The sequence below is a fragment of the Cyclopterus lumpus genome, chromosome 4 (assembly GCF_009769545.1).
Source record: "Cyclopterus lumpus isolate fCycLum1 chromosome 4, fCycLum1.pri, whole genome shotgun sequence".
NCBI classification, from domain to species: domain Eukaryota; kingdom Metazoa; phylum Chordata; class Actinopteri; order Perciformes; family Cyclopteridae; genus Cyclopterus; species Cyclopterus lumpus.
Window position 1 is genome coordinate 12,323,257 of NC_046969.1, and position 144,179 is coordinate 12,467,435.

At 40.4% G+C, this 144,179-nt stretch overlaps 2 protein-coding genes across 4 annotated transcripts in view; both read right to left on the minus strand.

The window, feature by feature from the left end:
• Positions 1–3,921, minus strand: part of sgip1a (SH3GL interacting endocytic adaptor 1a) — a 66,775-nt gene extending 62,854 nt beyond the window's left edge. Inside the window, exons 1-2 of the mRNA XM_034531300.1 lie at positions 3,787–3,921; positions 811–928 (exon numbers count right to left, since the gene is read on the minus strand). The gene's annotated coding sequence lies outside the window, so the exon portion shown is untranslated. The remainder of the gene's footprint in view (positions 1–810; positions 929–3,786) is intronic.
• A 6,445-nt stretch (positions 3,922–10,366) lies between these two features.
• On the minus strand, positions 10,367–112,093 carry pde4ba (phosphodiesterase 4B, cAMP-specific a). Of its 3 annotated transcripts, none has more exons than XM_034531685.1 (14): positions 111,855–112,093; positions 59,612–59,806; positions 58,269–58,305; positions 57,946–58,016; positions 55,883–55,935; positions 28,450–28,562; positions 19,398–19,491; positions 16,026–16,309; positions 15,746–15,910; positions 15,489–15,588; positions 15,219–15,373; positions 14,986–15,108; positions 14,157–14,339; positions 10,367–14,055 (listed from the first exon to the last, which is right to left on the minus strand). In XM_034531685.1, exons 1-14 carry the CDS (start codon positions 112,076–112,078, stop codon positions 13,624–13,626), a joined length of 2,229 nt encoding a protein of 742 aa, XP_034387576.1. In that variant the 5' UTR covers positions 112,079–112,093; the 3' UTR covers positions 10,367–13,623. The 3 variants fall into 3 exon arrangements, with proteins under 3 accessions (XP_034387576.1, XP_034387577.1, XP_034387578.1); XM_034531686.1 differs by lacking the exon at positions 111,855–112,093 and adding an exon at positions 71,504–72,179; XM_034531687.1 differs by lacking the exons at positions 28,450–28,562; positions 55,883–55,935; positions 57,946–58,016; ... (1 more) ...; positions 59,612–59,806; positions 111,855–112,093 and adding an exon at positions 24,866–25,235 and having other exon boundaries at positions 10,376–14,055.
• Positions 112,094–144,179: the final 32,086 nt, after the last annotated feature.

Sequence of the window (144,179 nt, forward strand, 5' to 3'; positions counted from 1 at the left end):
GTCAGGAGGGTAGAGGATCGGAGACGCAACAGGGATCAGGCCACGCAAAAAGATAAAGTGTGTTTTTGCATTTGCATTTGTGAAAATCCGCAGAGCCCAAGTACCCTTTTTAGGCTAAAAAAATCAAAAGAACAAAAAAAATTGTTGCATTGAAAACACATAATTGGAATGCATTACCCCTGGTTATCACATCAAGTGTGTGTGTTATAGTACATGTATCATAGCAATAGCTTTTCCTCTGCCACATTACAATCTATATATGTGTATGTATGCATACAGTATAGACTGCAATGTGGCCTTCTAGTCTGTGCTATGTTGAGGTGTATTAAGAGGACCCACTTGGGAGTGTGCGTATGTAGGGCATGCCCACATATGCACACACATACAATATTGGAGCTGACATATCAAAGGCCTTTCCATCATGCTGGAGCTTAGATAATATACAAATGTTCGTCAAAACACACACTCCAAAATCAATGTGCATGTAAATACACATACAACTAGACGCACGACTACCCATAAGGCACCACACACCTTGCTCTTTGTTACTCATTGCTGACTTGTTTCACGCCATCTCCTCAGTGTCATATAATAAAGCATATGTTCTCCTCTCCTCACAGAAAAGTGCAGCTCACCCACGAACACAGTGCTCACGCAAAGCCCAAACAGACTACTGGTAAACTCTCTGCCTTAAAAATCAGCTACCATCATGATGCTGACAGATGCAAAACTACTACACAACACCTTCATTGTGTAATTATTTTTGTTTTATATTGGCAAATTACATATTTATTTTCTAATCACACCTACCTCAAAGTGAAACATAAAACATTGATATCAGCTGAAGGGAATTGTAGTTCCAAGATGTTATATCTTCTTTCTTTAGGATCTTTAGCCAGATTGTTGCACAGTTATGTCCATTTGTGACCTGCAACACACACACAAAAGTATCATCCAACATATAGGTCCTAGATATAGTTTTAAAAGCACACCTTGACATTGACTGACTAGATACTCAAACAAGGTGACATGTTTAAATTATGAAAGTATTAAAAGAAAAAAACTCCTTATGTCAGAAATGGTTTGGTTGGCCATGTGGTTGGTGTTTTCCTGAGCATGCAGACAGGCCTGTGACTGATGCTGAGGAAATACTTCGCTCCTCCACATTAGCACCTACTAATCTTCGAGGCTTCCTCCATGCACAAACCAAGGGGAAAAAACAGCATGAAGGACTCACAGCGATAACACATTCTTTATTTAGCCATTACTAAAACACTTGCTGAAGGTGTTTCTAATTTTAGAAAGCAGATGGCATTTTGAGCCATTTTACACCCATAAAATGTAGATTTATATAAGTGTTGTTATAAATGTAAATATTAAACTGGTATCGATGTGCTGTATCACTGTATAGTGATATCATTTAGTTTAAAGCTCACAAAAGAAGTTTAAATGTGCAGTACCTCTTTATTAAAACACTAGTTTAAAAGGTTGGGTTGCTGAATATGTTATATACTGTACTGTTCATAGAAGTAAATGTATTGCAAAAAGTTAAATGTGGAATACTTATAACTTATCAAACATGTCCTTGGCCCCTGAGGCTCTGCTACTTTAATTATTTGATACAATTTTTTTTATAATTTGTCCCCAATGTGACCCCTGTGCTGCAGAGTGATATCGGACACAGTACTGTCTTAATGGGGAGAATCCATTGTCTAATAATGCTGCATTTGAGGGTTTTCAAAGCTCAACACAGGAAACGAGGATCGGAAACTTTCCCAGGCTGAATTCCCAGGCAAAGTCCACCTCAAACTGAGACCCCATTCCTCACTCATCACTCTCAGGCTTGGCAATCCTTTCTCTCCCCCACAGCTTTTCCCATATGTTACGAACGTGAACTCCCTCTACTTGACCTCTCACTCATGTAATAGACCTCTGGGATATAATAGTTGTTCCAATACAATACCCCCAAGCCCAGAGCTGCGTCTGATATCTGTACTGAGCTTTTGTAAACTGTAAAGTCTGTCTTAAAAGAATTGTCGGGGGTACATTTGTATTAAAAACACTGCAACTTTGTGAATCATCACATGCGATTTAACTAACACAAATAAGGACTATATTCTGATTCGACACAACATGCTCACATGCTGATATTTTGAATCAACCCTCCCCAGGCAGTTCATAGAAAACATACTCAGTGTAATTAATCAAACCGATTATTAATTTCCCAAACACATGGTAATTATTTTTCCATGGTGCCAAACCTCATGATGCAGTGAGCTTTGCCCATCAACCAAAATGAATAGACTGGAATACACTTGCGTCAAAAACCTAATTACTCTACTGTTTCAGATGACAGAAGCTGATTAGTCTCGTATCCCCGACAACTTTCTCTCCTCCAGCCCTTAGTTGCGTGTGCTAGATTGCGTAATAAACTTAAATTAGCCATTTCATTATCCCTTCATTGTGTTTTCAGTATTGTCACAGGTCACAGGATTTGACATAGACAACAGGGGCGTGTATACCCAAAAGCACTTCCTTAACTTAAAAACCCAAAACCAATAATTACATTTGGAGTCAATGATTGGACATATTTTAAATAATCAACTTGTCTTTTAATCTAATATAAGTCTTTTTAACATGTTAAACGGTGTGAAAGTATGGTCTGTCAAAAACCCAGGGCAATATGTTTCTGTTTTCTAGTCTCGCTGGTTTTACAACAAATGCACACCACCTGGCAAGTACCAATAATAAGTGATAAATGATGCTCCCAGTTACCAAAGACATGACAGCTTCTGTTAATTTCAAGGATGTGAGCTGTTCTGCACAGGGTCTCAAATAACTGCACTAACTTTCAATTTAAATGATCAGATGTGCTCCAATTATGAAAGCTGGCAAATAGTGACAGAGACACAGTAAATTCCCATACAACACAGCTTTGGTTTTAGCTCTACAATTAGCTTGCTAACCCAAGACAAAGTTTCATTCATGCTCCAGTCTTAGTTAGTTAATTCTCACTTCTGACTTTTATGTTGATGTTTAGCTCAATTTTATAACTCTTTAAAACAATGGTTTTGAGACTGGCTCTAGCCTGAAGGGCATGGATCTATCCACAGTTTTTCTTCTTGTAACATAGTTTTCTTTGCCACAGTGGACCACTAAGTTACTGTATTTGTACAGCAAGATTATGCCAGCGGTCTGGGACTGGTCCACTTTCTGTTCCAAGAGTCAGAACTAAACATGGAGAAGCAGCGTTCAGTTCTTCTGCTCCACATATCTGGAACAAAAAGCCCCTGAAAGCTGCAGGTCTGCTGAGAACCTCGGCTCCTTTAAATCCAGATTGAAGACTTTTCTTTATGCTTTTGCCTTTAATTGAACCAGATTCAAGGATATCAATACATTTCTGCATCTCACTACTACATTCTATTTCTTGTTTTTTAACTGTTTTAATTAATGTTCTTAATTGACTTTCGTTTTCTTTTGCATCATGTGTTGATGCTTTTAATGGTTTTATGTGAAGCACTTTGAATTGCCTTGTTGTTGAAATGTACTATACAAATAAACTCGCCTTGCCTTACTTTGAGCAAGGTACCTTTATACACCTGTCCAATATGTGAGCCAGTCCAATTATAACTAACGAGTACTAAACGAAGCCTTGTACAACAGTTGAAAGACAGTAAATGACTCTTGGCACAAGGTCGGTAGCTCACCGTCGTATTTACATTGAAGACGTTAACGTTAACCGTTCGCAGTTAGCTCGGTTTTTCCTCAAAGATAAAACACTCTTACCGAGGTTTGACACCGTTTTGATTCTTCAAATGTCCACCTGTTCAGGTGGTGAAGCCAAATATGTTCCGTCTTCTGCCAAATTAAGATACTTTTGAATAAAACTTGTTCGAAGTGCGCGACCGATTCGCTCCGCCAATGAAGATGGACGCCGGAAGTGACACAACTTATCGGTTACCACACGCTTTGTCCCACAAAGCTAAAGAGAATATTTGAATATTGAACTGAAATACGTGTAAAACATTTGAATGTACACTTAACGTTTCCCTTATACAAAACAAATGTCCAGATTTTCGAAATACTTCTTTTCAACTGGAATGCAGATATTCCACAGTTACAAACTCTATGCAAATATGCATTTGAATCATATAGTGATACACTGACTTGGTAATAAAATGTCCAGTCATCATGAAGCAGAACAGCTGAATTGTAATTTTAAAGCCACATGTAAATATCAATATTGTTATACTGATTGGGCTGATACCTGCCCAGCCCTTCACCCACCCAGCCCCTTGCTTAATAATTCAGCAAAACAGGAAACTAATTTCCTCCAGCACACCACAACATTTTGACATTTTGACATTTTGGGTGTTAACCACCCTGATTTTTTCAAATGTTTTTAATGAGCATGTGAGATCAAACTTGGCCCGAGAGCATGCAAAAATCTTCTTCTGTGATCAACTTATGTGTTAGTAAGTCAGCAAATAGTGAAAAATAGTCCTCATAATTATCCAAATCCCCATTTGAAAATCAACATATTTTAACATAAGGAAGCTTGAACTTTTACATTGTTCTACATTTTTACTTTAAATTAACTTGTCAATTGATATACCACCATTGTTGCAAATTAAAATTCTGTTGATCAAGTTAATTGAGTTATCGTTTCAGTTCTAATAATATATATTTTTGTATTGTGTCGTCAAACACTCACACACAGGCCTGATAACATACCATCTAAGGTACCTTGGGTGCAGTAATAGTAGCCTAAAATTAAGTGAGTAATGTATTTAAGTTATAATGTTTAGCAGCAGGAATGTGTGCGTCTGAGCGTGTATGTTGTACCTGCTGTACAAGACGTTGCCTGCATGTGACTGCGGCGAAGTTATCCCACAGTGAAATGTCTGGAGAGGGTTTCTCAGTATTCATCTCAAGCACAGTTGCCATAGCAACCTGTTCAACGGAGGCAACTTGGTGATCCCTGTGATCGGATGTGAGAGGAGAAACCTTGTCACAATCCCACCTCACTGCATGTCCTGTCTGCTCTCTCTCTCTCTCTCTCTCTTATATTCTCACTCTGCACATGTACATATTCACTTGCACACATGAACTCACCCTAATCGATTTGTTGAGGGATCATCGCCTGTCTACCATCAGGCAGTTTAATTGCAGTAAGATTTGCCCGATATAATAACTAGAAAAACAGGTACAATCTTGAAAGAAAAAGTCAAAGAATAAATCACAATATCCTAATTTGTTTATCTTATTTCTATATATTTTATTATTTAGCTTACCACTTGTCAGTCGAGCAGTGTAGTCCATATTGAGATGTACTTTAACCTACATTTGCTTCTTTAACTCGTTCAGAACAATGATAATGTGCCCCACAGTGAGAATTGCCCCATCATGTCCAAGATCTTATCCAGGTTAGATAGAAACATTTGCTCTTCTTCTCTCATCAGTGAGGCCCGGACAGGCCACTGCACTTGCTCAGTCCTGTCGGAACAAATCAGAGCTGAGTTACATGATTGTGGCAAAGGATGGGTGGCAGAAATAATATATAATGTGAGAAAAGAAGATGTAGCACACTATTGAGTAGGAAAACCCAAAGTGAGGAATCATAGGCAGCCAAACATAGACCTGAATGGAGCCCTGAATGTCAGCACCACAACCAAATAGTGTATTTTACAGTCATAGTGTTATAGCATATATGACAATAACACTGATCTGCAGACACACTATGTGAAAATATTAGCATGGACCACAAAGCCCCAAAATCTACCAGGTACACCTATTGCATGGGTTTCTGTCCTGAAAGGGATCACTCCTCTGTTCCTGATATTTCTCTCATTTATTTTCTCAAGAAAAGTGTTGAAGTCCTTCTGATAGATAGAGTGCAGCCTTCCTTATTGGTTGTAATACATTTAAAAACCATGAACAATATTATTTCTGATGTGTTTTTCAGCAAGATGACCCATGTTCAAGCCCTGTAGCTGATCAGTGAAGTGAGTGTGTGTCATTTACTATAAATGCTCAGAATTACAGGATATTAGGGATGGCATTATAGTACAGGATAACAAGTGAAAGACACACGCACGTGTGTGACATCACACAAACTAGCACGCAAGTCAAAGAATTGTTCCCATGTGCCGCAGACCTCTATGGTTTGGGAAGGGTGCGTGAGAGCAACAAATGATTTATAAAGTTGAGAGTAACTGTGCCAAAAGGGCTTAGTGACACAGCTGTGGAACAAGCAGAGAAAAGGGAAACAGAAACGACTGTTAAATTGATCACGCTATGGAAAAAACCACAATGCCCATTCTAGCTTTCTGTAAAAAAAAAAAAAAAAAAGTTCTACTTGTTTCTACGGAGTGAGCAATTGAGACAATAACTCACTGTTGTTCATGTCTGTTCACGTCACTGATTCAGAGAAAGAGATTTGATCATTCTTTTCAATGGACCTGTCCATGGCAGGCATGTCACACTGCTTTTCACTTCTTCACTTCTTCCACTGGGTTGAAGCTGGTTAAAGTCAGTGCTCTTTATATAGGTCAAGAATCTGTGGAAGCAGAAAGGGCGGTAGATGTCACGTGCGCTGCTAGTAGGTCTCTTACGATACTTAATATTTTATATGTGTTAATTTCCTTGTTGGGCTTGTGGCGTATGTCTATGGTCTGTGTTTCAGCACCTAGCAAATCCTATCATCAATCCTTTCAATAACCCGTCTTTGCTCTGGTTTTTCCAGGAGGTTTATAAACCATTGATTGATGTAAGCTAAACTGGACTTTATAATACTTGCGCTGCAGTAAACTGATAACCCTGTCTTGACCCTATGTTGTTGTGTGCAAACTGTAACGGTTTCCTAGGATCATGGTGACCACGCAAACCTTTTTCAGGAAGGGAGAGCATGTTTCTCTCAAGAACAAGGTGTTGGTTGTCGCTCTCTCAACCCCAACCTCCACCACCCCACTGCTCCTACCAGACGGGGTCCTGTGGTAAACCTAGACCCCTATTTATCCTGTGTAATCTTGTCTGTCTCTGCAGACATTGCCACTGCTCTGGTAACAACATAGAAGTGGTGGCTTATTTCCCTAAAACACTTCCAGTTGTGTCCACCTGTTCGCAGGAAGGATTTGGACTCGCCAAGGTTCTTTAAACAGGCTGTCAGTGGTGTTTCTCTGCACCATCAGCCACTTCATCATCTCTCCCCTAATTAGCTAAGGGGATATAAATAGCCACATGTATCCATCACGAGACTGATTTACTTGCTGCAGCCTCGAGGGACCCAAGAGGGGCATCATGTTGCCTTTTACCTGGAAGCCACTGTAGCAACAGTTATATGCGTTCCTTATTAGGAAAAGTGGTCTCATTATGAAAAATACTAGTAATATTTTTCATCACAAAACGATCTGGCAGTCCCGTAAGACAGCTCGATAACTCTTCATGCAAATTAAAGTAATTCCCGAGCTTGTCATTTTTACCAGTGTATTCCTCTGGGAGCAACAGCAGCAGTATTTGACCCAGCTGGTCCTACACTCGGCTATAAAATCACAATGACGCAAAGGCTGAAGCCACATTATTTACATCAAAAGAGAGGATAATTAACCCTTCGTGGCCATAAGAATTGAAAGATGTTACATTAAGTCTACACGGGAAGAATTGGATACTGAAGATTAAATGTAGGCTGTATGTGTTATCTCTTACGTAGATCAGATTCCTTAATTTAGGCACTCTAGGTCAAGCTATAAAATCAGTGCAAGGTGTGAATTCTGGCACACACAACAGTGGGTCGCCTTATTGTTTATGCAGGTGGATGCAAGACATTTTTAGTTTGCGCTCCTTATGACTTGACGTCAAAGATGTTACTGTATGTAGCCCCATACAAGTGTATATATACTTTAGCTTACATACATGGTGTTTTTACTAGCAGGCTTTTATATCATTGTGACCTGTCATTCTACGGGTAGCTTTAAAATGCTAGTGACATGAAAGCAATTAAACCCAGTTTAATTGATGCACATACCCTTATGTAATGCCATTCATATTGACACCCACATTTTCATCAGATTTTTTTTATTGCAAGCAGCTCACATAGCTGTTGCTGTTTGACGTAGCTCAGTGATCATCCAGTGTGTTTTTGCATTTGGAGTTGGTTTAACGCTGAATATTGTGAGGAGAAATTCAACTTTGTAACATCCCCCAGCTGCGATTAAGTGATTGAAGCTTTTAATATTGCAGAAAACAGTTGACATGCAAAGCATCTTCATGGTCTTGAGATGATAATAGGAAAAAAAGTTTCACTTTTGTTTCAGCAAAGATGTTGAGGCTGAAAATACTAGCACAGTTCTTCGTAGCTTCACAGAATAAAGACTCACAGACAGACAAATCCACATTTGTCACTGCACCATTGTGAAATAACAATGTGTGGGCTCAGAAACCTTACATTTTAATTACCTGACATCTCAACGAGGCTTCGGTCTATTCAGCTTCAAGGAGTTATATCAGCTGCACTCCTCCTCTGCCTCTATGTCCTTTGTGTGTATCTTTCTCCTCTTGTCAAATTATCAAACTTGAAATGTGCCTTAATTGTTACACCAAGTTTAAATCCGACTGCACACAATATTTACCTGGCATTTTAAGACCTGGTTGGTAACATTGAAAACAATCATACTCTTATTTATAAGAGTATAATGTGTAATTAGTGTAAAACTGATTTTCCATCTGAAGAACTTGCTTCTTATGTCAGGAATTTACAAGAAATGAGTGTTTGTACAGCTATGGTTGATCATTACCCTACAAAATATGTGGGAGGGAGTTTGTATTGGAAAGAGGTCAAATACTCTCCACACTGGCATATTTTTTGGCTTGTTTTTTAAAAGAAATTGATTTGTTGAGATTCATGAAGGCTACGCACTCCCACTTTCTCTTTTCTTTCCCACCTCTCATTCATTCACATGAGGATATTTCAACCTAAAGCCCTATTTTCTCACAAGCTAACCATTTCCTTTCCTTGACTGAAAATATCCCTCATCTACTTTGTGCCACACATGGGGAGGAGGTAAGTGGTGTCATTTTCCTTGACTAGTTCCTTGACATTAGATAACTTAGACATCCCCGTGGACCTCCATGCCTCTGTAAAGGAGTGACAGGGGAGGCCATCCGTCCCAAAAGCCAGTCTCTCTTTCTCTCTCTCTTTCTTCCATTTTTCTTCTTTTGTTATATGCACACACGTAGTTTCAAATACAAATCAAATCTTTTGCTTTTACGAAGTTATGTCAGAGGCAAGATGAGTGGGATGTGAGTAGGACATAGAGATGAAGGGAATAAGAGGAGTTTTGAAAATATTTAAAGGAGAGGAGGCACGGAAATAAGGATACGGCCTAAAATATGAGAATATCAAATGAGAGGACCACAAAGAGAGATAATATATCATAGACTCTTCACCCATGAGGCTCTTTTACATCAAGGTGAATACAAGGGCAGACAGTCTCAGAGCTTTTATCGTGTGTCAAAATGAAATTAGATATGAAGGGTCGTGGATTGAAATTACAAAAACCTCTTAACTATGTCGTTAAGAATTTTTTAGATCACATTTGAATGTTTCCTTTCCAGACAGCAGTTTAAAAATAGCCACTAAGAATTTTGGAGAAAGAACCCAACATTAATTATCTTTGGGCTATTCTAGCATACTCATTTTTTATTACCTAAATACTCATACCCAGTTTTTAAACTGCGTCTCTAAACTCTTTTGCTAAAAAGCCACAATACATTTTTATAAGACTGTAACACCTGTGATCACTTTGCAAAACTACCCTCATTATGTTTTTAAAGACGGAAGTTGTTGCGGTAAATACAGTAAAAAGGCAATTACTGTCTTGAGCATGAGCAATAAATGTTGTGTTCCATGGGATTTCCCCCAAAGACTTTTAGAGCCTATAAACCCTCCAGTCAAACCAGTCACTTGTGGAAAATGACGGGCTAACAGAATATTCCTGGAAATATTGCGTCAACCAGCCTTTTTGCCTTCTCACGCTGGCTGTGCGTAAGGTCCCACGTGTTACATAAAAACTTAATGTTGTAGCAATAAAACAACTGAACATATCAGCCTCTGCATCCTACCTGAGGAGTCTCTGCAGGAGGTATGTAAAAGAACGGGAGTCAGGTTGATAGGTGAGGTTGAAACAAAAAATGTTTGCGATGTCATTGTTGTTTGGTCTTTAAAGGAGTTAACAGCTCTTTGGTCTTGATATAGGTATATATAGGTTATACTAGTAATAATAATAATAGGTTATCACTGTGGGAATCCTGCTGTAAATCGAATAATTTGCAGTGGGATATGAGGTAGAAAAATAAAGCAGAAACAATATATTCATGCTTTGCTTTTAATCACTTAATAGAAAAAGAATTTCAGATTTATTTTTGAACACAATATACAATATAATACCATACATTGTGTGAAACATTTAATAACCCACCAACTGGCAGACTTAAACATATTATTGACAATAAAAAAACATCTCTCATGCAGATAGTGCTAAATCTGGCTAACCAATTGGACACAACTAGGACCAAAAGAAGCTTGAACATAGATAAACAATGTTAATACTGACTAATTTGAATTTCAAAACTGCTAACAAGTTTGGTCAGAAAGAGTTCACACATTAGCACAATCAGTTACATACGATCATGTTTTGTTGTTAATTTCAGAACGATTCACGTCAGTGTCGGGCGTATTGTAGCATGCTACCAATACGTCTCTGTGTTATCTACTTTTACATGAAGTAGGTTAAGTGTAAAAGGAGTGCTTTGTGTCTGTCCTTCAAACCTGTATGTATCTGGCCTCATATATCAGCAATCTGCATTCAAATGCTGGATGGAGAAGCTTAGCTTATGACAAGATACCAATCATCGATAAGCTTCTGTGTTACTTAGCTAGCTTGCGTGTATCTTATATCCAAGCCTATGCAGTTTAACATGTCCTCTATGTTGCCTCTTGGTTACCAAATTGCTGCTGTCAGATGCAAATCTTGTAGCTTCAAAAACTCAGTTGGACGAAAATAGTCTTCCATCAGAAAAATTATGAAAGAAACAAAATGAGGACATTCGACGTCCTCTGTACAATTGTGTCTATTATCTACGAAATGTAAGCTGAAATTTAATTGAGAGAAACTTACATTTTCAGAAATGCCAAACAAATAGTGTGATATTAATTAAGATGCCAAAGTGAAAACTTTTTTGGTTTAATATTCATGCATAATAAGCGTAATATAATGTTTTTATTTTTTTTGTGAAAATAGAAAAGGCTATTTTGGAGTTACAAGGTTCTAATGTGACAACAACAATATGTCTCTTTAGCTGCTGCTCTGCTGGGCACTCAAAACATTGTGCAGATTATATACTTAGATATATATATATATATATATATATATAAATGTGTATATATATACTGTATATAAACACATATATAATACATATATAAAAAGACTCTAATCCAGAGCCTTCTACACATTAGACACCACCACTTCCAGGTAATGCAAGTGCATATAAATTAAAATAGATTTTACACTGAACCGGTATTTCTTATTTACAAACTTAAAGTATAGAATAAATACACACTGTTATAAACAGCAAAAAGGACCGACTTGAGCTCCTAGCGACAAACAGTAGAGACAAAGGCGTGGAGTGATGGGGGTAAGGCTTGATGACAAAGTCAACACATCCAAACGCACACACAAATACAAAACCTTCCATACTTACATACTGCACACAAACGATTGCCACTTATGCATGCTGGAGTGAAATTAGATGAAGTACCTTCGAGTATATCAGTAAACCAACATGGAAATGGGAGATGTGATTATAGATGCAACTAAAACATCCATAAAAAATTGTTGTGGAAATGTGAGGTCTGCACACCATTTTCAACCTATTTTCAGAAACAAAACTAGGTGTTTTTTGGTTTGTTTTAAAACTAGAGCACCTAATTATTATTCTATTTTTTATAAAGCGTACAGTCTGCCGTGCTAAATCCAGCAATTCCACCAGATTCTCATGACCTGACTGTCCTCGAAACTAAATACAGTCGTGGGGAGGGGGAACATTGAATTGACGTCAATGAGCCGGGTAGCACTCGAGTGACTTTTTTATGGTGAGGACAAAATAGCCGACCTGATTGTTTTGGGGTGGGTCCATGGAGCCCAGAAGGGTTTGTAAACCATGTGAATAGTGACGCTGATGAGGGTCTGAGAGCGCCTTTCAGAAAGAGGACCTTTAATCATCTGGTCTGGGCCTGATTGCAGAGGGGCAGGGGGGCGTTACACCTGAAGGGCCCGGGGTCAGGACCTGTTCCATAGAACAGGATTATTAAGACTGCAGCATACCTGTGGGCTAAAAATAGATTTACCACTGGTGTGCATTTTGTCCTTGTCAGACTTCATTTCTGACTTTATTATAGATCTACGCAGCAGCTTGGTGTCATGAGCTTTTTCTTTTAGCGCTGCTTATATTTCTGCTGATTTGATCTGGTCTTCGATGGAAGGTTATCGGGTTTTGAACTTGAATAACCTATTGTACAAATTGTACAAATCAAATGTCCCAATGATTTTACACTGACATTCTAGAGGGAGTATCTGACCACACATTTGCAAGTGCAGGATTCCATATCCACGGTGGAATTTAAAGTCAAGTTTTGGTGTGAAAAGGTAGGAAGCCCCAAATGGTCTGCAGACCGTAACAATGAGAAAGAGAAAACAGGATGCAGAAAGAGATGGAGCATGAAAATATATGATGTATTTCAGTGTGACAATCATTGACCGACATCTGAATTATAAAGCAACATGTAACATGAACCATGAGTGAACATAAGCGTTTGAAATCCACAAAACATTGTGCTCGGGTTGTGAAAACCAATGTGACAAAATGTGCGTATAATGTGTGTGTTTATGTTTCTCTATTCAGATGAGTCTGTCTAAGAGTTGTTTGTCGACGTTTGTTTGGATTTCTCTATTGCCCAATACATGGAAGACTGTTCTCTTTTTAACATACAAAAAAGAGTTTGCTCTTTCAGATAAGAAAAAAAAACATTTCACAGACATACTAGAGTGTTCAATAAATAAAAAACTATTATAAAGACAATAGTAAAAAAGGCACACGAAAGTCCTTTGACAAATGGTACAGGAAAAAAGTAAACACTTTCTCTTGCTATACAAATGTGTCCCCATCAGTAGATCGTATTCTATGCTACTTCTAGATCATATCATATTTGTAAAAAAGCTTTAAGGTACAAAACGTCTCTCAGTAGTGTCAATGTCCATTTCATGCCAGTCCAGAAAAGAAAAGTAATCATTTTCCAAACTGGCCAAAATCCTTCAAGTTCCACCCTCAGTCTCGCCTGTCCATCAAGACTAAAATGTTCGCAGTAATTATTTCCTGAGAACTCTGAAGCCGCCTCACCGAAACTGTCCGTCCGTGTCTAGCTTCAAACACCCAAGTGCAAGACGCCCCAGTGCGGGACCTAACTAAGCCCTTGCTTCTGTGGGCTTATTAAAAATCACAGCTGCAAGAGGATTTCCCCTCTTTTGCCAAAAACTTTCAAATCACCATGTGAGCCTGATGATGGAAGCCCTAAGTGTCTGTGGGCGACGCCTCGTGTGTCACGATCTCGATTGCTGGCTCCATCATGTGGCCTTCATCGAGCTCCTGACTGTCCAAATAGTCCAGGGGAGGAGACCGAGAATCTCCGAGACTGTCCTCCTCCTCTTCTAAGTCTTCCTCGTCATCTTCCTCGCCTTCGCAGTCTTTCTCTATTCCATTCAAGTCCTCCTCCTCCAAGGTGAGCTCAAACTGAAACTTTTCCCCGCCTCCCTGCCCTCCAGTCCCTCCGCCGTGTCCGTGCATGCCCTGGTCGTAGAAGGGTGGGGAGGGACTCTGGGGGATCATGCTTTGGTACCAGTTCCGGTTGTCCTCCAGCGTGTCCAGGATGTCCTGGGCGTCAGGGTGAACCAGATCGGCCCAGGTCTCCCACAGAGGGTGCACGATGTAGTCGATGAAACCCACCTGGAAAGGAGTGAGGAGCCAAATTAGAACTGGAGATTATTTTAATTTATCGTTACATATATATAATGCACATATTTATTTAGATGTCCTTTATTGCCTACCTGGCTCTTCTCCACTGATGCTGTGTGTTTATCACACATAGGGCTGATCTCCATTCCCCTCTCCCTCTCTCTATCTCCCTGGTGGAAGAACTCGTCCATTATCCGATCAGTCCACTGACGATACAGCTCCAGGGACTTGGTGGGGTTACTCAGGTCAGCACAGTGCACCATGTTACGCAGCACCTATAAACATAATACAGAATTGTAATTTTTGAAATGCTTTCATCCACTGTGTAGGGGGCATCATTTTCAGTTTATCAAGGAAAATTGGATAATAACTAATAAAGATTAAATTGTACTTTTAGAAACACATTTCTTAATCACTTCATAGTTTACAATTACTTTTTATGTTTTTAGAGGGAGAAAACATATTTATTTTTTTTTAATTAGTAAAACCTGGAAACAACAAGCATCTCCAATGTACAATCAAATATCCTGAACACAATACAGCCAATTGGGGTCGATTACTTAATTAGATTAGGAGAAATTAGATTCTCGTAGAATGTAAGGCTAATTCTATAATGCCCTTTGTTATGAAAGGAGGTCAGTCTACACAACAGTCTAATAAAGGAGAAATCCAAGAAAGACCATTAGAGGGGAAGTGTAAACTAAAAAAGAAGATGGAGTGACAGTAGAGAGCAAAAGTCAGCTATGTAGGAGGCCAGCTGATGGCCATTGGCGGAGTAACCTCGGCCAACAATGGCAGTTGATCAGAGCTAAAAACTCGGGAAAGTATGTCCAATCACAAACTCAGTCTATAAACATGTATTAATTTTAGTTTTTGTTGTTGAGGATGTTAAGAAATTGTTTTGCAAAAACCAACACCAACCTGTATCCTGTCGGTGTAATTGTCCAGCAGCAGCACTCCAGAGCTCGTCACCTTCTTGGTCTCCACCATGGTCTTCAGATCAGCCAGCAGACTCATGTGTTTGGACATGTCCGTGGCCAAAACCTGAATAAAAGGGAGAGGACAACAAAAACGCATCAGCACAATTTGGACAGGTTATGATTAAAATTAAGATAACATTAGAGGAGTAAAGAATATGAATCAGGATATCTTACCATGTCGATGACCATCTTGCGGAGGGACTGCCTCTGCTTCTTAGGGATGTTCTGGAAGATGTCACAGTTGTCTTCCTGTAGTAACTTGAATCCCACAGCTAAGTGATGGTTCTCCAGCACAGACTCATCGTTGTACATCAGCGCCAGCTCAGAGTCTGCAGAGGCATCAAAAAGAGATTTTAATATTTTAGTCTTTGTCATGACTGGTTGTTGAATGCTCCAATTTATATGTTTTTGAAGAAGGCAATACATTAACGCATTTTAACTTACTGGTATTGATTAGGAATTGGTTTGATACTCCAGGATGGTCAACATCATGGATAGCTGCAGCAAAGATGGCTGCTAGGATCTCAAGATCTGTGAAGACCGCCTGTGAAAGAGACATTAAACCAATTAGAAGATAGAAAAAGCATCAGAAAGGAGTTTTCCCTTATTTCTGTTAATACACACTGGTGCCCAAGTCTGGTGCCCAAGTCACCTCTCAGTTACATTACAGCATCAATACATCTCTTTATAAAATAACTTACATCCAGGGCCGGAGTGGAGAGCAGGATGTGTGTGGACTGGGCGACGTCAGCAGCATGCAGGCTGTTATGATAGGCCACATCTGAATGGTAGTGATCTTCCAATGTCATCATGTAGGCCACGAAAGTATCCATGGGGATCTTGAATGTCTTTAACAGGTCTCGCTCCTAGAAAAACAAACAACATTGTGCTATATTTAGGATCAAGTGTGGATCATTTTAGTAGTGATCGAACAACATTTGCGTAAATGAAGAAGAATGAAGAAATCCAGACACTTCATACCTGGAAGATGGCGTACATGATGCAGGTCAGAGGCCGGTTGTGGGAGTACTCCGAAACAGTGAAGATGTTCAGACCCCACTTGTTGAGGTCCTCCAGCTCCTTGGACAGCAGCTCCTCCTTGTCGGTCTTGACACCGAAGCGCGAGATACTGCTGCCGGAGAGCGAGGGCCCATGGGAGACCTTCTTGACTCCACTGATCTGTGTCATCAGCTGCTGCTTCTGCTGCTTCTTCTTCTCTCGCGCCTTGGATGTCGGCGACGGGATCTCCACATCGTTCTGTTTGTCTGAAGGAGGGCAAAAATAAAAAGTGTCAACGTTGGAAGAAGGGGTTAAAATGTCAATTTGCCCTCATAAAGCACAAGTCTAATAATTTAATGTACTTCTCAATAAAAAACAAGTTCAATGCGTCGGCTGCCTGAGGACCCACTATAGAAACATCTGCAGGGACTTATTGATTCAGTCATTCATTCATCATCTGTGCCTCCATTCATTTGTTCATTCATGCTGCCCTGTTCTCCACCTGCAGTCTTTCTTTCTCTCTCTCGAAGCTGCTCCTGTTCATTTGTCTCTGTCCCTCTGCACTCTTTTCCCCTCGTCTCTCAGCAGGTGGCTCACATTTCATCTCTCGCTCTTTTCACTCTCATAGGTCAGTCCATTGACAGATTGAGAGCTGGGCTCCTACACAGTTAAAGCAGTTCCATAAAGGCTGGATTTGTATGTCTGGTTTATTATGTTTACAGATATATTCAAACACAATTGTTCTGGTCACAAATAAAGAGAATAAGAAGTCCAACATTACACAGAAAACCTGCAAGGCCTTCATGTAATATTCCATAAAAAAAAAGTCTAAAAACTGTTTATCTGAAAATAATCACAGGAAACAAGCCATGTTACTTGTAATAAGAACCAGGCCCGAGTGTTTGCTGCAATCACAGAAGAACTGAATGAAATCCTTCAGGGACTGGCTATCATGTGAGCTGCGCACTCATCTATCAAGCCTCGACTCAGCTCATCGTTGGCCTATCAGCCTTCCCCTGTGGAGGTTTATTCAATTACCAGTTGTAATTCAAATAATCACTTTCACTCTCACGCGCTCCCTCTCTCTCTGTGTTTTCTCTTCTTTTTCTGTCTCTGTCTTGCTCTCTCTCCTCAGTCCTCCAGTGGTAATTGTGAATGGGCAACTAAGCGCTCTCAGACATGCGCTGCATGGGAAACAAGGGAAAGAGCAATATATTGCCCTCTAATGTATTTCAATCCATCATTACCACCACTGCTGTGTCGTGTGTGTGTGTGTGTGCGGCCTATAAGAGACCAGATTGGGAGACAGTCAAGTCTACATTTTCATTTTTATCATCAATCGCTATTTAAGTAAGTGCAAATATACTGTAAACGCCATGCACTCTGTTCCACAGTTGATTCGATACAACTGATAGTCTCTCCGTCGCATTTTGGGTTGCAATGTGTCAACTGGTCACATGGACAGTCCTTTTTATATCTGTTTTCTTCCCTGTGTTTACACTTTATCTCCTTAGCATGGAGCTCATCTTATCCTTTATTTCCTTCTCTTTGTCGACACTGATTTACAAAAATACAAAATGAATCAGCTGAAGTACAAAACATGTTGTTTTGTTGCTCTGTTCTTTCTCTCATACTCTGTTCTTTTTCCTGCTACTCTGTCACATCCTACGTTTACTTCTATTTCTTTTTCATCCTCCTCCATATGCTCGTCTGTGAGAAACGCAGGTGCACTAGGGAGAAAAAAGGGGATTTTTGGGACAATTCTTCCCCTCAGGGTATTGCTGCTGGCCGATCAAAGGGAATTATGACATGCTAGGACAGCTGTGCTGGGGGAAAAGCACACGTAGCTAGCATGCTGTCGGCCAACAATACTTCATGGAAAGTCAGAAATCCTGATCTGAAATCCCCCCATGAGGAACTCTGGGAAGTCAAGAAATCTGCCTTTCCATCAGCTTAAAATTAAAAACCCAGTAGTAGATAGTCTGCAAGAATAATCTGATTGTGATTTGCGGCGGCTCTAGGATTGACCTCTGCAGAAACAGGCGTATGGCAGGAAAACTTAGTTTCTCTGAGCCTGAATGGATCCTTTTTTTACTAATCTTAATAGATGGAAGGATTAAACAGTACATGGTCAGTTGAGGCCAACGCAGGCCAGCTGTGCTGTGTACCACCCTCCCACTTTTCATTAATGTCCACTTGTTCCTTCCTTAAACCGCCAGCAGGGTAATCCTGAGTTCTTTATCAAAGCGATATTCATCTCTATCTGGATTCTTGGGGCAGCGAGATGGGGAGAGGGACAACAAGATGTACCTGCTGACAAAGATGCATTAAGCCAAGGGTGAGTCACCAAATCTGCCAAGCTGCCAGCAAAGGGGGTTCCTCAGTCTGTACCTCTATTTTCTCCCTCACTGCAGTCAGCTCCTCCCCGTTTTTTTTTTCTCGGTCTCTCCTCAACCCTCCTCTCACTTTCTATGATCCAGCGGTGAGGGATCCGCCAACAATCCTACACTGGTTCAGGATGCCAATCGATTGGTCTACTGTCTTAACAACCTCTAAGTGCATCCTGTCTGCCTTCTAGTATCCTCTTTGTTTGTCAGTCTATTTCTTTTAACGCACTCCCCTGCCTATAAACTTTGTGCATCTGTCCTCTAGATATCGTCAAGCTTCTATGGAAATATCACATTTATCAAAATCCAACTTTTAACCCATTTGTAGAAATTGGTTGATTGTTGCACTAGGGCTCTTTTACATTATTTCCCCCGACAGTGACTTAAGCATGAGGTTTGGTACCAGAGTCATGAAACATTTTGTGCATGTGGATGACTAAAAATAGAATAAGCAATGTTTTTTAACTCAAATATAATTATTTACTGTATATATTTACCATCTCAGATCTCGAATGTGCAACCCATGCTGACAGCATCCAGTTCCAATCCACCTACTCTGATTCTGGCTAACAAGCTCACATGTCAGTCAAACAGCCCTTTTTACCGTAGCCAGCCACCTTAACACCCCTTTCTCTCTTAATTCTTTAAGAAATGTACATTTCTTACTTCAATTCGTCATTTTAAGCACGATGCCACAGACATCTAAACAAAGCTTTATGGCGCAGTGTTTTATCGTACGCCCCCACAAGCCTGCAAGAGCAACTTGCACATCATGTGCTGAACCTCTATTGCAGTAAAACAGAAAAGTGGGGATCTGTGTGAGCCACTAAATATGTATATTTGTATTTTTGTAATTCATTTTTAGGATTAAATTGTAGCCTTTTGTTATTAAGAGTGAATTAATAAAACCAAATTGGTGGATTTATCAGTGTGATTTTGAGTGCATGTACACACAACTTTTATTTACCTAGGAAGGTGTTGGAGATGAATTCAGAAACCTGATTCCCAGACCGACTCATCTCAGATAGGTGCGTCAACTCCCGATTCAACATTCTCTTGAACTGCAAGAGAGAAAGAGGAAGAGGAGGGGGGAGAGAGAAAAAAATGTCGTCAGTTTCCACTGAGGGAAAACCTGGAAGAAATTATGGCACAAAATTCCATGGAAAATTCAGCAGTATCCAGTTTTGTAACACCAGCTCCAGAATATTATTTAATAACAGCGTGAAATCCAGGGGACATTTTCCTTGAAATCAATTAGGGTGTGGATTATTATTTGTTTTACCAGTGTGGAAGCTATCACCTTTTAATACCCCTCAATTCACTCCCGGCAACCAATTTACAGTTTTATTACACTGAATCACATTTCTTGGGGCCTATTTAGCTGTTTCAAAAGAATTTCTATGATGTCAACAGGAAAATGTGCACACGGCTCCCTAGATTCATCTTTGTAGCAACAAATTACGATTTTCATGAAGTTTCCGATCATTATGAATAGTTTTAAATAGACAAAATAGTTATGTGAGATATGATGCATTTAACAGTACACGGAGACCCAGGCACTGCAGTAGCAGCTGCTTATGACAGACTGATGCATGAGCGTGCACACACATACAGACTAACACACATATACAGACAAACAGAGCTCTGCAGCGGGCTCAAGATGGAGCCTGAGCCACAAAACACCATTCTATCAGACCACCCTCATCACGCTGGTGCAGTTAGGATAGCACGTTAATCTGAAAAGCTCCACAAAATCATTATAAAAATGCTGAATTTGTATGGGACTGGCCCATAATGCAACAGAAACACAGCTCAGAGTGGTAATGAAATGGGTACGTTATCCTGACAAGCTACTTAGACAAGCATCACACACCTTAATGTAACCCCAAGACACCGACAGCAGGTAATTAGCTTCAGGCATTTTGGACCCCGTTTTCTCGTTCCTACACAAAGCCAGAACTGTAATCCAATTGGAAAAAATAGAGGGAGGCGAACAGGATTCTTTCAGCGCCAAAAAGGAGAAAAGATCCCTTCTTCTCTCCTCTTGTGATTCTCTTCTTAGCAGCTAAGAGAGCAGCAGCTTGATGATGGCTCACTCTCCCTCTCAGCAGCAGAAAAGGGCCAGCTCTGAGTCTCCATGCCTGGGGATGGATGCAAGGATAAATGGATAGATAGATGTAGGAAAAGGTAAGCGGTGTAACCAGGCTAGAGGAGCACGCTCGGTGGTTTGGCTAGAGCAGCAGCAGCTGGAGCCGTGAGCTGGGGACTCTCAGTGCACTGGTGAATTATAGAGAATCGAGGAAGGGAGGAGGGGAAAATGACAACGATAGAGACAAGGAGAAGGAGGAGGAGGGAGTGAGGCACCGATGTTCATCTGACTGGAGGGGGGGTTCCTCCACTGGATTTGTCTTGCTTTGCTGCTCTCACTGCTGTAGCGCTCACTGCCCCTCCTACTCTGCTTCTCTCTCTTCGTCTCTCTTTGGTTCCCTCCCTCCTCCATCTCTCTTTCCCCTGCTGTAGTCTGCCGGCCCCAGCAACACGCTCTATTCAGAACACATGATTTGACAGAAAGTGGGGAGAAGGGGGAGCCCTAATCACAGCATGGCATATATACATGAGGTTATGGAGGGGTGTTTGAGGTAATATCCATACTTGGATTCTAGATGTAACATGTCCTTTCTTCTCTTGTTTTCCAGCTCTTCAAACACTTGCATATAAATCCAATCCTCTTCAATTCCCAGCCCCTATAATCCTCTTAAGGGCATTCTGATAAAGTCAGCCATTGTGAAGGAATGTCATGGAGCCATACAGCTATGCCCTCCCTCTACAATAAAACAATGAGGGTGGATAGAGGGGACAGAGCACGTTTTAAGAGTCTAAATGCAATTGTCTCCCAAGCACGGCTCATCAGCCTGTTCATTATCCATATAATGGATGCGATCAGGGTGTCTGTGGAAAACTATTTTTAACAACCGAGAGACAACCAGAGAGTGGAAAAGAAAAAGGAAAGATGGATGGGAGATAATCGCATCGTTTCGCAATTTAGGTGACAACAGCTCACGGTTTTCTCTCTCTGCCTGTAAGTAAGTGTGTGTATGCCAATTACCAGAACCCTGCAACGCCATAGCAACAGCATCAGGCAGCCAGGGCTGTTTTGAAAGGAGGAGAAGGGGAGAGAAGAGAGGAGAGGCTTCCCCTTTCCCTTCCCAGGCAGACATGGTGTTGCTGCTGAGCTGTCACGAGGACACACCACACACATCGCCTCTGCTCGCATCCACCGATCCCCCCTCCCCCTCCCCCTCCCCCTCCTCTCCACTCCGTCTCTCCCTCACTCTCCACCACTTACATGTCAATTTCTTTCTCGGCTGCCACTTGCCAACACAGTCATCCATCTCTCTGTCTGTCTGCCTCGCTGGCAGAACCAATGTGCTGTCCTTGGAGCAGGTGTTGATACTGCTGCAGTGTACAAGGCCAGGGCCACCTGACTGGAATGTACTGTTACCTCAGTACCACTGGATATGTGATTTTTGTCAATTTTGCCATGACTTTTGATTGTGAAACCCCTCGAGGAAGGCTGCAATGCTTCGCTAATGAGAACATATCCATAGTTCTCGTTGCTTCAGAGCCAATCCATGGGAAACTGTAAACAGAGGTTCCCAGAGAAACTCTCAGTCTGATGTGTTTGTGTGCGTATACGAGTTCGGAAAGATGAGGGGGAGATCAAAGCTTCCCTGAGAGGATCCCGGATTATCCTCCCACTGAGGGAAAGAACCAGAAGCAGGGAGGTGGGACGCAGGAAACAAACTAAAAAAATAAATAAGAGGAACCGAGGAGGCAGCTCTTTATATAATAGCTCACTGCATAATATATAAAGAAACCAGAAATAACAGCGGGGGATGTCTCTCTGCAATGTGTTGAAGAGCTACGCTTCCAGGCTGGAAGAAATGCCTCAGTGCGCACGCACACACACACACACACACACACACACACACACACACACACACACACACACACACACACACAATCTCTCTCTTACCTACGAATGCTATTATCAACATTTAACACAGTTGATGCTGACTTTTCATATGCATGGTGTCCCTCTGGTGTCTGTATGATTGTGTTATTGCCAGTGTAGTTGATTTATTCTTAATTCAGGGGCAGAGGGGAATCCTCTTGATCTCCTACTGACACTGTGGTGCTGGAGGAATATTGGTCTCACTAAGCTCTCAGGGTATCTCTTTCCAACATACTGTATATCTATTATTTAACCCAATCCTCAAGAGTCTCTTGTTTTTTCAAAGATTTAACCGATTTTAACCTGGTAGTATAAATTTATCTTATTTCTAAATTGCCACTGTTGGAAATGCTTTAACATACTACAGTTATCAAGTGAGGCCTTAATTATGAGTCCAGCATCTAAATTCTTTGTTTTAAATTACTTCCATCTGGAGTGGTTGAGTTCAAGTTGTGCCTTTAAGCCACTAGTGGGTGCACTCCGCTCTGCCTGCTGTAGATCAGCCTGCTCAGCATTCAGAGAGTATTGACCTCTTAACCCTGCAGCAACAGAAATGCACAACTTGACTTCAGGATAAACCTGATTAAATCCAATTTGTGTGCAAACACAAGTTATGAAGAAGTCTCAGCACATGATGGAAGTGTGACAGTTTTGAAGAAAAAACAAATGAGGTTACACCATCGTTATCCCAATTTATCAAGATAATCACATATTTACACTATGCAGCTTAGCTGACTGTGACTTATGCAATCTTTCCTTCAACACCAGCACACTTGCAGTGTTTGTGGTTTATCTCTCACAAAGATATGACGCAGGCTGGTAACATCGATGCAATGGCAAAGACCCACAGTGACATGACTCAAGATAAGGTAACCTGCCTACGTATGGACCGGACATTGGAGGAAGCTACAGACTACGTTTTGACAACCTCTCTTTTCCTCTGACTCACTCACTCATGCTAGTGTGTGTCCGTATGAGAAAGAGTGTATCCATGTGCCTCCCATGTTTAAAAAAAAGAAGTCAGCTTTAAAAACCAGAGACAAAAAAAATAAGGAAGAGAATAAAGTAAGAAAGCAATTTCTCAGCTGAGCGGTCTCACTCCCATCACTCCCAGCTGTTCAAGGCCTCAGAGTCAGATGTGGTGTGCCACAACATTTCTGGCTGGAGGAGAACAGTGAGAAGGCTGCGCAACTATGCTTGCTTAAACTCTGGTTGCTTCGAAAGCACAAGCACCCCCATGTCAAATAGCACAGAGGCAGTATAACACCAACAAACAAGACATTTTTGAATCAACAAAACCTCGACTACATTATCCAACACTCAAATGAATGCATAAATCATATAGAAAGATTTGCCTTACTCTGTATCTCGTTGAGCAGCATCATATCACTTTGCCACTACATCTCTCTTCTCCCCAAATGACCAAATTGTTTGGCCAGTCAAAAGAAGAAAAAAAAACTCACTTTGCTACTTTGCTTAGACACTACTACTTATTACCTGGCTGTGCCTCAGGTCACTAAAATCCACGGTCCTTTTGCTCATTAACTCGATCACTTCCCTCTTAGACGACACAAGACTCGAGAGAAAGACCAACACAAGCTCATTTTTCCTAAGATGCTTTGAGCTCTACAGGCCTGCTTTCGAGCAGTAGCTACACAGTTCAACTAAGTACCAATTACTCTCGCCTATAGGTCACTTAATAACCTGGGATGAAATCAGTTTAACATTGGAGAAAGAAACAGCAGCAGATACAGGAGATTTCCGACTACCGACTGCAATAAGACTTTATAATAAATCACCTTTAGCTCAACTATCTGTCTGTCTCTTCTGTCTATGTATCATTTCTAGAATGTCTATATTTTCCTTCGATCTCCACACACTTGGAGAAAGCTTTAATTAATCCCACAAACTAAAGTAGTATCTGGACAAAAAGACAAACACAAAATCCCAAAACAAAGGATGACAAGAGGCTTTTCCACAAATATGTGTAGTCACATCTTAAGCAAAGCATGCACTGGGATTCTCCAAAGCAGAATGCATGCACCACTGCCTCTTGCATGAAGCAGTGCAAGTAAGTACAACATCAACAAGTAAAAAAGGACATAGCGCTTTAACATTAGAAACATTCTGTATTAAACAGCAACTCTACATCACATACTTTGAAAGGGAACACAATCCTAAAGCACACTTTCAGCATCCACAGCAGTAAAATATGTTTAAACTCCTCTGACGATGCCCACTTCAAACAAAGACAAAAAGGAGCAACTGAAACTTTGTGTGTAAAAAAAGCATAACCACAGCATGTGAAATTCACACCTTGTGCACTCAAAGTCCACACACACACAACATAATCTCCATTGAGATACCAAAACAGTAAAACTCTTCATGTCTAACTCCAAAACCAATCAAAGAAGACTCACCTTTCTCCAACCATTTAGCTTCCCTAACTTCCTCTCTTTCTTGTCAAAGCAGCAGGCTCCCATGTTTCTGTGTGAAGAGTGCAGAGCGGAGTGGGGCTGCCGTCCGTTAAAGTGTCTGTCTCAGTCTGACTACAGCATGAGTAAACGGACCAAGCCTTGGCTCTCTGACGCTGGGAAGCTCTAGTGACTCACATTGGGCTTCGGGGTCTAGGCTTTACCTCACACCCTGTGTATGTGGAGCAATGAGGGAGAGAGTGAGAGAGAGAGAGAGAGAGAGAGAGAGAGAGTGTATATATGTGTGTGTGTGTGAGTGTGTGTGCGTGTGTGTGTGTGTGTGTATATGTCTATATGCGTGTGTTTGTGTGTGTGTGTGTGTGAGAACTCATGCATACTCCCTCTCGGGGGTAGTCCCGCCTCTTGCGCCTCATTGCTTGCTGTTCTGCAGCCACGAGTCACAGCTCTGAGGTTTACGCTGTCAATATCACGCTCATCACCCTGATGGATAGCACACTTCCTGTTTAAATGAACACAGTGGATTTCCTTGAATTTAGAAACAGGTAGTCAGGCGTAGATGTGTTGTTTAGTTTTTTGTATTCGTACACACAGCTATGTGGAAACAAGGCCTCAATGTCTTGTTCTACAAACGGTCCAAAACCTACAGATGAAAAAGCTGCAAATCCTCTCATTCAGAAGCTGGGACCATCAGTTATTTTCACTGATCGTTTATTCTGTTGATTATTTTAGATGAATCCATTTTGTGTTTAGATTGTAAACATGAAAAATAACTTCTCGAATTCCAAGCTCCAAGGTGTGATCAAACAGTCCAGAACGCCAAAAGATAAACCTTATGCCATGAAAATCTTCACATTTTATAAACTGGCCGAAGGGGATATATATTTTTGCTGTATTACTGACGTAAACAATTGACCAAACGTAGACGTTACCAAAATGTTCCTGCCAATTGACCAATGTGCTTGACTTATCTTGTCAGCCCCTGTTTGAAATAACAGATGGTTTACAGCCTCGACAGAGAAGAATATTGCAACTGGCCTTGACCCCGGCCTACGTCAGCCATACAGAACAGGGAGGACAGTGAAGGACTGAAACCCACAGCAGCGACAGCCTGCACTTCACCTTGAAGGTACAGCAGCAGCCTCTCGGATTTCCCCTCCCTCCTCCTCATGTTTCATCCTCTGCCACAGCTTGAATAACAGTTTTTCCATCCTAAACACAACAGGTAGCCAAGGGGTCACAATAGCTGATTGGCATGTTCTTTTATTAAAAAACAGGTCGAGTGTAACACATCACATGGCAAAGAGGCAGCAGGTGTGTAACATTATAGTTTACTGTGAAAACAAGGCTGGTGCAAGATAGCCATCGATGGTGTTAACCTATTGTTAATATGGGCATGCAGGCGCATACACACACACAAACAGGTCTGATGGAGTCCTTATCAGATGGTTACGTGTCAGGACACATTCGCCCACCTGCCAAGGTGACATCAGTGAGAGAGGATCATGACACACAATAAGCAGATTGTGCCGTCTCATATGATCAACTGTTGACCAGACACATTACTGGCTGCATCTTTAAAGAAAGAAATCTGAATTTACATTATCCTTTAAGGTCAACAGTTTGAGATATTCTGCTAACTAAGTAGAACTATTTATATATATATACACAATACAGTATTTACTGAGAAAAGCTGGAGAGAACGGTCCTTTTATTCTTCTATAGTTGGGACATTTTGGACAATTTTGGGAGGCTCATGAAATCAATCAGCACCTGTAGATAATGCTTGGCTCAATTCTAACAAATATTGCTAAGATTACAGTCTTAAGTGACATAATTTGTCCCACAACTCCACAAATATAGGGTTGATATGAACCAGCAGTTTTGCGACTATTTATTCTTTGAGGAAAACCCGAGACTCATTCTGTTATAACAGATTAGGGTTAGGATTAGGGTTAGGGATACTGTCAGACTGTTTCCTATCTCTAATCTCTTTCTTTCCCGAGTGATTCTGTCGTCTTGTAGCTTTGTCGACTTTGAAATGTCTGTTTGTTCAAGTGGTTAATAGTATTTATTCAGTCGTCCTCATGTGTCCTCACTGAATCCAGTCCAGCTGATTGTCAGTGCTGGATGTGTGTCCAGATGACGACAGCAATGGGAAAAAAAAACACGGCCGTTAACCATCCAAACGGACATGATGGGATGTCTATTGTCGTCTGGAGAGAGGGCAGGGGATCAGGAAGGAGACAGGAAAAGAGAGTCACTCTGCCCAGGGGTCTGCACACGCACACGCACACACACACACACACACACACACACACACACACAGACACACACACACACACACACGGTCTCTCTCTTCCTCTCTAGTTTATTGTTTTTGACCGACTGCGGGATCCCTCGCATCCTGTTGTCCAATTTTATGAGAAATAACAAGCTTATCCTCATGGTTTGCTTGCCTGACTGTTTTCAGACCCTCTTACACACAGCTGCCACTTACAAAAAAGAGGAAATCTCTAACGTCCTATACGCTGTCCCCCTCTACAGCAGTCTAAGGTACAATTTAAAATATGATCTGTAACAAAAATGGTCTTTCAAGATGGTGTCATCTGACTTGAATGAGAATTGTTCAACAAAAGAAATAGAATAACCAGTGGACAGTGAAAAGTTGTTTGACAGGAACGATGGAAAGAGGGCAACGAAAACCACTAGAGACACCAAACCATGTCCAAAACATTGTCCAATGCATCATTTTTACATTTAAAATAATAAAAAAAGAAAAGGAAACTTCAGATAGCTGTAACAGTGCCACCATCAGGAAGTTTGTTCCCAACATATACCCTGCATCATAGTGGGTGAGACTGGACAACAATGTACGTTTTCTTTTAGTTATGAGAGAACACATTTATCATGCAGATTAGGGATTAGCAATTCTTAAAATATGTTTACAGATCAATCAAGAGATAAGTAATACACCTTAAAGACACAGCTAAATATTGTTGTGTATTAATTATGCTCTGTCATTGAGTAATAGGGTTAAGCCATCACTTTAAAAAAAAAACAGGAACTAAACCACAATCAACAATGCAGAAGCCACAAAATAACAAGTGAACAGTGAAAAGAAGAAAAGAGGATCACAGCGGGCCGAGACACAAAAAACACAGTTCCACCATTTTTTGCACAAAGCGAAAACATAAACATTGCAGACATTAATGGAGTTTGGTGATGGTTTAATCAGCTGATGAGTATCATCCAGTCTTTTTAAGCTGACAGTGCTTATGACAACACTACTTACTGCTGCAGCCTCTAACAAACCAATCTCTCATTACTGCACATGTGAGGACCTTTAATTCTCTCGACTTGTTTCAAAGTCATGCTAAGTTCATGTATGTTTACAGCTGCCTTGCTGTCCTTTGCTGCTCAGATTTAAGAGCTCCTCAAAGAGTCTTTTCTGTGTTAACATTTGCATTGAATGGAATTTTCATTCAATGCAAGTACAATAAAATAAAAGCCACGTTAGCCTTGTGCCCCTGAACATTTTCTCCACTAATGAAGCAAACAGCCTCTCCTACCTTGTTAGAGGCCATGTCGCTGACAGAGCGATAGGTCTGGATGGTCTCCAGCTGGTCCAGACACCAGTCCAACTCCTCCATCGTCTCCATGGCCAGCTTCTGGTACGCCTCATCTGTCAACAAGCAGCCGGCACACAGAGACACACAGTCAGAACATGGAGCCCGAGCGCTGTCCTGATACTCCCAGACAACAAACACCCACAGGTCCCGATCGGGGTGCCTGCTGCTGCTGCTGCTGAGGAAGGGGAACGGCTAGAGGTGGCCCCCGGCTGCAATGCTCCTTCATCATAAGGAGGAGTAGCTGTGGGGAGCTCATGGGACTCACAGCTGTCAAAAGGAAAGCTAGGACCTCGCTCTGTCACACACTGAACTTTTCTCTCTATGAGTATTTCAGTATAAGTGCGTCTGTGTGTGACGCCTCGCCACCCGCCCTTCTCCTTGGACACAATATTCTCTGCATTTTCTATAACATACTACACTGTACACATGTACACGTTTACCCCCCTCACAGGAAGCAAACAGACACCTGTAAATCTACACACACATGCACACACATATGCTTTTATCACCCCAAAACAAAATGTTCTGTTAACTATGAGTGGATTTTCTGTTCTCTCTGACAATCATATGTCCACAAATACAGAGTTAAATCTAAAGCAACTGATAAATCAGTGTAATCATGTTGTATGATTGACTGTGGACAGATAACTAGACGCCACAGAGAGTGAAACTGTTTTGTTTGACCAGGAGTTGAGACAGAAACATGGAAATGGACCTCTCAGTCTTTGGTGGGGTCCCACATGATGTTTTAATGAGTCCATGCAGAGTTGAGAACATTTTTCATATTTGTTCTGGCGCATGAATGGTAACAGCTGCTGTAAAGACATGCGTGGTTACTGTTTTGCAGTGTGTACACAGTAGGTCAAAGGCCCATCCACAATACAGATACAAATGTAGCCCGGAGACAGAATGACAGGAACTAGCTTATGTATCTATTTTACCAGAACTGAACAATATTGTTGTAACATTTAGCAACAGTCACTGTCTTTTCTTTGAAATACATTTAGTAACTCTGTTTTTTAAGTAATACTGTATTAAAACTACTGCAAATACTGTTTTTTTTCATTATCGATGAATCTGCAAATTATCTTCTCTAGGAACTGATCGATCACTAGTCAATAAAATGTATGAAATCAGTGAAAAGGTGATGTTAACAAATCTTTTATATAAAATTAAAGGAGTGTGACAAAAAATGTTGGCACATCTTACTAAAACCATCGTATTCAAGCCAGAATAACATCTACAAAGTCTGAACCCCTTAAGTTACACTAACCATGATTTTCGATTTAGTGAGGGACTTTTCCATAATAGCGTAAGTTCACTCAGGAAGACTATACTCTTGTATGCTCAGGCTGTAGTTTATTTCTCTTACAGCTGCTATTCCTCACGCATGCTCACTCATAATTCCCTTGTCATTGTTTGGGGCTGTCAGATTCAGATTCAGATTCAACTTTATTGTCATTGCACAGAGTACAACGAAATGTTGGTTAGCAGTGCAAAGAAAGCCGTATACATACAAAAAAACGGGGGATTTATCTTGCTGCTGCTCCGGGCAGATGCCCCTCATTACAAATCTCCCTTGGAGTCCAAGCGCCAAAGACTCTGTCAAGACTTTATCATCACATATAATCTGTTAATAAAAAATCTTGTCTCTCCTTATTGAAAGGACTATTTACACTACAGAGTGCCTGTGACCAGATACAGAGAAAAACAAGAGTGTGGTGTAGCTACCGTTGAAATATTCTTGCGTGAATTTAGAGTCAATATTCCAACCCTGTTCCTGTGGTTGAACTGTGTTTTTCAGACAACTAAAACTTTAAGTCAAGGTTGGAGAGCAAAGGCTGTGCGATGAGATGGCCAGTGGGGCTGAAAACACACACACACACACACATACACACACACACACACACTCTATGTATACTCCGGGTCTCCTAGCTGCAGAGCACAACATGGCAGCAGGGTGCGCACTGTGGCGACCTTAGCGTGGCCACGTAGAATGTGTCCCCTGCTCTGATCTCCTCGCCATCAAAGACATGAGCCTGTTTGCTCTCCCAAACATGAGAGGCACCTGGCGCTCTGCCCACAGCCTTACTTCAAGAGAGGGAATGTGTGTGTGTGTGTGAGTGTGCGTGTTTAGTTTAACTAGCAAGCTTCTGATGTCGAAACAGCTTACACTCAATTGAGATGTTTCTTCCCTGTATTCTCAACACGTTTGAGGTGGTTTGTGTTTCTGAAGAGCATAGAAAGGTCCTTTTTTCTTCTAATAGTACTTTCATTTGAACTTTTAAACTCTGCTCGGACAGAAAGTAACATGTATGGTCTTAGCTACCGTCTGGATATGTTCATGGATTCATGAAGCTATTATCTTTATATGCCATAATGGTAAAAAGTCATTCTCACAACACTTTTAGTTTTTTGTAATTTCTGTGTAAATGATGAGGATTGTTATTCTATACTTATGATGAAAAGCGTAAGAATTATTATTGCGTAAAGTGGGGGAGTTTCTCTCACAGCGCGTCAAAGATGAGTATGACTCTGATAGTGAAGTTAGAGAGGAATATTTATATAAATAAAGACTATGCTTTGTGAAAGCCCGATAATACAGTCGACTGCACTTTCGTAGCTCAGGGCAACAGGCTGCTGATGTGACCAACAAAAAAATGGTTTGGCATGATGTGTGTTTGTGTATGTGACGGTGAGGCTGCATTCAGGGACAAAACTCAATTGCTAGATGTATTACTTGAGCTCTTAACCACGTTCATGACTTGACACTGTATCCAAAAATGGATACAGTGCTGTAAAATCTGGTTTCGTGAGTCAGAACCTAAAACTTGTCACAAGGCCAACTTCTTGTGGGTCCCACATCTAGGTAGGTGCCAGATGCACTAATCTTAACTATGGCACTTGAAACAGTCGTTCTCTGACCCCTGCCTAGCGAGCAAACAAAGACAATAACAGTTATAGTCTTCACTCCAGTACAGTTTCCCACCAGTCAAATAAAAAACAAAGATTAATGTGCGAAGCATGGAGTCATTGGACATTGACTCTCGGTTATTTCTCAATACTATTATGATCAAATCTAATCAAGTCAATGCTTTAAATACCTCCCTTCAGAGGTGCAGAGGTTCAATGGACTATAAATGACCAGAGAATAAACACAACTCAGTCTCTGTTTTTATTCTGCAGATAAAAGACAGATGAGTCCAACAAAATCATTGCAAGACATTAACTGGCTTCAATGTTTCTGAGTTAACCTTAAAGGTAATTGAATGATGGTTCAATCCCACAACAATTCGAACGTAGTTGAGTAGACGAGATCTATTGAAACAATAGAAATGCCTGTAAAGGGCGATACTCTCTAAAAGGATTAGTCTCAAACTTTCCAAGAATCATTAGAGTGTGCTGCTGGAAACCATAATGAAGGATTTCTGCCTTGTTTTCTAGCCAAACTAGTCAAAAAGAATGGTGTATATAGAGTTCAAATTCCCTGATTTTAACCAACAAATACATGTTTTATATTTTCACCCATTTTAACAGAATAATCATGCTTGTTAGCTGCATACCATTAATTACTTAAGTTACAGAAGTCCGCTCAGATTGACCAAGGGAAACAGCTTTCAAAGGCCAACACACACACACACACACACACACACACACACACTAGCGCCACAATAATGTCAGAGGGGATTTCCACTGCCTCCACCCTGACACAAGGACCTTTCTGATCGGCGCTTAGATCTTAGAATGTCTGTCCCACAGCAGCAGAAATGAAAACACACAGATACACATGTACAATCCAGTCAGACTCACCAGTGGACCAACATTAACTGAAATATGAATGCCAAACACTTTCTAGCTAAGGGAGGCAAACAGGCTGCAGAGGCAGCAGTACGAGGATATGAGGTCAGTTCTCTCTCCAGATTCAATACTCAGTTCAGTTTAAGCCGAATGATAAGATACAGTATTTTCAACACATAGTTAACATTACTACTGATAACAGCAAAAGATAAAACAGACCAAACAACAACACATTGTTGACAATTAAGCACAATTGTCAGCTGAAACCCTTTCGTAATAACATTATCAAATTTGTAGATGTTTTCTGATAGAGGTGGACTAAAAAACATGATCGATCACAATATACACACGTCATGAACACCTTAACACAAAATATGACCGTACCAATGCATTGAATGAGCTGTCCTGTAAATATTGTACATGTGTTCATGTTATTGTCTCCATCACCAAATTCATTGGTTGTTCTTTCTCTGATTTTAAGTTTGAGGAATTGTATCTGTAGTATGTTGTGGTTCATTACTTAATAAAACTCCTCCAATATCTGTATTATTTCAGTGATAGAAACTTTCTAAATGTCTGTTGCTCTGTCAATACATTAAGGCACGACTTTATGTGAGATGACTTCTTTTTTGCAGAAGCAGGTGTACGCACACACACCCAAAACCTAGTCCAGTGTGTGTGTGTGTGTGTGTGTGTGTGTTTGTGTGTGAGACAGCTGCATCTGTCATCCTCTCGTGGGACTCGTCAGTTTCCTGCCTGTGTTGTGATGCTAGCTGCAGCAGAGTTGGAGGGCTGCAGCTCATTATCAGCAGCCAAAATAAAGATGACATTGCGAACAAGATAAGATGTCATCCTTTCATACTAATTTATGCCTTTAATTTATCGAGTAAGCATTCATGATGTTAATGTGTTGTGAAGGGTGAGCTGGCATATTTCACAGGAAGTGGCTCAAACACCAAAAACACAGAAAGGGAAACCAGACTTTGACGTAGGCCGATCGGCAGTGGTGCCAGGTTCCTGAATAAGAGAGTCAGAGGATGAGCCATTCTTTTATGACATATATTACTTTACAAGAGACAACAGGCTGATCTGAAACTCTCTGCACCGTTACACAACACTTCCGATCAAAGATCAGAGATGGTATGGCGAGGGGGGCTGTTGTACCGCTGCTTTTTCATATCTTTCAAGCCAAATTATGACTTCACATGTACAGCATTGCTAAATCCACGACTGACTTGAAGTATTGCGAAAAGAGGGTAGAAGGGTGGTGGAGCAGTTTGTGGTTTTAAGAGCGTGTTTTGTGGCCCCAAAACGTTGATTGAAACATTCCTGTAAATTGGGTTCTGAGAAGAAATGACATCATGTCTCTGTGTTTTATTAGAGCTCATTTATCTGATTTACAGGGAGGCGGATTACAAATAATGTCTCAATAGATGCTATTAGGATTGTGTTGCTCTGTGGTTGTGAATTATAAATAATGGACGTTATGTCGTTTTGTTGCAATGGAGGATTCACTCATGCTTCACCGCTTATGAATTTGCAGCTTTAGTGGAGCCATGACGGGTAAATGTATCGCTCTGGGATGCGGTATTGGTAAAACATACTGGTGCCATTTTCATGTGGTGGTTGTCCAGAAGCAGCACTGTGACACATGTTAGACGCTGACTCGCAGATTTAGAATTCTGATGTGTTGTAATGAGGCAATTAGGCTAAAGCAGAACTGCTTCAGGTTTTCATACGTGTCTCGGTGAGTCACAGCTACAAGTTTGTATATTGACAGCTTGCATGTTTTCTGCTGCAGAGACTTGAATAGTGTGCTGAGGGAAATTAAATTGAGGAAGCTGATATCTCTACTCTTAGCTCTTCTCAACCTTTCCAGTATTGATGTGTGTTTTACTATTGTTTTGACTGAGTTTGTATTCTTTTGTCTACAACTTTATAAGATGTCACCTTGGCCTAGTCGCCCTTGGATGTCACCAAACTCAAAAGGAGGTTATCTGAGTATAAGAACAGTTTGACATGTGGGAAAATACACACATTTGCTTTCATGTTGCTGAAAGTTCAATGATATTAGTTAGCTTAGCTTAGCATAATGACTGGAAACAGCTAGCCTGGCTCTGTTTGAAGTTTTAAAAGGAGCACATTCATGTCACTTGTGACTTGAGGCTCTTCTGCTTGTATTTAAACTGTAATAAAGTCGTTTCTGACCTTTGACTGGGTTACATGTCAAATCCATACATGTGTGCTGATGTGCATGTCAGACCCCCTTATGGTTCCTGCTGGCTCTTTTCTCGACACAATGTTCCCTGCATTTTCCATAACATGCTGCACTGTACACATGTACACATTCCTGTCCGATTTACTACAGAACTCAGCGCAAAAGCAACACGGAAAGCTTGCAGAATCCTTGGAAAAACAGCTGTGTTAATCAAACTGAATGAAAGTTCTCAGGTTTTGAAAATGTTGTTTAAAATAGTACAGGAGTTCATGATAATTAAGAAGCACACATCATTTTGGATGTGACTCCCAAGCCCCATTGAACAGGAGGTTCGGGTACGTCATGTGTTCATCTGTGATTTTTATTCGGCCTGAAATGCATATGTGTGGGATTTTTCTCCCCTTGTAATCATTTCAGTCCCAGGAGGCTGTTGTATTTATTTATTTAAGTTCCATCAACACAGACCATTACGTTTAAGCTGTCTTTCCATTTGTGTGCACACAATAAGGCGGTAACTATATATGCTATATATGTAAATAGTGCTTAATCTCATTATCAATTATTTATTTTCTCAATTTATAAATTGTCTGTTTCTGTAAAATGTCAGAAAACAGTAAAAAAGCAGTTTCCTAAAGCCAAAGGATTTGCCTTACCAACAGTAAAAAAAAGTTTACAATGAAATAAAACACTGAATGAAGAAACCTCTAATGATTGAATCATGGCATTTTTGCTTAAAAAACATGACAAACAATTAATTTATTATCAAAATAGTTCCTTATTCATTTTGTGTCCATTGACTAATTATTTTTGCACCAATAACCACATTCATCTGATTTCAAAGAATTTGACTTCTATGGAACAACTCTCGTTGTAATTCTGCAATGGCTAAAACGGCATATTAAATGATGGGAGCACGGGAAATATTTTAATACATACTAGTATATTTATCCAGTCCAAATGGGGCTTCAGTCACACGGAGGCCTTTTGTGTCAAAATGTTTATTATGATCTCTGCTTATCTGGTTTTATTTGGCTTAACTGGAGAAAAGAAAAACGATTCCTTTTTCCCCAACAGGTCATTCATTGCATATTAGACCATGGATACTTCTGACACACAAACTCATCATTCACACACGTACAATGTATTTAAACACAGAGAGATGATTTATGCATGTAGGAGGTGACTGTGAGGAGCATAATGTACGGACTGATGTGAGCTCAGAGACAGGAGTCTGAAGGGTCTCAGAGGCGTCTGCATCAGTCTTACATACAGTATTTACTGTTATCTGACTGCTCGTCATCTTCTGGCGTAGGTATCCCAAATGTTTTGTTTCTACATCTCTCTCTGATAACACAGACAGACGTCAATGAGGCTGTTTGTCTTTCCTATCAGCAACTCTGTGGACTTGTGAGTGTAACACTGTTATGTCCTTGAGCTGCACTCTCTCCATCTGTTTTGACTCCTGCGCTCATAAACTCTCACATATTCCTTTCCCACCTTTGGCTCCTTCTCACCACAGTGTCTTGCTCTCTCGCTCTCTCGCTCTCTCCGCTTCTATACGCTCAAACATGTATACACTCATACGCACAAACACAGAGCAACAGACCAGGCTTTGTCTGTGTTACCTGAGTTGAACTCCCACATTGGGAGCAACAGTACCGACTTGGCTGAATGGAACTCATTGTCCTGCTGACTGGCATTTGCCCCTTGGGTTGATTAGCATAGATCAGAGAAGCCATGAACCCAGTCAGCCAAACTTCTGTCGCTGTTGTTGATGCTTTTTTTCTTCTCTTTAGGTTTCAAAGTGCTGTCTCTAGTTTACGATCACAGAGGATTACTGTTGGTGCGGGGGTGGATCTGATGAAGAGGGGTCTCTAAAACCCTCAGGACAACTTCAGCAAAGTCCTAATGGGCCAACATGGAGCTGCTGCAGCTGGACCCAACTCAGCTTCAAAGTCAGAGGAAAAAATGTGATCACAAATCAGTCAAACTCGTTTGTACTGATTTCTCCTCTTTGCTGCATATACATTTTAGACATTTAAGCTGAGAGCCCAAAACAGACCAAGAGTAAAGGATCAATTCACCTAAATTACAAAGAAAACACATGTTCTCACTCTCACAGTGGTACATGAAATATTTGCTTTAATGTGCCAGGAATTTCATTGATGTGGTCAAAACATTGAAATACAAAAAAGATAAAAGAAAAAAATCACTGTCAAGTCTGGAACTATACTTTACACCAATGTAATAGTTGCTACCTTCACGGTGAGGTGTGGGGATTATTTAGTAATGTGTTTCTGAAGTAATATGGTGACTTGACATGGAGAAGATACAGTCTCCCAAAAGTAAGCTGAACCTACACCCTATGACTTACTTCATTTTAGGATTTCTGAGTAGACCGACTGGACAGTTAGATGGAGTGTGTTACCTCATTATGTTCCCATGACACACAGCGTGTTACTCTAATGTCATACATGTCACAAGATGGGTCAAAGATCCCGAGACACAGACGCACAGATCGCTTTTGCCCAGGGAGACGTCTCTGTGGATGGAGTATAACACTGGCCTTTGTTACACTGAATGGCCTACGTTGTTGTTATCAATGAGATACATCAGGTATTTAGGCTGCTAAACCATATATATACTATATATATATATATATATATATATATATATATATATATATATATATATATAATATGGAAGGTGCAGTAGCTTCTCCTTTCTCAACCAGGGCTAAGATCACTTTTACAGGTTTTGATGTCTAATAATGAGGAAGCAAACAACCTCAATGGGCTAATGTGCAACTAAACAAGCCCAATCCTCTGTTTTTTTGGCTTTGATATCTGTATTGTATTGAGCTCAAGCAAGAAATCATTTTGGACACAACACTTTTACAGCTGATGTTGTTGAGCTGCCAAGAAAAACATGACTGTCTTATTAACATTATCTTGACTGCATTTAGTGGGAAGACCTTGAAGGAGGCAGCAGGATTGATGAGCGGAGCGAGGAAGGCACCAGAGGGCTTGTGACGAAGGGGTTTGCGTGCAACGGAGAACCAGTGTCTCTAGTAATATGAAGACCAGCTGAGACGAACCTCAAACGTCCTTGAACAGCATGCCTCGTCCATGATGGGTAAGCAAAGTCTGTCAGTGTATCTGTGTATGTGTGTGTGTGTGTGTGTGTGTGTGTGTGTGTGTGTGCTACTCAGACCACATAACACAATCTAATTAAGCCAATAAAGACTATTGGCTCTGGTGAGCAGGCAAAACCAGATTGATTGTGTTTGACCATATTGGAAAAATGAAACTTCTTGATTGAATCAAGATAAAATACAAGTTTCCCCAAAGTAACATCTAAATAGGCCTGTGGTGTTCACGGTCTAACATCAGTTTCATAATATAAAATATCTGGATCCTGCCTCTGCCAAAAAAATCAGTCACATTAGTAATGATAACCAAACCACAGTTTTCATTTTTTGGGTCTTTGTTGATAATAATGAGGAGGATTTTAATTGAAGTGGGGGTATTTTATTGTTGAAAGACGGCTTTCTGTCCTGTGGTGTTTTTTGGCGGGGAAGGGGAGCAGGGGAGGGGGGGGGGGGGGGGGGGGGTCCAAATGCTTCCCAAATACCCAGACAAAAGAGCCGGTCTGTGAAGCAGAGAGCGTTTGAATCCATCTGCGCTGAGCTGAACAGGCCTGCTAGCAAGGGAACACTTCAGGGGAAGGGCAGCCGTCTACTTTATGACTGTGCTGACGTCAATGGCATAATTCAAATACTTGCAGATTGCATGCTTCCAGCTTTCTGAACCTGCACTCTCTCTCTGTGGCAGGCCTCAGCTAAAACCCGACCTGGATTTGGACAAACTAAAACAACAACAACTGGAACGGAGTCATGTCAGGCTGAAAAATTAGACACCACGTGGTACTCATTAGCCCTTCAATCGTCACAAAGGAAATGTGTTGTATAGTTACGAACAGAGACTGAAATATGACTTTGGTGCAGACCTTTTAAACTCCTACTGATCCAAGGGAAAAAGATCCGATTAGCAGGAAGCATATGTTTTTGTAAAGTAAAAAAAGGAAGCGGACAAACCAAAATTAAATCAATTAAACCCTCTTCTATGAAGAGCAATTCTCTTTTACTGAAAGAGGGAAGTGACACTGCTTTTGTGTGAAGTGGCGTGTGTGTTGGTGGCACTGTTTGATTTATTTTCAGTGCCTACAAATGAACACACTCAAACACATAGACACTATTTTTCAGCTAAAAAGTAATTAACCAGAAGCTACTTTTCGTGAATAACTGTTTCAGTCCAAATTGACACATTTTGTCACATTTCAGCTTCTCGAATACAAATATTTGCTTTATTTTTGGGGAATTTGATGTTTTTGAGGTTTTGGACTGTTGATTGGTTGGACGAGTTATTTTAAGGTCACACTTTCTTTTTGCAAGGTAGCCGTTGCATCGAACGTAATAAAGCATTTGCAACAAACAAACAACTTGCAACAAACAAATGAGCTCAGCTACCCCAAAGACACCATCACAAACCTGATACATTTAAGTGAGCTCCATCAATAACTTAAATAGTTAACTTAGGGAGGGATTCTAATCTTATTTTGAAATGAGTAGTTATGTTTCTAACAACTGATAAAAAACCAAATCAACAAGAAAAATCAACCCTTTCATCAGGCGTCTACACACACACACACACCACCACACACACACACACGCACACACACACACACACACGCAAGTGGGTATTTTCCAAAGCTCAGCTCTGGATCTCCCCTGGCTTGGAGCCAAGGGGAGTGTGTGCCAGCGGGTATCGAGAGCTTTGTGTAGAGTAAATACGTGGCACTGGAGCTTCTTTCTCACACAGGAGACGTGTCAGAGGCCTGTCGTTTCTAGATGCGTTTCAACACCAGGATTACTTTCAATTAAACCACAACCATTACCATAATAGAAGCTATATCTGTCTGACTTTTAAAAACTCTTTGGGGATAAAGAGACATTACATGTGAAGGTGACTTTTTGGGAACTAATTTCTTCTCGTTGTTCAGCGAGACCCCAGAAGAAGGGTGGTTGTGCCATCTATCCTGAAACCCACCAGCAGTCACTCCGTATGGAAACCTCCTTTAACCCCCTTTAACCCTCTTAGGGCACCTGACTGACACCTGAGAGTTTGAGGGCGAGGAGGCGGTGAAATGTGACCTAATGCTGGCTGATTTCTATATCTTATTTGAGTCGACACAGCTGTCAACACACACACACACACGCACACACACACACACACACTCACACACACTCACACACAAATACAACATGAATAATATAATGCACACATGCGGATTGTTTTAAAGGAATATTTTCAGTTTGTTACAAGTTGGTTCTAACTTTGTACTCACCAAAGTAATTTGAAAGATCTAGGAACACGGCGACATCGCTCTAAGAAAGTCCAAGACAACAAGGCAACAAACATAAGCAGTCAGACAGGTTGTTAACAAGCCAACATGATTAGCCAGATGATCTCAAACACTTGATTTTCAAGTAAAAGCAAAAGTGAGTGCGCTCTTAACGCATGCGGTTGTTTAAAACCTAAATGATCAGCTGGCTGCTCATGTTCCTGTCCACTGTCGGACATCTTTTTTGCAATGTCACAAATTCCCAGACCTCAATTAACTTAAAAATTACAAAACAATTACCAAACGTAACACTAAATAACCAAATAATGCAGGTTAGGTACATGGAATTGAATGTTTCCTTCTCATTCTAAACTGCATGAATATCACTAACAGATATTTATAAGACTCTCTATTAACCGAGGATTGGTAATTAACGTTAATACTTTATTTGGGCCAATAACATTTTTGATTTTGTAATTTAACGTGTGATGCTACAGTAATTTCATGTTAACTGGCTTTTGATTGGGTCATACAAAAGATGTTTCCTAGCAACCAATTTACCCACAACTTAACGAGCTAAGACATTTCATAACTTTTTTCATTCATTAGTTTTTTCTAGCATTTATTGGTGCTACTGTAGAATGAAACTGTTTAGTACAACCAAATCCAGGAAGCAAACGGGCAGGAGTAAGGGTAGGGGAAAGAGACCATAAATGCAGGGCCATTTCTTTTACCTTCTCATCTTATGGAACAATCGTAAATAGAGGCTGTGGTTACGCAAATTCTCTACCATCAGCATATTGACATCAAATAATTCTCTGCAACAATCAAAATCAATAAAAGCAAAGCAAGCAATCCCCAAAACCACGAATGAGAGTAAGACTAATAGAAAGTCCAAAGGACAAAGAGAGGAGGAGTTGGGTTGACATACAAGCGTGCCTTTCCATGACAATGTGGTAATGAGCTAAGATCTTATGCAACACATTTCCAATGTACAAATATGCCAACACATCTCTCTTTCTCTCTCTCTCTCTCTCTCTCTTTCTTTCTCTCTCTCTCTCTTTCTCTGAGGGTCACAAGGACTTAAATAACCCTTTCAGGTGAATATCAGGGCTGGAAAACAAAGACCTTTTGGGAGGGGTGACATTCCTCCGCGTTAGCCAACGCACTCCTTCCACCGAACAGATGAAACTCTGTTAAGATGCTGGGCACGATCCCTTCTGAATTGGTCTTACATCTCTCTGCCTCCAATACTGACGTTGAAGAGATTTAACATGGTATTTCCTTTCAAGAAGCAGTAATTAGTAGTTTTATCAATGTTTGTATCTACAGAAAATAGATCTGCAACTGTTTGATGAACCATATTAGCCATTTTTCAAGCAAAGATGCTAAATAAAAAAATAAATATTGCTAAAAACAAACAACCTCTGGTTGCAGCTAGAGGATTTGATGAATTTCTCTGTTTTACATGATCAGAAATTGAATATCCTTGGATTTGAAAAAAAAAAGTGAAATGTATCTGTAAAGATACACTTTTATTTATCTATTTTTCTGCCAGCAGCACTTGGTTTTAGTCAAACATGTAGTTGCAAGCAGCAACCACTACTTGCACAATTCCCTTTAACCAAAGCTCCAGGAAGAGCTAAAACAACTTATTGGTATGTGATGCCATGTAATGCCACCAGGCACACAAATAATGTTCCTCATAGACTTACATTGGGAAAGAGACATATGTAAATTAGATGTTTTCTTTAACATAAATCCACTTCCATGTTCAACAACTTCAATAGCTCTTATTCCAATCATGAGGTCCTAAAAGTTAAACTAATAGCAGAAAGATTAGACAAGCTCCACGGTGAGATTGAATTATCAAGTTTAAATCAGATTTTCAGAAACAGAACAAGTAAAACAAACTTTCTTTCTCTCCACTGTTGATATGGCCGACAGTAAGCTGTGAGTAAGAGGACTGACAATGAGACGTGCTCACACTGTTACACATTTACAGACAACCTGTATGATACAGACGCACCGGGAGGAATTAATATTAATGACGTCACCTTGTCTCCAAGAGTCAGATCCTATAAACAACAGTCATATCTGAGCAGAGCGGGAGAGCAGGCGGTTTAGAGGAGGGCTGTGATATTCCTCACCTGAACTCTGAAAGCAAATATACAGCTATGTCACCCACAAACACAGTGATGGCAGGCTCTCATCACGTACAGGTAGGCTCACAACTTCACCTGATGATGCAAGGTGGGCAAACAAGGATTCAGTAAACACACACACACATACACACACACACACACACCACACACCACACACACACACGCACACAAACACCAAACACACACTTGTGGACGTGAATACACAGTGGGATGTGCATTTGTCAAAGTAGCCAAGCATACACATTACATTTCAAAGTAGCGAGTCAGTGTTATTGGCAGAGAACAGTCAAAGTAGAGAGATGGATAGAGAGAGAGAGAGAGAGAGAGAGAGGACACTTTGATGTCTGTTGTTTAATACTGGGCCGTGGTTCTCGCTCTTCTTCTAAACCCTGGAAGCGTTTCTCGGGTATTTCTCTATGTGTGACACATATTGGAGATGATGGCCATAATAATGTTTGGACAGGCAGTGCGGTTGCTCGGAAGGATGGAAACGAAGGGAAGGTAGCCAACTCTCTCATGATGTCTTTTTTCTTTCCCAGGCATGTGTCACAGTCCCCTGCAAATACATTTTACTGCTATGAAAAAACCCAAAGCCAAGTCCTGAATGCTTGTTGCTTAAAATGATTCATACAACTGTTTGCTAAGCAGCCACTGCTGTAGTAAAGGTTTTGGGTGGCCTTAGGTACAACTAGCATTTGGTTAATGAAAGATAATTTCTTGGGTTAAAAAAGCTACTTGGTTAAGGTTAAGATATGATCACGGTTATGGTGAGAAGAAACCAGCGGTGATCATGTAGAAAAGGATCTCTCGTGTTCAAGTCCCAGGCTTTACTGTCCCCAACCCCGACCTTCCTCTCTTTTGTGACGTTATAACAACATCACGCTTGAGTTCCTCTGCCTTTGCTTCTAAATAAACTTTCACACGTAAACAATAAGTCAAGAGTTATTCTACCATGCTGCAGATGTGGCCTTCCCAAAATAAAACTAAAGACAAAATGATGGGTTTAGGGGGAAATGACAGAGGTCTTACTAGTCTTACTATCCCAAAAACAAGTCTGTGGCAAAGATATTGAGTCCATGATTGGTTGCAGTAAAATAATTTTTCCACAATTATCGATGGTAGATTTATGGAGAAGGTCATGAAATAAAACTTACAATTCAATGTAGTGAACATCTTGAGTTATTAAAGAAAGAAATCAAACAATGTTTGTCAGTGGCGTGTCCCACATTCCAGTGTAATGTGACAATCTCATGTATTTATTGTATTTTTTATTAACTGAAAAATAGACAACCATAGTTCACAAGAAGCAGCACTAACTCATATATTCACTGTAAGACAATACATTTCATAAGGAGATGTTTGTGTCAAATGTTAAGAAAATATCCTAGCTACAGGCATTCCTGATATATTGTGTTGACAAGGGTAAACAGACAACACACCATCATAATGTCTCTGGCCACAGCTGTTGCCTACACTGAGGCATACAAAGTAGTTATACTGTACTATGATTTCATTGCAAAAAGGAAGTCAAACATGAACACATCATTTCCCCTTTGATCTACAGTTAAGTTAAATACATTTCACAAAGACAGCTTTTGAAGGAAGAGGCCCTTAAAACAAATGAACCCCAACCTGATTGATTCAAAGAAGAACACAAATTCAACAACTTTCTATATAACATCCTATGCACTAAAACCTTCCATTAACAAGAACAAGAGTCTATAGCCACGCCAGCTGTTCTGTGAGGCCGTACTGAGCTAATTGCTAACAGCAACTTGCAAACATGATCAAAATCACAATGCTAACAGGCTGATGTTTAGCAGTATGGTTGTGTGTAGAGCACGGTGTAAGACCCAATGTGTGAAACCAGCATGCAACATCATAGATGAGTTGTGAATGGAGTAATAACAGAGTTTTCATGCAGGGGTATGTGACGCAGGTCAGGCCCTGTCTTGCCTGTCATGCCAAAGGAACTCATTTGTCCCCAGAGACAGATGGATGAACTGTTGCAGAAAAACAGCCTGCAGGGGGCTTTCTAAACACCTGATTGTGTGCATCTGTGTTGGTGTGTGTGTGTGTGTGTGTGTGTGTGTGTGTGAGGAAGTCGCTGTTTCCTCATTAGTGTCATAATTCTGCCCAGCATTGTCTGTGTGACAAGAAAACGCGCACACACTTTCTCACACTTGATCCCTTCACGTTCAGATAACACACCCTTGTGTGTCGTGCATTCACAGGTTCTGTTGTGTCATCTGTACAAATGAGCACACATAGCAGAGCGCAGAGCCAGGTTGGATGCATTTCTGAAGATAAAACTGTCCTCAGGCGTGAAGAAGCTCCCATCTTGCCTCTCATTCCAAACATGGACAACCTTGAGTGTCATAAAACTCTGCCATCATACTTCATATAAATCACATCAACTTGTTGAATGTATTGCAGGTGATCATTGTGTCCAACCCATTTATAACAATGAGGCTAAATAACCACAAATTACAGCCGCCAAAGTGTCCATACATACAACACATCTCAAACTATTTAGCAGAAACGGAACATTACGTATAACTTTAATGAAGGTGGGATTTATTGCAGGACAATTGTATTAGACTGCATTACTTTTAGATAGTAGAACCTAATAATTAAAAGGTAGGGTTCAGAGAAAATAATAATAACACTAAAGAAGGCTTTACTTTGTTATAGAGTTAAATATATGATCTAGCCCCTTTCCTCACCCAAGTAATTTGTGTACAGTCCCGTAAATTGTTAAAAAAAATTAAAACAGGGCAGGCATAAAATAATTTAATTCCAAACCCAGTGTGAAATAATTGGAAAAGCGATGCGGTATTATTAGTGGATGAATAGCAGCAGCTGTAAACTGAATATGACCCATTTAATATGATCCATGAATTTATTAGGCTGTTATGATAATGTTATTAGAGGCGTGCCACTACTGCCAGGAACATATATACACATCATCTCAGTTTCCAATAAACTGATGTAGTACAGCTCAAAAGATCTAGTCAAAGGCCTGCAGGCTTAGTAATCATGCACACACACACTACTGCTGATGCCAAGCAATGATACGAGCCATTTTGTCCCATATTTCTCAATCAGGAAGTGCAACAAAAACCACTGAGATGCCACGTAAGAAAAGAGAACAACTCTTCATCTTTCTCCCTCCGATAACAGCACAATCGAATACATGTGCTGCCTGCTCGTCACCATGAGGACCTTTAACAGTCAGCCAGGCTTGGACAAACAAAACACACTTGTTTACCTTGAAAAGCAGTTGCCGTAAATCAGTGGGGTAAATTATTCCACAGATATCACAGCCTTTCCTGTCTGCTGTCTACTGCAGTTCCCGTCAGAGAAACCCAAACCCTTTCCCCATCATCAAAGTTCTTTCCCTTAGGTTTCTCCTCCTTATCCTGCCAGTGACTGGTCACTCTGCCTGGCAGAGTGAAACCTCCATTTTCTTTTCTTTCTTTATTGAATTTGAATCAATGATTTTGGCGTAGAATCTTGCTTTATAACCTTCATACACGACACAGGATGAGGTTTTAGTACTACGTACTATTTGGGGATTTGCACTCGTCTGGCGGCCTCCTTGAGGCCATTTAAGTAGCCAGCAGCGGGAAGTGGTTCAGAGGGCAGGCAACACCCAGGGACATAAATACTGAGACTTATTAGCTACCAACATGGAGAGAAACAGGAATAAGGATTTGTTTCTCAATACTTGGACACCTGGAAAGTGAAGAAGAGAGCGAGAAAGAGAGAAGGTTATAGAGGCCGAGCAATGCTTTGACCAGAATAGAGTTGGGGTTGGAAGAAAAGGAGGGAGTTGCTGTCATGGCAACTGCTCATGTTGGCATTTGGTGGACGTGCACAGCAGAGTGTAAGGTGAGAGACAGAGTGATAGGTTGGCAGATACTGTATCTGTGACATTTAACCAGTAGCCCTGCCAGAATATCTCTGATTAAACAGATGCCATATCAAGACCACAAGGTTTGAAGGGGTCCAGCATTACCTCACTCAAGAGGATGGTTTTGGATGCCCCTCTGGGAATGTTGATGTTGTTGTTTCTGACATGTGATTCCAGAGTTTCAAAGAAAGCATTAGTAAATTCCTATCGGTCCAATCTGAGAAGATTCATTCGGTAAATAGCTTCCAGATGGCAGGTCCATGGTTGCCAACATTTCACCGACTTCTCCTGTCTGCGTGCTTTTAACTGCTGCGATACAACTAAATTCCAGCGATGCAATGCCATTTAGTGTGCAGTAAATGCTTAAAAGACAGGCATAGCAGCTCATGTGTGTGCTGTGTTGAACAAATAAACAACCCACTCAATGTCAGACTATTTCCCTTTGAAATTAATATTAAGTGAGTAGGTTAAAATGTCTATGTGATGTTCGAAGACTCAAGACAGACCTTATTATACACAGAGGTTATTAACATGCATTGCTTTTGAAAATGTGCATATATAAACACTTGTGTTAGTGAGATGACTACACTGGTCACCCCTGCAGATATTCATCACTATTTGCATTTGGCGGACTGCGTCATTGAGAATACGCAGACAGGTGCGACGCTGTGGAGGATTTATTGCCACTGGAGCCTCTGGCTTTCGCTGTGTGTGTCACATGACAACCTACTATGAGATCCTGGTGAGTAAATGCCTGCATAGACATGGCCTCTGTGTTTTTCGTGTTTAGTACGTGGTGTAAAATCAAATACAGAAGCAGTGCTGCTGCATATTCTTATATAATGCAGTATCTGAGGCAATGCATATGTTACAAAAATGAAATCCCAAGGAACTCTGCAAAGTGCATTGGTTATAAAGAAAAAACCTCAATTTCTAAACGACAATTAACCATTGATTTAGTTTTTGCCTCCAGCTTAATGCAGAGATTTCATTGCAAATTGCACATTTCTGTGCTTTCAAGAAACAATAAAGCACAATAAAACACAACTGTTATTGTGTCAGACATGCAATGGCCAAACAGCACCTGCTTGTATCGGTGTATTGTTATTATTATGTATTTCGTCTAAATTCGAGCACCTTGGAAGCCAAGTGTTTGCTGACCTAATGAACTGACACTGTAAACACTAACAACAGGTGAACTAGGGATTGAGAGAAGTTACAGAGAAAATATGTTTTCTTGCTTTAGATCCTGCATGTCCTCATCTCCAGCCCTCTTTCCCGTTTCCCTTGCATCATATCTTCTCAGGCACCTCCTCGCTTAGTCTTCCTCCCTTCTCAAGACAGACCTTATGTCTCCTACCCTCTCACCTCATCATTCCTCATCTCGTTCTTCCATCCCTCCTCCTGTTCTGTCTCTCTCGTCCTCCTTGCCGTGACCTCCTTGTTGCATTCCTGCACGCACTGAGCCTCTGTTTGGTGCGAGGAGCGCAGGGTTGTCTAAGACTTGGATTGAATAACATTCATAATGAGATTGATGAGGTATCTTTTAATAATTTCCCTGCGCTCGGCTCTCTGTAACCTCCTGGCACAGATGAGACCAATCTTATAACTGTTTCTGTGACGTGATGGAGTTATACAAGAAAGAAGATGTTTCTTGTTCTTAACTTTGAGCGCAGAACAACAGGCAGGAATTGTGGATAGTTTAGTCAATGTTATGCAGCTGAGAATGGGCGATGGAGGATGACACGTTTGTATAGCTTAAAGGTTGAGGGTAACATCTTTGTTGTGACTGGGTTTGTAGCTCATGGAAAATTTAGCCATTTATGCTTTATTTTCTTATCTGGTTATTTACTGGGAACTAAAACCAGAGCTCACAAGATTAGTTAAATAAAAAAGATAAAAGTCTGAATACCAACCAATACAATTAACCCTTCACTGGTTAGTACAGCAAACTCTCAAATAGGTCTCACAAGGACATATTTCCTTTTATATAATAATAAAATAATAATAATAATAATAATAACAATAATAATAATAAAATGTATTTGTATAGCCCTTTAAAAGGTATCAAAGGCATATAATACAATGTAACTTTTTTGTCACAGTTGAGAAGGACATAACTCTGGTACAACAAATAATTGTGAGCTGCTAAGAACATGTGTGACAGAAGTGGTCTAGCTCAGCGGTCCCCAACTTTTTTTGAGCCACGGACCGGTTTCGTGTCAGACAATATTTTCACGGACCGGCCTTCACAGTCTGGGCGATAAAAATAATACGTCTCATCTCAAGAGGTCACGTATTACGTGACCTCTTGAGATGTGACGTATTTCGTGACCTCGTGAAAGGCTCAGACGCACAGACAGATGTATCCGGTCCTTTTTCAAAATAAAACATTTTTTTCATTCACTGTGCGACCCGGTACCAACCGCCCGGGGGTGAGGACCGCTAGTCTAGGGCACACCTGCTCACATACCTGTATGTGGTCTGGGGCACACCTGCTCACATACCTTTATGTGGTCTGGGGCACACCTGCTCACATACCTGTATGTGGTCTGGGGCACACCTGCTCACTTTATGTGGTCTGGAGCACACCTGCTCACATACCTGTATGTGGTCTGGGGCACACCTGCTCATATCTTTATGTGGTCTGGAGCCCACCTGCCCACATACCTGTATGTGGTCTGGGGCACACCTGCTCACATACCTTTATGTGGTCTGGAGCACACCTGCTCACATACCTGTATGTGGTCTGGGGCACACCTGCTCACATACATTTATGTGGTCTGGAGGACACCTGCTCACATCTTTATGTGGTCTGGAGCACACCTGCTCACATACCAGTATGTGGTCTGGGGCACACCTGCTCACATACCTTTATGTGGTCTGGAGCACACCTGCTCACATACCTGTATGTGGTCTGGAGCACACCTGCTCACATACCTGTATGTGGTCTGGGGCACACCTGCTCACATCTTTATGTGGTCTGGGGCACACCTGCTCACATCTTTATGTGGTCTGGGGCACACCTGCTCACATACCTGTATGTGGTCTGGGGCACACCTGCTCACATACCTGTATGTGGTCTGGGGCACACCTGCTCACATCTTTATGTGGTCTGGAGCACACCTGCTCACATCTTTATGTGGTCTGGGGCACACCTTTAGGGTGGACTGCTAGGAAGCTTGTGCGATTTCTTCAGCCAGAATATCAAGCTAGCTTACACAGCAGCAGCATTTTTGGCCGTAGCTTTTGTGAATATATTCTGCTGTGATTGCAGTCTGCCTTTTAATTCTTGGACAATTTCATATTTTTCTTGGAGGCTAGATTTAGCGTACTGGCTTTGTGTTTGGTGTCAAAATGCCGACGTGAACTATACTCTTCATCACCAACACTGCCTCACAACGCAGAAGACTTACCGGTTTGTCTCATTGAAGACAAAAAAACATGTCTTCGCTTTCCCATCTTCTTTAAATGGCCTCCCCTCTGCATCAATCTTTCTCTACTTGGACATTATGGGATTAATTGTCGATCTTTTTCAATGGAATCACTTCTTTAGTTAAACAATGATATGGAAACACTGCTTTTGCGGGTCACAAAATCGACATGAATTGTGGGAGATGTAGTCTATGATCACTGGAGACTTTAAAGGAGCATAGACTTTAATTTTAAGATGATCATATGCCTTTCAAGCTGTGGCGGGCCACATAAAATGACGTGGCGGGCCTTGAGTTTGACACCTATGGTCGAGAGCCATTGTGCTGTGCTTTGGCACCGTTGTGAGATACATGCTAACATAAGCATGCCTACATGCTCACAGTGACAATGCTAATATACTGATGTTTAACAGGTGTAATGATTGCCATGTTTCCCACCTTAGTTGAGCGGGTCGTTTCACTCATAGATTTCAATCTTGTGTTGGTGCAGTAGGAAGAGTCAGTGGCTCTCCAAAATCATCAAGATTGATCCTGTGAGAACCACAAATGTACAACTCAGAGCATAAATAAAATATTTTTTACCTGGTAATGCCAGAAGAAAGGTTAGGGGATCACGAAAGCCAGTAGGATTCATAATCCATACTAGTTTGATGTGGAATTTCAGTCTGGACAAAAGTGGCGAACATAACCAACAGACAGACATTGCCGTCACCCTGCTGCTCACATGGCTAAAAAACAGTCAGATGTGTAGCACACATATTTCTCTAACTGGAACTAAATCTGTGATACTCCTTTTGCGGGGGGCTGCTTGCCTCATATGAAAACCCCAACACAATGGAAAGGCACAAGGGGAATTAAAAAGTCAACTTGTTGACACCTTTTGACGGTACCGAGCAGCCAACCGCATACACACATGTGAATAAGGTCGGGAGGGTTCAAGAACCCTTTGCCTCACATATATCCTGTATGACAGCATTTCATCAGAGAGGTCGACTAGACCAGGAAGCCAGGTCGTACCTTTGTGTGGTTCTCACAGCTAAATGTCGCAGACATGGGACAGAATATTTCCTGGCTGTGTTATGACACAATGACACATAACAGCTGCTTTAGTTCATTGGCTCTCTATTACGTGGGATTTGTTTCGCCACATGTTTAAGCAGACCTCATCAACCTGTTTGTGATTGTGACGTGATATCGGCTCTGTAATAACAATAACCATGATGAAAGATACTAAAAATGAGGGCCACATGTTGATGAAGTCTAAAACATGCATCATTTGTTGTCAATATAAGTTACAGGTGATATCAAATAAAAAGTGCATTTCTTTAAATTACATATAGCCCTATCTGATCTTGATTATATGTGTCATCTCCATTTATCCTGTGAGAATTGCAGTATTTTCCCCACCCAATATTCTATAGAGTACTGTGTGGTGTGAAAGGCCCAACTAAATCATGATACAAAAAAAATATTTTCAGCATATTTGCTCAAATTGTCACTATATCCTGACACACAGATTATCTGTGACTTAAACAGATCACGGTCCTATTTTTGGTGCTTCATATGGCATTAACAAGATCTCACTGTGCCCGAAGGAAAACAACCAATTAGAGGGGAGGAGTCTCTAGTGAAGAGTCAAACAAGGAGGTGCTGATCAAATATGAATCAAGATTACGTTACTGTATTGCCTATTTCATAGTCCTAGCCGGTGGGCATAACTTCAGACTACACCAAATACATGCAGATGGTCTGTCCCAATGCATTTATTAGTTTCTGAGTCAGGAAAAGTGGGGAAAACAGGACATTCCCCAAAGCTACAATATCTTTGAACAATCTCTTTAACCAAATCACACACATTTGGGCTATTCTATGTGCTCTTCCGTTGATAAATACTATACAGAATAATGTAATATTTTTCACTTCCATTGACTGAGTCTCCCCTGAAATCGTTTGGAGCCCCCCTGGGGAAGTCCACCTCGACAGTACAGTGTGAACTTTGTGCTTTAATGCCGTGACAGTTTTACCTGTGTCTAATACATTGTGACTGTGCAGCACTGGAGCGGGTATTCACGTATCATATCATTGTATCCGCATGTGCATGTTTTGCAGTTTGTGGGCACAGACAATAGGCCTTTGTCTCACTGCATCCTATTTTTCTCCAGTAGGCTGACACAGAGATTCATACACACCAACACGGACAAACGCACACACGCACCTCATCGACACACAGTTGCTTTTGGCTTCCGTCAAGTTACAACAGTTTAAAGACAGCAACACAGGAACAATGAGATCTTCTCTTCCTGCCTCACACTTCCTGCCCTCCTCCTCCTCCAGTGACGATAAAGAGAGAGGAGACAAACAGATGAATCAAAAGGAAAGATAAAATCTTAAGGGGGTGAAAAAGACAGCTGGACTGTTGCTGGGAATGAATAAGATAGAGAGGATAGGTGGCAGATGGAGAGAGAGAGAGAGAGAGAGAGAGAGGCAGGAGTGGATGTTGATATGTTTATTTGAAGTGGTCTAAGGCCAAATCCTGCAGACCTACAAGACATCAAGACAAAAACAGTGGGGAGAAGCTGTTGTGGGCAGTGACTGCAAATTACAAGCGTTTGGATATGAAGCATTTATCAGTGAATATGTGCATCATTCAGGAAACTTTTCAGCGAAAGTAAATTAAATGACAAAATGGTACTGTAATATTTTAAAGCAACACTGGTGTAACTTTATCTTTTCATTATTATCAACAAATCCCCTGAAGAGACCAAAAACAACAATGACAGGTCCAGTGTGCAGGATTTAGGGGGATGTTTTAATGTGCTTAATCACCTGAATTTAATAATTGTGTTTTCGTTCGCTTAGAATGAGTCCTTCATATCTACAAAGGGAGCGCATTCTGTTCCCAAAGTCTGCCATGTTGACATAATTATACATAAACCTACGCTGTGTATACTATTCATACATTAAATACAATTGTGGATACAGCTCACAATGACTTCATATAGATTAATTTACTGATCATTTTCTCGATTAATCGTTGGTTTGGTCTATGAAATGTCAGAAAATAGGCTATGGACTTTTGATTAAAAGCTGTAGAAAAATGCTAAACTGTTAAAAACAAAAAGGGCAGTGTTTTTTAAACAGATTTTGGGCAAATGTTTACATGGTTTTTAAGATTTTAGGTTTTTAAAATTAACTGAGAAGATGTACAACTAGTCTGGTCGCATTTATTGTAATGAAGGAACACATAATCCAAAAGCAACAGCATCGGCCTGTCTCCATAATTTTGCAATCAAGTTATTGTACCATATATATTACCTCAATAATTTTCACTGACGTTGATACTGCCCATTCTGTTTACATGCATATTTATTTACATAAGAATGTTAAAACATTTTAGCCAACATGATACCAGAATAAACAGCAGGATTTCTCTGCTTTTATAATAAGACTTGGGCAATGCGCAGCCCATTTTACCTAATTACTTAATTGTTTTAGTTGTCTAGTTTTATTTGTTTTATTTATTTACATTTCAATTCCAAGGTCTGAATAGTCTTTCTGATATTTTTTTTAAGTTGAGTAAACAACAGTGAGAAATAAGTAATATCAGATAGACAATATATAGGATACATTTCTCATTTTGGTCATTTCTCATTGGATTATTCGAGAATTAATATTTAAAAAAGTTAAAATACTATATACTAATTTTATGTCAAACATATGAGTCAAGCGATGAGGAGTTGGGTTGTTAACTGGCGGAGAGTCAAGGAAACTCATTGGCGGTTTAAAAGAAAAGAAATGTCATCGTAATACATGAGTTGGTGAAGACCTTGCTTGCCATCCATCCATCCATTTTCAATACCGCTTATCCTCATTAGGGTTGCGGGGGCGCTGGAGCCTATCCCAGCTGACATAGGGCGAAGGCAGGGGACACCCTGGACAGGCCGCCAGTCCATCGAGGGCACATGTAGGGACATACAACCATTCACTCTCACATTCACACCTATGGGCAATTTAGAGATCAATTAACCTGCAGCATGTCTTTGGACTGTGGGAGGAAGCCGGAGAGCCCGGAGAGAACCCACGCTGCCACGGGGAGAACATGCAAACTCCACACAGAAGGACCGCTCCGACCGGGAATTGAACCCACGGCCCTCTTGCTGTGAGGCGACAGTGCTAGCCACTACACCACCGTGCAGCCCTTATACAGAAAGGTCATCATACACATTATGAAGCTGGTTCATCAGATACATACATACCTACATATATAGACACACACACACACACACACTCACACACACTCTCAGAGCACCTGATGAGCTGCGGTTCTGAAGAAGGAAGCGAAAACTGAGTCCATCTGCTTTGACAGGAAGTCAACATACGCCACATACAGGCATGCTGACGTCAATCAGAGCCACAGGAACACCTCCCCACACCACACACACACACACACACACACACACACACTACTCTTGGTGATGCATACATGGATAAACACTCATTTTGAATCATACACCTTACCAATCCAAAATTGCTAAATGTCAAAGTTAGCATACCATTACACACTGAAATACTTACACACACGTCAATGTTTTAATAGATGCTCATAGTCACTACACACACGCACACACACACAGTAGAATAAAGAGTTACAGTAGAGTAACAACATAGAGTAACTTGTTGCTTCCTTATCAACAACATTAACTACATTTCAGCCATTACACCAACGAGCAAACAATCATTTGCTCAGTAAAGTTGTGTTGTCGTGATTCTTTGATAAATTCAGCACTAAACTTCTTTTAAAGAAAACATTGTTATCACTGCCCGAGGCAGAGATGTCACATCTGACATAAGTTGTTTCATGCAAAACAAGTTGGTTATTTGATGGTTAACTGCTCTCACTGTTCTCAGTTTCATTGTTGCTCAACTCAGTCTCCTTTTACACAGCAACACATGTCCCGGTTTTCAATGTTCTGCCTCGAGAGTGGGAACACCTGCCTATGTGAGGTTAAAGGTTGTATACTTTATTGCTTTATCAAAAGAAGTAACTATATATTTCATCAATGCCTCTCTGAGTCTCCATCCCAATCAAAACATTTTAGCTTCTATGCTTTTGCAAACCACAGAATACTTTGAATGTCAACCAATAATACGTTTCAAGAGTTCTTTTTTTAACTTTGGTTTATTTGATAAGGGACAGTGCACATTAATAAAAACATTTCTGTAAATGTGCCAGAGTTAGCCAAGAGGCTATTTTTCATCTGTAGTCACGAATATGATTCATATCAGCCTTGTCTCGTGCTTGCCGAAATGCACAAAACATGCGGTAAACGTAGTGAAATGATTGGTTATGTTTGTTATGCACAGGTTTAGAAAAAAGATCATGGTTTATATTAAAATAATACTGTATATAAAATAATACTGTACATAATGTAAAAAAATAAATGTAACAACATAAATCATTAACAACACAAGTCAATATTAACTTGTGTTTTTAGGGACATGCACAGCCATTCCCTGGGTTAAAGTCTTATGTTTGTCTAATTCAAAATACAAAAAATAAATATATATATTTTAGAAAAAAATGAGTGTTCACACCAATGAACACATGTCCTTTGACTGGACGGCAGAGAAGTGGATTATAAAACAAGAGGGATTTCATATATTTCGTTAGACTTTTTCCACTGATGTACTTTAGGTGAAGGAGGATAATGTACTACAAAAAGAGATTATGGGTGTACTACAAAAAGAGATTATGGGTGTAGTAGCATTTTAAATAAAATATACAAAAACTGTCTGGGTGTCAAAGACATGTCTGTATTTTTCATATTGAGTTGAATGCAGCAGCAGATTCAGGTGAGGGCACTGACTTGGTCCTCAAAATGCATAAAATGTCCTCACTACGATAGTTAAAACTGAAATTGATCTCTCTTACACACACACACACACACACACACACACACACATATACACACCAAGGATTCACAATGAAAAAAAAAATGGAAATGCAAGTTTAAATCAAATGCATACTAAAGTGTGAAACAACACATGTATTATATGTGTGTGCGTGCGTGTGTGTGTGTGTGTGTGTGTGCGTGTGTGTGAGTGTGTGTGTGTGTGTGTGAGTCTGTGTGTGTGTGTGTGTGTGTGTGGGGGGGGGGGGGTTGTCTGAAGTACAAGTTAAATTGTGTTTGAACATGGTTAATGAGCTTGATGACAACATAGTCTGGACTACAATGTTAGAGCTGATGACAGATGGCGAAAAAAAGTCGGCACGTACACAAGTTCATGAGCAGGGAGGAAAGAGGTGGAGAGAATAATGAGAATGAGGAAAAATGGTTGCAGAAGAATGTTCGAGCCAGATATAAACCAGATAAAAATGTTCTTCACACAGCTTCACAGAAGTGAGACACGGAGCAGGAGATCCCTCTGAGCCTCTTACCTGGGAGACAAACTCTGGTGATTGGAGGCTGAGTGGTTGCTGCAGGAGACCTCCTGAAAAAAAGGAAAGAAAGACGTTAGAAAGATGTTACAATATGGAAATAATAAGTACACTTACTTATTTTTCTTGAAATAGTTCATTTAGTTAATTAATAAGATGTGAGGTAAAAGCTTTAACGGTCAGACATCCGGGTTAAAGAACTAATTCAACATTCTGGTAATAACAGTAATTCACTTTTTGCACAGACATTTTCATCTAAGTGCTCTTCGTTGCAGGTATGGTGGCCTTGGTCATCTTTGAAGAACATAGAAACTGTACTTTGTCGATGGGAGGAAATCCGGAGAGTGTGTTTTGAGGTAATTCTATGCAACATTTTGACAGTACAAAATAAGTCTCTCTGTGTATAAGGATTTGCAATATATATATATATATATGCAAGGTGATCCACAAGTTTTAAATAAAAACAACAACATTATTTTGTGTTATCTGCAAAAGAGTCAGGTTTTTGAGGAAGACACTCTGGTAAAGGGTAAGTCGTTCCCCCCATGGGCATCAATGGTGATGTTAGATGTATGAGAAGGTATGCACTTCATCACCTGACTCATAATGGTAATGGTGGACATGTATTTAGGCCACTTGGGCGTTGGTTTCCCTTTACAGACCTGGAGGTTGCCGCCTGCCTTGAAAGGGACAGACGTGACAAACATCTTCTCATCTAACTCCAGGCAAAAGAGGGAATTAGCATATTTCCAAAAATGTCTACCATTCCTTTAACTGAGTTCTGTGTCTGTTCAGGGAATCAACATGGTACATGGTACCCCCCCCCCCCCCCCCCCAGAACATAAAATGAGTCACTTTAAACTCTAGTTGAAACAGTTCCTTAAGAGAGATCAGAATTATGGGTCATCAGAGGCCTTTTATTAGTTATGTTTTGATGGTATTGTGTATTGTTATGGAGCCTTGTGATAGTTTCATTCTTTGTTTCTTTATTTCAGTCATACTGATTATGTCCTCGTCCTAGGAGTAACATCCTGTCCAGGATCTGGAAGTCTGGGAGTCTACAGACTGACAATCGGAAGGCAAGCCACTATTGATACGCTTCCTTTCTGCAGGGACTCACTGATCATCTGCCGGCTCTGCTGTGTGAAAGCAGGTCTATATATGTGTGCATTAACATGATGCTGCTGCCTGTATACCCGTGAGCATGTTTCAGTCTCCACTCTTGTCTATGTGTGGGTGTCAGAGAAGAATGTAGGTCAGACAGGAATACAGCTATCTGAGTGTCGTGAAATCCTGTGAAAGAGGATCTTTAGCATCTCTAGAAACACACACACACACACACACACACACACACACACACACACACATGTATACTTGTGAACTGAATATATTTGGGTTTGAAATAACTGACGCACAAAACAAGCACAGACTCATAACAATCATCATTAGTTGAGGCCTTAGATTAGACTCCTAGAAGTTTTGGACTGTATATTATGTATAACTATAATTCCTTTAAACTTACATAATGACAAATAGATATACACCCTAAAATGCACTGGCTTGAGAGAGGTTTTTAAGAGCGAACCATGTACCAGTTCTACTGTGGTGTCAGATGTCATACAGGAGTCTGTTTGAAGTTCACTACCGCTCCCGTGTGGTGACATAGTGGAACTGCAGTCTGCACATGCTGTCTAAATGAGTGATCAGCCCTTGACATTTTTGGGTGATTGTAGAAGCTGTGCTGAGGCTAAATTTTATGTATTTAAATGTATACTGCAGAGTCTTTTTTATTTTCATTCTGTACTCTGCCACAAGGAACCTAATAAATGTATCCCAAGTGTGTCTAAGTGGGCTTCAATTTGATTTATAACACTCTTTAGAGGTTCCCAGTACATAATAAAATATAACGCTAATGCTTTATTCTCAAGTGGCTGCTCTGAATTTTATAGTCTGCCAGAAGTATTTCCGAATGTTGTCAGAGTCAAAGCAGGTCACTGAAGTAAGTATTTGAGAAAAAAAACAAAAACATGTCTGAATATTGGTCTCAAATCATTAGCACTCACTTGCTGGAGGCACACTGGACATTGGTCAGTGCAGTGAAGTTATTCCTCACACTACGAAGGCTTGCCAGAACCTAGAAAAGCAGAGCAGAACAAAATAATTTAAATTTTTTTTTCCAGTGTGTTTTCATTTTTATGATTTGTGTCTACTTGGTGCGATAAATCTGTAATCCTTATATAATGATACAGTACATGCTCATTTGGACTGTGGACACTGATATTGTTACATTTTTTACATCAGCGTTGGCAACCGTGCTTTAAACTGCTTGGTGAGAATTAGTGTTGATACCAGGCTCATTTTGGGTTCCAGAGAGTAAGATGCTTACCTGAGCAAAAGGCGTTACAATCAGGTCATCACCGTGTCTGAAAACACACACACAAAAGAGAGAAGAGTTCAGGAGCATCCTCAAATAACAGTACGCACCAAATGTCAGCTTATGCTGTTGCATAACGCTTCTATGCTGAAGTGCTTTCCGACAACTTGGGTCATGGTTGTTAAAAGCAAAGATGTTCAGTAAGAACAATACGCAAAGACCACCATGACCCAGCCAGCCTCATTACTATAATTAACTGAAAGAGTCCAAATAGATAGAGGAGTGTGGGAGGACATGCATGGGTCAAACCAGGAGTCTACTGTTCTGATGGGATGCAACTTTGTAGGGCACTTTCAGAGTGAACTATCTCCATAACCGAACACAGGGTAAACTACTGAATAACTCAATTCAAATCATTGTCATGTTATGTAATATGTTGCGTCCTGTCGTGGACTCCGTAAAGCCACCACCACCACTAAGTATCAGATCTTCCACAGGGGGCCGAAGCAGCAGGGCAGAAGCAGAGCCTCGACTTAATAGTCCAGTGTGGAGCGTTTCAGGGGATCTATTAGTTGATATGGAATATAATATTCATAACTATGTTCTCATGCAAGAATCATTGTGTTTTTGTTACCTAAGAATGAGCCTTTCATTGTGTTGCGCCGACATGTTTCTACAGTAGCCCATAATGGACAAACCAGACATGACGTAGTTTTATGGTCAAAAGTACTACTTTGTATCTTATATGCAAATCGATTTATATTTAGCTAGGGCCGGTGATTATACAGTATTATTGTCAGCACGCTTTGGATTTTAACTTCAGTGTCCCGTAAGAGGAAATGTTCTTGCAGCCAAATGAAACCCAGAAAAGAAAAAGCTATTTATATTTTTATTCAAAGTTCTTATTTTCCTGAAAGGATGATAGAACTGACCAGCACTCAGTGATGAGGTCAGAGCTCTTCGTCGTAAAGATGCAAATACAACATTATGTACCAGAACGTATCTATTGAGGAAACTAAACTGAATTTGAAGTAAGTGCATTATCCATAAAGAGGTTTACTCAGCACTGTCGATTGTTTTCGATTACACTACAATTATTGAATGCACAACAAGGTGGTTAGTTACCACCAACAAGGTGGTTAGTTACCATATATATATATATATATATATATATATATATATATATATATATATATATATATATATATATATATCATATAAACAGTACGCACAATTAGGTATATAGGAATGAACATCTCCCTTGTGTTTATGCGTTTGTCTGTGCATCTTTCTGTGACCTGGCATGGACTGTACATACTTGTGCTTTGTGTGCATGATGTGTGTTTTATATTTACAGTTCAGAGGCAATGGAGGAGTTTCGTGACATGGACTTGGGTGACAGATCGTAGTCGCTGTCAGAGCGGTAGAGGAAGGACTCTCGGCGCTGGTTATGACCGGGGAAGTTCGTGTGAAGGACCAGACCAGAGCCGGGGGAGGCCTGGGGGTCCAGAGGGCTGCAGCTGGCGGACGGGCCATTCTCCACATCAAAACTGAAAACACATAAACACACTTTTTAAGATGGTTATTTGTCACCGCAGATTGTGTTTTTTGTTGTAATGCAAAGCATAGAAAAATAAGCATAAAGAGATTTGATTTCCAGAGAGGAAACGACTGGAGCTTGATTTAAGAATGTCGGTTTTCAGGTTGCATTAGACTGATATAACTTTGCTACAAAACACTCCTTTTCCGACCTCCAACAAATCCAAAAAACAAGTCTTCCTGGTCATTTTCTTTCATCGTCGAGCGCTCTGTGGACCTTATTAGGTTCAAAACGACCGAGCGTGACCCAGAGAGTAATTTGTTCACATATACAACACCAACATCCCCTTAGGAGATTACGCTGCAGTCACTCACTCTCTCACATGATCATGTACGGTGGAAACACACTCATGGATGGACTTGACATGACCGGGAAAGAGAGGGCAGAGTGACATGCTAGAGTGCACCCTGTTCATCCACTGATGGACATTAGTTAGAGTTATGCTCCGACATTCATGAGGAGGAGAACGTGAGGGAGCGGGGGAAGGAAGAGGAGGATCTCATTAGGACATCATCAAAGAAGAGAAGAGGAGGAGACATCACTTGAAGGACATTTTTTATGGTAGTGGTGCATTTTCAAACAAACAACTGTGAGATGTGTTGTCTGTGTGACATTTTCCACAGTAGTTTGAGTTTTTGCAGGTCGCACTCTTTTATTACTTTGTTCTGCCTTGATGGCCACTACTTCCTCTTCTGTATTGTAAACACATACCAGCAGAGACGGTGCTGGTTACACTACAAACTTAAAGTCCCCCTCTACCCGAAAATGTTTTGCTTATTGGTGCTTCATTTTGATGTTTGACCTTCTTTGAGTAGAATGATAAAAAAAAAAACACTTTTAGGGAGGAAGTTTCTCTGTGCTCACTTTAAATCTGAGTTTAAACAAAACTAGTTAGAAAGCCACTTGCGGTCCTATTTACAATTTACACAGTATGATGTGAAAATGTGAAACCTCCAGCAGCTATTCACTAAGACTGGACTAGAATAGTATGTTTTAAATTAAACATGTCTGGAGGGGAAGACAAATATACAAGAATTACTGTAAACTCTGTAAGACTTATTTCTGATATCTTTACAACAAAATATCCAGTTTGAGGAGAGTTATATAGTATAGTATTTTTCTTGTATCACTGTATCCAACCCCCACTCCTCATCTGTTCATTATCATGAAGTCAGGACTGTGATAAAGATTATTGAAACAGGCTTTTATTTTGATGAATAATGTTCTGACTTCCTGCTTTATGTACTGTGCATGTTACACTTCACTGCGTATGGATGTTGTGCCTTAATTACAGGCCCCTGTGGCAACTCATTATAACTATAAAGAGAATGACTCTCTACATTATGATTTCTTCAAAACCGTTGGTCGGCTATATGGGACTGGATGGGTGGGATTTCAAATTTTTTTTTTTAACCCAGGGCAAGTTGTAAAGTGAGTGAAAGGATGAAGGGATGTCTCTGACACAAACGATGGGAATCTGGTCCAAACCAAAACAATGACGTTTCTAACATCAGAGATGTAAAACAAGTCACAGACAGTTCAAAACGCTTTTCAGAAGGGTGAAATGACAGGAAATAAACGAGACAGACAACAAATAAATAAGGAAAGGGCTCAGAGTGCACAAACCACAAAGTGTAAACTTACTAAACCAAAGTAAAACAAGTCATGGTAGTTTTTAAAATGCTTTTTGAAAACATGTGCAGATTTGGATTCTATTAGACTTTGTGTGAGGCTGGTTCAAAGTCAAGGAGCAACAGCAGCAAAAATACTGTCCTTCAAAGAGCCAGAGGTCCCTGGCCTAAAAACCAGAGGCTCCTCCCAGGAGCGAGAGGGCTCAACAACTCCTGACCTTGAGACCGCGAGTGTAGAAAATTAACTTTCTGAGTTTCTTAAAATACGTTAAGAAGCCACGACATTCAGTCAAAAGACTATAAGCAAACTGTGGATTAAAACCTTGAGGGTCAAAGCACAGGGTTTCTATGAGTTACAACAATGCTTTAAAACGACGATTGGGGTCACTAACTTTGGATGTCGTCAGTAAGCCACACTGGCAAATTATTAATGAAATGCTGTATGCATTGTAATCGCTTCGTCAAACAATGGAAAGGTTGATGTGCGCATATTAACATTCCGTTTCATGAAATGGAAAATTTGTGTCATTCAGCAAACTTACAATTAGTGTAATCTGTGAACAAAGTAATGTGTTTGTTAAAATATTTGGTTGAGAGGGTGAGAACGCTATAGGATGATAGATATACATAACTTCAACTAAGATACAGGGAAGGGGGTTCTCTTGTTATAAAGTGTCTGTACTGCAAGGCCGATATTGCATGACACAGCAGGTCTACAATTTGTTGTGTGGCATGTTCAAATAAAACATGTTTTTGTTGGGGTCCACAGATGGATCAGTAATAATAGAAAACAGGAGGAGAAAAGTCAAATACAAAAAGCTTAATATACTAAATATGTGCACAAAAGTAGTCTCTCGCTGACATGAGGAACACAGAAAAGGCTTGGATAGCACGAGACTGCAACTCGTTCAGGCTTGCTGCATAATGAGGAGGAACAGCACTCCTCCTTGTTCCTGTGCATTATGATGTGGTGCTACAATTAGTTTGGTATGCAGAATTTACTCTTAAATGTTCTGTTTCTTCACATATCGCAACGATGGACTGACACTAAAACGAGGAATAAGCACAGAGGATCAAAAGGTAAATGAGCAGTGTGTCTGTGTTAAGTATGCATACGCATGCATGCCTGCACTGTCCACCGTGTGTTGGATGCTTGACTGCTCTGCCCTAAGGTTCACTGGCTTTGTGTGTTGTGATTACGTGTGGAGAAGTCAGCAGGCAAGTCTTGTTTTCCACAACACGCACATCCAACACCTGAATGATAGTTTTCTCCTGTCCAAAAAAAAAAGCTAAAGAGCATCAGATTAACTTCTAGATTAAATTATAAAAGATCATATTTTCAAGTAAAAATCTTAAGCAAAAGAACAGAAGTGCTATCTGCAAAATGGACTTCAAATGTCAAAGACAAAAATGGCCCTTGCGACTGATATGTTATCATTCATGGATTATTGCTATTGATAATGGTTGAAACCATGAAATCCATCTATTCACCACGTGTGGACACATCGTCTGCTTTATAGTCAGTTTGACATTAAAACAGTTTGCAAATAACTACACACAAGTATCTGCATTCAACACATCTTTCAAAACTAAAACCCTGGGTGTGTCGTTTGCTAAACACAGCCATAGAAATACCTACACTTAATGATCAATCACCTGCACCCAGAACGCACCTGTGAAAACACCTGAAACCAATTAGATCACTGGGAGAGGTTAAACACTATGAAAAGGATACAGGTTGTTGTTCTTTGGCGGAAGTACATTTGAGCTACTTTACATTCATCTTATAATATATCATAAAAACCAATGCATTTTGTTTGTAAAATCCTAATCTGTAAAGTCTATCCGTCAAATGAATGGTGTAAAAAGTACAATATTTCCCTCTGAAATGTTGCAGATTAGAAGTAGCATAAAACAGAAACTCAAGTACCTCCACATTGTACTGTAGTAAATACACTGAGTAACTTTCTAACACCGCACATGGTTGTTATTAAACCTGCTGTGTCAGGCAGCTGGAGCGTTGTCTCCACCCATGATATTGTGTTGCTACAAACACATCCACTCTGATCTAACAAGGCCCTCATCCTCATGTCTTTATGCGTGTCGTGTAACAGCCGGGGTCCAGATGTTATGATGAAACTTTATGCTGTGACAAAAAGCCAAACTGGATGAACAAAGAAGTGCACAACACTGGACCTTGTGCTTTGGTTTATAAAGGTGGTGGGATACTTGAATGACTGCATAGACCAACAGATAGTATGACTGAAGCAAATTATCCTTTTTATCATCAACCAACGGTTTAATCATTTGGTCTATAAAATACCAAAAAAGAAAAATGCCCAGTGAAAGAAGAGAAAGAAAAAAAAGTTTTTACATGACGTGAGATGTTTTGTTTGACTGACAGTCCGTTAACACTGCTGACAGAGCGAACATACCTGAGGGGGAACCAGAGGGTCGGCGCTAGAAGCAAATTAGTCCTCATATAAAAACTGTTTAGTTAATATACTGCACCTTCAAACCAGAAATTGACACTTCAAACATCAACATTTGAGGAATTTCAAACGGACTTACGACTCCCTCGTGTCCGTCTGGGTGACTGAGGCCCAAGTATGTGGTCTGGTTTGTTCCCCAGGTCGCACTGACTGCACCCCATTGGCCACCAAACTCCCAAAAATACAGCTAAATATGTTCAACTATTTGGTCTTGGAAAACAGCCATTCTTGGTCTTTGAAACAGTGTTCGTTAACAACATAATCTAAAATGAAGAGGTCCAACTAGCTTTTCTGAACTGCATCTCTTTTTACAACCTTAATTGCTGATTGAAGACTAAATATTAGACCTCTAAACGTTGATTACTTCATTACCTAAACAAAACAAAAACAGACTTTAATGACTGTAGAATAATCTGAACATTTATCTTATGGCTGTGCTTTTACCGATGTCAACCTAACAGGACAAGGGAGTGATATCCAAGAATGTTGCCTACAATACAACACAAAGACAGACCTTTTCGACTGGGCTGTCCTGGTGGTTTAGTGGATTAGTGCATTTGTCTGTCTCACTCATACAACCACCCCGTGCTTTCTCATTGAAGTTCATGTCCAGAACAACACGGACATCAGCACTCAAATCTCACACATGTACTCTATATCTAAACATACACAAATTAATGTTCTTGCTTAGTCAATCAGAAGCATGGCGTCTGTTCAAAGAAAACAAGGACCGCTGAGAGATCAAGAGAACCAGAGGCCAAATGCTTCATTTCTATCATGGGCTTCCTAGGTAGAGGGGAAATAATCATAATAATCATGCCTGAAAAGGATCAAAGTGCCACTGGGCTTTATGACGCACGTTTGTGTTTAGATGTTTTTACAGGACGGCATGTGATCAGGATACTTGGGACACTGATTCCTTCGGGATGTACATTTCCAAATAATCATGATCATGATTATTTGGAAATAATCAGGAAGCTCTTCCTCTGATCCTAAAATGATTTGCTAGGATGACACAACATTCCTTTCCTATGATCCAGCTGCATCTCTACGACTGTCTGAGTGATGGACCCAAAGGTTGATAGACATACACATAAGTGGAGAAGTTCTCCCATTATTTATATGTTTATTTTAGTTTATCCCCATTAACGTCTGCAGTGGCTATTGGTTTAATCCTTCAGACAATTTCAATTCACGAAGACTAAGACAATATCAGAAAGGAAGATGAGTGTACTTACTTTCTACAAAAGCCCTGTGCTTAACTGTATCTGTTCCTCACCATATCTGTATCTTAATTCAGGACCAGGTGCAGTTCAAAAATCTCCATCTCACCCAGAACTTCACTGGATTATAGTATTGATCAACATGTCAGAGATGTATTGGGAAGCTAGATAATTTGGTGCTTTCAAGACTATGCTTAGAAGTTTGAGTTTGATTCTGCATTGCACTGTAAACTGACCCAAAAGTTGTTTTTTTCAACTCACAAGCTAAAATGATTGCTACATTCTTTACATGAATTAATTCAAATAATATAAAATTACATTAAATCACTGATCACCAGAGACGTAAACTGTATTGTAAAGCAGACATTAGGGGGCACATTCTCCGACACAGACTAACACCTGTTGTGCATATAAACTATCTTTCTCATGAAGAGTCTTCATTTAAAATGTGGTTTATTGGGACAGGGCAGCAGCTACTGGGAGCAGACAAACATGAAGCAGAGACTAAACGGACAACATCCAGTGACAGATAGGAACGTTAGCAAAGGGGAGTTGGAGGATTTGTGACAGATAATACACATTTTCTTCCTGGGAAATGACTCTGCTTCCCAGCTCTAAGACAATGCCAGGAGGCTACCTTCAGTCTCATTTACTGGTAGAGTGGGACAACTCTATCCTGTGTGTTGATGACGGATGATACTGGAGAACTATTCTACGCCCTGTTTGACTTGTGGGACATGGAGAATAATTTTATTTTAAATGTGAAAATATTAGTGCTGCAACTGTATTAACGGAGCGGTCTAGCAGCAATTTAATTTTTTTTAGGGTGATGACATCATATAGTTCCATATAGTTTCATTCAAAACTTCATTTGAAAACCTCAATAGAAACTTCAAATGTAAAAAAATAAATAAATGACAGCCCTAGTTTACTGAGAGTCTTTAAGAGCAGTAAAGCTGAGGGCTGGATGCATTTTATTATAAAACTACAAATTAAAGCTGCTTTGAAGATGCCACAGAACCCAAACAAAAAAATTATAATAGATAAGAATTTCCCAATAATAGTTGCAGCATCACAGATTGCCTCGGTTTGATGCTTAACAGTCCCAGATACATCTACAAGTGTATTGTAACACTTAATTTTAAAGGGAAGTCTGTTACATATGCACAGATTTAAAAAATAGGTCCTGTTTCCAACAAATGCAGGCAAATATTAAAAGAGACATGCAAATCACAAAATCTGTGTTTACTGGTATTTCTTTCTTTTACTTTAACCTTTGAATTCTCCTTTTAAGGCTCAACCGGGTAAAATACAAAAAAGGAAACTACAACTTCACTGTTTGTTAAGAAGAAACCAACACTTTTGCTCGTAAAAAGATGACTGCGGACAGGGAGAGAGAGAGAGGTCTTATTCTTTGAATTAATCTCTTCCTTCCTGTGTGTAATGGTGAGGGGAAACCAGTCACCACTTGTCTGTTAGGTTGTGCAAACAGAGGTGTCATGGTAACACCTCCTGTTTGTCCTTTGCATAGGTTTCAGTATTATTTCTTGAATGGAAATTTGTTCTGTTATTACATGAGCAATTTGACGAATGCTAATCTAAATGGAGAGACATGTCCGGGACGTGCAGTGGATCCTAAAAAGACCTTTTCTGACTAAACAACTGGTGAAATGTGCAGGAGCTTTGAAAAGCCCCAGAAGAACCGTGAGCTGATTGAGCAATCCCATCAGAACAAGCAAAAATAGCAGCTGAAATGTTATGCTCAAAAAGATCGCACCAACAGTTCCCAACAGAATCTGCAGCAGAAGTATCTTAAAATAGTTTAATAACCCAAGCTAGTCTAAACATGCACATGCTGAAGGACTTTTACGACATGAGCTTAGATCTCTGGACCAATGGGTACAACTTTACCAACCAAGGACACAACACATCTAAATGTTAAAGGACCTGTTTCTCGTGATCATTGTCAATCCCTGATCTATTCCCACATCTAGTCTGAACACATCAGTGTGTCTACCTTGACCCTCCATGGGAACGTTTAACCACACGAATGAAAACATGAACCGCCAGAATTATGGCCCAAACCTTTGACTTATAAAAACAAGCATTCCACCAAGTTGAGACCATGCTGAGAATCTAATTGGTCCTCCGGCCTTTTCTAATCTGCAACCCAAACAAAAGAAGACAACTCAGAAATCTAAGTAGACACAGCACTTATTCATAGAAATTAGGCCACTAACCCATTTAGGACTTTTGCTGAGTCATTATACATGCGCATTTAGGTAAGTCATCTAGAAGATGCTCTCATTTAGAAATTAATTAAATACAAAGCCGCATGTTGCACAGTTTCAGGAAACACAAAGCAGAACTGGCCAAAAGATGAGATGACAAGGTTGATGATGATGATGATGATGACGATGACGATGATGATGATGATTGAACATGGGCTGATGCACACTTGGAAGAGAGGAACTGACATTAACTTATACCTAGGAGGACGACAAAGATAACAGTGAAAATGGACAGTGGAAACTGGAAAAGTCATAGAAAATTAGCAGGACTTTAAAAAAACACTCCCGTGCTATCAAATTGCAGTGGCATCTCTTTTCCATGTAATTCTCTGGTCTGCTCAGAGTCAAACTTCCCCCGGTCACAGGCTCTAAATTATCTCTGTTGCTCTCATTGCTCCCTGTGTACTGGAACTACAACTCCATTAAAAGTATAACTTTCTATTCAGTAAAGCTCATTCTTTTAGGAAGATGGACTTCATTGAGATCCTGAGAGATAACCAGTGGTGAAAAGTCAATTTACTCAAGTACTGTTTTTAATTGCAGGTTTGAGGTACAAGCTTGAGTTACTACTTTTTAGATTGTGATACATTTATAAAATTGACAAACTGTTATGTATGTGGGGCTCCTGGTCACATTTCAGATGTCTATGAATTGTTGGAGATTTCATTATCCAAAATTTCACACAAATAAGGAACCAAATTTGTGTTGCAAACATGTTTTTCTTCCCATGAATCAAATAACAATCCCCTCAGATGTACCTTGTGCCCTATAGTTGGGAACTACTGGCCCAATTTACTAAACTTGAAATAAAAACATTTTCCTGTAGACCGAATCATTTTACTTTGGATATTTAAAGTACATGTTGCTGCTAACACTTCTGTACTTAATGCAGGACTTAAAAGTAAAGGATCTGAATACTTATTCCATCACTGTAGATACCACCATCAACTTAACCCTTACCATCCTGCCCTTAATCATCATCATCATCATCATCACCAGCCCAAGAGTCACCATCTTCTTGAGCCTTGTTATCATCCCAGCAATCTACTATCTTGTTACCATTATCACCACCAAACCCACTACACAGCCACGGCGGGTGATTTCAACGTTGGCCAGTCCCTCAGAAGTCAAAAGCCCCGACCACATAAACCACAGCAAGGTCACAACGAGTCCTCGCCACATTTTTCTGTGTAGCCATTTCCATAACAACACTGTAAGCAAAGTGCACTGCAAATAAAATACTGCCGAAGCAGAAACTCCAAAACCCAGTGCTGAACCCCACCCACGGGGCGAGCAAGCAAAAAACACTGTTATTCAAAGCCCTGCGCTGGACAGGAAAATACATGGGTCACCAAAGTGAAAAGAAATATGGTTTAAAATGCGGACAGCGATTCAACATGCAATGAAATATAAGCTGAAGAATCAGGGTGAGTTTTGTTTAATTGAAAATTCTTGCCATTTCAAATATATAGATAATGAGGAAGTTTAGGGCTATTTGGTCAACAGCTGTCACTCAATAAACTCTATTTAGCCACAGTGTTGTGTGTTTTTGTTTTGACCAATTACAATCATGTTACAGGGAACACGGCTCCTCTACATTGCCCTAAAAGGCTCCCTGTTGTATGCACTACTCAAATAGCAGCATGCATAGCTATGAGTGTCTCTAATTTGTTTATTTGGACTCAAACAAAGTTTCCTCAAATCAACAGTTTGGGTTTGAAAGCGTGAAAATAAGTCCTCACTAGAGAGACGATGTTGGTGCAAGATGATCTGAGGTAACTTTGTCCTGGCAAGTAGTGAAGGCTGAAAAAGACTAAATGGACCCAGCACCCAGGAAAACCTTCTGTGCAGATAAAAGAGCCTCTGATCTTTGTTATTATGACATAGGAATCCGGGTCACTGACAAAATATTTGGTTAAGCTCGTCTTCTGTCCAAGCTGAATATGTGTGAAACTCTCCATGACACACACACATGTATAGGCTAATTCATGCACAGCAATATACCACGAAAGGTCGGCTACATTTGTGTAAATATGTTATCGGCTTTGTACAAACAAAAGCATCATAGCGTCTACAATGCACACAGAGGAGCATTATTGGAGTAATTACCCCTTGGTGCTCCCGTGGGCCTTGTGTACTTGTCTAATGATTCAAACATGCAGCACAGTACAGAACGCCATCTGTACACTTCTGCTTCCTCCAGTACTGTCCAGTACTTTCCACAGGAAGCCCTCAGTCACAGAGGTGAACCCACCCAACCAGAGGTGGATGTCTCCAGAGCTCAACGTCTGCACACATCCACGATACAAATCCAACACGATTTGCCACCAGCGCTAATAACCATTCAGCATTACTTTTGTGCATGTTGAGAAACATATGAGTTACTGTAGTGCAGATCACGTGACACCAACTTCTCAAAATGTCTAAGTACACATTATGTTGTTGGAGTAGTTCAACAAGCTGTCAACGTGTCTGGTTATGTTCCTGCTCTAATCCATTGTGATGATGTCCCCTAAACATGGCAGCAGTTCCAGCCGGCAGCCGGACGCGTCTCCAGCTGAGCCAGAATACCCACAGTCCTCCTGGGGTGAGACCCAACCTAGATTTTAACACTGGGTTATTTCTTCCTCGACTCAAAAATTAAACAAAGAGTCTGCACTCAACGCCAGCATCAGTTGTGCGGCTTATTTTTATTCTCAACTATTATTTATCGAAACATATTTAAAATCCTAAATTGGGGGACAAATTGTTTCTTTAAAAATGTCACTTAACAGTTGCATAACAAAAATGCCTACTATTGTAGCGGGCCTTTATGACAATCCACCTTGTGTCACAATATTTATAGATTGTACTGGGTGTCATGTTACAACTGATCACATACAGGAACAAATTGTCATACTAAGCAGATGAGATGAGACAAATAATGCACCGGGGTGCTTGTATCTCACATGTGTGGCAAAATAAATAGCTAGAGGCTGATTCTCATCCTCGAGCATGTACAGTAACATAATAATAAATATTATATTACATTCTTGCTAACTCATTCCCTTCTTTGATGTCTATCCTCCAATGATGATTGGCTGGATGCTGCTTTAAGGACAAAACACCAAATGTGTGCACAATTACTACAAAACTATTGCATTACATTCTTGAACTTGTATTTCACCTAAACTGAGAAGAAAATCTGTTTCCTATTTATCCAATATATGTCATTGAGTCAAGGTTTTAGTTGGCAACACTTCGATATTTCTGGGGACGGTAAATATAAATTTAACTGACAATTTAAATCTTATGAAACATTTAAGTCAACCTTTTTGCCATGTGATCCGTTATAGCCAATTCAAATGAAGAGTTCACTTCTTAGATTGTTTAAATTGGTCTTCAAATGTAAAAATTTAAATAAAAGAGGTTGGAAATCATTATTTTAGGTATGTGCTGGCTCTAGCAGGCATTCCCAGTAATTGTTATGTTCATAACATAAACTGATGTGGTTTAACAATAAATCCTGCTCGTCAACAAAGTCATAATAAAATAACGATAATAAACAAAATCATCTGAGAATGTCCCGACTCTTTTGCATGGATAACTGCTTGACTCTGGGAACCGCAAAAACACAGCATGCATCCTATTGAAAACATCACTCTGCAGAAACTAAATAAATAAATTCTACTTGAGTTGGATTTTCTCCCCCAAACATGTGATATAACATTCATACAACCACATTCCATCTGAGGATTACGACAAGGATGGGAAACACATGAGAGGAGTGCTTGATGTATGGGAAATGGGAAGTAAGACTGCCCATATACTGAATCATTTTTTTACACAAGACAACTTCACATGCAGGAAACAGTTCAGCTATTGGAGTCAGAGGTGAGTCGGAAGCTGAAAATGACAACCTCAAAACTGACACGAGATCAAACACTGAAAGGACAGAATGAAGTGTGAGGGAGCACAACGTGTGTGTGTGCGTGTGTGTGTGGTTGAGTGGGTCATCTGTGAGTCCTAACCTGGGAGCATGGCCATGGTTGGCGGCGTGGAGTTTCCTGATGACTTCCTCACTGAAGTCAAAATGAACCCTTGTTCTGGCACAGGGTGAACGCCGGTACATCGCACACATACACACTCATGCACCCACTACGCGGCACATACCATCACATACGCAGCCACAAACACAGAAACTAAATCGACTGGAACACACCCAGAGTGTTAGCAACACATGTTCACACACTGAGCCATACTTCAGTATTAACATCACACACTACATACAAGTCTGCAGCATTAGTGATAACCACACAGTATAGCATGCATACACACCTCTCATACACAAAGGTCACTGAGATCACAGACTGTATCACTTCAAATAGATTGAATGAATTTACCGGTTACAACAAAACAAGCATCCTCACACACATTCACCTCACACACAGAGCAATACACCACACAGTCCATGACTGTTACATATAAAGCCTCTGTTTAAAAAGTTACTCAGCAGGTTATTCATCAGCCTTGCTGTCCTCGGCACACGTAAAAGCAGCAAACAGGTATCCAAACAGCTTCTTCATACACTCTCAAGTCACACACAACAGCAACAGAAGCAGTGGTCCATACGTCCCATCACCGAGCTGTTCAAGCCCTCTTTCACACCCTCCACTCTCTCTGCGCTCTCTTTGCGGACTCTTCTCTACGTCACATGCTATACTTCCTCCCGGTGGTGTGTGTGTGTGTGTGTGTGTGTGTGTGTAGTATATGTGTATGTATGGAGATCTGTTCCCTTCAGCACTGCCCAGCAGAGCACGGAGGAACAGCCAAGTCCTGGAGTGGAGTTGCTGGAGTGGAGTTAGAATTCATCCAACACTCACAGCCTAGATAGCTGCTCAGTATGTATGGAAAACATAAGTAAACACACACACACACACACACACACACACACACACACACACACACACATACACACACACACAGTCACACACACACACAGCTACATAACATATAAACCAGCTATACTGTATATGTACACCTTCTGTATTTTACAAACTATGATGATTTAAGAGAGTTTATTTTCCATGAAACAAGATGAACCAATATTTACTTTAATTTCCTAGTGTTACATAGTAATTGTTTTCCTCAGTAATTATTTATTTGTGTTGCAGATAATGAAGGTCAAAGGATTGATTGTTCTTTTTCTATTTTTGGACTTCTTTATTTTGAAGAATGTATACACATCTTATTTAAATATCTCTTAATCTCACAGAGTTTTATGCATGACACAATAATACAAACGGCAACACTTAACTTATTTAGCACGTAGCATAAACATAAATTCAATGGTTAATAACACATTATGAACTAGCTGAGGAATCTGGTGTATACAGGCACTCAATGACAAATAAATGACAGTAAATATGTTCTTAGCTGTTTATAACTACATGTTGTGTTGTAAACCATGTTTGTATACTTCTTAGATGCTAAATTGGGGCACTAAAAGTAAGGTGTTTATTCTTTATAAAGTTAGAAAATACATAAAAAAATATATATAATGGTGGTGTAGTGGCTAGCACTGTCGCCTCACAGCAAGAGGGCCGTGGGTTCAATTCCCGGTCGGAGCGGTCCTTCTGTGTGGAGTTTGCATGTTCTCCCCGTGGCAGCGTGGGTTCTCTCCGGGCTCTCTGGCTTCCTCCCACAGTCCAAAGACATGCTGCAGGTTAATTGATCTCTAAATTGCCCATAGGTGTGAATGTGAGAGTGAATGGTTGTATGTCCCTACATGTGCCCTCGATAGACTGGCGGCCTGTCCAGGGTGTCCCCTGCCTTCGCCCTATGTCAGCTGGGATAGGCTCCAGTGCCCCCGCGACCCTAATGAGGATAAGCGGTATTGAAAATGGATGGATGGATGGATGTTTTGCTTGTGTTGCTGGACTAGAAACCCACTTACTGGGACCAATGGTGTTTAGATTCCCTCACTGGTCTACTTTTAGTGTCTGAGGGGGAAAAGTGACATCTGGCACTCGCAGGGGGCCACAGAGCCTGATGACATTATACAGTACAATGCAGTATACTGACATCCAAATCCCAATATATCACAACTACTATGATGACAGAAAGCTGGTTAAAATACTAACTATGTTGTCCAGCATTCAACTGCACAACATTTGCACAATAAAAAGTTTTGGAAGGTATAATAAAGCAATTGTTTCTGGTTTAAAACACAAATGATATAGACGACAAAAGGGCCTGTTTATAGCTATAAGATGAAAACATGGTACGTACTTTAATTATATATTGCAATAACTATGTTTTTTCTTTGATTCTTACTAGTTACCAATTTCAACTTACTTGAAAATCAGACTAATCTATCTTTTTATTATTTGAGTAAAGTTAATTGATCTGCTTTTGGTCAGCGGAGGACAACCTAGTAAACCCGACAAAAGTAAAATAATTTGGTATATTTAGATTAAGTTCACACATTTTGATGCACTTGTGCTTTGAATCTAACCAATTGAAAGTGAAATATTGTACACCTTACTCCATAGAATTGTACATTACAAAGCTCATGATCATAAAATACAAAAACTTAAAGATATTATTATTATACTTATTTTTGAACCCATTGCCAAAAAAAGTGCTTCTCATCACATTTTCAGATATCTGGGAATCTGTGAGTGTTTTGCAGTCACACCAAAATATTATTTCTCCTCAAAATATATCAAGATTTTAAGTACTGATCTTGTGCTATTTTCGTATTATCATTCTTAATGCCCACCATCTAATGGGTTCTGGTTATTTTCCCAGGACTGGACAATGTTTGATCCCTGAACTGACTGAGAGAAAGGGTGACAATCTGTCTATGAAATGTGACATTGGATGCGTCAGTAACTTTCTGCTCTTACTGAGGTTTAGGTATCCACAGCTCACAGCTGCTGTAATCCTGTAATTTCCCCACTGAGGGACTAATAAAGGATTATCTTATCTTATCTTATCTTTCCCACAATTCCTTAAAGTCACGAAAGCCTTCCTGACTGACAACGGATGGAGCTCCTAGTATGCCTTTCATTTATTTGGAAATTATTCCGAAAAATGACATATAACCCATGCACTTAACCAAACATTTAATGGGAGGAGTCGGGTTACACAGGCTAAAACTGAACAACTACTACGTTCCCACACTGCAGCTGGAGTCACTGCTCCAATAAACACAGAGATTACAAAGGGGAGAGATGGAAGATGTTGTAGCCACAGGACTGTGTGTATGCTGCCGCTACAATGGCAATGGCATTCCTCCTTAATGTGCTCCAGAGGGTTAACCAACGAAGAAGAAGATTTAGAAAGAGCTCCTCTGTGGACTAAAATGTACTTCATCTGGTACACCGGTGGGAACTGAGACCAATTGTGATAACACTGACTTACTCGTGGCTGTGAATGTATGTTCTTGAGGAGACAAAGACAGTGCTGCTGAGACGCATGCTGTTCTCTTTTTATGTTGTTCTTTGCAACCAGCATCTGTATTATTGTAGCAAAATATACAGCCAAGGATTATTTGTATATTCAAGAAAAACATCCAATATAAACCTAAAATGTTAGAGTCCTCTGCTCATGACTTCATCTATAAGACTTAGACCCAAACACTACATTCAATATAAGAGCTGATGTACATTACATTGACTTTTGTTTTACATTCACAGGTTGAATTTAGGTAAGTAAAGTTGAATAAGTAGTGAACAACACTATAAACAGGCAAAACAGACTGATGATGTTTAGAAGGCTTGGTGCTGCTGTAATTCATTGGAATTATTGGAAAAATAATGGCTTTATAATAAATACAACATTGAAGACATGACAGATACGACCACGTGTAGGATGTGTCACCTGTACTTCCTGTAGTCTAACACCACATGAAAGAGATGTTTCTGTACCCTGGACTGTTCAGTCCGCTGATGCTCTGAAACAACTATCAGCATTAATGGATAAAAGCGTAGACTGTAGAACTGCTTCTCATGAGTGAAATGAGGCAGGACTAATCTATGAACATCAGAGGGCGCACTTTCATTCCACAGAAAAAGAAAACTTGTTTTTCAGGCCTGCTTCCACAAGATGGCAGTGTGTAACTGTATCATAAAACCTCCAGCTAAAGCATGATTCTCACATTTACAGGATGTGGCTGCTGTAAAGCAAGCCGAGGAGCAACTTGAGGTTCAGTGCCACGCTCGAGGACCCTTCGACATACGGACAGGAGGACCGGGGGATCAAACCTCCATCCATTTGATTTAGGGATGACCCGTTATACCTCCTGCGCCATATCGTTCTTTCAAATGTGGTTTCATATTGGATGAATGGTGAATGGTTGACAGGCAGCCACAAAGTTACTGATACGCCTGTTACCCCGACATCCTATACCTATATTTGTAATTTATGGCGATAGCCGGTGTGCTCTGAATACACAATTAACAAGATGCTCTGAAATCAATATGTGTAAACCCTCAACGTTGAGTCTTCAATACCTCCTGTTATCCACTTGGAACCCTGTTTTTGATTCATGTCAGCATTTTTATCATTTATCTTATTGTTGAAAAAAATGTTTGGGTAAATCATGGATGCCTGTAACTTGAGTGCAAACACTAACAAAAATAAGCATGTCCATTTTTTCACAGCTTTCACGGGGCGAAGAGAGAACCATAATTAAACATTGATCAGACATCCATTTGATGGCTTAAGAACAGCCTGTCACATTGTCGCTGGCAGGCAGAGGGGGCTGCTCCGGCTTGTCCTCGTGATTTAAATCGATATCACACTGCAGATGAGACGACCAAAAAAAAGACAGACTTTAGCACAACGGTCTACCAGAAAGAAAGACTGCAAATGGAATCTCAGATATATTTGACAGAACCTGACAGGCACAACATCACATTTGACATGAAAGCTGCCTCTGCCATACAAACACACAATCACATTAAATCAAGATCAAACAGCATGAACCCTGAAAGCTATCTAAATATAAATTCTAAAAATTGAAGAAGTGAGTAAGAGGGTCAGATAGAAAGAAAAATTCACGAGACAGAGTCTGACAGTGTAAAAGATATGATGTGATTTTAAGGACCGGGGAACAAAAAGATTCATATAAGAATCTAAATAATCATCCGCACTGATTCAGAATCAGATTCAGAAAGAAGTACAAGAAAGAACAGTGATTTGCAAGTGCAGTAAAGCTTCTCTCTATGATGACATGTTGAAATATGATCTTCAGTGTGACTAATTATTATCTTGTGATCTGTTTCATCTGTATCACTGCAGGTACTGACCTTATGACGCCACCTGAGTATCAGTCAGAAGTCACAATGCACAATAAATACTGCTTCTCCATCAATGTTGATATTAAATGTACTGTTTCCACTATCACCTACATTAATTTAGTCATTGTGGGCTGCCAGCTCAAGATTAAGAATCTCAATAGAGAGAGAAAAACAACTCCACAGCACCACAGTACAGAACTGGTTAACTTGGTACATCTATATATTCTGTATAAGAATCCACACCTCAGTCCAGCCGCTACATGCTTGTCCTGTCCAGTGCCAGAGCAGCAACTTCATGAGAAGAGTTCAACTGGAAATCTATACTAAAAGAATTCGTGAGTAACAAAACCTGAATATATAACCCTTAAACAATGAGTGTGTATCGATGCTGAATTGTGCAACAATCCCTAAACAGTCTCATACTTGAAGGATAACAGATGAAAACAAATATAAACGTTTTCCTTTTCGATTTTCCACGGACACTAACACAGCAATTGACACGACAGATTAGCACGTCTTCCTTCTTGCTTCTGGTCAAGTGAGGCAGGGCATCCCTCAATTAAAACATGTATTTATGTAACCTTCCACTAAGTAAGGAGAGTCCTCCACAGATGTGAGTGTGACATCATGTGGAGTGACACTTTGTAGTCTAGTGGAGCAGAGGAGGAGCCTGTTTGGGAAGACTCTTCGTGTCACTTTCATAGTGTTGGTGACAGTTATAAAATCACCCTGATATCTAGTGCAGGTGTAATTGTGTTATTTCCAAGGCAAACCCCTAACTGTTCATTTCCTTTGATTTCAACATCATACAGGTGGGGCGATTATTGAGTTGCCACGGAAACGATGAGCACAACAAACACACAAACACACAAAGATCTCTCAGGTCTGACTTTAGCGTGAGGCTCAAAGCCAACACTTCAGTCATCTAATCTTTGCACTTAACATATTACTCATAGTTTCTAGTGGCCTCCATTCAAACTGACAGAAGAGGAAAGAAAGGGAAGACATGAGATCAAAAAAGAGATAATAAGACCTTATCCACCAGCTGCCACATTCGATTTTCAGATTTTAGAGGGAGAATTTGAGATCAACGGGTGTCTGTCCCGCTGGTCTCACCACAACATAGCTGTCCCGATGCCCCCACCCTCTCGCTCTGTATGAATCTAATTCCCCTCTCTGAGAAAGAGGGCACTGCAGTCAGTCGCTCTGTGATTAACCTAATCCCCTGATCGCGAGCAGAGCTCCTTTCAGTGCCGACACCATTCGGCGTCAGCAGCACTCACGCTGTGATAACCAGGGGCACACTGAAGAAAAAGTGTAGAACGTAACATCACTACTAAATATAACAGCAAAAGCCATAAAAGCTTACAAAGAAAGAGCAACAGTACAACATACTTTGACTAAAATAACAACAATCATGCTTGTGATGCTGACATTTGAATTGAATTGAAGTCTGAGCTGAAGGAGTTTCTGAATGAGTTTGTCTGACCCAATGGCACCAATTACAGGCATTAAGAATAACTATATTGCCAATCTAGTCGCTGATGGTCTTGTCTACTTATGTAAGTCATATAGCGGCATCAGTATTACAAATGAGACAGTTTCATAACCTGCATTCATTTTTTTGATAACCCATCACCTCAAGCAACATTGTCTAGACATGTGACATCTGGTCCTGCTTTGTCAGAATATACAAAACATATATATATATATATATATATATATATATATATATACGTTGTGTATGCACAAAAGGAGTTGACTCACTTCCTCAATGGACAACTCAATTATTCAGAGCAACTACATATATACTGTAAAAGAAACCCAACGCATAAGTCACTGCTGCATTTGAAAGACATACAGCCCACATTATGGGTATAGCATTATCATCTGCCATTTGGGAGTGTATGTGTGTGTGTGGCCATAGTGCCATTTGCTTTTACAATATAATGTTCCAGTTGATGACGTTGATGATGTTAAGGGTTAGAGGTCTCGATCCTGACAAAGGAACTGGGATTCGGGTAACGAGGCCGACATGTGCCAAGTTTTCTCTCAGGCTCTTTCTTTGCTACTTCTGAGCGTAGCACCTTTTATTTTACTGGTCCACATCCGACTTACAGGCAACAAACAATAATTCACTTCAGGTTCATATATCAAGTAGATTAAATGGGGGAATGTTAATCTGACCACTGAACTAGCAGCTCTGCACACACTTCCCCTGTTCACAACATGCAAAGGAGGTTTTTGTTTAAACCAGCACAAACAGTGAATTAAGCTGGCGTTGTGGTCAGAATAGATTTTTTTAACAAAAGTACATACTATTATTTAATACTAGTATTTAAATCCACATTCCTCTCCATAAATGGAGAGACACTGATGTGATTAAAGTATGGATGTATAAGTGAGCTGACATTGGTGGAAATGTCCATGGAGCGAGTGAAAAGAGAGACAGAGAAAAGAAAAATAGAAAAGGGGCAATTGTCACACTATGGCTCTCCTCTTATGCACCAAGGGGAATTTCTTGCAGTTAAAATAGTTATCAGCAATTTGCAGCAGCAATCTGCACTCCTGTGAGCGTCCACTACAAAGTGGACAAGTCTAACAAGAATGGCACACTGCTTCCTCACATAGCAATTATGTTCACATGCAAAAGCACACACAGAACAATGCACAGGCTAAATAGTTCAGTCAACCGTCTCCTAAAAATGACTGTTGTATATACCGCAACTTTACAACAGCAATTATGTTTAAGTAAACGTAAGGAAATGTTGTAAAATTAGGAAATGTTGTTAATGTCTCTGGCATGATGTAAAAATGTTGACGCTGATCATATTTATAACATGTTTATTGACATAGCACTTGGTTATGAGGGAAAGATCCTCTAGGTCTAGGTTCAGTCACACTGTGTTTGTTAACATGCTTTGTGTGGCCACCACCTGACCAGCTCCCTGCATCAGACCTGTTTCATATGAAAGTGTCCGAAATCATTTTGGTTATTATTTGACGCTATATAAATTAATTAAATTAAATTTGATTGAACTGACTCCAGTGCAGTCCATGTAAACATCACTCCATTCAAGGAAAATATTGCTTCTGAGATAATCCTAAATAATAATACTAAACCCATGTGTGACGGCGGTAGCAAAAAGGGCTTCTGGGAAAATCCAGACCGGATGACGTCGCTGTCCTCGTCTTGCAAAAGTAAATGTGTTCCTTGTTTGTTTTGTAGTTGGTAGTTTGTCTCAACTCAATAACTTACTTGATTTGATTCATAGATGATGAAAGTGTAAAATGGTATTATTGAAGAAGTAGCCGTCCCACAGATGCTGCATCCTGAAGTCCCGCTCTGGATTGTCTCAGGACAGTTTCAGAAATGCATTGGGATAATATCACTTGAAAACTTGCTCTCGGCTTGAAAAAAAACAAACAAGTTGGCAGCTCAGACTGGCCACCGAAAAACACTCTCCATGTTTATTCCAGTCACTTCTCAGGTAGTGCAGGTCAGCAGTTTCAGCAAATTGGGTGAGACAGAAAGTGAGTTCAAGAAATAATAAACAATCCTGAACCTGCAAAAACCTCTCTAAATCCTTGCAATTAAAGGGCAGCCTTTAAATACCAAGTCCAGACAAAATACTTCAATCAGACAAAAATAGACTGAAAAATGATAATGTTCTTCCTTCATGAAAAGACTTATAATCCTCCGATCCAGCGTTGATCACATCTTCTGTTGCATGTCAGTTGTTGTCAGTTTTCCTCCCAGCGTCCAGAGCCATGCTTCATGTCCCCACCTGTCCATGTCCTGCTGCAAGTGATGCTGTTCCACTTTCTAGTCTCAGTTCAGGTCTGCTGGACCACGTACAGGTCACATTTCATGGATGTGATCTTTGGTCCCCCAGCCCTGGGTAACCAAGGAACATATTTGCATTGGCCGCAACGTCTTTCCCTTTAAATTACTCCACTTTTTTGATGTAATATAATAATAAAAAATATTTTTTTAATTAGGACCTCTGCCGTGTACTGTGCATCCGACCTCTTTCTCAATCCAAGATTAACAACAACTTGAATCTAATCTGGGACAACAAACATGGACGAGTTGATAGCAGAGTTAAGCCTTAATGTTGTGTCAAGCTGCTGTAAGACATGTCTTATCTGCTTCTGTGAAAGCACACATCATATATTTTTAATAGTGGCAACTGTATAATTAAGTTAAACATAAGTTGTGTTCTTTTCATTAAAATAACAGCCCGGCAGCAAAGCAATCGCCCTCTTTGGCAGCGACATGCAAAAAGAATCGTATTCTTGTTGGTTTCCCTTCTCGCGTTACTACCCGAGCGCTTCCTTCATAGCACTCTCTGTGTCACAACAGACATGTCTGTCTCACTGCACGTGCCGGTTGTACCTACATAGGGTCTGATTACAGAGAGTGGCGGCACAAGGTACAAGCCCATAAGGACTACAGAAAGCACTCCAGCAAACACCGAGACACACAATCCATCGCTTCTGAAAGCGACACACATGGAGAGCTGCACGTTTCAGAAAGCCAACACTGCTGGATAATGTGCAGCTTGACACTTGAGACTGCATGTATCAAATAGCATTCAGCAAACTGCAGATGAATACAAAATCTGTTTTTACACCGGTGTACACTTTACTAGTCCATTCAAAGTGCCTCTATAAAACAGCATGTGAAACTGCCTAGCAACAAGTGGATTCGAAAGCACTTGACTCATGGCTCTGTGTGGTCCGCCATTGTTTGGTTTGAAAGCGGGTACTTTTCCCTGCATGTATGGTGGGCTCAGGAAATGATTCTTTGAAAGAATTGATATAGAGTTAGCAGGAAAAGCTTTTTGTTTGAGTACAATTTATATTGACAATATATTTTTTATAATAATATCCTGTATTACAAAGGTGTGTTTTTTTCTCATTGATCTCCCTGCCTCTGCATCAACTATCATTAATTATCTGATGTTCGACTGTCAGCCAAGCTTTCTTTTGATAATGGGCAGTGTTACCTTTTGATTCTTAAACTCTCACAGTTTAAAAAAACTAAAACAACCTATGGCTAGAATAAGCATCACAAAACACATTGGCCTGGGAAGTAACATGAAAGCTGAGAAAAGCCTGGTAGAGCTGTGGTAAGGCTGAATTCTTACCACAGCGGCCCAGGTTCACAACCATTAGCTGCATTTCGTCCCTCCTCTCTCTCCACCTTTCTTGTCAATTTTCATCTATTAAGACAAGAAAAGCCCAACAAATAATCTTTTAAAAAAAAAGAAGACAGATTTCTATTTGTGGACAGACAGATTTCACCCGGAACAACAAACAAATGTTAACGGATCAGTACATATCTGCTATCTCCCCTAATTCAAAAGATCAAATCATACAAAATCGTATGAGGCCTCATACACATAAGGTGTCTCAACCGCACTTTTAAGTCGTATGTAACATATACTTTTATTGTAATTGACTCTTTACACAGGCTGCACATATGGCGTTTTACATGCACCATTTTACATCCGTAACCACAATGATTTTGTGATAGGAAATGTTAAAAGACAGGTAACAAACCGCAGCACTGTGCCTGAAGACATATGCAGACATTGACAGAGGACAGAGATCCATCTATCCATCTCTGACAGCTTTCACAACGATGCATGTGGAGTAACACTTGAAACCACACACACACACACACACACACACACACACACACACACACACACAGTGTCACAAAGCCGGGCGACAACTCTTCCTGAAACAAAGACAGGCAAAGACAGAAAATATTACTCATCCTGAATATTCTACTACCAGTATTCAGACAAAAACACACTGACTTAAAATATCCCTGAGCTGGAAAATTCTTCAAACACACAAACATGAGAGAGAGGAAAAAACAGAGACAAAAGCACTGAGGTGAGAGACATTTCCATGGCAACCACATTCGTAAGCCTGACTCTACCAATGAGCTGTGACCTTATAGTAAGCCCAGGGATTCACAATACACCTGAGGCCACGATAGTGTTCTACTAATAGTAATAGTTTCTAGTAATAGTTTCCTGTTACTTTTTGCATTTGATTTCATTGGAATGCATTTCAAACATATTAAGATATGAAGATTTTGGCTGTGACAAATATATATATATATATATATTATATATACATACATTATATATATATACATACATTATATATATATATATATATATATATATATATATATATATATATATATATATATATATATATATATAAATATATGTATGTGTGTGTGTGTGTGTGTGTGTGTGTGACTGACAAACATCTTTAAATGAATTTATATACCCAAAGCAGCTGGATTACTTTTACTGCCATGTTTGAGTGACTGGGTTGGCTGGCCATGTGAAAGTGAAAGAGGGGAGGATTTAGTCATGTAGAAGACAGACCAGGCAGACTGTTGTGATAAGGGATTAGATGGTAGAGCTGTGGAAATGATCATTGACATGAATGACTCATTTGCTGGATGGTGAGCAAAGCAGGTGAGAAAAGAGACGAGGATAACTGCTTTAATATGACAGACCTCTCACACTTGGGTGCTGCATACTAATGCTTTTGATTTATTCTGTATCAAGTAAGACTGGTACAATATAGAATCCACTCAAAGAGACAGATTTAAGAAATTCTCTATTCACCAGCACGTAATGTAAAGGAGGTCAAGACGTTGGGTCCCTATCTAATGGCAGTATTTATTGAATAAATGAACATATTAGTTTTTCTGTATTACATTAAATCTGTCATTTAGGCCACCTCTAAAGTGTATTACGTTTGTGAAGGAAATGTAATGGAGGTCCTTTTTAATATCTGAGCAAGTGTAGCTGCAGAGTAAATAAAGTTAGCGAGCCCTTTTAAATACCAGCAGTAAGTATTAATGAGTAAATTACCATTAAAGGTACTATTCATGAAAGGATAATTTCTTCGTATTACTGCAGTACAGTCAGGTCAAATAGAAAGATGCTGCTCAGCTTGCTGCCATCGCCACCGCTAAGGCGGTTGCCAATGCACGTCACAGCCGGCATCGACCTCTGGGCTCCATTTCTTCATGGTTCCCCACAGCGGGCTGCATTGATCTCACTTTCATTAATTTATGCTTTGCAGGGAGTGACACAAAACATTTCGCCTCAACACAAAAACAAAATCTATACTCTCCTTCCTCCCCAATCAAAATATTCTTCATCTATATGTGAAATGGCTCAGTGCAATGCATTGAAGGTGTAAAATAGAAGAAAAAAAACATCTGAACACGGATGAGTGAATCTAGCTAAAAACCTCTTATTGGTTTTCCTTACTTGTATTTATCTGATCAGAAGAAGAGATGATCAAGAAAGAAACTGTTGAGAAAAGGTTTAGTTTGAACTACCATTCATGACCAGGAATAGGTCTAAATATGTAATATAATGCTCTGAATTTTAGCTCTAAACCAGAATTACAATAAGGCTCTGATGCATTATGTCCTTTACACAGAAAACAGACATAAAACACAACTCGATAATGTACAATGTAAGTGTCACCACTTTTGGCTGTCTTACCTTATGTCATCTCTATGTGTGTGTGTGTGTGTGTGTGTGTGTTTCTGTGTGTTTCTGTGTGCGTGTGTATGCACAGGTCTTTACACATCTTTAGAGACCAAGTGTGTGCGTTTGTGTGTCTGTGTGTGTGCTCACTAAGTGTGTGTATATGTCAGCGAGTGACAACGTGACGCACAGAGTAACCAGAAAACATCACTGCCTGGTTGCCATGGCCAACGGTCCTCACAAATCCGAGCTTCCAATAGCTTTCTGTGTCTCCTTTATTTTTCTTCAAGTCATTTTTTTTGGCCTCTTTTTTCTCTTCTGTTGTTGCCTTCTGCTGATCTCTCCTTTTTTGGGGGGTCTATTTTCCCATTCTCTTTCTTTTGCCAGCCTTCTGGTTGATAGTGTCATAGTAATTTTTTTACATCCTCCATTATGCCATGCTATATCTCTTTTTTTATCAGCTATAGAGTTAATTTGTGCATCTGTTTCTGTGTGCTGCCCCTTACCTGTGTCTATCTTTGTCTCAGTGATAAACAGCGTATCATGTGAACACTTCCAACCAGGAAGTTTGGCCTATTTTTGATCTGAGTTTTTCTCCCACAAACAACAACAGCTAAATGGGCCACTTGGGAAATTGCTTCCTCCTCCCGAGATCTTTCTTTGAGCTGTTTTTTATTCTGTCTGAAATGAAGAGAGAATCAGCACTTAGTGTAAGAATGTTCTGAAACATCTTGGCTTGTATACTTCAAATTTAATTCTGGGCCATTTTCACATTATCCTCTAAACTCAGCTCTTTTTCAAAGCTCTCGATCCATCCATCAATTTTATACACAAGCTTATCCTGTGTAAGGTCACAGGCGGAATGCATTGAGACAAGAAGCAGGTTGCTTTCTTTTAAAGGGCTGACTCACACCTGCAGGCAATTTAGAGCTCTGACAATCCTTTAGCACCATGGTGTACGCGTTTCCTATAGGTTGAGCTGTGTGATACCCGGATAATTTGAGAGCACCCTCCAGTCCTCTTTTAAAACACTTCCTCGACTATTTTCAGTATTGCCAAACCAATTGTCACAAAAGCAAAGAAAAAGGTCCACACTCACGTGATGCAAAAACTCAAAAAGCTGTTTTGACTTAATTTTCTTAGCAAAGCTGAAATAATAACATCACAGAAGCCTATACGATTATTCTAACAGTCTGTATACAATCAGTATCTCAGGAAAAAATCTCATCCAGTTATGGTGCCTTTCTAAGGAGCTTGGACCACCTCGGGGATGCTATTAGAGAAATGGGCAAGCCTCAGTTGTAGCAGCATGTGACAGTTAGCTTCAGGAACTCCTCTTTCTATTACCTGACAATGTCTCGATTCAAGGTCATCAGTTCCCCAATATCTGCTGAGAAGAGCCTGGGCAACAACTTCCTTCTCTCCTTCCCAAGTTCTTCTGCATGGCCTCTCCAAACACCCTTTCACACACACTTTTTTTTTTTCCACAAGAACCGAAGCTGCAGTCATTCAGGGCCCCTGAAATCTGTCTTCTCATTTAGGACTTCAGCCTGACATCCTTCTGAGGTTTCTCACGCTTCCACTACAACAGGCACCAACCAGCTACAACGCCAAGCATCCATAGCCGCAATTTAATAGAATGTCATTTTCCAAACCTCCTGCTGGACACAGTTTTAAAGGCCGATGTTCTGAGTTTGGCTTTAACGTCTCTCTGCACCATTTATCAACCTCCCCAATGTTTCAACACTGTTTCTTGCTACTAAGAACTTTTCACAGAGCCAAGGAATATTATTGCAAACAAGACTTGAGCACACATTAACCTACACGAGTCTAGACCAGGGAATCAAATTAGAAGCTGCAGACTTTTGCTCGCCTGGAGACTGCACATTATCATGTGACATCACTGGGGACACCAATGTAAAGGGACCTACGTGTGTTTGTGTGCAATTCCTGTGTGCCGGGGAGGGCTCCTCTTTCTAAGCAGCCATTGTTTAGCCCTGTCCCATAGAGCCTTAAGGGTATGATGGTATAATCACATGTATACCCCCCACCCCCGCCGCCCGCAGGTGCAGATACAAACCGTACCTGCAACCTGAGTCTAGGAATCAGATTCCAGCCTCTTCTACACACACACCAACACACTCACATATCCCTAGTCTCTCAAACACACGCAGGGGCCTCCATCTCCCATTAAGCCTGAGAAGCATTGACAGAGAGCCATATAATTCATATGACACCAGCACCACATGGGAGCAGACTAGAAGGAAACCTACGTCATACTGGTTTACAAGACAGGCCAGTCTTTTGGCAGCTTCGGCACACAAGAGAACAGACCTCTTCCTCTTCTTCCGCCCCTCCTCTGCTCTGCTTGTCCTGCACCTCTCTCTATATGCCTCACATCTTTCTGCACTCTTATCCACTCTTCTCTCTCTGTCACCCATCATCTACCCTGTGCTCTCACCTTACCATACAGGGTTTCTCCTGGTGTATTATTTATTAGGAAAGAGTGCTTGATGTTTGTGCAACCTTTAAGGGACGCTGCACCACAGGAAGAAAGAGCAAACGTGCCACTTAAGGCCCAAAGGTGATTGTAATAGAAGAAGAAGCCTTCAACACGTGATCAAGAGAATAATTTAACCGTGCCGTCCTGTCTTACTGAAAATCACTTGCATGAATCATTGGCTCTCATCCTGGTGTGCTCACAGTGCGGCACATCCCAGGTGTCCCAACCATATGGCAAGTCGGCATTCACACCTAGGCATCCTCAAGAGGAGAGAGGATGAGCTCAATGGTGGAGCAACTCTATGTAGGCGAGGATTGTTTCACTCCTTTGCTGCTGTCTGTAAGTCTGTAACTTTGCAAAAGCATCCCTACAGCCTTCGGACAAAAGCCAGCCTCAAGGATTTACACAGCAAGGAATCAGTGGTCTGAAGGGGTGAGAGAAGAGAGGGGAAAAGAAAAGCGATGCGATGGAGACAGAAAGCAATGAAAGGGAAAGACAAGAGAAAATTAATGTGCAGAGCTGAAATGTGATAGTAAGCAGATAAAAAAAAGGAAGCAAAAGGATGTGAAAAAAAGAACCGTGCACTGTCTTCCGTAAAGCTCGTCCAGCTGAGTCACACACTGCAGAGCAACAACAGAGCTGAGCCACCTCTGGTCGGCCCTGCATTCATTTCACAGTGCATGCTCTGATAAATTATCAAAGTGAGGCTTGCGCCAACACCGCTGCCTAACAAGCCAAAATGCATATAGTAGCCGGCACATGCTAATGCATCACACTGCATCAGCTGACTGGAGCACATAAGCTTGTATACAAACTTTGAAGGGATATTTTGTGTGGCAAAGTTTCTTTTCAGGGCATCGATTGTCAATATTAAAACATTAACCTTCTTTTCTGGAAATCTACATCAAAAAGCTTTCAGTGGTATGCATAGAAGATTACATGACTCGTAATCTAAGACACAACATCCACATGCTAACAGATTCAAAGGCATAACGGACCCAAATAATAATAATGTGTGTAATGTATGACTTACAACAGCACTTGACATAACAGCTGCATAACGAGGCTCAATGTATTCACTCGCTGTCCCTTAAAATCCACAGTGCAGTGGGGTCGACAGTGTAATGTAATTCTCAGACCAGTGTTGTGCCATGATGCAGCAGACTTCTTCACACAAAAAGCAATTTAAATGGCTGTGACTGTGCAAGTGCTCTTTTCTCTGTAGCCTCTGAGCTTTAATGAGCCACGGAGATAAACTAGTGCTGGATTAACAATCCAAACCGCCAAACTCCTGCAAAGGGACTCGCAGTGTGTAAGACAATCAACACCCCACATTAATACCCACATAACGACAGTGGCACTACCTAGTATGCCTAAACACTACAAATCAAGCACTCTTTACGCTTGGTTTGTTCCACTTGAGCAACGGGAAGAGGCACAACCAGTAAAGAAAATTACATGAGTGCTTTTGATGCAGATCAGCAGGGACCAAAAACATGTTTTGTCACTCTAGAACCGCTTTCACATCTTTAAAAAAATCTTTGTTTTGTGTTTAAATTGCTTTCAGTGTCTCGCTGTAAAGGATACATTTGGAGGAAGTGGCAAAAGTGGATGTATTAAAAAAGGATGTGACTAATGTACCAAGGTTGGGAAGCTGAAAACAATTTATCCAAGTGGCAGGGGCACTCTGTCACTCTCTCACCGTCAGCTGTGTCCACGACATCAGGGGTAAAGGGAAAAGGTCGAAAATGGTCTTCTTCTGCTCCAGGGGTGTTTGATTTGATTATCTAAATGTGGACCTCTATAAAGGCTGGCTTTCACAAGGCCAAAAAGAAAAGGTCCATCAGCACTCAATTGGATCTAACAGCAAGAAATGTAATAACAGCCATAATATCAGGAAGGTGGCTTGTCGGGGGACAGCTGGAGTAAATCAGAGCTATTAGCCTGTTAGAGAACATCACCTGGGCTAAAATGAAGCAAACTAAATGTCAATTCTGTGTTGTGAGAGTTCTATGTTTTGAAATAAAAGTGAAAAAGAAGAAGAATGCCGTAAAGTTGGATGAAAGTGAAGGAAGGAAATCATAGAAAAGAACATTGGCATGACACTGCAAGGGCTTGATATGACACAGCCGCACTTTTCAAACATTTTGGTGCAGTCTTGGTTAAGCCGAACTCTGTAAAAAGTTCACATCTGATCTTAAGAAAACAATAGCAGGACATTTAATGGCAGAATAGATTCATTCACGTCGAAGCATATTTATAAACAGCATATCATGCCAACCATGTCTTCGTGTGACATGATCGTTATATCAAGAATACATCGCATGAGTCACTGCTTCTGCAGGAGGTTGGCAGGCTTCTTTTTGCACATGAAAATCAGACAAGACAGAAGCTTGGTCTCGAAATGTTCCACGCTGGTGTTGGAGCATATGAGAATGGACACCAGCACAGGCGGTCGAACTGTCTGCCATCTCAACTGTTTACCAGATCCAAGTACATTTCACATTTTAAGCAGGATGATTTCAGTACTAACCTAGACTGAAAAACCCAAACTAGAGGATAAGTGGGTGCACGACTGTCTGCTACTGCCCCAAATCAGCACCCAGTCTGGTTGAGTGGTGTGTGATGACAGAGGGAATCAGAGAGAGAGACATGGAGAGAGGCACATAACCCCCCTGGGACATATTTAGGTGATCAAAATGACAACAGTAAACCAGTAATTAATAGCTCATCTCTTTTTGTCTCCCTGGGGGCAGGAAGTGGATTGCCTTCTCCACAACGCAGGATGATTTACTCTAAGAGCTACAAAGACACTAAGATTTGCAGCTATTCATAGCAGATGGGAGGAAGTCTTTGTTTTGTATTACATCAACCGCTGTGCTAAATGTGTCCGCTGCACCTCAGATCAATTCCTGCGAGGTTCTTAGCTGGTGATTATTGATCTGTTAGCTGTCTTCTGTTGTCATGTGGGCTACAGTGTCACAAGTTGAGTTCATGAGGAAGTGAGTTAGATTAGAAACCCTTTAAAAGTGGCAAAATGACAACAGGGATAATCTCATTATTGCTGTGGTTAGCATCATCACCGCCATCACCCTCACCAACATGACCCTCTTCAATGACCTCAAATAAGTATTGGAATTGTCATTATTAACACTCATTACACCCATTAGGGCTGTTCGTAGTCAATGGCACATATCGCCTGCGTCCTCTCCAGCTTCATCACCCTCAACAGTCGCTGCATGTTGATGAGCAAGAGGTGTGAGAAGAGTCAGTGAGATGACTATCTTTGCGGGAACCAACCAGTGTGTGTCTGTGTGTGTGTGTGTGTGTGTGTGTGTGCTACTGTGTTCCAGAGGGGTCTGTTGTTTTCGCTCAACACTCTCCGCCTGGACTCCTCACAAGGAGCACCACCACCACCACGCTGGCAGATGGCGAGTGTTGGCAGGGCCTCGGCCCCCCAGTTGCCGTACACCGGCTGCCAGCAGGCAGAGCAGCCCACAGCCACGGGGAGGCTTTTTAGGCAACACACACTAGACACAAGGTGCTGGCAGACAGGTCAACCTTAAACACACTGCAGGAGCACTTATAATACATGCAGGCACACTGCACACGTAGCCCAGAGTGTGAGGTAGCCAAGACTCGCTGTGTTTTGGGCCTGGTGTGACTTTTCTAGGCCAGTTGTTGTAAAAGTGGAGTGTGGGATCCCCCAGGGGTAAATGGAGGGAGAGGGGTACTTCGACATAATGAGGAATACGATACTTAATATCAGTAAATTCTTTAGAATATCTCAAGTAATATTTATCATTTCTGTCTGGGTCATATCTCTTTTCTTCTTCTGGTATTTTCATTCTTTCTTACATTTGTATTTTATTTTCATCAATACAAAGTAATGAAACTGGCAGCCTTTTTCCTCGTCATGATTTCATGTGCATGCAGCAACAGCCCTTAGGTAGCCAATTGGAAACAAACAGACTACCACGAGACAAAGTATCATGGGAGTGAAGTTCTAAAAGATCATTTAGAATGATCTTAGTTAGAGAAAATGTTGGCATGTATGAACCCAGTGAACACTGATAAAGACTATTTGATAACTACAGTATGAGCAAATTATTTGTATTGGTACAAATTGCATTTCACCGTTGTGAGGGCACACACACACAAATTCATCCACATCCGTTGCCCTGACAAACACAAAAACACACAGAGCGGACACACACAATGATGCTGTTTTGTGATTATTCCCTGAGGGGCAAAGTATTTTATATATTTCTGGTATATTTGTCCCAAGCTTGTTGATCCTTATAATCAGTTGATCACTCTAACCGTGACCATCATAGGTGGATTTTCCTAATCCACAAGCCAAAAACAAATCTCCCCATCAAGTGGGACAGCATGTCCTGATACCGGATTGTTTTGAGTCCTGCAGCCTGATCATATTTGTCTATGAATAGGAGTAAAAACAACAGATATATTAGGGAGTAACTCCAACAAGTTATTGGTGTCTTTTCCAGTGGTGGAAGAATTGGTAATTTACTTTAATTTATTAGGTCACACAATTATCAGTTAAATGAAAGTATCAATTGTGAAAGTATTTGTCGTCCTTAATGGCCTCTTTCATAGGGTGTTATATCATACATATTATATTTTTGGATTATTAGCAGTGATGTATGTATATGTTAGTAGTACTGTGATGTTGTCGCTCATTTTGAATACCATCAATAACAATGCATTATACTTTATAAACTGATGTGTTTTGTAAAATCATAAAGTAAATAGCAACTATAGCTGTAAAATAAAATAGTTTAGAAGTAAAAAGCATAAAATAGAAATATTTAATATGAAGAAAGGCCAAACTACCAAAAGCCAATTCAATTTCCTGATGATAAAAGAGTCAGAAGATTGCTACTGAGGGGCGGAAAGAATTGTTTGTGTGTGTGTGTGTGTGTGTGTGTGTGTGTGTGTGTGTGTGTGTGTGTGTGTGTGTGTGTGTGTGTGTGTGTGCGCGCGTGTGTGTGTGTGTGTGCGTGTGTGCACGCATGCGTGCGTGCGTGCGAGTGTGTGACATATTTTGGATTCCAATTAATTTTCAATTAGCTTCCTGGATTTGTATCAGCAAGTTTGTGAATCCATTTTCTTCTTTCTTGACAATCCAGTCACCAGCATGTTTGTTGTTCATGTTCATGTCGTTAATGCTTATTTACTTTCTGGAGTGAAGTCATACCTGCACACACAAACCGATGAACCTAAGTACGAACATCTTGTGCTGTTAAAAAACTAACAAGCTACAAAATGAATAGGACCAAAATAGTCACATGTACGATGGAAGATGAGCGCACACATTGATAAGTAAAACTAAACTCTGCCTTTCAACTCAGTATTTACAAAAGCTGGAACATGAGAGCCTAACAGAGAAAATACTGGACTTCTTTGCAGCCGGGGGTTGCAAAGCTGAATGCTGCACTATGGAGATTTGGTGTAATTTGGTGGACTTGATGCTAAAACTCTGAAGCGTTCTCACTTCAAATTCCAACGACTCATCTTTTGAGAGGAGCTACAGGGCAGCCACGGGCTAGCACACCTGTAGTGTAGTAGTAGACTGAGTTAACGGGATTTTCTTAAGTAAAGATGAGGAGGGATGAGTTTTAAAAGGAAAGGAAGCCTAAACCTAATTGTTATCATGTTAATTCTAAGCTCTGTTGATTTCAATGGTTTCGTCGATGAGGGACAATTGACTCGGAGTGACCCTCACTGCCTGTTTAATGAGATGAAAGTTGTTCAAATTGATGCAATTGTTAGCCTTGTCTGCAAAGATATTGCACCAATCAAATCATAATATAGACAGAAACAATGTTTAAAATCAAATAAATTATTATTACAATTTTGCTTATATAACTTTACAAGTAAAAACAAACAAATATACAAATATATATATATAGGCTCCTGATTTACACACACACACACACACGGTCAGTCAATCACTCACTCACTCACTCACGCTAAACCCCAGGGTTCCTGCACATGTTGTTACCATGGGGACCGAGCAGTAGCAGTCTTCGTGGACAGAATAAAATAAAAGAGGGTCCCACCCTCTGCATTTCACCGTTGTGAGGGCACACACACACAAATTCATCCACATCCGTTGCCCTGACAAACACAAAAACACACAGAGCGGACACACACAATGATGCTGTTTTGTGATTATTCCCTGAGGGGCAAGAAGGTTCACCAGGATGACTGTGACCAGTGTGGGAACCATCCATCTCCTTAACTTCATCCCATGTTTGCTTCCTTGTGATGACACATCACCGCCTGACCACTTACATGTCACCTGTCCCACGGAAAGATACAAGTGTGTGCGTGTTCTTGTTTGCAGGAGGGGAAAGAAAATGGTCCCTCACAAAATATTTTATGTATTTCTGGTATAGAAAATGTAGTCCATTTTATGGCATTAAGCTCCACCCCAAATCCAGGAAGACAAACACACAGGGGGTTAGTGTTTGAACAGTGTATAGGCCCTGTGTGTCACGACTAAGTCTCCATACAAGACCATTGATGACCAGCCATGTCTGATTTTATGCCTCATTTCCCACTCATGCATGCTTGCATGCACGCCTGCACGCATGCACGCAGTGTGTTCAAATATGCTTGAAGATGCATACAGATGAGGAGGAAAGCCTGTTCTCGACACACAGATCTCATAATATAAATTCCGATACCTAAATAACATAGCTAACTAAGTAGAAATCTGATACCAGTATTTTATTTCAACCCAGTTTGAGAAATAGTCAGCGAAATTAAGATCCAGTGATTTGTGTACAAGACTTTCAAACACGAGACCAGCGTTCGTGACCGAGTGTCCCATAGTGCTGTTGTTAAGTGACGCTTTGTGACGATTTCCTTGAAACTAAGTGGATTTGTTGCCTAAAACTTACATTTTGAGGATGTCCACAAATCCATAGATTCAATTTTCGTGCATATTTCACAAACTGCCGGGAGACTGTGTTGATTACTTTCTTAAGATTTAAATCTCCTGAAGTTACTGGGACCTTTGTTCTATAACGTTCCATGAGTTATATTAGCATATGAAAGGACTGAGCAAAGTAATTAATGCAAAATTAATAAGGATATTTTATAATATGGATAGATTACAGACAGTAAATTTCTACCAATAGAGGAGCAATTACCAATCTAGAGAACCAGACCGCTGCATCGGTAGCAATGGGATATGTAATAGTAAGCTTGCTTGTGTCCTGTTATGCAGAATAAAAATGGCAAACCAGCTCACCTTATTATTTGAGCAGAGTGAAAACTTGGGAAGCTGCTTTGTCAAACACACACACTGACACAAGCAATTAGGGAACATTATGGACAAAGTATTTACTTATCTCAAAAATCCTTTGTCACATGCTAAACACAGACAAACCATTAATCCTACTAAATAGTACAGAAGCTTAAAGAAGGTGTGCGCACATGCTTGTGTTTATATAATGTAGCAGCACGCACACCTCTCCCACAGGTACTGCTGCAACCCCCACGACTTTACATCAACCAAATCCCAGCAACATCCTGCGTCACTGCAGACAGAGGATGCAAATTCTCTTAACATTGCACATAAACACGTGCAAAGAGAGATCCACAGAGAGACAAAGAGCCAAGGAGCCCAAACAACCCAAAAATAACTGGTAACATCAGATATATCCTCCCAGGGAGGGATCATATACTTCATTCACACATGACGATTTGGCTCGTTTGCTCTACTACCACACACACACACACACACACACACACACGCACACACACATACACACTAGACGTGTTGAATTTGAAGGCCAGCACGGGGTCCCCTCAAGCAGGTCTGAGAGGAGAAAACCAGTGTTTTCATTGGGTGCTTGCTTAGTTACCCTTTCCGGTCCGTTATCACCTGCTCGCCTTGCTTCCAGGGCACTGCCACCGTGCACCTTCATTAACACCTTCTCTAAAGCAGCAGCCTCAAAATGACTCTGCAATGTCCAACACACAACCTTGCATGTCTTTTCTGCTTATCTTACAGGTCTGCTTCTACAAACAGGTGTAATTAGTTTGACCTGATATCATGTCTGTCTAGTCTACTTATTCATGTATTTACTCAACAACATTTGCTACAAGATGACACTGTTCATGAATAAAAAGATGTACTGTCTCTGGGCATTAAACTGACTGTTGACAAGCAGCATTACAGTGCCTCAAAATGTCACATTTCAGTTTAGGGAGAGTTGAGTGTTAAGAGACATAGATGGCAAGGTTTATTTATTACCCAAAAAGATTTGCTAAAATGAAAAAAAGGACACGCACTTCACTAGTGACCTCAAAGACAATTAGTCATTTGCAAGGCAAGTTAAAGGGAAGCAAGCTGATCCCTGACGCTCCAGTTCTTCAGTGAGAGTACTCATTTTGGCACTGAAAAAATAAAAATAAATTGAAGATTCAGAAGACACACAATATTTATAGGAGCTTAATGCAGATCTTAGCCAATCTGTTACTAAAGGATAGCCAAACATTTGTAGTGAAAACAGTTAGAGGGATAGTCACATTGTCATAAGAGATAGGCCACAATTCTTCATCTTAACTGCAGAATTATCTGAATAATTCCTCTTGGAGCTAGAGAACGTGCTATAAACTGTGGGGTTTGATGGTGTCGTGGCGGCTCATATGACTCAGGCACATACTGTGTACCCGCCAATCTGGCATGCAACCTTTGTCACATGCCATTACGCCTCCCTCCCATCTTTCCTGTCTGTCTCAGCTAACAACTACCAAAGACAGCAGCGACTCAGAGAGAAAAACAAGCACAATGTGACTTCAAGGGAGGCAGGACAGCACGATTTTTTTTCATTCTTGGGGCAAAACACTCACTAAGACAGACAAGCACCACCAGAAGGGTGGAGGAGCAGGAAATACATAAGCTGCCACCACCCAGTGCCTCCTGGCCACTGTCAATTATATATCCCTCTATTAATTTCAATTAAGATAACTGTTATTAAGCAGCATGCACGACATGAAGTCGATGAACCGGTGGAGCAAATGTAGTGCCCTGATGGATTGGAGTGGAAAGCGTGACACTGACGGGAGCCCATTGTTGCCGAGAGGGCCGGAGGTAAAAAGGGGGAGATTGGATGAAATATCCTTTGAGCTCAACCGCAAAGTAGAATCAGGTAATTTGTGTTGAGCTTGACAATCCGTTTCATAAACTCGCTAGTAGTCTAAATGAAGTCTAAGTGTCAAGTGGAAGAAGAGACAAAGTGATTTACACGTCACTGCTGTCTTATAATATTTATCTTCGTGGTTTTATATAAAATAAAGGAATCGAGGCACCTTTTAAGTCCCAGAAAGTTTTTTTTTGTCTGCTAAAAATGCATAAAAAAATGCTAAAGCAAATCTCATCTTCTTAATAATAACAACAAATAAAGTAACTGCAATATGCACAGTATGGAATCCTCCTTGTGCCCATGATGTGTGTTTGTGATTAGAAATATTTTTGTGAAGACATATGATTAATGATGCATCATACATCAGAGAGGAAAATAAAAGCCTATGTTTGCTTTGAATTAGTGATGACTACAATGCAGACTCCACAATAAGGAAGGAGTCGACTGCAATGAAATATCAGGTAGAGAAGAAAAGGGAGCTTTGTCCGTAACAGGCCGGAGCAGAGGTTTTGTGCAGAAAGGACAGCCACAGAAGAAGGAAAGTATTTCATTATTCAATGTGGCAGGTACATACACGCTTAATAACAAATGACAAATTAACATATGCATTATCACATAAGGACAATAAAGACAATAGCTTGAGAATATCTTGTTTTGCTTTAGTTTGTTTTTTGTAGGGTTTGGGGGTTTAGATAGATAGCGACAGAGACATGACAAGAAATGAGAGAGAATAGGAATGAAATGTTACAGAGATCCCTGGCCAGATGTGAACCGGCGACGCAGCGATTCACGGTCAGCGCCTTAACTCAAAGCCCACCAAAGAGCCCCATCTTGTTTGTTAATACAAAAAAAAACTAAGTATCAAATGAAAATTGGTGGTTTTACAGGGGCTGATGTGCCGCACTCATTTTTAGCTCTGCAGTTACTTTTTGGAGTCTTGTTGTCAGTGAGAGGTTGCCACAAAACCAAAAACCACCAGGGGTCTCTATATAGCTTTAACCACCAACAGGTCGAACGCGCTATTAGAGTGAATTCATTCTCAAGGTACAAAGTTCATTAGTTTATAACAGTTGCTCAGTCCTGGAACCTCTTTGAGCCAGTCTCTTGCCTGTTGTCATTCATAAATCTCTTCTTGTCCATAGTGAAGGTTACCTTATGACACAGCTGGTGACTGGGATGTAAGAGTATAACTCTGAATATTAATAAACATTATAATTATTATTATCTTATCTCTTTGATTTACACCCACGCATTAAGCAAGACGTGCCAAAACATCTGTATGACCTATGTCATTTATTTACTGCCAATGAGTTCAGTCGAGAAACTTTAAGAGTGAGGTACTGATGAAAAAGGAAGAAATGTTAGATTGCAATAACTTCTTGACCCATAAAGATGTTATGGCACCTTATGCCCCTTTTCTCCCTAATGTTCTGAAATGTAATTTTGCTATTTCGTCACGAACCTTGAGACAACACAAGATTTAGGGATTTTTAGGGCGTTGTCAGAATACACAATTTACACACAAAGCTTGTGTATTTTGTTTTGCATTGTAAAGAAATTAGGGATAACGGTAAAGGTAAAGGACTGGCGTTATTTCACCAATATTTTGTTTGTACTGTTGTATTTTTGCCTTTAGAGCTGAACTTTTCGAAAGCTTAATTGAAAAGGACACAAAATGTCTTCCAGATAGGGTTCACTTAGTATTTAGGTAGAGCTGGAACTGATGAAAGTATTCTTCAGACTTTTCATTAACTTGGTGGCCGCGAGGAACTGAATTCAATTTCAATTCAGTTTATCTTGTATAGCCCCAAATCACAAATTACAAATATGCCTCAGAGGGCTTCACAATCTGTAACATACGACATTCCTGTCCCAGGACCTCACATCGGATCAGGAAAAAATCCCCAAAGAAACTTGAATTAAATTGTGTCTTATAATACCTCTCTGAAGCTGAGGCCACCCGCTATGAAGGAAAAAACAGTACGCAGGAAGCTTTCTTTTTTCACATTGGTGTTTGACTCCATGCATTACTGAGACAATGTGTTTCATGTGTGCAGATGTGAGTTTACGTTCATTTCTATCATCATCTGCCCTCTAGTCTGAACAGCAGTTCATGGCTCCCCTGTGGTTCTGTACAACTGACCTTCAAATGCCAAGCTCATTGGCTCAGAGCTCGCCCCCCCCCCTGGAATAATCTGGAAGGTTACAGACGAGAGTGGAAACTAAGAAAAGTAGGAGGGCTCCTGTGAGAGCTAATGGGGACCCAAACAAATAAAGAAAAACATATACAGATTCACAGAGACAAGAGACTAGAGCAGAGTGGCTTGCACAACATACACAGGGAGACAGCTGGACCTCATTGGTACTTTTTTTTACTTTCATTGTTTTCTAGTGTATTTAGTCTGAACACAATAAGTAAAAAAATACATTCATGACACCATTTTACAACACACATTTCTAAGATTCTCTGTGAGGGGAGCCTCACTAAATGAGGTTTAAGTAAAAGTGAAAAGATTTGTTTTAGGATTAATGTGCATAGAAAAGAAGGTCCACACTTGGACTAGCGGCACAGAATAACACTGAGCCCATTGTTTAAGAAAAGGAAAAACAGAGTGCTTGTTTCACTTTTTGTTCACGTTAAAAGGTTCAAATACATTTTACAAATCTATATATTTACCTCTCTGACATCAACCTATAGGCTCTGTGTACAGTAGGCTTTACCTCCTAAAAGTGTGTTTATCTGCATGTATGTCTGCGTATCTCTGTGTGTGTTTTCACCGCTACCTGGAATGTTTTCCAATATGAAGTCTGACCCACATGCCACTGAGTTATGATGTTTCCATCAAGTAGAGAACTAGAGTAAACAGAATGGCCCCTTCCAGGCTGTCTTGAGCTGGCCTCAGTAAATCCACTTAGTCCACAGACCACAGACTACCTAATAGGTGGCTGGGATTAAGGCTGGTCAATGGTCCAGTTGTGTGTGCAGAAATAATAGTCATGATAGCAACATTGGTTGTGTTTATTAAACCATCTGAAATGTATTTAACTGTTAGCCCTGACATATCACACACTTTAGATGTCATGGAAGTACAGTATATAGCCAAATTGTTAACTAGAAATCCTGCAGCGCATTGTGGCTATTATTGTGATTAGGAAGAACCTCTGAGAGAAAGGGTGCTATGGACAATGCTGCATTTGTCACTATAACACATCAATAAAAGTGTTCGTACAAACACACAGTTATTTCTGTCAAAATAGAAAATGCACTATACCTTAAGGGATAGTAGGGAATACGTAGGCATAAGGTAAGGATGGTGATGAATAAATAAGATATTAGAATACATAGACAAAAGAATTGTAAACAAATTGCACAAAAAAAAAATGTTGTTCCCTTTTTTCCATGAAGAGTAAGAATGGCACAGCACACCAATAAATGGCTGCTCACGTTGTTGATCTTTGCTCAAATCTTTTACTATGCAGCTGAGAAATATGTAAGGGTCCATAGTGGATATGAATACATAGTCACTCTACTCATTCTGGGTGTAGGGAACCAGACTCATTAATGAAGTCAGACCAGTTTATGAAAAGGCCTCTCACAGTTTGTGAGTGTATAAATCAATGTGACACTAACTAAACAAACACTGCTGGAGAGCAGGGATAATGAACAGAAATGGACTGGAGGCAAACTGAGCCTAAATCATGGAACAGACACAATGGAGAGAGAGAGAGAGAGAGAGAGAGAGAGAGGGGTGAAAACCAGCATGAATGAAACGCCAAATGTTACAAAGCATAAAAAAGAACACCTGGGTTAAATGATGTTTCTTCGTGTTCATCTCAACCTTTTTAGCCTTTAACAGTTTATATTATTGTGTGATCGAAAAGTTGACTGACATTATTTAAAACTGTAACAGCAGTGTTTTCCCACAGTCCGCCATCATGTTGCTCTCGCTTCCAATATTGGCTTCAAATTCAAATGTAACCATGGCGTTCTGCTGGGGTGTGCAGTGACTTAACTAAGTAAGAGTAAATAGCTATATGTAAGGGAAAGTCTGCTAGCTGCCTGGCGAATTTATGTAGTGTGAAATGCCACATGCGTAAGCTGCTAATAGTGGTGGCAACACTGACAGTCAGGCCCGGGGTGGGTAATCGGGAGAATCGGGAGAGTTCCCGGTGGGCCGCTTCACTTCTGGGCGGGTCAAGAATTTTATTTGTTGACATTTGTCACGTTAGTTCATCTTCTCTTAAAGTGGGCTACACACGTTCTGCATTCTGACACCGCAGCCTCTGCATGGGTTGTACCATGCGAGGAAGTTCACTCCTCCCAAATAGAGTTGGTTCGGTCCGTAGCCCGTCTTTTCCAAAAAGTTTTCTCAGATAGGCTATGGATAGCTGGGCCGGGCCGACCGCAGCGATACGCGTCAGGGAGGATGGACCGGAGGAAGAGGGCAGGAGGGGCTGAAAAAGCCAGGTTGAAAAAAAGAAAGCCATTGGAGGAGGATGCTGCCAAATGTGCCAAGTTTACTGGTTTATGTTCAAGAGGACAAACACAAGTGGCAACTGGTAAAGAGAGACAAAGGCCTAATGATTAGCAAAATAACTATTCGGCTAACGTTGTAGCCTTGATTAATAGCGTTGTAGCGTTGTCAACCTATTCCCAAGCAAAATATTAAATTTAATTAAAATATTAGCCTTTTTATATCACCCAAAATATGGCGATCCATAGACTTTGCAAATATTATGCAAATATTGATATATAATATTGATATTGAAGTATGCAGTAATAGCATACTTCAATAGCAGCAGATAAGACCTCTTTGTTAAAGAGTGGGATATGTTTCAAATGTTTTATTTATTTATTTCTGCTTTTGTTAATTTATCAACCTATCCTTGTGGAATAGTGGAATATTTTTTGTTAACTTCTCATCTTAAGTGGATTATTATTGTTGTATTTAACCTTTACATTATTTGTTGGACCATGGTATTAATAATAAAAACTACAGGATGGTAAGAGCTGAACTGTTGCTTCATTTATCCAATTTCCACTACCATGGAAAAAGTGAGCTGGTCTTGAGCCTGAAATTCCCGGGCTGAAAAGTGGCCCCACTCCGGCCCTGCTGACAGCCCATTTCTTTAGGCCTCCCTCCAAAGCCACTCCCCCAAAACTAAGTCTAAACAAATTTAAACACTTTAAACACTATTTTTGAGAAAATATACAGATATTATTTATAAGCCATATCGTCTGGCCCTAGGACATTTGTCAATGTGAACTGGGACACTTGCAAATTTGAGCGTAGCCATGGGTGATCTGACAAAATTAACACACCCATGGGTGCCCTTTCAGTCACTAGGAGCGACTGTCTGCATATGGAGCTAAATCCATGCCAGTAGTTTTGTTCGTTTGAAAAAAAGATTTGAACCTGAAAATTCAAGTTTTGGTCTTGAACATTGAAAAATTCAACAATGTATTCGAAATAAAAATAAGTGTATGAAAAGTTGTGTTGGTTTAAATATAATTTAGATTCAGTTATGTTTTTTTTTCGAATAAAATATATATTTTTTATTTTTCAGTAGCATATTTTATATTTTCAACTTTCAATCTTTTTTTTTCGGGTTCAGATCTTTTTTTCACTTTCAGATCGGTTTTTTTTCAGGTTCAGACTTTTGGCCGGGATGTGGCGTGGGGGGCGTGGTTTCAACTACAGGGGCGTGGTATCAACTACAGGGGCGTGGTATCAACTACAGGGGCGTGGTTTCAACTACAGCGGCGTGGTATCATGAGTGACAGCTTAACAAAGAAGGCTGACGACCTGCCTCAACTACGTTGCCTTCAAGAAACGTGGGTACTGCGAAAATGATGACTGTTCTGGTCAGTGAGGAGTCAGCAGGCAGCCAATAAAAGGTGTTTTGAGAAATGGATACTGGACATTGCATGGACATCCTGCCAAAAACAATTAATTAGTACAGTAACAAGGATTAACAAGAGAGCTGTTTTAACATCATCTGTACACATATTTAATTTACGTTGCAAGATATTGTGCGTACAGTTGGCAATATTTGGTCATTCCTGATGATGTGACCCAAATATCTCACTTTTACTAAATTTTAGGTCTCGACCTAAAGGTGGTTTTAATAAAATGAGTAAGTATTTGGTCAAAAACAATCTCCTCCATATAATCTCCCTGGTTTACTGTCTCTCTCTAACACACACATACACACACACAAACTATGCACAACAATCCTTTTATCCCTGAGCACAAACTAACACTAAACCATTCAGCCTTTCTACAAGTCCAATTTTATTCACATCAGTGCACGTGTAAACACACGCACACACTCCGCGTCACACACTGCATCTCTGAAAGTGAGTGGGTGGTGGTTTCCCCATAGGCCTATGGTGACAATGAGTCAAGAAGACAGGGCGTGCACACACACACGTACACGAAGGCACAGATGGACATACTGTCCATGCATCAAGTCACAGACTCTGCTGCTAAAAGGTAGACACACATTCCTACACTCCCTCTGCACTTGTGTACGCGCAGAACACTGATGGAACAGGCAGTGATGACAACATTCACAAAGAGGTACAAAAAAATTAAATTACTGTTAAAATGTGACAATTTGTAAATGTGCTGCCAAAATCTTGTTTATCAGATAGCAGCACAGCAAATCTTATTGTACCAGAAGATTGTTCTTCACAGCATTCAGCCAGACAGTCGACAGTGATTCCCTATTTGTTTGGTGAACTTTGTGGAAATATATTCCTCTTCAGGTCCCATTGTTATGGTTTATTTGACAAGAAATCAAATCAGAAGATCGTACTCATCATTTCTGTCTGCATTAAAGCGCTTAAAGTGTTAAAACTAAGTGTTGTCATGAGAAAAGTAACTGGCCATTTCCAGCATTATGACCGCAAATTGCGACGTGGACCCCATCCCTTCCACTTTAGACTTGCCTCCCGGCCCTCCACCCGCTCCTCCTCTCTCTCATCAATACCTCCCTGTCTACTGAAAAAATGTTTGGCCTTGACCCCGACATCCCCAATAACTACAAACCCATCTTCAATCTCCCTTTTCTGTTTAAAATACTGGAGCACACCGTTGCCAACCAACTCAAAACCCACCTGGACTCCAACCAACCATTTCAATCCGGATTCAGATCTCGCCACAGCACAGAAACTGCCCTGATCAAAGTCACCAACAACTCCTCCTCTCCTCTGATGACCACTCCATAAACGTCCTCATCGTACTGGACCTCAGTGCACTCCATCCTCCTCTCCCATCTTGAGTCCTCCTCCACATAACGCGACACAGTCCCAGTCTCTCAAGGTGTCCCCCAAGGTGTTGGTGCACGGTCCTCTCCTCTTCATCCTCTACTTGGCAACATCATTGTCTCCATTTCCACTGCTATGCTGACCACCACCCACTCCGCCATCACCATCAGCCTCACAGATATAAAGACCTGGATGCAAGCCAAGTTTCTTAAACTCAACAGCGACAACTCTGAAATCCTCATACTCTTACTTTTTCAAGCGATATTCAAATAAAATGTATTATTATCATTATTACTACGTTTTCTGACCGCGTTAGAAGTCCTTATACTTGAACCGAATGACCACATTGAGCACAGAGAGAGGAGACATGTACCATATCATTTCAATATGGGAACAGGTATAGTACACCTTTGCAGACAGTCAGAGATAGTTGAACTTGTGTCTACCATCCAACAAGCAGTTCTGAATAAGCATATGATGACTTGATAGACTGTAAAGTACTGTAAGTCCATTGTATTTTTTGGTTATCCCAATTCATCTTTTATGTATTTGTTCTAATCCATATCAAATGTCTCTGTGTTTGAAAGGTGTTATACACTTGCTTTGAGTGAATTATTGTCCTTTATTTGTATATTTTTAGGCAAAGATCACAAAGTCAAAGATCACAAAATATTTTTAAAAAAGCATTTGCTAAATATAGTTGGTGTTAAGTTGTTTGCTGATGAAAACACATTTAATATTCTTTCTTTGTCAATTCATGCACAGCCAAAACAACTTCTGAATAACTTCAACTACAATAAATTCAGTTTTCTGATGCGGCTAGCGTGTGCTCATTTAATAAGATAAAGCACAATGCAGCTCTAGTCCATTTCTGCATCGCTGCACATTGTTGCCAGCAGAATAAAAAGGATGCTGCCACAGTTCCTTTCAGTCAATGTGACAGACAGCAATCAAGTGGAGAATAATTGCTACTTTTTTCTTAAAGCAGACCGAAGGAGAAACGGTAGAGAGGAAATGTATTGTTGCTTTCTGCTTACTGCAGCTCATACAAATGTTGCTTGAGAGCTCTTTTTAATGAATGCTTGTGCTATTCCAAATGGGCTGAAAAGAATATACAGCTGCTACCTCACACACTCACACTCACACACACACACACACACACACACAGACAGACACACACGGCCAAAACACACAAAATCAAAAGTAATAGGTATTGACACAGCTGTAGTCCCTCCAAGAAGGATGAAGGTATGCAAGCAGACACACATCTATTTGCATGTCACAAATTAAGACATGCTTGCTGACTCACAGGAATATGTTAATGACAACATGTATAGTTTTAGCTGCCCAAAAAAAGCTTAGGATGATAAGATACATGGTCCCACCTAACCCCATCAACTACCTCCTATCTGAAACAGAAACTAATGGTTCTCAATAATAGCGAACATTAAAAGTGCCACCAAAGTGAGAAAAAAACTGATCCTGCAAAAGTAAGAGGATGAATTCCCATCACCACCAAATGTTTTCAAATGCAGCGGCATTGGTTTGAGCTTGATTATAAAAAATACAAATGCTGGGAAATGTCAGTTGGAACTTATTTGTTGGAACTAGACACCATCTTGTGATGGGATCCCATCAGTCGTAACGTCACATCGAGCCAGAGAAGTAAAGTGGGCTCCGTTTCCCACTTCCAAACACCCTACTTTCAGCACCCTTGCTCAGACCACACACATGTTCGAACACGGCCTTCATTTGTATCTAAACTACACACCTGTAAAGTTGTGTAGCTGCATCTTGTGACAAAATCGCTGTGACAAAATCTCTGCACAGACAGACAGAAATAAACCCTGACAAAGTACTCAAAACCGCTTCTCTAGCTTCTATGCCAGGTGTTTTTCCCCGACCACATTTTGCCATGACACACACACACACACACACACACACAGACAGACCTACAAGGTGAAAACAATGCCAGTATTTCTGTCGCGGCTAGTAATAGGAAAGACATGGCTTCTGCAGCATCGAAAATGTCATTATGAATGTCACAATATTATCGAGGCTGGATGGCAAAAGAGATGGGGGTTGGGTAGTAAAAAGAAGAAGAGGAAAGGGGATGAACATACTGTAACATATAATGAAGACAAATGTGTGTTCCTATGTTTCCTGGATGCTAGTGCTAAAAGCCACATGCTGTGGACTAAGTATTGACCTATCTCTAACCTCCCCTTCCTCTCTAAGATCCTTGAGAAAGCAGTCGCAAATCAGTTACGTAACAATAGTATATTTGAGGATTTTTAGTGAGGATTTAGAGTGCATAGAGACAGACAAAGTATGTGTCTTGTTAGACCTTAGTGCTGCATTTGACACCATTGACCATCACATCCTATTACAGAGACTATAACATTTGATTGGCATGAAAGGAACCGCACTAGGCTGGTTTGAGTCCTAGTTATCAGATCGATCCCAGTTCGTATGTGTAAACGATGAATCCTCCATGCACACCAAAGTTAGTCATGGAGTTCCACAAGGTTCAGTGCTTGGACCTATTTTGACACCGAGTTGAAACAGGAACTGGAAGTCTATCTGTACACCGTAGGAACCTTAAAGCTCCATTAAGTTATTTAACATTATTAATAATGTTTTCCTTGTATTTTTCTCTCAGATGACTCCCTGTAATGTTACAAGGTTGCTACAATACTGCTGAGAAATATCACCACATAGTACGAGAACAATTTCATTAATGTAGTCATAATTGGGTTAATCAATAAACCCATGGCTTTAAATATAGTGAGAAAAGCAACTGTTTTCCTAACATCCTGTTTGTTCTTTAGGCTTTACAAGTGATCGAATGGAGTGACACATCATTGTTGTTTCGTCAGCATGACTTGTACTGGTCAGTGGTCACTGTAATGTAAAAAGGATTAGATTGCTGCTTTGGTAGACCATAGAGAGCAAAGTGAAGAACGGGCAAGTGGGAAGCAATACACCTCATCAGCTAAATTCAAACTGACAGCAGTGTGAGTATGGTACAGTTTGTTCTTTACAGTAGCTTAAAGCAACCACCAAGACCTCCCGGGGGAACAAGCGCTTACCTTCCTTCCCATCAGCCCTTTACAACTGCATGCATGCTAACTTAAAGACTGCTTGTGCTAATCCAGCATTCAAGTTGCTTAATGTCAAATGCATGAATCCCTTATATTGCATTACTAAGAGTGGATGTAGATGGAATAATACAGCAACTCTGAAAAAACAATTAAATAAGATGGTTATGAAATCAACATGAGCAATCTGAGAATTGAATAAGCCATGTCTGTTATGCAGTATGACAATATAAAAAGGCATAAAACATGTAAATTGTCATCCATGAGTTGCCACAGGTATTCATCCCTTGAATCCCAATCCTGGCCAAGATAACTACATAAAGACATGTTAACGAGCACAGAGGAAAGTGTACACACACACACACACACACACACACACACACACAAACCCAACCATCAGTCATCCTACTCCTCCACCCATCAGTAATAGTTAACTTTCTGCTCGACTGGTTCGGTACTGGGAGATTGGAGAGAGAGATGGAGGGTGCTGAAGCGAGTCATGCAGTGTGAGAGAACGAGGAGGAGGAGGAGGAGGAGGAGGAGGAGGAGGAAGCCTGGTTCCAGATCTCTGAATCACTGCCCACATCACCAAATGTATCAGTGACTAAAAAAGGAGTGATGTTGCTCTTGTGAATGGCTGTTTTGTTTAGATAAACAACCAAGCCAATTTGAACCAAAGGCAGTGCCAGATCCAGACAGACATAGACCTATGTTGTCTTCAAATTGGTCATTGACCGAGTAAATCATAGATTCTGAGGACTTCTGGGTCACTGTACTATGTTAAATTGCATTTTTGTACATTTCTTTCCGTTTCAGTTGCATTTTTTATATATAAAGCAAAACAATTAATATATCCAAAGTCAAACTGTAACTTGGTTCAATACGGTTTTACTTGTGAGACAATTAGCACTTTGAATGCGGCGAAAAGCAACCAATCAGGTTTTGCCTTTTTGTCATGTTGCTGCACACAGCTCAGTGACAACGTGACAAGTGTGTTACTGTCACAACCCACCTATTTTCTACTGACTTTAGTTAAAGTTACTGTGAGGAACTTTGAACTGCTTATGAAACAGTCTCAATTTAATACTGATGCCGCAATGCGACCTAAATGAGTAAACAATAGCATCAGCAAGAAGATTGGCTTTTTCCATGTCTCTAAAGGGACTCTGGCGCTCGCAAATACTATCGCTTCCCACCACAGGGACAGCCAAAGTCAACACAAAATCAAAGTTCCTTGGAAAGATTTAATTTCCTGTCTCTTAAAAAACAAAACACATTAGCTGGTATCCATACATCAAACAGGCTTAGTATTTGTTAATTACACACAACCGCTCCTTTGTTTCTGTTATAACACCATGCCCTTAGGTGTTCGAACAAAAACAAGAGAAATTATGAGTCAATACGAGTCACAGTGGGCTTCATTCCCAGAACTTGAAGAACATTATTACTTAAATTGCAAAAAACACAAAATAGTAGAGTAGAAAGAGATGAGCACTCTTTTGGATTTGTGGAGAGAAAGGGATGTCATAACATATTTACATTTTCGTGGGAGATATTTTAGCCATTTCCACTGTAATGAAATTATCTCTCTTTTGTTCCATATAACTCTTCCTCGAGTGAACAGTTGGCAAAAAGACACTGGCTAGAGAAAAAACGATAATCACGTCAAGCCTTCCCTGCCGTCCATATAACGACGATTTGGGGGCGCGTCACAGAGGCAAACAGAGAAAGAAACAAATCAATAGCAGTCTGTGTGCTGGACAGAATAGTGTTGTGAGATGGATATTTAGGTTGACATTTAAGCTAAAGTAAATAACCCTCTGTGTAGAGCGACCTCTGTTTTGTTTCTTTTGCCGGGGCTGAGTCCTCTGTGTTAAATGAGATGTGTTTATCCGTCTCCCTCTTTCTATATATACACACAACATGTGCATTTCCTTCCCTCCACCTCTTATCTGTCTCCCTTGCCTTCTCTAGTATAGCTCACATCTGAGGGATGTCAACACGCGGGAGGACATCATCTAATTGAGCTCTCGTTTCCATTGTAACCTCAAAATCTAAAATGTTTTTACATTTCACAGATATGTAGGTGTGATTGTCTTTAGTTAGGTGTTATGTAATGTTTAGCAGTTACATGCAGTATATATACACGTATTTAATTGTATTATAAAAATCCACGTTTCCCATCTTCTTATTCCCATGGCAGTTTCTCACTTGCCTCTAATCTCTCCCTCTCCTCCTTAATGTGCTTATTGTGCGAGTGGAAAACAAAGCGGTCATACACCCTAGCCAGCCATCAAAGATGTAACATTATGTGGTGCTTTGGAGTGCAAAAGAGGAGAAAGAGAGGAAAAGGCCAGAGAAAGAAAGGGAGAGGACATACGTGGAAAAACAAGAAAAAAAAGAGAAGACTGACATTGGAAGTCTTCGAAAGAAAGAGGCAGACAGAAATAGTGAAGCTTAGGAAAGACTCACACAGAGCTAGACAAAGAGAGCATAAAAGAGACAAAACAGACAACTAAGGGGATAAGTCAACAGCTCAAACAGAGGAATCATTGTCTGAGTGCCAGTAGGTCAGAAGTTCATCAGCCACTAGACAACAGCAGAGCCAAATAATACTAGCAAGGATGGCATTTATACAAGAGTTTGGGAAACTTGCTGCTGATTCAAGATTGGCAACAGTTTTTCATATACAACTGCTCCATCAAAACAATGTCCAGGCCTTGAACTGAAAGAGAAGAGAGAAAGAGAATAATGGTTATATAGAAAAGGTGTTGCGCACGTCTGTCTAGCTAGATAAAGACGTGTGCGTGTGTGTGTGTGCGTGTCGTACTTGTGAAATGAGAATATTTTCGATTTGAGGGCAGATAATGAATCAGATAATACATGTTTGTAATTTCTCTACATAGATGGGATTAAACCCTAACTCAAAAATCAGCTTGTAAACTCTTGATTTGAGCCCAGACCAAGACAAACACAGGTTTGTGACTGTGTCATAAATCATAATAATCCCTCTAAACCGGTGGTTTCCCATCTGGGCAATGGGACCTAAAGGGTGGCTTTACTAGGGGGTCCTAACAGTGTAGAATAGAAAACAAAACATAGTCCTGCTACATTAACACCTCTGTCTGACTTCATTCAACAGTAGAAAAGACTGGACAACTCATATTAGTCTTTCATCATCCTGTTTTTTAATAATGTTCCTCTCGTCGGGCACAGGTGGGAAGACAATAAGGCCAGAACGAGAGCGTGACCACTAATACCCTGAAGGATTCTCAGAACAGGTGATTTTACAAGGTAGTTTTTTAAGGCAAAAGGGATAATTATATTTTGGGGCAGTGCACAGCGTATTTAATGCCATAGGATAAAGTGGAGTGCTGGAATTAATCTTGTAATCCTTATTTATTACTCATACCTTTTATGAACTATGAACTATAACCTATACGTACGGTGAGCCTCAAAACAAGCATTAAAAAAACAAGTTTTAAAACACCAGCTACTAGTCGACAAGTGCCGTTATCATATTATCCTCGCTGTCCTGATTGATTTTTTTTTTCCTTCGGTCCCTTTCTCGCTGTGTCTGCTCCCCCCCCCCCCCCCCCCCCCCCCCCCCTCCTCCATTTCCATTTTTAGCTTTTTACCCATCACTCTCGAAGCATTACAGTGAGTGAGCCGATAGACCTCAGCATCTCGCTCCAGGACGCTTTTTTTATGATTCTGGCTTTTAATGGGTTGTTCATGGTTATGATGGGTGTTGTCATGACCCTGGATTGAGCCCATATACTGTGGACAAACAAGGCAAAGGATACTACTGACATCTTTAATGATTTCTTAATGAAGCCATTTGCTTTCTTTTTCCCCCTGCACCCACCCAACCCCCACAAATCTCTCCGTCTGCTCAGAAATAGGCTATACAATGAGAGAGAGAAGCAATAAACAGACATGAGCCCCCGTTCTTACTGCTGCTGTGGAGAAGACAGACAGAAGAGAAAATAAACATCCATTACATTTACAAATGCAATATGTGCATCAAAAAAACACACACACCAATTTAGCATGGCAAAATAGGCATTCATACACACAGATAATAATATAATGTTCTTTCCATCGTAGAAACAACACAGCGTGTTTCAACACAACATAGAAAAGCAGATTCATATCTTTTCTCCTTTCCCTCCCCACAACAGAGACATATTTCAATACAAGCAGTGACAAGCCAGCTTATTCATGTTCCCACAAATGTGTATACATGTCAAGCTTTTAAGAGATGTCTAGTATATGCTAATTTATTCTTTTGCAAACAAGGATTTTAAACTTCGCCGACCTCATGAAATAGAGAAAACAAAGTATCTCTGACTGCTGCTGCCTAAATTGAACAAATTCACTGTAACTGCTGACAAAAGTCACCTTGAGCCCTTGGAGTCAAATCCCAGCGGCTCTTTTTCTTGCCTCCAATCCATACATTGCGTAACATAGCAAGCCCTCCCATCCCATCTACTATAATGCCTAACTGCTGCAAAAGGATGGGGCGCAAAATTATGCAAATAAAATGAGGTTTATATCAAATAAATACGTGAATAAGTCAAACCGACAGCTTCTGGACTTCTTCTGGACTTCTTCTAGTAATTGTGCCAATAGAGATACAATCGATGTGAATGACACAACAAAATATGAAAGGAACCAGATTGCAAGTTGTGTGATGTTGCAATGCAGTTGTCATGTTGTGTTGAGCTTGTGTTGTGTTATTTAGACATTGACTTGTGTGAACCACAAAAGGTTGAGGACCACCAGGTTGCATAACGCACCTCCAGTCATACTCTCTCCACATCCAAAACGGGGACTGATCCACACACACACACACACACACACACACACACACATACACACACACACACACGCACACACATTTCACGCAGGTGCAGGGCAGGGATATACTTCATCAAAATGGAGGACAGGGGAGTCTGCTGAATGTGATTTCATTCCATTATGTAATCATCTAACCCAGTGACACAGACAGCGGCGTGTCTGGCCTGTTTCAAACTCTTGTCAGAAAACATTTTCTTGTTAGAAGAGATGAAGCATCTTCATTGTTGTAACCATCTACCTCATTATCTGTACCTGTACTTTTTCACCTTCTGTGATCATTATATCCATAACTCCTCTTTCTCTCCCTTATTGTCTGGTTAAGCCTTCTACCTCTCATCTTACATGTCCATCTCTCAGCTCACATCCCTTTTCGGTCCTCTTTCCCCCCACCCCAACCACCAAATGTTACTTGCCATATTTCTTACTTTTACCATATCCCTCAGCAATTAGATCCCATTATGTCTCTTCAGTTCCCTCTTCACATCGATACCCTTTCCCCCTCTTCTCTCCTTGCGCTAATCCTCTGTCACATCCCTCGACCCCTGATTTCTCTCTCTTTCCTTTACGTCTCAACCCTGTTTTCCCCTCCCCAAAACAGGCCTTACCAGGTATGAGCTACGGTGAAGCGTCGCCTCTGTCGGATGCTCTTGTTGACCATTAGCTTGCGGAAAAGACGCGGGGAGCTTCTTGGCGACAGTTTAGGGGAAGTGGCGCCCCTCTTCCCTCCCACCACACCTGGGATTTTGGGCGGCTCCAGCTCCAGGTGCATGTGCTCCTTGAATGTCCGGATGCATGAGTCCATCTCAACGCTCAGCTCGTTGGAAGACATCCCTGCACTCTTAGTCGGGTCTTTCTGTCCTCAAAATTCAGCCCCTTTTTTTGGTCCAAATTCAGTCACATCAGCTGGTCATGCACAGCAGTTTTCCTCCTCCTCTTGCTTTATCCAGAAGTTTATGCTGAAATGCTGAAGCAGAAAGATTGAGGCTACCTCACACACAAACATTCACCCAGGAAAAGGCCAGCTCACACATACCCTTTTGTTGTTTGGGTTGCCTCTGTGCCTTCTATCCTTTTCCTCGTTCTTCACGGCTTTCCTTTTGCTAATGCACTGTGTTTTCCTGCAGGTCTTCTGTTCAAAGCAGAGCTTTACCCACAGCAAGGTCACATACAGCTCCTTCCAGGACAGAATAATTCCTCTTCTCAACACTCTCCCATTTCCCTCCCTCCTGGTTTTACTGTCTGTAAAATGCTCTATCACTCTGCTTCCTTTCCTCTGTGTCCCTCTGTCACTGGAGGTGCCCTCAGAACGCACACCTCAGTACAAACTCTTCTTCGCAGTCCCTGCAGGCAGCTGGATGTTGGAGGATTTCCCTTATGAAAGATTCAGAAGGGCTGAAATTGCTCTCTCCCCTCCATGAAGAACTGCTTGGCTGACCTCACCTCTCTGCAAACAACCCCCACTTCTCCCAAAGGCACTCCCGGTGTGGCACAGAGTCACTCCCCTCTGCCGAGCCAGATATCCCTTCACTCGCACAGCGAGAGCGGCGAGCGGAGCAGAGCACAGCACGTAGGCAAAGGCTTCACTTGCCGTTTCATTCAGAATATACACAAGGAGCTCAGAGCAGGCACGCAACGAGTGCAAGCCACACCTCCCCTGGTAAGGATTGGCTGGTGGCAGCTGTGACGACAAGCAGGCAGGCACAGTAACAGGTTGTCCGATTTATTATTTATTTCTTCTTTAGCCGGGATTTGTGGTAATGTTGCTGATGATGTTGTGACCTTTACTTTGGCAGGGAACTGGTGAGTGCAAGCCAAGAAAAAAAATGGCAAATTGGAATTGAGATAAAACCAAACAGCTTAATGGGCATCAGTGAGGGGAAACATTCACACTGCAGCAAAGGTCAACTGATTCAGATTAACAGCCTAAAGCATGCCTCTCTCTCTCTCTCTCGCTCTCTCTCTGTGTCTTCCATAATAATTCTGTAGGGGAAAACAAAGAAAGAATTGATCAAGACACTCATTCCAGATACACATCCATACATACAAAGGGCTACTCTGAGTGCTGAAAAGAAGTGAGAGATAAAAAAAGGGTCTGTGCCCTAAAGGTAGAGAGAAGGAGAAGATGAGGGAGAAAAATCCAAAAGGAACATTAGAAGAGGCAGAATGGCAGCGTGACAAGTTTTGGAAATGTGAGCACTTGCTTGTCTGCTCTGTGGACTGATTTGTTTTGGTTGTGAGTCACTGATGATAGTGAGCCATCGAATCATATACTGCTTTCTCACTAAATGCCTGCCAATAAAACCTTGGAAAACAGTCTTCCCAAGCGGGTATATGGAGAAGAAATCTCTTGTAGTAATATGATGCGTCATCGGAGCACAGCAGGCTGGAGTGTGCATCAGTTAGTGGTCTAAAATCAGCCAATGATGCATGGCATTCCCCGGCTCTTTTTTCTCTCCATCGCTCTCCTGTTTTACAATACAAATAATCAAACTTTCACCTGTAAATAGGTTATAATAATACTTGACACAATAATGGACCTGTATTTTTCATTTTTAGTTTACTTAAAAAACCTAACAGCGTTGTATACTGGTAGGGGAACTGGTTGTCATACAAAGCATGTTCTGAGAAGCCAAAAGATTCAGTCACTTTTGCATTGAAAAATGTCAAAATGGAGGAAAATGCAAGCAAAGCTTCTCACTAATTGTCCTGTATCCAATCACCTGCACCAGCCCTCTGTATTTAAGTCCTGTTCGTGTCATTCCCCTTTGTCGGTTCGTGTTGTCTAGATCATTGAAGATCATGTGTGTGAGCCTGTTTTGTTTGTTTTTGAATCCTGTTAAATCCTGTTGAGCAATAAAGTTGCCTTTTCGAGTGTTGACGGCGTTTGGGTCCAGTTACCTGCAGCTGCACATAACACTAATTTTGGATTTACAAAGAAGGCCAAAGATAAAACTGCTGACAGGGAAACAAGAAATCTGCGTGTCAAGTAAAAAGCATAACCGGACAATTCAGCAAATGATGATGCATCCTCTCCCTCGAATGTGTGAATAGCTAAGTACAGGGGCTGAAACATCTTTCTTTATCAGGGTTCCTCAGTAAATGAGGGATGGGTTACGTGAACCTTCTTCTCAAGTTAAGTGGTCACATTCAGCAAACGGGATTGAGTGATGAAAGAGAGCGGGGGGGACAGCAGATAAGATTTAAAAGGGGTCGATCTTACGGCAACAGGTTGCAATTCCATCAGTTGATAATCAATTGCCTGATTATGAGTTGGCAGCTCTTTTGAAACCTCGAGACAAGCCTTTCTGGCCAAAACATGAGGGACGGCCTGATTCTCTACGGGGAAAAGGAAATAAGAGATCTGGCGAACCCAACGAGACAGTTCCTAACAGAAGCAATCAGTGGATCCAGAGACTGGAAGCAACAAAAGAAAATCAGGGAACACTGAGAATACTTCTGGTTGCCACACAACATGTAAAGCAATCAACCTAGAAGTTGTTGACATGTTTCAGCCAGAGTAATGGACGGATTGACATTGCAATCCATAAGAAAAAGCTCTTCATAGAATATAAAAAGAAAGACTATTCTCACAGTTTCTCCATCAGCTTGACAGGTCTTCTGGAAACCAGTGATGACGCGGTAGACTTAATATTAAAGATAGAAAAAATATATAAGAGAATGGACCAAATACAACTGTATACCAAAAGAAAAATACTGAAAATAGTTCTGCGGGCTTTTGCACATTTTGACATTTCCGCACTGAATTGGTAGATGGCAAAAGATGAATGACAAAGCACAAATGAGAAGGGCAGACAACCAAGTCATTTTCAAAGACGATTGAAAGAGATTGAATTAGAGTGGCTGGGCCATTTCATTGCACATTAAACTCGATTTTTTACCCCCTTGAGAGCTTGAATGAAAGCACACAATGCACAGCACAGGAAAAGCCAACAGAGATATACAATAGGCCCTGCAGCCTCGTTGCTGGTGTGTTGTGTTCTTTGACAAAAACAAAGGAAACCGTTAACATCTCACATTTCTGTATGGAATTTAAGTAATACAAATGTCGATATTTCTTAAAAGGAAAGCAATTAATTGTTTTTCTCTTTTGTATATTTACTATTGTTCCTTAACAAAGCAAAAGTATTTTTTATCCGATTACTTGACTAATCATAAGGGAATAATTGGTTACTTAATCTTATACATATTTTGCTAGATTTCTAAATGAATCTATAGCTGCAACCCTATATTGTTTCTCATGGTTCAGATGGAGGTGTGTGTGTGTGTGTGTGTGTGTGTGTACGTGCGTGTGCGCGTGTGTGTGTGTGTGTGCCATGAAAAAATAAATTATTTATCCAAAGAAATTATATCCATACAATCAATGCAAATAAGAACAAAAGCCTATAGAAATGGAAAAACAAGTAAAAAGACAGCAAAGAACAATAGCAAAGAGGTTACAGTTGGATTTTGGGAAATCTAAAACCACTACAGCCATACAAAGTGCATCCTGATTTGAAGGTGACCTTGTCAATATTTCTTCTTTGTACAATCCTAGTGAACAGAAAAAGAGTGGTGTCTGCGGCAAATGTCCCCCTGGGATGTTTGAGTATATTGTATAGCATGACGACAGTTATCCTATTAACATCCCTGTCAAATCGCAGCCTAACAGACTAAACTACTCAGAGGTTTAATTCACAGTCACTCACAAACGGGAGGATTGCCATGCAACATAAACTGACAAGAGTAGCCGAGGTAAGTACAGATAAAAACAGATTATTTCCCTATTAACCAAAACTATTCCAACGCCGATGAAAATGACATCTCTTTCCAAGGATTTTGCAGAAAACTGGATCATATTTGACCGTTCCATGTTCCACTATCTAAGCTGTATAATCATGCAAAACGGTGTTGAAATATTCAATGCATATTGATGTTTTATTGAAGAGCAGCATTTTCCCTGACCATAGAGTGAGAGTTGTGTTGCACCAAGAGCTCCATCTATTTAACAAAAGTAGTATTTTTTCTTTTGACCTATGTTAAGTTAATCTGCTGATATTCATAGTTGAAGCCCAGGGGGCACAACACGTGTGTTACCCCATGCTGTGGTTGGAACTGATAAACTGGAATTTCACATTAAGACAAATGCAATCTTTGTGTGGAATTGGTCTGCCTTGGTCTTGCCTTGTGCGTACTAAAATGAAGATTGTAAGATCCAATGTCTGCTCGCTGACTGTGTGGGAAGCCGTCTGGAACACCAGCAGAGAGGGCATTGCTCAACAACGCAGCGCACAAAGAAAGTAGACGAGCCAAAATCTGACCAGTGTCGTCCCCACCCAGGGTGTGGAACACATCCAAATATAGTTTCAAATCAAGTTTGTAAAGGGATCATAGCGAGAAATTATATCATTATACATCACAGAGAGCACTGGTCTGGACTTTACACAGATACATGTTGACAAGCTCAAGCCTTCTGGGAAGACATATGCACATACTTAGTATTTTGTGATAAAGAACACACTGGAGTGCCTCACTATTGCGCTAGTCAAAGTTCAATAACATCTCAACTGTGTGCTAAGCGAACGAGTTGGGACAATTTGCAACTGGAGGCGAATGTGTCCCATCCTGTTCCACATAGAAATGAATGGGCGGCATTCATGTGGTCTGAAAGCGCCATAAGGTTTGTGCTTGTTCTCTGACTCACAGCCATCCATAAATCATTAGACACCATTGGACCACCATGAAGTGTCTTTAGCAACCATCACCCTGAGGTCTGTGCATGTGTTTTATCTGCAGCCGCTCAGCCGATGGAGCATGATAAATCTTTGTGAAGGAACAGGGAATGACACCAGGGCAAAAGAAAGCAAAACAGTATCAGTTTAATCATATCATCAGCATACTATTGTGACATCTGCATTATCATGGTAAGAGTGTTTATTTAGTTTGTCTTATTTAACAAATACACTAAATACTAACAATTGTCTTCCTCTTTATGGCCGTTGGCGGCAGTCAAAAGACATAAGGTAATTGGCGTATCTCAACATTATTGTGATTACAGAACTAACAGACATGTTTGTTTGTATTAATTTTGATTACCTTCCTTTGCCTAATTAAGACAATCTAGATGAAGTGTTCATGGCAGCTGCAAACATCAGGTTAAGATCTGATGTACACAGACTGTAATTGCATCCATTGGCTTTCACTGTCTCTGTCCTGTATATGCACACATATTAAACACCAAAAACGTAATACAGTATTTTCAATAGGCACCATCATTTACAGTTTATTTTGCACCACATGGGCTTTTCTCAGGCAGTGGCACAAGCACGAACAACCACACACACAATCCATGAGGCACTCTGAAACAATTGTGTACATCAGCAGGAAAAATAATTGAATCCCAAAATAACTTCTCGCTCCCACTACGTCCTTCCAAACATTGATGAAAGCACTTAAATAAGTACAAGAAACAGATTGAGAGGAGATAAGGGGTTGTGCTAATGATGGGCACTTCACTGATCTGTAGGACATGGAGCTCTAGCGCAAGTTCAGACAGGAAGACCAGACCCCTCAGCCCGCCATCTATTCCTCACATTCCTGCCAATCATTCCTCACATTCCTGCCAATCATTCCTCACGCATGCTCACTCATTGTTTACTTGCCGTCATCGTTCCGCGCAGTCAATCATGACACCAGCTGCGCAGATCAGCCTCTATCCAATAAGCACACAGAAACAATGACACGGCTAGCCAATCATCTTGCTGCTGTCTCATTTAAATATGACTGTCTCTCTACCTTCAGTTCTTTCATACTGCTGTTACGCACCTCCCCATCTCCGCCCAGTCTCCACGGATCCATCAGCTTCATCAACTCATCATTCTATCAGCTCATCACCACCAGGTCTGGACTCCACGGGGGGATCTATCTCGTTGCTGATCGGGGCAGTCGGCCCTCAATTGCAAATCTCCCCGCAGGGTCCAAGCGCCAAAGACTCTGAGACTTCATCATTTCATATCATCTGTTAACAATAAACATGCATCCTTTCTTTATCTAACTGGTCTCTCCCTGATTGAAATATGTATATAGACACACACACACGTCTACGAGCTTTAGGCTTCACCAGGGAAGAGAATAATCAGACTTGAGGTCCTTCAGGAAGGTTCTGCTGACCCGGACGTTACACTGTTGCAGCAGTGATGCCTGAAGGAGACAAAGTGTGACCACCAATAAACTCACTGTTAACAGAAAGAAATGGGAGTTGTCGTCAGATGCTATGCAAATAAAACATCAGATGGGTCAGTGGAAGCATCTGCATTTATGTTTCTCTACTATACATTTATTCAGCTTTTTCCTTTACTCTGTCACCAGTCTGTGCGTGCGTGCGTGCGTGCGTGCGTGCGTGCGTGCGTGCGTGCGTGCGTGCGTGCGTGCGTGCGTGTATGGGTACTGTTTGTCTGTGTGTCTGTGAAAGACCATCCAGTCAACCATGTCCACACTGCACTCTTCTGGTAGAGAAAGAAATGTCAGCTCTTCAAGGATTCACTCAATGACTTCTCAGTAAGCAGGACTTTCTGTTCAAGTGATCATCAAATCATCAAATAACATCGACATTAAAAAAAAGAAAGAATTATATTTAGATCAAAATCTCTATTACAACACTGGTCATAGCTTCACAAATGGGAGAACATGTCAGGATCTGTAGTGTTGTGTCGTGTGTTGTGTTTCCTGTTTTATTTTGAAGTCCTTCTCTCGTGTCCTCTGTTTCTCTGCACTTCCTGTCCCTGTGATTGTCTGCCCTGTCCCTGATTGTTTCCTCCTGTGTCCAAACACCTGCACCAGCCCTCTGTATTTAAGTCCTGTTCGTGTCATTCCCCTTTGTCGGTTTGTGTTGTCTAGATCATGTGTGTGAGCCTGTTTTGTTTGTTTTTTAATCCTGTTAAATCCTGTTGCGCAATAAAGTTGCCTTTTCGAGTGTTGACGGCGTTTGGGTCCAGTTACCTGCAGCTGCACATAACATAACAGGATGCTTTGCATTGACACATGATAATAAACTGAATATTTTGGGTTTTAGGACTGTCTATTTAAACACACCCCCTTTGGTTGTGGGAGATCAAAACAAGCATGTTTCACTATATTCTGACATTTTTTTTGATAGAAAACACTCAATCAAGAAACTAGTCAACAACAACAATACGTGTTCAAACACAAGCCAGAAGATAAGGAGATGGGTATGGCTTTGCCTATAATTTTTATATCATATAGAATAATTGCTCAATAACAACGATCTAAAAGAAACAATCTGAGCTGGGAAAATCATTCTTTGAATAATCTGCTTGTACAAATATACAATCGGTCACAGCGGGTCACAAGGAGGCCATGTGCTAAAAAGGCCACACTTACACAACATTAAACACATGCAACTCCATTTAAAGTGCCTCTCTGACTTCTTTATTCACTCACTACACACACACACACACACACACACACAATACTGGAACTCAGGGCCAATTAGTTAAGTAAAAACATATCGGAATTTGACACAACTGGACACCTGGCTGCCCGCCAAGAACTGTCCACTTGCTGTTATTGTTATCTTAAACTGCACGCTGCACGCTGTACCTGTTGCTGTATGTGTGGGTGTGTGTGTGTGTGTCCCTGTGTCTGAAGGCATAGTGCATACATCATGAAACAAGGCAGTGTTCTCTTTAACAAGCTGAATGCAACATGACAGATCAGCCACTGATGAAGACAGGAATTATAACAAGAGTTTTGAAGGCCAGTCTTTACCCTGTGGGAGTGGGGGAACCCGTGGTTTGCTATTAAATAACTTTGTCTCCAATGATTAGATGTCCACATTCTATTTATTTAACCTTCGACCTATATGATATATCCCAGCACTGCGGAAAACTCTGGTCTTAAAACTCACCTTCAATCATCAGTGAGTACTTTATCTATCTAATGTACCCAAGACACCCAATTTTCCACCAGCCAAAGCATATCCCTATCCAGTTACACAGAAACTAACCACATAGGCAGGTATACTGATGTGGAGGGGGCGTCAGCAGTGCAGCCTGTGCACTTTAATTAGAATATGTGAACAGCTCTGATCTCCAGTGTCGACTTCTCAGGAATTAAGAAGAGCAGCCGATAACAAGCCTGTTGTTCTTCCATTGAGAAAGTTTGTGTTCTGCAGTTTCTTTAACTTTCCACTCACCATTCAGGATCAACTGGCGTGATATCTATCCTGGGAGGGGCTCCGAAGGGCAAGGACGTTGGCCTGGTCATGATTTCTTCATCAGGTGTCCGCGACCTCTCCCCCTGCCGCCATGACAACGGTGGCAGCTGCAGGTTGCCCGAGAAGCGGCGTCTGCAATGGCGCAGGTCAATCCCCAGTGTGCAGGATGAAGATGTGAAAGACTCACTGAGGCAGCAATCTGAAGGCTCTTTGCAGTCCTGAGAAGAGAGAGAAAAGAAGGAGGAAGTGCATAAAGTGAAAGAACACACTTTTAATATTCATTGATAGTCCAAGAGAGGTGGAAAAGGAGAGTACAGAGATAATAGGACATTAAAGTAACAGTGCAGAACTCAACTTATCAAATCAGTCTTTCCTTCAATTCAAAGTGAATCCTGTGTTTAATTACACAGATACAACTTCTTTCTCCAGCTCATCAACCGTTTGCCCACTAAGGGGCGCCACCCACCTGTTTATGACTTAAGATGGCGTTGCATAGTGTAGGTAAAGCACTACACCTCTCCCTCCGGTGACCTTTTACAAAGCGTTTGTAAGCCTGACACCTCTTCTCACTCACCCAATTTCTTCTCTCAGATGAACTCATGTAGAAATGGAGGAAAAATCTAAAGAAACACAATTGTGCATCCTAAAGTTGTGTAAGTTAATAAGTCAAACAAACGTTTGACGCTCCATCCCTTCACACACATATTCCTTCTCCGAAGACTCCTCTCTTTCCTTCTGCCTCATTTACTGGCGTAATCTATCTAGTAAGCATGTGCTGTCTGTCGCAAACTGATTGCAAGGCATAAATAACATATTTATTCATCTGATGCACAGTCAAAAGAGTCTAAATAGAATGGTAAATATGTATTTCTGTTGTCTCATCAGCTCACGTTTATAGTTCTGAAAACCAGGGCTGTTTTTATTGAGCATCTGAGAGAAATAAATCATTCTCAGTTTGACAAGGACTAAAAATTCCTCCTCTATATCAATGCATTTCCCCTTCTCTTCATGGTTATAAAAAAATCAGTGCACCAATCTGTTGAATTCATTCTTTTCATAAGGCAACCCAGGAACCAGGGCCATAAAATATAGCTTGATATTTATTTGGGGAAGCTCAGACTTGAGTAGAAATCTAAAATAGCAGTAGCTAAAAAAAGACACTTGGCAGTACAACATCATCCGCTCAGCACCAAACAGCGACATGCTCACACCGAGCAGATTTTAGCCAGTGCCATAGTAAGAGATTCAGGGTACAATTATCAGAACAATACGACATTCAGGCTTCCCCATGTGGCTCAAAGTTGTACTGCAGAAATAAATGTTGAATAAAAGACGACTATGAAAGAAATTCTTCAAATTTACTTGACTCCCTTGAATAAAATCTCTCTTTGGGAATAACTGAAGTTTACTGCATCATTTTATTATATTGTTTGTCACTATTGATTGACCCGATATAAACCATTTTTAAAATAAGCAGAGATAGGTCACTTTCTTTACAGGGTCTTTGAACTTAATAATTGATTTGGTACAGCTGACTAATTAATGAGCAAGTATTTTGATCATAAATCAATAGTTTAGGTCATTTTCAAATGAAAATGACACATTTTCCCTAGTTCCTGTGTTTTTTGTGAGGATTTATAATTTGTCATGTTCTTATGTAATAGTATATTGAATATGTTTGGTGTTGGACAAAACAAGACTTTTGTAGACGATAGATTAGACTTCAGGAAATATGACGTGAACATAATGTGCAGATAATCCCATTCATCCATAAACTAGAACAGTGTATCCTTGAGGATTGCGGGAGGGCTGGAGCCAATCACAGCTGACACTGGGTGAGAGACAATAACACATGGAGACCGAAAACCAGTCACGCTCATGATTACACCTACGGGGTGATCATGAGCCGCTAATTAACCAAACCTGCATGAGAGCGAAGCCCCTACAGGAAACAGGTTTGAACTCCCCCGTTGTGAGGTTTTATTTGATATTTGAAAACAATTGTCAGTGGCAGCTCTATATTCTCTTTCAAAGAACATCCTCTGCTCATTGTTGATTGGGTAAGACTTTATTTACAGTAAATAACTGAGGTAGAAATGTTTTTACATCTGGCACTGCACTGTACAAGTCCAGTCAGGGTCGGCAGTAGGACAGAATAAAACATTAATGACTAAATAATTTGTACTGAGTCTTTATTCTTAAGCTCGATACCTGCTGGGTCTCCAGTAGTAAGTACTCTTTTCCAGTTAACACAGCCTCCCACTCTTGGTCTCCCCACAACAGCTCTTCTCACGGCAGCTACTAACCTAACTGCACAGGTCCAGAAAAGGATTGAGCCACAAAGCTTCTGCTGCGATCTGTTGCGGCTCAATCCTTTTTTGCTACAAAAAAGTAGCTGACTTTCGTCAGCGTGGGTGGTGACTTATTTTCCCTGTTCGATCAGTGCTTAACAAGGATACTGAATAACGGGACTCAATTGCATGTTGGTAGTACAACATGCAGCAGGTGCATTTGGGGACAGGGTTGGCCATAGGGGATACCGGGGAAATCCCTGGTAGGCCAACGGGGTTGGGCTGGTCCAATACTGGCCCACCTCCATCACCATCATGTCCCTCTGACATCACCGGCCCCGACTATATTCTATGCTTCACAGAACACGTTAAATTTACTCTAATACCTAAAGTCAATAATCACTGACTGACATTTATACTACTCACGATCTGTATTCACACTCACGGTTTCCATCTTCTTTACTCATCTAATCTCTTCCATCAGTCTGACTTTGTTTTAGATGTTATTAAATGTCAATCACTCTAGCCTACTCAACACTTGCGTCACTCACTCGCAGACAAAGCCGTTTTTGAGCGCGAGCCGGCAGCATGGCACCGGCAACAAAAGGTAAATCCTTTAAATGATGGAGCTGAAAAGCTCAAGGAGAAAAAGAAGAGATGTCTGGAGGAAGGTGCATCAACATATTTACAAATCTCTGACTTATTTGGGAAACCACTGACTGGTGATGGTGATATGATGGTAAGTGTTGGCATTGACTTAGCCAATGTTAGCTTGCTTTTCACAGATGAGGTAACGTTCCCTACAAGCTAGCCTAGCTAAAGTTAGCTAGATAAATGTCCAAAATTGAGACCGTTATGATCTGGTCAAATAAGCAAACTGGCGTAGTTGTCATCATCAGGTTTATCTAATTTAACATGTTAGCCGTAGTCATCAGCTTACAATCGATGAGCAAGCTCTCCATGGTGGTAGTTGTAAAAAGTGCAATCTTATAATTCTAATAACTTGTGTCAAATAACGCTTAAGTTAACCAGCTAGCTTGTTATGCTAAAATCAGTGTGTTACACACAACACTAACATTATAAACAATGTTAATATGTCATCTAGATGGATGATTCTGCTGCTGGAAGCAGCAGCCAGGGGCCGAGAGCCAAGGTAAGACCCAGGGCCACACAGTAATTAGTACAGAAAAGTATACTTACATGTACTTAAGTACGACTTCAGTGTGTGCCATTTGAGTACAAAAAAGTAACCTTAGTATGTTAAAGTACAACTTAGGGTACACCGTAAGTTACACTTTAATATACTAAGTACACAAATAGTGTATTTCAATTTAGCACATGTATTTAAAGTATACATCTAATACACTTTGAGTGTACTAACCAATAGTGGAAAGTGAAGTACAAAAAAGTATACTTAGTACACTTCAATTTAATGGACTTAAGTGTACTTTTTTGTGCTTTCAGACACAACACAGTGTGTACTGGCAAGTGGCTTTCTTTATTCCCTGATGAACAACTTCGCTGTCTTCTTCAGAGAGTCCTACCAGAGGATGAATATCTGGGTGAAAGCAAGACGCAGACGTCTCACCTCGAGAGGAGAAACGCGCTGTTGGTCCAAAGATGCAGCCGTGACAAAGGTGTTTGGCTCTTTTGGAAAGCCTGACGGGGCCCTGTATGTTGATGTCCTCCACACCCTGTCAGCCATTCAAGATGGAGAGACCATCAATGCCACGGCACAAGTCAATGAACAGGGATACATCGGCCAGCGTCTGAAGTATTAGACTATACTTACAGCTCAGATCTTCCTGCGAATTCTCCAGGTCACGTCACCAGTCTCTGAATACTTTCAGACAAGTGGAATGGACATCCTGACAGCTCATCAGATGGTTGCGGCTGCAGAAGCAGAGCTGAAGGATATGACCAGAGATTTCCAGTGTCAAGAAAAGCGTCCGACAAATTCGTCCAGTGGGCCAACCATCAACTACAGGAGCAAAGCTAGGAGACTGAGCTGGAGGTGGAGACCACTCTGCCACAGAAACAGGGAAGAAGGAAGAAATCCATGCCTGGAGAGATGTCCCGAGATGAGGCTGTGACTGATGCCAAAACATCATCCAAGATTGAGGTCCACAATCGAATCATGGACACAGTCGTAGGAAGCATGCACCAGTGTTTCATCAAGAATGTCACTTTGTATGCTGATCTGGCACTTCTGGACCCGAAGAACTTCAGCCACTCCAGGCAGCACTCCAAGAGTTGAGCAAGTTTGTGTTGCCATTAGATGACAGAGCAACAATGGCCGAGTTACAAAGCGAGCTCAAAAGTCTGGCACGACAGTGGGATAGGCTGAAGGCATCATCAGTATTTGAGGAGTACACAACCAAGACAATAGAACCGAGCCGGAGATGCTGAAGATGTAGCAGAGATGGTTTACAAAAAGTGCTCATCTTGCAAGGACTGTCCAATCTGTTGCTACCGAGTTCTGAAGCAGTACAAACTCCTGACATACATGATGCCTACATGATGCATACCACATCACGGGCCTTGCATACAGGTTCCTGCTCACCCTCTCTGTCACACAGGGAAAAGGTTGAAAGGTTATTTGTGAGGTCCTGGGACAGGGATGTCCTATGTGTACAGATTGTAAAGCCCTCTGAGGCAAATTTGTAATTTGTGATATTGGGCTATACAAAATAAACTGAATTGAATTGAATTGAACAGGGGTCAGCGGTGAGCAGGGTTGTCCTTCAATCAGAGGATCGGTGGTTCGATCCCCGGCTCCGCTAGCCCATGTCGATGTGTCCTTGGGCAAGACACTTAACCACAAAAATTGCTCCCGTAGCTGTGAGTACGGTGTATGAATGTGTGTGAATGTTAGTTATTCCTGATGTGAGGTGGAACCGTAGCCCCTCCCATCAGTGTATAAATGGGGTGTGAATGGGTGAAAGATGTCATGTAGTATTAAAGCGCTTTGAGTGGTCAGAAGACTAGAAGAGTGTCCATTTATGCACCTTTAACACCCCTACACTCACACACAATCACACACCCAGCATGCAACACTATACCACTGATGTTCACACCCCATTGTATGTTCTGTTCTGTTCATTTCTATAATGTAGTTCATACTAATTCTACCCTCTGATTCCAGTTTCTTTATTGTGTGGTCTTTCTCTGCTGACATCCATTCCTTAAGGCTCTGTAGTATACATATAATCATCTGATATGTTTTCAAGTGTACTGAATAAAGACTTAACTTCTCGTATTTCACAGCGTGACAAATGTTCTTTGTGTATGCATTCAGTGGTTGCCTTACAGTGCTTAATCCTTTATACTGAACACTTGAACCTCACCAAGCTTGGTTGTGGTACTTCAAATGTATACATTTTAGAAAATGCTCAATTATTCAGAAGTTATCACCAGGAAGTGAATACTAATCCTCAATCAATTTGCTCTCTGCAAACTGTCTGTGTGTCCTGGCCTCTAGCGGCCGAAGCACTTCATTAGAGACAAGACTCAACCCTATAAATCCAATGTTTGATTAATGTATAGGTGCTGTCTCGATAATACCTAAACATTTGCATATATGTGAATTTTCCCAGCACTATTCAATTCAATCAGTATATTTTGTATAGCCCAAAATCACAAATTTGCCTCAGAGGGCTTTAAAATCTGTACACATACGACATCGCTGTCCCAGGACCTCACATCGGATCAGGAAAAACTTTATACATTTAGGGCTTTACATCTCCTGTCTGGATACAGGTCATTATCTCAATAACAATCTATTAGATAGGAAATAACAGCATGGTAACACCTATTTCTGTATACTCTCTCTCTCTCTCTATCTCTCTCTCTCTCTCTCTCTCTCTCTCTCTCTCTCTCTCTCTCTCTCTCTCTCTCTCTCTCTCTATATATATATATATATATATATATATATATATATATATATTTATATATATATATATGAACAAAACCACCTTCCTCTAGTTTGAGGTTCATAGAGTAAGTGTTGCCTCCTTGTTAGTCAAAAGAACTAATGAACTAACCCCAACATCATCACAGATGTTACTTAATTAACACATTTTCAGTTGCCCAATTGGTCCACATAATAGATTATGAATTGTCCAAATGGTTTTGGTCAGGAGCTGAGGCAAAGAAAGTCATTAACAGGATCTTTATTTTATTTTCATGATTTGAAAGATCTGTTTAAAATCCATTACCTAAACTAATGAACAAGACATCTGTCTGAACTCACTTGCTATATCTGTCAGTTAGTACAGACACAATTTGTACTTTTTCATACACCCATACCCAAGACAGAATCATTTTTAATGTTGCCAATTATACAGGTTTTGTAGAGAAACGGATGAAACCAGATGTGGTATGTGATTGACAAAGTCAAACTAAAGAAATTGCAGTGTGAATGCTGGATGTTGAAACGCTGATGCTAAACTGGATTGCTGGCTATTGAAGTTGATTAATACCAACAATGTCTAAAAGATGTGTAATAATTTTAAGGTTTGTTGAAAAGCGGATGTTAAACTGAATTGCTGGCTTTAAAAGTAAAATAATGCCCGTAATGTATGAACTATGTGGTAGATTGCAAGGTTTGAACAGAGTTTCTATGAATAAGTAAAGAGGACGTGATGCTTGAAAAAGTGTGAAAATTGGCCTGTATGTTTGTCTGTGCGACCAAATTACACAAATTAGCTCATCTCAATCAGCTGAGCCTGGCTGCAATCAAAGGTCCCCATGGTGATCACACCACTAACTACTGCTTTCAGATTCACAGTGCCACATGTGAAAGTCTGAGAGCACAAGTGTTCCTACATTTTCAGTAGAAATGGTAATATTTCCATTCTGAACATTTTGTCTATTCATATGAATGCTTCTAATGATAACTAATCAAGGCTATACAATAGAATACTTTCTATATAAGCATATTTGAGTTTTGGCAGGAGAGAGACTTTTTCAAAACCCTCTTTCAAACAAATATTGAAATACTTTTGTGAGTAATTTGGGATTATTGAAAGTTCCATACTTAGTTTGGAGAAATGTAATTTAATGTCTCACTCCCTCTAAACTGAAAATATACTGTAAGCCATTCAGTCTTCACATACTTGCTTTCTTTAGACAACTACGTGTAGTATTTGTGATTTTTTCTCTGTGAGCATAATGCATCTCAGGGCAGCCTTGACTGGCACCCTTCCCGTTTCTTAGCCGACGCCCCCACCAACATACAAATCCCTCTGCCCTCCCTCCATTTCAACACAAAGGCAACAACACATCAGGGAGGAAACGATGAGATGAGATAAGAAAACAACACCTGCTTCCTTTCTGTTTTAGAGGGGGAGGTACGGAGAGTGGAAGAGGAAAGACGGAGAGGGCTGTTGGTAAGAAACGGGAAGGGAAAAGGTCTGAGAGACCAGAGAATGTGTTTGAGGATAACAGCAAGAAAGCGGTGAGCAGCTGGGGCAGAGCAGGAGAGGGAGGACTGGCAGTGGAGGGCGAGTAAAGCAGAGAGCAGGAGAGGGAGGACTGACAGTGGAGGGCGAGTAAAGCAGAGAGCAGGAGAGGGAGGACTGACAGTGGAGGGCGAGTAAAGCAGAGAGCAGGAGAGGGAGGACTGGCAGTGGAGGGCGAGTAAAGCAGAGAGCAGGAGAGGGAGGACTGGCAGTGGAGGGCGAGTAAAGCAGAGAGCAGGAGAAGAAGGGAGCAGGAGAGCTGGAGAAAAGGGGAGGGAGGGAGGGGATCACAAGGAGAGTATAAGACTGATTAGTATTGTATGAAATAAGACATGTTCATCTATAGCTGAGCATCTAGCAGTGTGCACATACAAATATGCCATCCATAATACATACTGTGCATGTTCGACACACACATGAATTGAAACACTCACAGCGCCAGCACACAGACGCATGATATGGTCATGGCTTGTAGCTAAAGGGGTGTTAGAACAGATGAATACAACAAATATGATGGTTGATATTTGTGCTCTCAGGGTCAGAGTGCGTTTCTGTTCTGATGCATTCCTTTGTGTGATAGAGGAATTGTAGATAACTTTTTGAAATTAATTAGCAGATTTAAGAGGAGAACAATTTAAACGTTGCATTCGAGAACAGAGATAGGGTTGTCGCCTTTGAATAAATAGTAATTGCAGGATAAATAAACTTGATTTATAGGCTGCTAGAAGTGATGAAATATTGCCTGAGGTTGAGAAAGGAACCGGATATTAATAAAACAGTTTGGTGAATTATTATCCGTCCTTTCTTTATTTAATCGTCATATTTTCTTTATTGCTGTGAAATAGACTGATTCCTGTGTCTCCGATAAGTAATAAAATGAATTGCTTTCCCTCTTTATATAGTAACATGTGATGTGTGGTACATTTTGCTTGTCGAAGGATTGAGCACAAGAACACATTCAGTGTAATTCGCCAAGGGCTATTTTCAAAGCGGTTTTGAGCTTCATTTATCGAGTATGCATGGACAGTTTACTGGAGGGTAAGCATGAGAAGCAGATTGAGATCCAGACTGAATCCATGCTGTCACTCTGTTCATGTTTTTTATTTCCAGAAATCCTTCCCTGGCCCTCCTCTAAAGAATCATTTCACTTCTTTATTCCATCAATGCTTCAATGCAACTGTTCTGCTCCCTTTCTCATCCTAGCCACTGCAATCCAACTATATACTGGTGTAGAACAATCAGTCCATTAATTGGTTTCACTATTTCACAATCTTCTGAGATTTTGAAATAATCTCAGTTAGTTATCTCAGAAGATTGTGAAATAATAATAATAATAATACATTATACATTATACATTATACATCCATAATACATTAAATGAGAATAGAATCTACGAGTATGTACTAGAAAAGACTAGAAAAGCGTTATACAAACGCAAGACCATTTACTATTTATTAAAGATGTAATAGCATTTTTAAAAGTATTAATTGTTGACTAAAGTCACTTTATTCTCAGCCTCAGGGGAAAAAAATATTTTAGGAGATGCTTTCTAACTTCAGGACTGTCCCTGTCACTTTCACAACCATGGTGAGCAAACATTTGAGTTATTGTGTTTAAATAGTAACACAAACTGTGCGTTATAGGGAATAAAATAAGTGAAAGGAACCTAAAGCAGCACAATGACAATACATAACAGGAGGATAATGAGAGAACGACAAGGAGTGAATTCAAAACAATGCTGGGAAATTGACTGACAGGCAAAGTGCAAGAGGTCACAGTTTGTATAATCCCACGGTGCCACCACCGGAGAAAAGAGTTATTGTTGTTGTGGTAACCAGCATCACTTCTCCCCCTGACACAAGAGGTGGGTATGGGCGGTGGAAGGCTGCAGTGTTTGTTAAGACCCATACAGAGAAAGTGGAGGGAGGGGAGACTAATATCAATAAAGAGAGAGAAGAGTGAATGAGAACAGGACAGAACAGAGAGGATGGGAAGAAGGGGAAGAAAACATGTTGAACTATTGCTTTCTCTGGCTAAGTTTTAACCTTCAGCTTCCAAGCACTCTAATTGGAGAATGAACAGCTGTTCAGTTTGACCCGCGCTCCCTGTAAATACAAGCTCAACTGCCAGAGAGGGAGAGAGAAACTGACAGGGAGCGGCAGCAAGAGAGATTAGGAGTCAGAGGGGAGGAAAGAAAGAGAGGATGAAAGAAGACAAGGCGACAACTGAGAATCACAAGTTCAAACACAAGAAGCTGTGATTTGTTATTATTAAAAATGACCCATATCCAAAAACATTACGGTATCACTACAAGCATTATTCCTTTCCTTTTCTTATCTGCCTGTGTCTGTGTGTTATATATTAGTTTAGCTTAGCATCAACACTGGAAGCATTGGCAAACAGCTAGCCCGGTCCAAAGTACTGTAACTCTCTCTGAGCATATTTTAAAATATGTTGAGCTATTGCTGTACAGTTGGGAACAAAAGATTAAACACTTGGTAGGTATTAGGGAAGGTCAAATGAAAGAAGAACTGCATCGGACTAAATGTCCTCATTTTGGTTCTGACACACATCGGTCATAATTTGCACAATCACAGTTTTTGTTGGTTAACTGACAACATTTACCACAACACTTAACACTGTCAGCTACAAATAGTTATAATTTCATATCTGTACTAGCTATAGGACTATATAATGATTAAAATAACACCCCTGCCAACTGTATTTGGTCAGTGTCATTCAAAATGCCATCTCCAATGACAGTAATTTAAATAATAATGGTAATTTCATTTGGATAATATTTAACTTAAGATAATAGATTTTATATAGAGAACTGCACACATCCTAATTGAGCAACACCCTTATTATATTTATTAAATTACTGACATCAACTAGAGGAGACAGTGAGGTTTAAAGGTTAAATTAAAGCTATAACCTCATATGGATATATTACAGCATTTGATAAGAGTAATGTGTGCACAGACACACTTCCCTGCAAACCTTAGGAAATAGATTGTAGCTGAAAGAGTGAAAGGTCGGCTGCATGCTCAAATCGCCAGTAGAGATGAGCAAACACTTACATAAATATGCAATCACATACCAGTTGTGGCATTTATTCAAGCTAAAAACACTGGAGCACACACACAGATTGTTAGCTGTGATCTGCATGGGAAGGAGGTCCTTAGGTCTGTGGAGCGCATGGACATTATTGAATCTGTGCACCCCTCAAGACCCCTCAGTCCACCAACACACACATACACACTCCACAAGAATCATATGAATCTATAAAGAGCCAATCCTTGTGCATACTGAATCCCATCACTCGGACATACACACCCTGATAGTTCACAAACAGCTTATAAGCCCACCAAATGTCAGCGTGATGATGGGCAAAACCCTTAACACACACACACACACACATACTTCCACCACAAATCTAATCCCTACTGAGCATTACCAGCTAAACCAAATCCCTTCTGTTAGAGCTGAACTCCAATAACAACGTCCTACCTCAGTGCACTTAACCTCATTGATTCAGGAAACACTTAACATTTTCACTGAAACCTATACTGTAAATACACAGCTCGTATTATGGTTGAGTAACCTACTGGAGCTTTCAAGGCAATTTGACTGTGTGGGGTTTGTAGACGTGTCTTCATTCATTCATTTTCAAGCCATTGCTTGAAGAAATGCAAGATCAGAAAATGTATGCTTATTTTAAAAATGAACAGTTTGAGGGTTTACTTATTTTAATGCAATACTTCCACACTTTCCTTGACATGATCATCAAAGTGTGAACTCCATACTTAAGTTAACTTATGGCGCTACAGGTGGGAGGCAATTAGCTTAGCTTCGCATAAAAACTGGAAGCAGGGAGAAACAGCTGGCTCTGTCTTCACATCTCACAGAAATGTGTGGTTTTAGGAGGCGTTATGTGCTTAAAACTGTTTGTCTATCTGCCTGCAACATCTGTTTCGCTGGTTGCCTGTCAACCTCACTGTGACAATAAGTTGTTGACCAACTATTTAGCAAAAAAGCACATAACTCCTCTTTGTCTTTCTTTTTTACCATTGCAACTTTGCACAGAGCCAGGCTAGTCATTTCTCCTTGATTTAAATCTTTATTAGCAAAGCTAAGCTACGCAAAAGTGTTATCGATACTAATGATCAAATCTCAGGTACAAGGCAAAAGAAAAAGAAGCATATTGCCCCAAATTCTGAACTATTCCTTTGAGTTTATGTGGAAAACCTAGTTCTGTGTACTTTAAAGACACATACCAGTGTTAATCTGAAGCAGATATACACATGCTTCAGTGTCGCTCTGTACTATTTAATGTTCTTTTTGAAAGCCATGCATCTGTTCACAAACGTCCGTCTCGTTTTATTAACATCCAACCAGTCTCTGAAGTAGCATTCCCCTGTTCTCTTACAACTCTCCACAGGAAAGTATCAGTACAGTCTGGAGCCTGTAAAAATGTATGTCAATTACGCAACAGCTTGCCCAGATTCCAGTGCAAAAGCTTGTTGTGAAAGGTTAGCTTCAAAATCTGCATCTGCCCTCAAAGCAGAGACTCAGCTGATTCATCTGTTCTTTATGCTCACATTCATCCTCCATTTGATAAAACAATTGTTACCATTACCATCATTAATGTATTGTTATTAGATCATCCATACACACAGCGTCTCTTACTCATATTATCTCCCTCCCACAGGCTAATGCTGACAGCTACAGGGATGGGGTCGACCGGCTCAGGTCACATGTCAGACACCCAAAGCTGAGGCCAGATGTGTTGACTTGATGAGTGTGGACGGCCACTGGGATCACTGCACCTTAAAAGGTCTCGGAGCTGCTCTAGGAACAGCCTGCCCTTCAGTTTGTTTTTCATCCAGGGGTTGAAAAACACAATAGTCACTCTCCTGAATGTGATTTTGCTGGAAGCTTAACAACAACACATCTTTAAAGAAAAGAGGTAGACGTAAATGTTAGAGTGTCGAGAAAATAAGGAGAGAGTTAAGAAGACATGCAGTGGAAACACTGGTGAGATAATCAAGTGAGAGAAAGAATGTACTCAAATAAAGAAGAAAGTACACAATGTTCAAACGTCCATGGCGAGAGAGAGAGAGAGAGAGAGAGAGAGAGAGAGAGACTGATTAATGCACACCCACACCTTCAAGACTGTTTGAGCAATGGTACCAATTGCACCTCCATGTTTATGTCCATACAATATAAATGTGTAGGCGCATACATGTGAGCTTTGTCCGACAAGTGAATGGAATTGATTTTCAAAAGCAAGTGCAGAGTGTGCTGGTGATGTTGTGAAACTCAAGGAGGTTGACAGCTGTTAAAGGCTCTCAACTTTTTTATTTGAGCCTTGAAAAGTCTTTGTGTTATCTTATATATTGAATCAGGAAACCATGAATACAAAGCCCTACTTTACCTTCACCAAGGATAACCAAGAGTGTTAGACTTTTACATAGAAATGTTCTCCAAGAAAAGTGTCTGTAGTAAACGCTCCAGATAAAAAAGAAACGTGGCGAGCTCACCTGCAGGCATCAGTCCTAAGCAGCAGTGTTTTCTACTCAAAGATAAATAGGCCTATAACAAGGCCACTGTTCCCACAGGATTATGTGAGACTGTGCTGGGTGGATGAGTGATGAAAAATGCAGAATGTGATCATATATGTCCAGTACAAACATTGTTGTGATGAAAAAAAGGCATTACGTTTTCACTAATAAAAACATCGACGCATCAATATAATATTTGGATAAAAGATTAGCTCTCCACATGCACACATTTAAGTTGGTGTCAAGGATAGGTAGTAGATAAAACATTGGTGCAGGATGAGTTGTGCTAAGGTGTAAAAGACTACACACAATGTGTGCGAGCACCAGTACCTGGTGGAGTTTAAACATCACACCACATGGATAAGACTGTTAGTCAGATTGAGATCAGACAGAGGAAAACGCAGCAGGGAGAAGATGGGACCGAACAAAACAGAAACTGTGTGCAAGAGATATGATGGAGGAGGAGAGAGCACGGAAAAGAGATGTAAAAACACAGGGTGACTAACAAAATAGGAAAGATTGAGAGCACCATCAAGTATTCTCTGTGGATGTGGAGAACTTCTCATCTCTGCATTTTGCTCTGTCCTGACACACAGTCACAGCTTTCACTAGAAACTACATGAAGTGTCTTGCTTTTGCCAGTGGTGTTAATATAAATCTTAAATATTGAACGTTCTTATGTGATTGTCAGGTTACTCGAGGTCAGAATAACAACACGTAGCAGCTGAAATATGTGTCTGAGAAAAGTCCCTCGGAAAATATTCCGATGTCTGCTCCTCAAGTATAGATACACGCCTCATAACACAACACTCACGCATGTCATCGGTATTGTTACATGAGGAGGGGGACTGGGACCGTTGGACGGCCCAGTCCTGTGAGAAGGTCAGGATGACGCGATGCGAACCTCTGACGAAATCTGTGTATTAAAAGGCCGAACTTTGCTTGGGAGAGAGAGTTCTTCTCCTGCCAACCTGTTTGTTGTCACAGGGACTCCCCTGTGGTTGCAATCGCAGCGAGCGCTTGTACTTTGCTTGTGATCAGAGAATAAATCTACCAGAACGAGAGAAGTTGTTGGCTGAATTCTTCCGAAGGCTTTACCAGGCATTTTTGGGGGGGCTTTCAATAGAAAACTCTTGAATTCATTCTAATTGTTCATGATGATCCTGTTAAAATGAATCTGTCTCTGTCTCTCTGTCAGAGCTTCATGCCTGCTACTCAGTAGGTATGCCTCTTTTAGTCTCTATTGCTGAAAAAAACATTTGGTTGGAAGAACAAAACCCTAAACACTAATGACAACACTCTTTTCAGCAATGATACCTATCATCAAATGTGTTTGAATTCTGGCATATATATATATTTATTATCCAAATCGCTTATCCTTTTTAGGGCTGCCATTACATTTCATTTAGCTGACAATTTTATCCAAAGCAACTTACAATCATACACCGTAGACAATTCAGGGTTAAGTGTCTTGCTCAAGGACAAATCTATGTGGGCTAGCAGCGCCGGGGATTGAACTGCCAATCCTGAGTGAAAGACGGACCTGCTACCCACTGACCCGTCACCCACTATCTAGAGACAACCATTCACACCTACGGGGAGAGAGAGAGGGAGAGAGAGAGAGAGAGAGAGATATCTATATATACATATATCTATATATACATATACATATACATATACATATATATATATATATATATATATATATATATATATATATATATATACATATATACATATATACATATGCATATATATATATATATATATATATATATATATATATATATAATATAGATTATATTATATTCATTATGTAATTGGTGAGATGCATCAATGACATGAGGACTTACATTGTTGGGAGACACCGTGAGAACACTCCTGCTCTTCCTCATCTTTCCTCGAGTATCTCCCTCGCTGTCCAATCACAGCTTCACATGAACACCTGGAAACACAAATGGACAAATATGTGTTTTTTTTTAGAACAAGTTGCTATTAGACAGTTGGGTAATTATCTTGAGTAATTGGAGTGTTTTGGACAAAAGTTGAGTTGAGTTATTCAAATGCCATATTTTAATTGCTAGACATGGGGATACAACATTATTATAGCTTAAATTTACTGTGAGGAACTTTCAAACAGTCTCAGATTAATACTGATGTCTCTATATGACCATCAGTAAGCGAGACCAGCAGCTGGAAGATTGTCTATTTCTATGTAGTTATTCTTAGTACTTGTTATTGGTGCTCAACGGGTCGAATTCTGCACAAAATTAGGTGAAATCATGCAGAAGTTCCTTCAGCTCAGACTCCAGGGGCCTCTGGGGAGCGACCAGCCCACCGTAGACGGACCCAGATCTGGCTTCCCTGTCACCTTCGAACTGCAGACAGAAGCTCTTAGTTCTGGTCAATATAAGGCAGCTGAATTATTATAATTAACAATTACATTATCGATTCATTTGCAGACCAATTCATCAGTAAACTGTGTTGTCTATATAATGTCAGAAAACAGTGAAAAATGTCAAATCTTCTCAGAGTCCTTGTTGAAATCATCAAATGTCTTGTTTTGTCCATCCAAAAGTGAATTAAAAAAATAGTGTCATTACAATGACATAATAATACCGTCAATTCTCACAATGGAGAAGTGGCAGCAGAGAATTGTTGGCTTAAATGACACATTAATTCCAATTAATCTTCCGTTGACCGACATATCAATTGATCGACTTGTCGTCGCAGCCCTATGTATGTGTATGCTACAAATGTGCACGCATATGCATCGAAGGATCCAGAACTGAAACTAAGGTTTCAGGTAAGGTTGTGTAAAACTGTGTTTATTAAATGCTTTCCAGGCATTTATCTGCCTTTGTTGTTTTCATTACTGAGTTGAATTATTATTACGAACAAGTGATGTGACAACAAGAGATATGCTGCCTCATCCTCTTAGGGTAACAAAGATAGCAAATCGCATGTAGTGTATTCAAGATGACTAAAAACAGACTTCAACTAATAAATGCAGCTGAAAAATTAAAGCTCTAAAAACTACATACAATAGGGAATGGAGATGGGTAGAAAAGCAAGACAAAACCATGCAGCTTTTTAACCAATATGAGTCATTCTTTTTAGTCTTCTGTTGCAGTTAACTGAATATCAAATATATTTTGGGACATTTGAAGACATTACCATTGTCTGTGAAAAGTTGCGATAGGCATTTTGTGATAATGTAAACAACTATTAGTTGCAGCCCTGATACAAATAAAGATATCAAGCATATGAGGCTACTAAATACCAACTTTTTTTCCATTTTATACATTTTGCACTGACAAGTATAGTTCAACAATTGATGGTAACTTTTTACAGACTGAAAAACAAATCACTTCACATCACAGTGGTTCCTACCACTAAAGTAAAGTATAAACAGAAAGGATTCCTCCCTGGTGTAGAAGCAGAGTGGAGGAAACAGCCTGCAGAGGATGACAACTTAAAGAATAAGAGAGTGTGTCATGTGTGAATGTTGAAGAGCTATAGGTTGTCTGCCTGAACTGGGTCACGGGTTGTACTGCAATTACATGTATCTGATTGTGTTACTAATAGACCCAAATTAGAGAAAACAGCTTCTGCTTTTGAGCCGCTGTAAGAATATCATTTTTAGATATGTTATGTAATAAGATTACACAGTGTTACGTGAACAACACTGCAACTTAGTGCACGCATGATAAAACCCAACTGGTATATAAAAAGCACAGAGTGAATTTAATGATCAATAAACATTTAATCCAAAAACAGATTGATAATTGTCATGATGTGTATCTGTGTATTTACTGAATGTAGAGCAATGGGGTGGATCGCAACAGATAAATGAGCGCAAACCAAAAGGAACACACAAATCACACATGAACTACACAAATGATTAACACCCATCACGAGTCCCTCTGCGTTTCATCTTATGCCTATTAATAATCTTTCCATTTTACTAATCCTTATTAGTTTTCTCTCTTGCCTCGACAAATTGTAATTTTGGTAATTATTCCTCTCAATAACACATAATAAAACCTGAAGGAGCCCCCCCCCCCCTGCTCATCATTCAAAAGAAGCAGACAGGATTGACTCCTCATTGAGTCTCTCTCTAATGAGCCATTCAGGCAGTCGTTAAAAGGCCCTAAGAGCTCATATGTTTCCTGTAACCCATGATGGTTTCTTTTTTCCCCTTCAACATAAGAGAGAGGGAGGTGAGAGCAACAGCAGTGGAAAACAATAACACAAAGGGAGGTACTGCATTAAAAGATTAAAGAGACTTTCAGGGAATATCAGGCCAAATGAGAGGAGGAGGGGTTCCGAAGATGATAAGAAGATGAAGATGGAGAATTAGGACGCAGAGGACGATCGAGGAAGACACAGTCGGAGGACTCTATAAGATCTTTCTGTTTAGTAGAATAGTTCAACAATTTGGGAAATACGTGTTAAATCACATTGAGTGTTCAACTAAGTTAAGCAGCTTCTGGCATCATCGGCATATTTACCGTTCAGATGAGAATGGAATCAACCTTTTCATCTACGCAAGCAAGTATCAAGTGCCCTTTCCTCATCCCTATAGCTCTCAAAAATACTCTTTGTATACATATAATTGATTTACATTGTCCTTTGCTTGATTTTGTTAATCTTAACCATTACATAAATTCACCCAAAAAATATATGCATGCTCTTTATGGTGGTACCAACACAATTAAATTGTCCTTTTAGGTTATGATCTGAATGGTCTGAATGGTCTGAAACCTTTATTATTCTGCTGCCAGGAAGTACATTTGTTCCGTGTATAAAATGTGTGCGGTCTATAATTAAAATCCAATGGTAAAGGACAGTCCATGCACTTGAAGCAGATGGACATCTTTCAGCTGGAAAAGAGAGGACAACCTTGACACCACCATTACATAAAAACATTCCCGTGACACCACCTAAAGGCAGTGAGAGAAGAGCAAGCACTGTGAAGAACATGCCTCCTAAAAGCATGGCCATAAATGTTTCTGGACTAGTCAGCACCTTCAACTGATCATTACTTTTTATTAAAATGTTCTTTCACAGTGTGATTTGTCTAATCTTTACAGTAAATGACGACGGGTAACATGGACTGCCGGCTACTCGTGATTTCTAGGATTGCTCAAAGGCATGTGTTTTTATAGTTAGCAAAGTTGCTGACAATGAATGATCATATTTCAAATCTCTTGAAGGAAGTTTAATTGCACTGCATGTGTGGATTTTCTAACTTCCCTTTTTTTGGGCCTACATTATTACTCTGGTAGCAGTATTTCTCCAAAACAATCACTTTTCAGGAAAGAAAGATTCTTTAAATAGATGCAAATTAATTTGTTGCAATTACTATATCCTAAATATGTGCATTCCCTCACTCGTCATTAAACATGATGTATACATCCTAAACTGTCCATAAAAAAAAATAAGCGCACCATACTTTTGATTGTTGTTTCCCCCTATCATGTTTGTTTTGAGATTTTCTGGACATTTTATAATATTTTGGTTAGAAATTGTTGAGCTCATTAAGCTGAATGACATAAATTAGGTAATTCGGTAAGAAAAAATGCCATAGAGGCAATAATCAGTGGCAAGGCTTCTCTATGGGGATGACGATCTGTTATCGCCATTAGCAGATAATTAGTGGGCACAGAGGACATTTGTGTTTTGGAGCACATGTGAAACTTGTGCACGGCGGCACAGATGTAGAAAGCAGTTTATGGACACAGATTTGAGCTGTAACTCAGGGGATGACGCACAGTGCTACTAACGAGGAGTGTGCCGTGTGTGTGTGTGTGTGTGTGTGTGTGTGTGTGTGTGTGTGTGTGTGTGTGTGTGTGTGGTATCCTAATTAGCATTACTTCTGCCTAATTGAGAACATGAGGGCAGACAGGTGTGAAGACAGAAGACACACAAACATCAACACCCTCAAGCATTCAAACTAACCCATGAATGCTCTCTGAACGATAACACAAAAAGGATCTCCAAGGCGTCAGAGTTTAAGTGTCAGCTGCTTTTCTCAAACGAGAACTTGGCCTCCTCGCCTTTCACGTGCAGTTACATTAAAGATGTGATAATGGGATTGTAAAAGCAAAGTTAAAAACGGTTTCGTAAATACTTGTGTGAAATGTGTAGAGTTGTAATAGTTGTATCTAGACTTGCACATGTATATAGAGAATGTCTATGTTTAAATTACAATACATAAGAAGGATATGATCATTAATAAGGGATATTATGAAGAATGTATTGGGAAAACATAGAAGAAAGTCACTGTTTGTTTATTTATTTTAACTGTAAGATGGAATGTATTGATCATAGAGGTTAGTCAAAATGGAGGCTGCACGTGGAGAGGTCGTAAAAATAACTTCTGTTCCCAGGAGGAACTATTGTTGGTCCAAAGGAAGTAGAGAAGCTACCGCAAGTAGGGGAACTATTTCTGAGTAGGACTGTTTACTTCAGGTGGGACTCGCCCCCGTGAAGCGATTAACCATTAGCATGTTGTGTTACTGTTGGTTATTTGCATGTTACCGGAAACTAACCACTGGAGAGGCCATGAGGCCAGCGGCTGAGAGAACTTAACCCAAGCAAACCTTAATTCAGGGCGATACTGTTCTGTCATGTGAATGCGATAGACAGTAACAAGGAGGCTTTAGCCTGTGGACCCGCAATCATCTTTGTTATTAAATACTTTTTTATTGTATATCATTGGATTCTGGACTTTATAACTGGACTTAACAAATGTCAAAAATTAAAAGATAGATTGACTTGCGACAAGTGTTTAATTGATTTGTTTCTCTGAATCATGTTTTGTGTAAAATGTTTTGCATGATCACAGTCTAGTGACAGTAATATGGTCTTTGTCAAAACTAACAGTCACTAAAGAGTCTCCAATGTCCACAAAACTGTCCCTTTCTATGTTTTTGTCTAACGCATAATTCTCGAGGTGAATGATCCTCTTGAGCTCATCATGCTGTGTGTGTGTGTTGCAGCTTCACATTATTCACTGTTTACTGGCAGGCATTCCTCATGTAGGGAATACAAAGTGCAGTATCTTACCGTCTACCTACAGGAAGCGGTGCTTCGCTATAAGGCAAACATTTCCTTGCCAAGACATTAGGCAGTCAATGGATCACATAGAAATACCTGAGGAACACAACCAATTCCCCAGACTGCAGTTCTCAGGTATTTAATTTAAAATGTTGCACAGGGAGACACTTTCAGGTGGGCGTCATGGCGATGTGTGACATGATGTTCTGTCACTTCTGATCTCGTACCTCTCACACGCACGCACACTCGAGTTCACATGCATCAATGTGATCGGGAGGAGGCTTCAACAGAGCGTCTCAGCCAAAGAGAGTAGAGATAACAAGCTCCACGCCTCAATGTGCTGCTGACTGACTGGTGCAGTGGGACACCTGAGAGAGGAGGAGAAGCAGAATCTGAGCAGCTGGCCGTCTCCCTCTCAGTCTACCCATCTTCTGGTCAACATTCCTGTTGCCTGACTTTAAGTTAGATCTTCTCTGTTGAGAGGGTTGCAAAGAGTTTAAAATGATGTATGATAATGTTCTGGTAGAATTGTGTTTTTCCCACTTCCTGAGCAATCTACCCCTATATTTCAATTTGATTCATGCATATTTCCCAGTATTTCCTAAGGAAAGTGTTCAATTTGAATATTCGCGGAATTTCTACCTTTCTTTCGTTTTGTTAAATTAACTTCCGGAGTTTAAAGTCGGAGTAACGCACTGTATAATGCAGTGATCTAAGGAATAGTTGAAAGACTCAAAATACTTGACGAAAGATGACACTTAAGTGACAATTAATGTCCCAGTGTCAATCCAAGGTGGAAATGAAAAGAAATCCGATGCTACAGGAACACATCCGTCGCATTCAGCCTGTCTGCATTCATTCATTGATTCACTATGATCTGTCATGCTCTCAGTACATTAAATGTAGTGTGGATTAATCCAATAACGTCTATTTGTATGATATTCTTTGTAATTCCTTCTCTATATAAATTAGCATGCGGCGACCGGGTTCTGCAGTGTGATTTTATAAAAACATCAGAAAATATCCACACTGCTCTTTAAATTGTCACTTCATCGTGATGTTGTGCTTCATACGTGTTATGTGTGTGTGTGTGCATGAGTTTGTCTGTCTGTGAGTGAAAGGGAGACACAACAGAGGCAGAGTGTGCACACACTGATAGCGTGACGCCAATACAAAGAAGCTCAACACAATTCTAAGAACTATTTGAGTATTCTGATGTTTTGGCCTTGTATAAATGAATACTTTGATATAAATAAATACTTAGAACACCCTTAACATACAATTTAATCCTCGACAGATTCTGAACCCTAACAAATCCTGTCGAAATTCTCAGCAGCGCAAACTCACCTTTGACATGCAAGCTTAAACTTCATAAAAACTGATCTTTAATACAAATACAAAGTTAAGATTACATTGAGGAGGGTAGGGTAAAACAATGGAAGTGCATGAGCCAGTCACTATGAACAATTTATTAAGTATACTTATTACTACTTAAATACTTGCTGGAAGAATTATTATTCTCAACATGTAACGGTCCTGTTATTCTTTTACCCTCTACTTGCTAAATAATTCAGTTTTCAAAATCCTGATATTTTAGGCTCAGTTTCAGCAGAGCAAGGATGCCCTCTTCTTTACATAAAAATCATGTATATATTTCTATACGGTATTGGTAAATTGGTCAAAAGGATAAGAATATATCTTTGCTGGTTACCATAGTTATGAAGCCTTATGAATAAGCTCAGTGTTAATGAACTTACTGACAGCAGAAGCATCCTCCTCTCAGTCTCAAGCTGACACAAAGCAGCTTGGCAGCATTTCATCATGTCTTTAAAGAGATAATTAATGTTGTTTGTTTTTTACATACAGTTCACTGGCTGGAAGAAATGCTGATTTAGTCAGTATAGCTGATGCTATTGTCATGCTATATTATAATCTATATTAAAAAACAATAAAACTGTATACAGTTTCTGTCTCACACTAGTACTAAATAATCCTTTTCAGGGTGGGGGAAAATAACATTATGATTATGACACTTTACTGAATGCAGAAAAGCAATCTTATATTCCATAATAATTGAAGGAAAAACCATTTACATTTTTTTTACATTTTCAAAAATTGTTATATGATTTGAATCCTCTTCATCCACTAGCAGTTTGTCTACAGATGTCCAGGCAAAGGTGCTTTAAAAAGCTTGCATCATGGATAACATCTCGCTTTGGCAAACCCTGTTTACTCTAAAATCTCCTTCCTGTAGTTACATAAAACATATACATAAGACAGTATTATTTTTATTGTCAGATGATTATATATTTTGTCAAATCTTTGAATGTTTTGTATTTTCAGTGAATTGGGAGCACTTTGGTCCACCTGCACATTAAAAACCTCACACCTGCAATAGTACAGTATGTGGTCCCTGACAGTCACCACACTGGGTAAAAACAGCCGTAAACACTAGCAGCCTCAGCCTAGTTTTACCGACCACAGATAAAACATCAAATTGACTGCAATCATTGGCATCAAATTGGAACAAATCTACTTCAAATATATCACAAACTCTCCCACACAGTCTAGCAATATGACTTAATGTACTATTAAACATGCTCTCAAGGTAACTTTCATTTGTTTCAGCAGAAAGGGCAGAACTTGCCATAGCTATTGTAAGATTCGTGTTCAAAGCTCCGGGTCCCGTGGCCGCAGGAAATTCAGGATTCAATGAGTTAAAGTTTAACAATATTTAATGGCAAAGATAATACTCATGTAGCGTTCACGATCGTGGGGCCAGAAAGGAGAATCTCTCCACAGACGGACTGCAGCTCCCAGGGAGCCACAGACCGGGGCTGTCTCGAGTCTCCAGACCAGTAGAACCATGTCTCCCCAGAACAAATGCTCGGTCGTTAGTATGATCATGCAAATGAATTCACACCTAAAGGTTAGTTCCATTGGTCAGTTCAAAGGATGCCGCAGTTCTGTTCGCTAAGCCAATTGATAAGCTGGCGAGGTCAAAGCTCACACTTCCGGTCAAGGACAGGAAGTTCCCCATCAGAATAAAACCTACTATCCTGCCTTCAGAATAAAAGCAACACATTAGGTTTCAATCGGCATCCATTTTAACTATTGTCTAAACAATAAAACATTCATTCATTCTCATGCATCATACAGTTAATCATTACATTTGTCATTAAAACAGAATAATAAAACAGTGATCCTCTCTTATGTTTCATAATACATTCCTCGAGAATATTCCTCATAATATCCCAAATTAATTATCATATCTTTCTTTATGTATTACTTTAAAACATAAACTTATCTTATCTAC

Coding starts and splice junctions, on each gene's coding strand:
- pde4ba (XM_034531685.1), bottom strand. CDS start 112,078: ATGTCTTCCAACGAGCTGAGCGTTGAGATGGACTCATGCATCCGGACA. Junction 58,017..58,268: donor TTGTAACGCCTTTTGCTCAG/GTAAGCATCTTA, acceptor CTGCTTTTCTAG/GTTCTGGCAAGCCTTCGTAG. Junction 15,589..15,745: donor TCTCCACTCCGGCCCTGGAT/GTAAGTTATTTT, acceptor TCTCTTTCACAG/GCGGTCTTCACAGATCTTGA.